The following is a 135544-nucleotide window of genomic DNA, read 5'->3' on the forward strand; positions in this document are numbered from 1 at the left end:
CTTTCGGTATTGACCCAAGATGAGGAAATATCAATCTTGAACTTCTGCTGGCTATTCGAACGGCGGGACCCTCTACTCGTTGGGCAAGTCATCATTGGGGTTTTGTGACGTGAGGTGACACACGAGCCGACGTCTCCGCGGGAGAACTTGGCAAAGGCAAATGGAGGGTCGAACCCGAACTTTGCTTTGACTCGGTCTCAGAAGGCATCATATAATATTTGCAAAATTTTCCTTCTTTCACCCACAGAAATCTTCCATCCATGGGATTGATTAGATCCTACGCAGTTCTAGCCCAATCCAGAATGTTCCACCTATTTCTTGGAAAAAATGACCAACAGGTGGACCGCACTTTTACACTTGGTTTTGCTAACCTCAAGGAACTTATAATCAATTGAACATAAACAATTGTGGGCTAAACATCGTCAGCTTCATCCAATCGAATTACAAAACTTTCATTCGAATTTGTCCATCAACGCAATGGAGGGTGGAAAGCGTATCGAGGTTGCAAGTTATAAGACCTATACGAATAAAAACAAGTTTTATAAGGATTTAATTACATGAAGGTTGACTAGTTTAAGGACTCGTCTTGTAATTATTCTCAATCAAACAGTATATATATTTTTTTTTGTATCAAGCGTAGTTAATGCTTTGAAATTGTTTTTTTTTAGACATATTTGATGAAATAAGTGTTTCAAGGATACTTGTAAACGATAACTTTTTAAACTTTGCATGACTTCCTATGTCAGGTATAAGTTTCTTTTTCTTATGACAAGGACAAAGCTGATCTTGTATTCATCAAATGCACAATCCCAATTGTAGTAGCGTAAGTGTTTTTTTGGAGGGGCGACTAGTGCAGCTAGTCTCTTAAGGAGCCTTACACACATTACAAAATATTTACTTTGGGAAATAACAACTTAATCTATCTGTAGGTGTGCAAGCTTGACATTGCAGTGACATTGACATGTTAGAAGTTGGGAAGTCTCTCCAAAAAATGAAGTAAATGGCTAAGACAAAAGCTGGCCAAAAGCATTCAAGATGTGGCTCAAACTTGTGACCATATGGAGGACAGTGTGACTTTCTTTACCACTGGAGTACCGTGCTTTGCGGTAGTGGAGGCACAAGTTAAAGCTCGAGTAAATAGCTTAAAACTTAGAGAATTGCAATAGGTGAAATTAAAGTTGAATGTATTTCAAACACCTAAATCAGCAGATAAAATTGTCTCGCTAGCTAAAAAAAGTTTATTCACTAAATTAACCATGGCTCTCGAGCACAAAGCTATGTCCCCGCTGTCCAAGTCTCATTCACTTATTTTTCTCTTTCTTTCCCTCCCCATTTGGCGTCCAATTTTAAGGCTGCATTTGTTTTGTAGCTTAGTCTAAGGTACCGAGCCAATTCCTAGTTCGCTTCTTCACATGTCTGCTCTGGGCACCGTCTAGTTGATATACCTTCTTGTGGTTAAGTTCATTGCTTGTCACTCATTTCTCTAGCTTCCAAAACAAAATAAAGAAAGAGTTGTTATTCTGAGACTTTGAGGACTTAAAGCGTGAGTCGTCAAGAAAGACTCCAAACACTCTTCAAATATACATAATAAGGAGATATTGCATTCTCAAAATTCCTTGAATATCACGGAAAGAAGTTGGAATGGTAGGCTGCTTCTTTCACAAAACATAAAATACGGAGACTTTTGGGATGATTACCTAATCATTCCTAAGCAAATTACATAGATGCAAACGTAATCCTAGATTTCTCCAATTTTTTAATGTACTTCTAAACCTTTGTACTAAGTTTTAAGATAGTCTTTTTGGTCAATTGCCCGTATGGCTAACGTGTCATTTAGTCATTTCTAGGTTGTCATACATGACACATTGGTGTGGACAAATTTACTCATGTCACATCAGCGATTTTAACGGAAATTACATTGAAATTTTAATAAAATTTTTCCAAAAAGTTTTAAATATATTATACTTTTATCAATTAAGTCATAAACATTTCAATTTTGCCAATTCAATCATATATTTTTTTTTGTTTTGTTAATTAAGTCAATCTAGCCAATTTTAACCAAAACTTATTGACATGGGTGCCATTCATTCTACATGGTACAACCGACGCCGATTTGGATTTTATAATTTTTTTTGCAATTTTTTTCCTTTTCTATTTTTTTTTCTTTTCTTCTTTCTCTTTCTCTTTTTCCCTTTGCTAGTTGCCATTAGGCCTCATCGATAGTCAGCAAAGGTCGCTGGCCTATGGCGAGGGGAGGCCAACATCAACCTATGGCGAGGCCAAAGGGAAAATGAAAAAGAAAAAGAAAAAGACAAGAAGAGAAAAAGGGGAAAAAAAAAGAAAGAAAAGAAGGAAGAGCGAACAAAAGAAAAGATAAAAAAAAAAAAAAACAAAATTAATAAAAAACAAAATTTCAAAAAAAAAATTAAATTATTATTAAAAATTGTCTATATCAATGTTGATTGTATCACGTAAAATGGTCGATATCTATATCAATAATTTATAGCCAAAATTAACCGGATGAACTCAATTATCAAATGTGAAAATGTCTATAACTCAATTAGCAAAATTAAAAATTTAGGATTGAATTGACAAAAACTTAATTTTTAGGACTTTTTGTACTGTTTTCTTTGAAATTTTATGTAATGATTTAAGACTACTTTGGCAAACTTAAAAAGTTCAAGACCAAATTAACATCTATACAATAAATTTAGGACTAAATTTGTAATTTTCCCAAGCCTCTTTTGTAACCCTTAATTGCTTCTTTCATGGCTTTAACTATTAGAACCATTTTCTAACCAAAAAAAAAAAAAACTATTAGAACCATCGTAAATGACTAATATGCCCTCGTTGTCTTTTTTCCACCTTCCGATATTCCCTTGCTGGCATTCATATTGTTGGACTATACGTTCTTTCATTAAATATTAAGACCTTACCTAAACGTCTGTTGATTTAAGTTCCTAGATCATATATTAGACTTGTAGATGGATTAACAAAGTCTATTTGGACTTATGTACATTCTATTAGTATGTACGTAATAAATGTTGTTTCCATATGCTCATAAAAAAATGCTGTTCGCGTTCACAATTTCTTCAAGAAAAAAAAAAATCCTTATCTAAGCAAAAGCAAGAGCTAATGTTAGTAGTTTCAAAGTACATGCACAATCAAAGATTGGATTATCTGGTCCTGGAACCAAATGCTAACTTGCTCGCTCGCTCTCTCTCCTTCCTTCCCTCGAGTTTTTGACAAGACTGAAGCAAATGTGGGAAAATACATAGGTATGGGAATTTCAGCATCAGGAGTAATATTCTCAGACACGCTAGGCAATCATCACAACAGAAGAAGTAGCATTTAACGCTCTAGTAGAAAAGTCAAAATCTCAAGATAGGATGCACACCACTGATATGCAATTAGGGGTGATCAATTTCAGAATCGAATAGTTTTCACTTTGGAATTGGGAACTAAACTGTACTAGGTCGGTTCCTAGTTTGTGGAATTGGGAACCCACACTATTTTTTTTCCTGGTTTTTCTATATCTTTACCTGTGCACGATAGGACATCCACACGTATATAGATACAAAGAAGACAATGAACATTGAGAAGTTTGCTCTGATACAAAGCAGACAACCAAATCGCAGATATTATATCATTTGACAATCCAATCACAAAATCAATTACAGTGTTCAATAAAAGAAATCTCAATTCAAGTAATTAACATAACAAAGAAACAACAGCGAGCTATTATCCACCATACAAGGTGAGATCATTCTCGAAATCACCAAATATGAACTTGACACGGATATCTCGACTAAGAACTCTAATTAATATCGTAAATGCTTGCTTAGGTTACCGACAGGTGAAGTGCTTTGAAATTTTGTCGTGCTTCTGCTCGGTCCGGCACTCCCTAGACTCGTCATGCCACGCTTCAAGTGTGAGAGGAATGACGGAGACCGAGATACGAGAGCTACCAACAGACGGAGGGACTTGAGAGGCGAGAGTGAGAAAACCAAGTGTTGGAGGGTCCATGAGAGAGTCTAAGAGCTAAGAGCTGAGAGCTGAGAGCGAGAGAGGGAAGTGAGAGAGTGATGCTTTGTTCAATTTAGGGTTTTACCATTCAAACAAGTAAAACCGCTTTACTAGAGTCTGGAAGAAAATATTATATAAATAAAAAAGGAAAACAAGCACGCAAGTTAGATTATGACAATTTGATTCCACATAAGGAATCGAGAACTAAATGATTATTGCCAGTTCCAAATCTATGGAATCTGGAAGTAGACCAATTCTTACGGGAACCACCTAGATCAGCTAGTCCAGTCCAATTAGGTTCGGTTCTAGAATTGGATTAGGACCAATGCACATTCATACTTGCAATGATCAATTCAATCGTAGAAATTAATTAAGTACACACATTTTAACCCACTTTACCTTTGTGTGTGTGTGTGTGTGTGTTTTGCATGTCTTAATGTCAAAAGAAGAGTTATAGTGAAATTTTTTGTTGTTCTTCCCGAAAATGTAACTTACACCAATCGATTCATGTAGTTCAGTTGTCTTTTCTATTCTTCTATTAATTTGCATACAATCGGCCATCGAAAAAAAAGGCAAGCACCCACGTGCTGACATACAAGGGTCAACGATAGAGTTTTAGTAACCGACCAAGAAAAAAAAAACAATAGAGTTTCAGTTCTCTTGCCATAAATGTCCTACCAAATTGAATGCCAAAAAGCAGTTAAACTGGTCATTGCTTTTATGAACATGAATATAGAACCTTAAAGTTTGCGCCAACTGTAGGAGTAAACCATGAAATCGTTTTCTCTTTCTCACGTGAACTACAAATTCAAACATGGGTGCGCCGACGCAGTCAATACACCCAGTTGAATTGAACAGGAATAATTGCAAAATCATTCCCAACTTTTTGCAGTCAAATCAACTTGCATCATTATCTGTCAAGTTCTACAATATGTACCCGGAAACAAAAAAAAACAAAAACTCCACTGAAAAAGACCCATTTGCCATTGTGCATACCCAACCCCCACGCCCTCCCCTTAACGTAGCTCTCCCCTCTGCTCCAATCTCTGTCCACTCTTCCTCCACCGTGGTCACGTGCCACTTCTGTTGCCTCTTCCAGCCATCGCGGCCGCTCCTACTCTCCATCCTTAGCATGGATGAGAGGGCGGTTGAGAAAGCAAACATGGATGGGTGACAGATGAAGCTTGTGATAAAGAATTAAATCAGGGTGCATATTGTTAATTTCTTAAATTGAGGATGCAGGTAGATATGAGGTGCCAAGAGTGGGGACGGTGTTAAGGACTTCTGTTTGGTACATCGACGGTGCAAGAAAATATCATTACACAAGAAAGATTCAAGCACCAAAATATATACAATTTTTATATTGGTATATGAATTCATCTAGATAAGAGTTTTCATTTCATAACAACTTCATTGGAACTTGTATGTAACAAATCTTTCCATGATGCGTATGCCTGCCGTTCGGCCCAATTCCCCCGCAATCCAAGTTCAAAAGCGTAACTAATAAGTTCCAAAAAAAAAAAAAAAGTTCCATCTCTCTTTTCTGACCAAATTAAAAAAAAAAAAAAAAAAAACCATATCTTTCCTAACACATTCACCGACAAAACCCACGTGGAAAGAAAAGCATAAGTTCCTTCTCCGAGTTGTCTTAGTTCACCGTATCGCCCACGTAGTAGAATCTTCCCAACATATTTTTAAGATTGTTCCACTAAGTACATGCTTGCATGGCACGGATTTTCTTTGACAGAGAACAAGAAGCCCTTTGCGTTTTTGAGGTTTCAATCTGTTGTCTGGTCAACGATATATATAACGTTACTTTAGTCGATATGCTGCCAAAATCACGCCACTTTCCTGCTGGACGTAACTTTCGGAAGATCTGTTGGGCCATTAGAAACAGGAACTCTGATCGCACAAAAGCTCGAGGGGACCCCATTTGATATTTAGGAGGAAAATTACAAAAAAGTTATAAACCTTTTATAATTGTGTCAATTTAGTCCTAAACTTATTTTTTTAGCCAATTGAGTCATAAACATTTTACAATTATGTCGATTCAGTCCTTTAAGCCAAAATTGGTCGGCGTCATCCTTTAAGCCAAAATTGGTCGGCCGACGCTGATGTGGTCGTCGGTCAACACTGGCAACAAATTTTTTTAATAATATTTTACTTTTTCGAAGTATTTTATTAATTTGTTAATCTTTTTTACCTTTTTTTCTCTCTTTTTCTTTTCCTCCATCCTCCATCCTCCATCCTTCTCCTCCCTCCTTCTTCCTTTGGCTTCAACAACCAGCCAACCCTCACCAATCGCCAGATTGAGACGAGCATGCGAGTTTGCCTCACCATCGCTAGGCAAGCCCTCGTCGGATCCGGCGAGGGCTCACCTTGCCGTCATTGGGCAAGGGGTAGCTCGCCAAACCACTAGTGGGGCAAGTCCTCACCGGATTTGGCGAGGGCTCGCTTGGCTAGCCCGAGTGATAGCGAAGTGAGTCCTTGCCAGATTCGGCGAGGGGGCCTTGCCGTCGCTCGAGCTGGTGAGATGAGCCCTCACCAGCTCTAGCAAGGGCTTGCCCCACTAGTGGTTAGGGGAGCTCCCCCTCACCCTACAAGAGCAAGGGAGTCCTCGCCCCTCACCCAACGACGACAAGGCGAGCCCTCGTCAAATCTGGCGAGGGGGGCCTCACCATCGTTGGGTTTGGCAAGGCGAGCCTTCACTAGATCCAACAAGGGCTAGCCTTGCTAATGGTCCGGGCGAGCTTGCCCTCGCCCAAAAGTCACGACAAGCGGCGAGTTCACCCGCCACCTCAATCCGGCGATCGACGAGGGCTGGCTAGTCCCCGAGCCAAAGGAAGAAGGAGGGAAGAGGGGGTGGAGGGAGGAGGAAAAAAAAAAAAACAGAGAGTGAAAAAAACGTAAAAAGATTAAAAATTAATAAAATAATTTAAAAAATAAAATATTATTAAAAAATTTGTTGTCACGCCACCGATCAATTTTGGCTAGAATGACTAAACTAGCACAATTATAAAAGATTTAAAACTCAATTGGCAAAAAATAATAATAATAAGTTTAGAATTGAATTTGCATAACCGCAAAAAGTTTTGGACTTTTTTGGGTAATTCTTCCTATGTTTAGGACCCTGCTTTTTTTTTTCAGTATTTTTGTTTTTGACCATCCAATATATATAAAGAGAACATCAGATAAAATATTCTGATTCATAATAATTGCGGGACCTCGCCTTGCTTTATGGTGATATGGATTACGATAGCCGAAGCGGAAAAAACGCGAAGGAACCTTCTGTCCGTGTTCTAGTTGCTCATAATTTAACTAGAATATGTTATAACCCCACGACCCACCTCAAAAAGCAAGACCCAAAGGTGTGAATTCGGACGACACGATCTATATGATTCGAGAATTCTAATCTGGAAAGACAAAGTGAAATGGGTAAAAAAGGATTCCAGCCCAGAGCTCAAATGCCTCCATCCCAGTAAACTTCAAATGGGGTTAACACAAGAATTTCGCTTTGAATTACAATATTCTTCATAGTAATGGTCGAACAAACGAATTTTTAATTTGCCATCCAAAAGAACCTGCCGAGAAGGGCAAGACGGTATAGCAGGGTCCTAACACAAGAATTTCGCTTTGAATTACAATATTCTTCATAGTAATGGTCGAACAAACGAATTTTTAATTTGCCATCCAAAAGAACCTGCCGAGAAGGGCAAGACGGTATAGCAGGGTCCTCATCTCTCTCTCTCTCTCTCTCTCTCTCTCTTTCATTTTCATTTGATTATTACCGAAAGCCCAGCTTAGTCAAACGCAAGTTGGTCGGGACTAAATTTAATATTAAACCCGTCGAGGCTCACGCATGAGATATATGCTTAGCACGGAAAATTCTGAAACCTATATATATCACCCACAGATGAAACATAATCATCTCCCTCCCAACCCTGAATTTCAATTTGCTCTGCAGAGTCTGTAGACCTTTCGCATAATGGAAGACGATCACAACAGAGGGAAAAGGCAGCAAGAGAAGGATCAAGAGGAGGTGCGGTACCGAGGAGTGAGGAGGAGGCCGTGGGGGAAGTACGCGGCGGAAATTCGAGACCCGAATAGGAGCGGAGCACGCCAGTGGCTTGGGACATTCGACACCGCGGAGGAAGCAGCCCGGGCTTACGATAGGGCGGCTTTCGGTATGAGAGGCCACATGGCGATTCTGAATTTCCCTCACGAGTATTATCAGAAAGTCATGGGGTCTCCTCCATACCCACCTGGGATCGCGGCTTCAATGGCTGGCTCGTCGGGGTCGTCATCTTCGGGTCATAATACGAAAGAGAGGGGGAAAGAGAAGGAGGTTTTCGAGTTCGAGTACTTGGATGACAGGATATTGGAGGAGCTTCTTGAGCAAGAAGAAGAGCGAAAGAAGAAATGAGGGTCGATTGTGCACGTTTTGAGTTTTGTATGCACTTGTTCTTCCATCTATCTTAATTTACATAAAAGGTCTTTCACAGTTTGCCAAGCAGAAACTGGGTGCTCAGGGTTTTGCTATGAACTAACTAAATTTGAATTATTTATGTATTTACGTCCAGAAATTAGTTTTGGACGGAGTGCCAATAATGTGATCTGGTAAAGCCATGCTTTGCCAGATCAAAGAATGAAATTGTTCAAGTATTTGAAATTTTGACAAACTATTAATATATTTATTGACTTTTTTTTCCTGTTCTTGAATGTTGTTTACTTCTTTTGGGCAAGAGAGTTTATTCCGTAGATTTTGAAGATCTTGGACAAAGGGAATATCTAACGATACAATGCATTCTGTTTCAGATAAAGATCAATTATTCCCGAGCGACTGAAAGGGAACCGTGACGCAAGAAAATGGAGGTTCAAAGACTAACTTGAGCCATTGATTGGAGCATCTAAAGACTATTTGGCCATCAACATTGCTTAGAATCACTAACCACTCTATAATATGAAAGAATATGTTACTTGGATGAAATTATTGTGTATCAAAGAATATGTCTCTCCAAAGCTACTTCTGACTTGTGTCGCCTCCTCCTCGGAGCACATTCGAAACTATTTCAGCTTGAGAGGCATGGACTCATAATAATTCTTGGAGCCTCTTTTTTGGGCAAGGGTTAAAAAAAAAAAAAACCAAAACTATTTTCACATCGAGGAGTGGTGAATGTAATTATAATGATCCTTAAACTTTGATGTGATGTTCGAAACTTCGTCCTGAAAACGATAATTTTAGATGTAATTGTATCACTGAACTTTTGTAAAGTTATTCGTCTTAAATTTTCTAGGTTAAATTTTACTTATTTTGCCCGAAGCAGGTTCCTAACTTAGCTGTGATTGTGCAAAACGTGATGCCAGCGTCTCTGAAAAAGGTCGCCATCGCGCGACTTCTACATCTCTGCCTACGTCTATGAAAAAGATCGCCATCGTCGCCATCGTCGTCCACTCTCTCTCTCTCTCGCTTTCTCTCTCTCTCTGTCTCTCTGTAACGGCACGCGTGCGCGAGAGATGCGGCAATCTTGAATAAAGATCTTAGGGTTGAAGTTCACGAAATCTCTGGGGAGAGAGGTCGTGACCTCCGATCTCAAGATAAACAACAGTTCATCAGTAATGGAGATTTTGTGAAAAAGGAAACTTATGTATATTCTTCCAACTTTTTCTTAATTATTAGTAGCCATATATTCCCTAAAGAAGTAAACGCACAATCATCTGAAAATCACCAAGTGATCAGAACCTTATCATTCGAGATTATGTTCGTATTAGGGTTAAAGCAATCGACCCTGGCCTGCAAGATTCTTTTCATCTGTTGCTTTACTCCAAATCAATAACTTACGTCTATATATTCTAAGCTCGAGTGCGAAATCATTTATTTTCAGTGTTTTAAACGGGGGTGAGTTAAGATGAAGAAACTCATACTGGATTAATTAACTTTTCAAGAATATTGAATAAACTAATTTTACTTCATAATGAGCTAATTGTCAAGTAAAGCATGAACAATTTGTAAAAGGGATTTCATGGGGAGACTATAATGGCTGCTGAAAATGGAAAGATACCGACGATGGCTGCGAAATGGCTAGGCTTGTTGATGCGATTAGATTGATGCTAACCTCCCGCGACGGACGCCTAAGACGACAAAGATTGGAAGGGGCAGAGAGACTGAATTTCTGGCCACAGAAATTTTTGTGGCTAGGAATTGACGAGAGGACTCCTCCCAATGTTCTTCTGACCCTGACCAAAACTGGGCTTTGAATTAATTGAATGGAACCATAAGACGACTTTTTTCTACTCTTTTCCGAGGTTCGACATGTTTTTCTCTTCGTGATTTTGGCTAGAAAGGTAACATCCAGAGTGGCTTATCGTTGCCCCATGATGGCTTCTTGGTTTTTTGTCTCTCTTTAGTGCACCTTAGTCTTCGAATTATGTTAATAAGCTGATAAGTTTTTTGTCATTTTGATGATATTGACTACAGATTTGATTGGCATAATAAGAAATATTTACCAAAGATTAATGAGTGGTGCACAGAAACATATTAAACATATTTATTAAAAAAAATGTGCTAATTTTACAAAAAAAATTCAAAATTGATACACCTATACATTATTTACACGAATTACTTTTTGTGTTATCAAAAGTAACAAACTAGTAAGCTCATATCACATTTACCCTAAGGTCACATTTACTCAAAATTATGGTGATTCTAGGATTTTCTGGGACAAATGTGACATATATATACTAGTTTAGAGTAAATGTGGTGCGGATATACTAATTAGGATCTTTTATAACAAAAATTTGCCTGAGGTATTTTTGGTACGAGTGCATCAATCTACAGTAAATGTGGACTTCTTAACTAGAGCCACATTGTCCGGGTAAATAACTTACCAGACAAAGCCTGCTTTCAACAAATCATTAGTTTCTTGTTTAATAGCCTGTAGATCTCCGATATAAATGATCACTCCTCGTATCCGATATGTTTATTCTCTAGCAAGACATTTAGGCTGCGTTTGTTTTGATTTCTTTTTTCTGTTTTTAAACAATTTTTCTATTTTTTTTTTCTTAACAAAAAAAGGAAAAACCCGTTTGTTTGCGTTTTTGTTCCAAAATTATTTTTTGTTCCCAGAAACACATCTAGAACTAGAGCCAAACAAAAAAAGTGTCTTGTTAAATTTTAACTTTTTTCTCCAGCAAGGCACCTAGCCTGGCTTTCAACAAATCATCGAGCTTTCTTGGCGAGCTTTAATAGCCGAGCTCGCCCAACAGCGGGCGAGGCTCGGCATCACCGAGCCATCTCCGATATAAATGATCACCGCCGCCCCTCGTATCCGAAGAAAATAAGAAAAATAAATTTAAAAATATTAAAAATTAAAAGAAATAAAAAATTATACTTTACAAACGACATTTTTTTATATTTCAATAAGGGATGATTATTGATTAATTTCAGATTTATTTTTTTCTATGGATGTTTTTAAATTTCAAACGTGCTAGATAATCATCGATTAATTTTTTATTGTAGTTTATTTCAGTGCTAGATATGTTAATTTTGTCAAAGTTATCGGCAAATTTTATGGATCTACACGTGATTTTAGCAGCAATCGGCAAATTTTGCAAAAATTATTGAAGTGGCATCCAATCATAACTAGTTGTCCTATGCGGTGCAATGATGTGGACAGCTTTACTCAAAATGATGTCCTTAGAGAACAGTTGGAAATTGCTTATGTGGAGTGCAACCATAGTCAGTCATTCTAGTGGAATGGTGATGGGGACAACTTTACTCAAAACGACTTCACATGAATCATCACGTCATCAAATTTCAATAGTAATTTACCAAAATAACTCTATTGAAATTTCGAGTAAAAATTCAGGATTAGATTAGCAAAATTGAAAGTTTAAGACTTAATTACTATATGTACAATTGGTTTAAGATTGATAATTTTTCTAGTGGCTGAGCCACGACCGAGGAATCAATGCAAAGCATATTGATGGTCCCACGCAAAACATCTTCATTATCTTACAAGAAACTAATAATTTGTGCAGGCAAGTTCTATGGAATGTTTGTCCCAATCTATATTTTTCTTTTAGGGATGTCGCCTCTCAAACGAACCTGCATCGCCAGCTTTCTTGGAGTGGAATGATTATAGACGAACGGATCTCCGGCATCCATTCCTACCGTGGTAGTATGATCCGCGGCTTTCTCCTTAATTGCCACGATGTAAAATTGGCGAGTTATGATTTAGTCACATGCACCTCTCCTCCACTATTATTCATTTCAAATTTCATTAAAAGGTGATTAGTGGTGGCTAGGGGTGAGTAATTGTAAAACCTGAAAACTCCCCTTGGATACAAGTTCCTTATTTTTTGGAACATATAATCTATATGTCGAAACTTAGAACCTAAAACCAATCATGTTACAAATTTTAGGTTTAGTTCTAGGTCAACAAGTTTTTTTTTTTTTTTTTTTTTTTTCATTATTAGTTAAACAAAATGAAATGAATGCACCTAGGATCAGTTCCATGGTCCAACAAGTTTGTTTGTTTTTTTTAGTTAAACAAAATGAAATGAACGCAATAATAAACAAGTTTGTCATCAAAGAGAATACAAAATGAACAAAATTGAACAACAACGTCGTTGTCAACATGTGAGACTCTTTTCCATGACAACTCATCGACACGTGGGCTGCTCGTCATCGAAGTCTAAATAGCAGCAGCCTCATCACACAATTGAGCCAAACTGGCAACAGGAAGATAGCACTCAACTTATCCAGACAAACTAATATGCACGCCTTGCATTTTCCTTTCTTTCCACCTATTTTACATTTTATCCTCACACAAGCTCTCAAGTCAAACTATAATGTAAGCTTTTTATAATCTCAAAGCCTGAAAGTCTATGCATGAAGATTTCAATTTCGTCCTATGCTTCCTTCTAGGCTATTGTTTGCACAAAGACAACGATAAATGAGAAGCTTCTTTTAGAGCAGAGGGAATATTACAAACATAAGTAACACTGTGCCATCATGTTGTACCAACTCATTGGGTAAATTAATAAAGCAACCTTTGTAGATGCTCTACAAAGGTTTTCCTTATTAAGTTTAAGGTTGAAGCAATAAACTAATACTAACTGTGTTTGGCACCTTCCAACAAGTAGATATCTTCAATAGTCATAAGATGTTCCTTTGTCAGAGTTCATCACAGATTGTCAATCAATCCAAAGAAGAAAGCAAATCGGGTTAACAATAACATTCAAAAGCACTCCATTTGAGAATAAGGACTCAAGTATAAGATATAATGAACTTCAAAATTGAAAGTCTCTATCATACTATAACAAGCGAAAGAAATCAAGTGAAAGTCCATGAGAATTTCAAAGACTAATATCCTCTTAAATGCCACTTAAATCTAAAGGGAGCTGGAGACCAGCTCTAAATGATAGAGATAGGAGAAGTAATCCAACATCTTCTCGGGACAAAGTGTGTGAAAGGAAATATAAGTTAGGAATTGTCCAGTGGTTTCCATAGTCAATTACTTGAAGTTGCAGAGAGCACAAAAATTCACATTCATGTTTGGCCAACCAACATTTTGGAATTATGCTCATTCATCTCAATGTACAGTGGAAAACAGGTAATCAACATGCATTATATTCAAAGTGAATACAACATAATGGCGTGTCGCCATTGGATGGTGGAGAAAACAGGCAGCATGGATTATTTGGTGCAGTTGATGGAACCAGAAACATCCAACCGATGATGGTACGCAACTGTATGCCTTAGATGTAGGTGCAGTCATGTCCGCATATGCAATACTGTCACTAAAAGTATTGTGGAGCTATGGTGCGTCAGAAAATTAAGCTGTTTGATCAGCCAAGAACAAGGTCTGTTGAGGCTTGTCGAGACGCATCTCTCCAAACTAAAAACAACAGCATTTATTAAGGGAAGGGCCTCCACCTGCAGAATGAGTTCTTCGCTACTTTGGGTGTTTAGTTGACAACTATAGTTGAGGCAAGAATAAGATGTTGGGAATAAAAGATTAATGTCTCAGAAGCGGAAAATTAAAGCGACGGCTCATTGCACCACTATCTAAGCAAACAAATTGGCTGCACTCGATGAGAGCATAGCACGATGTTGAGAAGGATTCATACCGAATGTCATTGGCAAAATGTTATTGACTTGAAACTTAACAAATGTACCTAAATAATTAACCCATATATATGAGAACTAAAGCCATCGGATGGAAGTGTAACGGGAGATACTGGTAAACTAAAATAAGTATTAGATACCTTATCATATATATTCATTCCGATTTAAATGATAAACTCTGTACCAACGATAATCTCCTCATTAAGATAATCCATATCTAAAAAAATATGAGATTAAATAAAATATTCATTTATTAGATATATGAAAAAGAATTGCAATATATAAAAATATAAACATCACTTATCCAACTCAAATTTTTCTGCATTCTTGGTGCATTCTTCAATTTTGAGCATCAATCAACACGGTCAAGATTAAGAATTTTTTCATTTTTTTTTAACAGCTCTCAACCAATCTAAAGTTGACTTTGAAGCAATAGTAGTTATGAGAATAGATAAAGTATCCCAAGCTATTAAAGAAATGATCTCATATTTTAAGCCAGTTGTCTTTCATCACATCAAAAATGTCAAGATTAAGAATTTTGAGTCAGTTGTCTTTCACCAATCCATTAAAGCAATAGTAGTTTTTACGATAATAGATCAAGTATCCCAAGCCATTAAAGAAAGGATCTCATATTTTGAGCCAATTACCTTTCACCACATCAATATGTCAAGATTAAGAATTCTAATGAAATTTTTTGCCTTTTTTTTTATGTGTTTTTATAAAATTCTAATGAAATTTAAAATTGCATTTTTTTTTTTTGAATGCATTTTGTTATTTTATTTTTAAAAATTCGAGATAATATCCATAAAATATGATACTTCTCAAGCAATAAAAAATAAAATTGATTCAGATTTGTTGTCATAGAACCCTTATTCGTTTGAGTGACATAAAAAAATAGAATAAAATAAATAAAAATAACACTGGTCGTCAAATATTTTTGTCTTCCAAAGGCGGAGACTGCAGCGACTAGTTCGGGACCTGCTGGCGTCGGGGCAGCGGCGAGGGATCTTGTGGCTGGCGGATCTGGCATTATACTTCGGTGGATTTATACCTCCATCACCACCAATCGACCTCCGTGCATCGGAAATATTCTCTACTAATTTTAGCTTATTGCCAAAATAAGATTGCATTAGAACCACCATTACTTGCACTCAAACTATGACTATCAAAATTTTGATCACTTGAAGCAAGAGAAGATTACTCATAAAATTCATACAAAATGCTCCAATGCATCCACCTTATAAGCATCTCTTTAATTTTTGATTCATCATCATAAATTTGTCCATAAAAAAAACTCACATAAGTTAACTTGGCTCTAGAATCTAACACGACCTTAATCAATACCATCATATTCACTTTATCCAAGCTTCCATAATATTTGTCAAATTTTTCTTTTATTTTCTTACCCATAGCTTGAAGCTTAAGATCTGAGGCATCCGCCATATCTTTCAAATATCTTTACAAAAGATCTATCTTTTTTAAATAATCATTTAAAGTAACATATGAACTTCCCGACATCCGATTGGTGGTATCATATTGTACTTTGAGAAATTCCTAAAGACTAATAGCATTTTCCCAATCATTATCTTTAGGAATTTCATGATTATGCTCACTTACAAAAGATAAATCATTTTCTTACATCATTTCAAAACTTTTCTAAACTTTATGTCGATGTCTACCATGAGATAAATGGAATTCCATCTAATGGCAACATCTAGAATAATTGAACCCTTGTGAGTGATCTATTCCCTCTCAATGTAAAATTGAAATGCTTTGTCTCTCGTGAGAGAACTCCTCATATACATAATCACATTTTGGATACGTGCAATAGAGTCACGTACCATAGTCAAGTCATCTCTCACAATCAAATTTAATATATGAGCCGTGCATCTCTTGTACAAAAAACTACCATCTAATATCAATAATCTTTCTTTGAAATTTTTTCCCTCAAATAACCAATTGTAACATCGTTCGAACTAGCATTATCCACAATAATTGTGGACACATTTTTTTTTTTTCTATTTCTCATTTCTACATGCATTTTTCTATCATTTTCCTAATATCCCTGACCCTATGACTATGCATCATCACAAAATTAATGATTTTTTATGCAACTTCTAATTTTCATCAATAAAATGTATAGTGACATATAAATAATTCAGGTTTTGAATGGAACTCTATGTATCAATCATGAGTGCTATCCTAGAATTAATATTTCCAAAATAAGTTTTCAAACAAGTTCTTTAACAAAAATACAGTTTCATGCAATTTTTTGCCATCGTAAAACGTGATAAATATTTGAAGAGAGGTTATAATTCACTAACAAATTTACAAAATCCAAAACGCTCAATCAAGAAAAAATGTTATTAATCAATTATGATAAACCAAGCAAGCATTTTCCTACAATGTTTTTGATTAAACAACCATGTCGATAAGACACTATCAGTACTAGAATCCTCTTGCCTTGCTAGCCATGTCTACATTACGTGGTGTAAAGAATTTCTTCCTCTTATCTACATTGCAAGGAAACTTTTGCACGTGGTCAAGTGTTTCTTTAATGCAGAAGTACCATTAGCAACATGGTACTTAAACATAAACCCACAATATATGCACTTCACTCGATATGTTCTTCTATTCTTATCATTGATTCTTGCTAATGATTCTAGTATTCGAATGTATCTTTCTTATCACAAGGAGGAAGATGAGAACAAAATACCTTGTTTACGGCACTCATGGTAGGGGATGGCTCTTCTTTATTTTCATCACTAGACAATTCCAATTCCGTGATCGATGTCATCTCCTTGCGTTCATCCACCTTCATTACCATGTTATCTAGATACGTTAACTTCAAACATATACAAAAATAATAAAATTAGAAATTTTAAAATAAATATCAAACATTTATAAAATAGCAAAGCAAACTACTACTCATGTATTTCAATTCAGAATTATATGTCAAATTCCAATTTGGAATGATATGTACTTGTATTTATTCATCATAAATATGACCATCATTCAACCCAATACAACTCTAAATGAAATTGAGATAGGGCAATTAATAAAAGCTCAACCCATTATTTTGCCAAGATTTAGCCCAAATGAGTATGTAAGACTATAAGCAAGAACAAAGTAGTTCCTGGAAAACCAAGGTGGGCAGGCATTATGGTCATAGCCTTTGGCACTAACAATTGGAACATATATTTGGAAGCAAAGCACATAAAATGAGCACACAAGATTACACTAAAAAAGATCATGAGCAGTATGCACCAATCCTTCCCTTGGCAGTGACATCAATAAGCCAAAAACCCACTTTTTTTTTTTTTTTTTATAATGAAAGCCCGTTGCATAGCACCTTAATTCTTTTCCTTCTTCCCAAACATCAATAAGCCAAAAACCCTTCTTTATTTCCAATTCAGAAGACCGACAATGCATTAAGATTCCCTAATCGGACTCTTTACACTAACCTCAACGAGCTATTGAATAAAGACAAAATTCATGAACGAATCATCGAACCATACCAATCTAAGACCGAAGAGTAGAAATGAGAAGAGGGCACAGAGATTGGACTTGCGATGAGACGGTGATGGAGGAGGGGTGTGAACATCATCAAGGGCATCAAGGGGTGTCAAGTGGCATCGAGGGTTGTGAGTGATGTCAAGGGCAACGAGTGGTGTTGAGTGGTGTCGAGGGTGTCAAGCGCCGTCAAGGGGGGCAAGCGGCATCAAGCGTCAATGAGGGGCACTAGTGACGTCAAGTCATCATCGAGAGGAGAGAGCCAAAGGAAAGAGTCAAGTTATCGGAGAGAAGTGAGATTTTAGTGTATAGGGAGATGGGGACAAGAAGAGAGAGGAAAAAATCATACGGGGGAGTTGGGGACAGGGAGAGACAAGAAACAAACTGAAATAAAATTAGGGTTTTTAGGTTCTAGATCCTATAGGAATCGGGAACTGAATTGGGAACTGCCGATTCCAAAAAAAAATTGAAACTGAGAATCGAAACCTCCCTTTCGATAACCGCACTTACCCCTAGTCGTGATAGCATAATAGCACCTCATGTGGGTCAAACAATGACCTTGTCGTACATCAACTGGCCATCCACCACTAAGAAATTAGTCCATAAGCGAACTTGCCTTGGACCTGCCCTAATAATGACCAAATGACACCCTAATCCTTCCACCCTAACAATGTCACGAGATAATCCATACAACAGGATCTCACATGACCTCAACTTTTCCTAATGTTAGCTTTATTTTTGAAAGCATTGAGATAAAGAACATTCATGGGACTATCTTCTACCAAAAGGCATCTAACCTCGCCCTTAGCTATTAAAACGCAAATCACAAGAGGATTGTGATGAGGGGCTTGCGTATATTTTAGATCTTCATCAATTAAAAAAAATTCCAAGGATTTGTCTAATATTCCACCTCTAAGCAAACATACAACCATGAACACAGGTTGAAATGTCTAAGCTCTTATATAGATTGGATCCTCCCTTACTCAAATCATAAATTAAGGAGGGAAAGGCAATGTTTATTATTTAGATAAGGGTTAAAGATTCCAAATACCTATTTTTCTCTACTTCTAGATAGCTATTTAGAGAGTTCTTTCACTTTAACATGTCAGGTTAGTGTTGACAAGTGGTCATCGAGCTATGATCAGTGTCACTCGTTATGACAAATGACCATATATCATGACAAATGTGATATATCATGGCATGGAGTAGGCAAACCGTTCACAGAGTCGATGGGTATTTAGTCTTTAAGGTAGTGATCTTACCATTCACTCTTTGAATAAAATTACTTATAAGTGGTGGTCTTCTCAACATGTTCCACAACTGGCTGACTTGCCATGACCCATCAATATAGACGTAGGCTTTTTCAATCATCCCATCAATTTAGGATATAGTCCTTTGGATATGGACACGTGTCTAACGCTTAGTGGTTTTACCAAATTCATTAAACTTTTCCTTCACTATGATCACTACAACCATCTTCATGAAGCACAATACCCCTTTTTATACACCCAACCACCACAACTTTGTCACAACCGACACTATGTGGACTGCTTATCACCAATTGCTCTTAGTGGTAGACACATAATATGTGAATCCAAGTCTCACATCAAATAAATAAGTCCTTGTTATAATATTCACAGGTAAGATTCACCCAAAAATGCTTACCACCTTTTGAAGTTAATCATACTACTCATTTTAGTGGTTTGAACTCTCAAGGATATGTCTAATCCACCTCTAAGCAAACTTATGTCGCAACCCAATCTCTCCGCCATCTAGCCCTTGGGAAAAAGGAATGAGGGGAAAGGTCAAATTTAGAGATACTTAACCACAAAAGATTTTTCATAGTTCTCATCCATAAAGGCGTCATCACCTTGCCTCCCAGGACGAACCTATTATGAGTTCACTTGATCACAATCGCAAGCTCTTCCAAGCCCGTATCTTGTGTGACAGCGGAAAGCGTTGTGATCTTACCTCACATCGCAACATGTCTTGTTCGACAGTTTTAAGGTCGAAAGGAAACCGGATGTAAAGATGAATTTAAGGGTATTTTTACGATCATGATAGCCCTATCAAGATGTACATCTACCAAAGATGGCATCACTTCATCTTTGTTGGTTTCATGCTAGATCATAACCGTGAACCTTTTTCAAAGGCAAAGGCTCATACCCCTCATGACGGGTTATTAAACGATCTCATTTTTTGGGCCGACTAGAAAATCCAATCAAATGTTGAGAGTAATCCCTCAATTCCTACGTAACTGGATATCCGGGTTCGGGGACTTGGGTTATGCTAATATTTCTATTAGTGTTATTTAATAGTGTGTCATGTTACCTAAGATGTCCATGCATTTCTTTTTACCTTTTCAGGATCATTTATGAACTAGGCGATAATGCATGGATAGTCATTCTTGTGTCATTCTATTCCTAAGAAGGATAAAAGAAAGAACTCAATTGAATTAAAAGTACGAAATGGTAAGTAAACCACTAAGGAAAATGGTAAATCTATCAAGCAATCCTCAGAAAGATAAAACGGGAGATAAAAATGAAAGAATGGGAAAAAAGGAACCCACAACTCGTCAAATTTTTATATAAATAAGGAGAACCCGATACATATGTCGGGGATAAATGGTATAAGATTATGGTCGAAATGGACATCGACCTTTCACCGTCTTTGTGTCATCTCCGCCTTCAACATCCTAATCTAAGCTTAATCTAAGAATTATAGCTAAGTACATTCAATGGAAGGAAACAATCATATACGTCAAAACAATCAAAAGCACAACATAAAGCCAGGATCAATTAATCAAATGAAGCAAAGTTCAAAATCAATTAAATTTTGGCCTTGGGGTCGGCCTTTACAATTCATGCGTAGGTCCCTCTAGATGCCTACCCAATTCATTTTATAACTTATAGCTATTATTGACCATTTGTATTCTTGCATGGTCAATAGTGCCTGTAAGTCTCTAAAAGGGTATTCTAAGTGGCTTCTCAAGATTTTCCCTCAGTATTATGCATTGCACTTAATATACATCGAAAATTCACATGCATTGGCATGAATTAAACACACAAATAGGCTTTTTTAGACTGTATTTCTCAATCAATCAACCAAGTGAGTGAATTGTTGGTAGGTCACTTATTATAAAGGCATGCGTCAATGACAAATACAAGTATTTCTACTGAATGATGTGACTATATGCACAAAGGGGGTAGATGTGCTTCAAAAATGAATTTGAAATCATCAATAAGGTTTTATGAGATAAAGTGATGTCTTGATTATAGAACACATTTTAATTGCCAAGGCTAGTCTAGGACTCTTATAATTACACTCACAAGTATCGCGAACATTTTAAAAACTGTACAAATCATAACTATTGCAATGTCAAATCAAAGTTTAAAAAACAATTGAAGACATTTTAGACTAAAGAATATATAGATTATAGAACACATTTAATTGTCAAGGCTAACTTGGGGCTCGCATAAATATACTCACAAGTATCGCAGACATTATGGTCCAAACCAAGGCTTTCCCAAGTCAAATCAAGTATTGAAAAGAATTTCTAAATGTTCACTTTTAGGAACCATTACATGTACCAAAGCGGTTTCAATGTGTGATTTGAAAAATCCATTTATTGAAAACCATTTGAAATGAAGATCAAAGGATTTGAGACAATTTTTATGAAGATGGTATATTCTAATTCCATGCACAAACTAGCCTAAAAGGCGTAGCTACGTAATCACAACAAAGAGTCTATAACATGAATTTTTAGATCAAGCATAGCAAATTGGCAAAATTAGGAGGTACCCATTGATGACTTAACTATGGAAAACATGCATAACATGATATCAAATAACTTTCATGAAAAAAATTTCCCTAAAATATCTAAGTATGATTTTATAAAAAATCAAATAATAAGCAATAATGCGTCAAGAAATTACCAAATCAGCAGGACATCAAGTCATATGAAGTCTAAAAATCGTAAAATTTTACCACAACATAGAAAAAAGGGTAAGAAACAAACTTTATTTAGGGTCTGACTCAAAAATCCCTACTGAAAAATTGATAGAAAAATGACAAAGGTCTGTCTAAATGATGGCAAAAATAGGGTTCCGAATATAATCATAAATCAGAATTCTAACCTAACTTAGGAAAAATGGGAAATGGTCCTAAACAAGTAATTTACATGAAATCAATGGCATTTGAAAGGTCCAGGTGTGCTTGCTTTATGAGTTCTTAGAAGGTCCGAATTCAATCAAGATCAACTCAATGCCTTGAGGTCGGATTTGTGAAAGCGGTGCGTCAGCCATTAAACGCCAAAATAAAACATGCATTATTAAGTCTTAAAATTATTCATGTAATGTACAAATTGCATGAAAATCACAAATGACCTAGAATTGGATGCAACAAGTGATCAGGGTAAACATCTACCCCTAAGTCGACATGTGAAAATGTCATACAAATCGATGTTAATGCAATATGAATTAAGACTCATAATGTCATATTTGAAAATTTCTAAGTCCACCTAGCATAATTGTGACATGATTTTCACATATAAAATGGCATTCAATCATGATGAATTGTATATGCACATGAAACTTGTAATGCATAGTTCAATAGTCAAGAAGGCACTGGCATGAGATTTGGTCTTTAAAAGACCCAAACGAGCATGAGTAAGGATGCATACAATAAGACTTTATTCCAACATTAAGACCTCTAAGCATGCTTAATCTCAGTCACCTAAGAACGTTAGACTTTAACAAAAAATTTGACATACAAAATAAATGATGGTAAGCATTTTCTATCAAGAATTTAAAATCTAATTGTAATCATACAAATTATGACAAAAATGACAAACGGATGCACGTTACTAAACAATCCTAATTGTAGCAAAACCTATATGCATTTGCACATGCATTTAACATACTGAATGTCGATGAACTCATGCAAATCACATACCAATAGCAGCAAGCACACAGAATGTATATCATTTTTCATGAAGATCCTAAGGTTAAACAAGCTCATCTATATGCTCAATTTTACCTAAATGTGCCTCAAATTAGTGTAGGGCAGATTGACATACACAGAGATTTAAGTGGTTTTGACCTAACAAAACTTATCTAAAAAAATTGAAAAATATAGGATATTCTCAAGACAATTTAAAACAAGTTTCACGAAGAATAACTCTATCAAAAATCAATCATAAAAATCAGCATAAAAATAATAAAGTGCTAAGGCGGACTATGAACATAACCTAAAATGAACTAAGAAATTTGCAGAATCGAGCAGATTGTGAGGTGTTTTTTGGGCTGCAAATGTTGGCTATTGGGCCATGCGACTTATCAAATCGAAGGTCTCGAAATGCATTTTCTAAATCGAAAATGTCTCGAGTCAAAATGAGGCCATCTAAGGCCTCGTTTTAGTTCAAACAGTAAACATGTCACAGGGATTTGAAAATTATAGATTTGCATCCAAATCAACATAATCAACAACAAATCATCTTCAACCTCCATTCAATCTCAGCAAATCATCATCAAGCATATTAACAACCGATCTAAGATTTAATATAGTCCTAAGTGCGAATCCTAGCCCCAATTAGCAATTCTGACCTTGCTTCATCGGATTCAAGCTTAGAAAATCAACCTTTGTGCAATTTCCTCTGCTTTTGATGTGATCGGATGAATTGACCTCACTGGAACTTGATTAAACTTTGATCTAACCTCCAAGGGATGGATCGGGATGTCTCGGGCCACCTATGGACCGGCTAGACCACCGGTTTGCAGCTATAATAGAAATCGGTCCAAGACTTGTTGAAATTTGGTTTGGGCTAGTGGAGAAATGATGTCACTAAAATGAATCCAATGATCGATCCAGTTGGTCTCGACCAAGACTCGGTGGAGGACTAGCTTAGGACAAATCGGAAATGGCCGATCTACTTCTAGATCACAGTTGGTCGTTGGCTTAGTCTCCAAAGCAAAACTAGTTCGATTGGATGGTCTTCAAGACCGATGAAGAGAAGAAGTCATCGGAACTGGATAGCCAAGCACTAACCACAAAGAGATCGGGAATGCCTTAGGGATTAAATCGGACTAGATCTAGCGGTAATTGAACTACTGCTGATCGCTAGATTAAGTGGTGGAAGATGTCAATATAAAATGGATTGACTTGCGCGCAAAGGAAGTTGGGGGTGATCGGACTAGTTTTGATCACCGTCCAACCACCTTGAGGCTAAGGAAGACTTGAGAATTAGTATAAGGTGGCCGTGGGGGATAATAGGAGGCCGGCAAGCCGCCGATGTGAACCGAGCGAGCTTAAATCGGTGGTGAGCTGGCTCGATTCATGAGAAGAGAGAGGGAGCAAAAAGTGACAGGAAAAGAGGAGAGAGAGAGGAAAGAGAGAGATCTATAAAGAAAGAGAAATTGCAAACAAATGAGCTCTCCTTTCATTTTGGAGGGAAAAATCTTATTTATACTACCCCCAAATCAGTCAATCTCCGCTGTCAATTCGATCCAACGGTTGAAATATTAATCTAATAGCTAAAACACAGTTTTGAAGGTCTAATCATTATTAGGAGGTGTCGGGCAATCGATTGGATTGGTCTAATTTGTGAAAATTCAAGTTAAAAAGGAGAAATGCATTAAAGGGCCTAATTACGGTTCAAATTGCAAATTCATGAGATCAAAGGGAAAATCTGCAAAATCATAAGAAATTGAGGACATAGAAGTGAAATTGGCACGGCGAGAATCCCGAACCAATCACTAGAGGTCTAGAACCAACTAGCAGTGGGCGAATCGGTCTACCCCATTGCGGCCTATCAGACCAGTTAGACTGGTTCACGCTAATTTGATCGGTTCCTGATCAATTCTTGATCAGTTTTGGCCGATTCCAACTGGTTCACGCATTTGTGGCCCTTGTGGGTTCAAAATTTATAACATTTGGTCCCTTAAGGATCAAATTGAAGAGAAAACTTGCACAATGTGAGGAAAGATTGTCTAAATTCAATTCAATTAAGCTAATCAAATTTCATAAATGTAATTAATGGACCATCTATTAACTTATTGGGATACGAAAAACAATGGACCCAAACCATGTTAACTTGAGATCTAGTCTTAAGGACTAAAATGAGAAATTTAGTGATTTCATGGCAAAAATTACAAATTATTTGAAATTGAATTCAATTAATGTTGCAATAGATTTATTTAACTAATTACCTATGTATAAGGTCACCTAATGAATTTAAATTGACCTTGAATTAGTGCCAAAACTTAGGCCAAAAATGAATCAAGGTCTAATATTAAAATTGGACATAGATTCACACAATTGAATCCTAATCTTGAATGGGTCAACTTAATTTATTTTTTTTTATTGAAGCTCGACGATTCTGTTTTCTTACTTTCAAAAGAGTGAAATCCCTCAAATCAAGAAGTTCTAATGCAAATTTCTAATAATCGATCTCAAATTTGGACTTTTCTTAAGAAAGTGAGTAGAAAATAACCGTCCGTTCATAAATCATGAAGAATCTATTTTGACCCCCTAATTAGGGCTTAAAATGGTAATTTGCCTTTCAATGTGGCAACTCGTGAGATTGAATGCATGAGCGAATTTAGAATAGTCCCTAGACCAAATATTGTAAGCGGAATTATACCTAATTATAATTAAAACAAAAGTAATTTCATTTTTGTCGATTTAGAACCTAGAACCGAAAAATTCTAAAAACAAGATTCTTAATCAAATTTTGCGAAATTTTTGACACACAAATCAAATTGGCACTAAAAAAAATGTTTTGCAATTTTTTTATTTTTCAATTTTTTGGTTAAAAGTTTAACTAAAAGTTAACCATTTAGTTAACTTTTTCTAAAAGGCTGATTTTTCTATCAAATATTGGGTTTTTGAAAAAATTATTGAAAAAAATTAAATTAAAGCTAAATGGCATATTTTAGGGGTGAGAAGTAAATTTTTGACCTAGGGTTGACTTTCGGTCAAAGAGTTGATCAAAAAGTCAACTTGAAAATCAAACTTTTGATTTTTCAGGTTTCTCTCGAAAATGAATTGGAAATTGCTTAAAAACCAAAATGCAAAAGAAAGAATGAGAAACAACACTTTTAACCGAGAAACGGGCTCCGTCGCGATCGGAAACTTAAATCTTGAATTTTTTTTTTTTTAACGCATCAACTAAAATCAAGTGTCAATAACTTATAACCACAAGCACAAGTTAGGGTGTCTGAGTTCCCAAACGAGATGGGCCTCCAATACTTAAATTAGAAATTAGGTAAGGAGAGAATAAATTCCAAACCTATTTCTTAGCTTTTAAATAGCTGTTTACATAGTTCTCCACTTTTATCGTATCTGGTTAGTGCTGACAAGTGGCCATTGAGTTATGACAAGTGTCGGCTTGTTATGAAAAATGGGAATACATCATAACAAGTGCAATATATCATTACATGTAGAGGTAAAATTGTTAAAAGAGCCAATTTTAATTTTATCTTTTAGGCAAGGGCCTCACCAATTACTTCTCCAATAGAATAGCTTATAAGTGTTGGTCTTGTCAACACGTTCCATCACAAGTTGACCTGTTGTGACTGAGCAATTAAGCAGTGGCTTTTTAAGTGCCACTTAAAAACATAATCTAGCTCGGTTGTGATAATAAGTTGAGTTTCAAGTAACTATTGGATAAATGTAGAGAAAGAGGTATTGAGAGCATCCCACATGGCTTTTGCTAGTTGGTTTATCAAGAATGAGAGGTAAAATTGATTCTAAGAGGGATGCAATTAGAGGACTCATGATGGAAGTGTCTTGTTATTGCCAGAGAACTACTTGTGCTGCACCAGAGGGACATGGTTTGGTCCCATTGACATGACCACAAACGTTATGTCCCTTGAGAAACAAGATAACATGTGCTTTCCATAACAAGTAATTAGATAGTTTGAGACACAAAGAAAGGAAGTAGTGAGCATATCCGAACAGAGGAAGTAGATTGTAATGGCAGTAATGCGACGGTGGTGGTAGCATTTTTCTTTAGGGCCTTGTCAACCACCCTTGTAGAAAATAAACAAAGAGAAAGAGGAACACTAGGAGTACTAAAACGTTTTTTTTTTTTTTTTTTTTTTTTACTCACTTGACTGTTACATTGGAGTAAAATTGCTCACCTTCACCAATCATAAAACCATCGCCTAGCCTCAGCCACGAATGCAATATGTGAGCCATCAAAGCCTTGTGAACCACTAGCGAGAGCCCTCGTGGCTTTGCTTGTAGCCAGCGAGGTCGCAATGCCCTCACCATGTTACACCCTAAACCCACGAGTATACAAACATTCCTCAACGATCGATTAATTGTGACATCCCAAGATGATTCACCGACTCATTCTTTTATATTTCGATTAAACGCAAGCGAAAGTATTTAATATATACACCCAGTCAAACATCAAGGCAGGGATAGTATGATGACAACATCAAACATTTCTAAAAGCAAACACAACTTTTATTTAATCATTGTTAACCCTAAAAAGTTTAATAATTACAAGCCCTTCAATGGTCACTTCCTACTGACCATCTTAAAAACCTTCAAGGGTCAAGGTTAATTGAAACTTTACTAATGGCAGGGCTAACTAAAAAGTAACGCATCTCGTGCCCACCACAATTGTACATGACGCTTCTTCACACTACACTCTTAATGACAGGTGAGATAAAATCTCAGCAAGTTAGCAATATATACCTCAATTAGGACGTTAATTCATCTCGTGTTATATATTCTTACTTGGCCTGGGGTATATATTTAATTAACACAGGCCAACAATAATGCGTTAAGCACAACAATAATTAGAATACTGCTCATATATATCCATGCACATTGCAATCACATGTGTTCTAATTATTACAACCCTCAGGTCATGGGCAGTCTTCTGGCATGATTGGGCATCATCCTACCCCATCAGGTACGGCATTGTCTAGAACCCTTGCCATAAACAACATTCCTTAAGGAGTATCGATCCGATCTCAATTGTGACTTGGCATCCGGACCCCCACCAAGCATTCGATTAAAATTGGGCATCATTCCCAAACTCTCGTTGGGTGATGGGTTCCATTAAGTGACTACTCAAGTATGCGAACACTCTTACCAATTTTATTTGCAATTAATTAGCCCAATGCAACAAAGTTTGTGTTTAGACAATGAACTTAGGCAATTTTTATACTTAAAATTGCAATAAAATAATCACACATGGTCACATATGTAAAATCAACGGGTCAAATTTTGCATGCCATCATTTTAAAACCTCCTTGTCACAATTGACACATAAAACATGGCCTTTGAACATGATACCTCATGAAATATCATTTAAATGTTTTTTTTTTTTTTGGTAAAGGAAATATCATCTAAATTTTCGTAAAACCTTACTTTAAAAAAAAATAGTACTTAAGGCTTAGAAATTGGACAATCATTTACACGGCAACACAAGCTCAAACAATAAGAATTGTGCATAAATTAATTTAATAATGCAAGTATAAAATCCTACTTAACGACTAATCCATCATTAATTTGTACTAATTGTCACTAATTAGAGCAAAACGTGACTAACTATCATTAATTAAGACTGAATGTAATTAATTAAAAATAGCTACAATTAATTAAGTTAACTACGATTAATTAATACTAACGGCCAATGATTAATCTAAATGTAATTAATTAAGACTAATTGTAATTAATTAAGCTAACTACAATTAATTAAACTAACAATAAGTGTAGTTAACACAAGACCATCATTAACTACCACCAACCACCATGATCCATAAACCAATCCTATCCCTAAACGCAATTAACTCTCTTATCAAGGATTATGAGTTAACTCACATTTTTTAGGCGGCAACGAGTTGATGGCAACGGTGGCGCAATGGCAATGAGAATATGGGGCTCATGGCATGAACGGCGACACTAATGACGGTGCTCAGTGAGCTTGAACTCATGACCAAGCTTAGTTAAAGGTAGCTCGGTGGCCCGGTGATGGTGGTGATGACTTGCAGCGGTGAGAGATAGCATGATGGCACCGATGGACGGCGGCAACGAGCAACGGTGGTGCATGGCAGTGAATGGGCGACAAAGGTGGGGGTGGCTATGGAGGAAAGTGAAGAAGAAGAAGTAGAAGAAGAAGAAAAGAATGGGGAGGGGGTGTTTGGCAAACCAAGGGGAAGAGGGGGAAAGAGAAAAGAAGGGGGAGAGAGAGAAAGAGAGATTTGAATAGGATTTTGTGCAAAAATCCTAAAAATTCTACTAAAATTCCTCCAATTCTTCTCATCCATGTTTCTTGTGCTCTCGTCTTTTTCTTAAATGCCAAAAATCTTCTAGAAGGGACAAAATGGTCTTTTTACATTTTTTTAACTCAAACTTCCAATCTTGCCCCTAGGCCCGTTTGTTTGAAATGGGCTTAGATTGGGCTTGGCAAGCTAAATTGGGCCTTCTTGGCCATTAGTCCTTTGCTTGGCCCCGCTCCTTTTTCCAGCTTCCAATTTTAGTGCTACTAATTCTTATCTAGAAATTTTAAGCCTATTGACAAATTGACAAACAAATGAGACAACGAAAAAATGGGCTTAGATTGTGCTTGGCACGCTAAATTGGGCCTTCTTGGCTGTCCACCCTAGGCGTGAGGCCCATTAGTCCTTTGCTTGGCCCCACTCCTTTTTCCAGCTTCCAATTTTCGTGCTACTAATTCTTATCTAGAAATTTTAAGCCTATTGACAAATTGATGGACAAACGAGGCGACGTCCAATAGGTTGGTCTTGGATCCTTGAAATCAAATTAGATTTCATGGTTAAAAATTGATCAAATGTGATTTTAGTATGACTTAAACTGTTGAGTGGCTTTTAAGGGTTTTCTCGCATTTGACCCATGGTCAATAATTTTCGATCCACATTTGTATCTTTTCAAATCATAAGTAACCCTCAGTTATCATGTAATCGCAAGGAATCAATTACTAACATTGAGTACAAGATCAATAGGAAATTAGTTTATTGTCGTTTGTAGAGAGTATCTTAATCGTATGGAACCACCCATGACCCATCTACGTACTCTTGTCGAATCGATTTATATCCATTTGCTAATTAACTTGTAATAGTGTAGTATTGTTCCTTGCCGATCCTTATGGTCGAGCGATCTATCCTTAATTGAATTCTTTAGTCTTTCGCGTTCTAATCCCTTACGATCTCTCATAATAGATTAGTTAACTTATGTGTGATTAGTTTAAAGTAAATTAACTATTAGTGCATTGATGAAATAATCATTTGATATATTTCGAAATTGGTCGAATTTCAGGATATCACATGCCGGCTCTAGGCAGCATCGCCCATGGCCAACGAGGCCAAGGGCGAGGTGGCCCTCACCCAATCTAGGCAAGGGCTTAATGTCTAGCTAAGGTCGCCCATGACCCTCATCGGCCCTAAAGAAAAAAAGCCAAAAAAAAAAATAAAATTAATAATAAATTATTTAAAATATTAAAATAATATTAAAAAATTGTCCACATCATGCCAACAAAGTCACATTGGACGATTGGTGTCCACGTTGAATTTTCTGATGGGGAAAATCTGAATTGATACTCAAGTAAGCAGTTTTTCAAATTTATGGCACTCAAGTAAACGAAAAAAAAATGTTTTAGCACTTAAGTGAGTGTCATACGAAATTTTTGGCACTCCTAGTATTCTTCTTCCAAAAAAAGAGAAAGAAGAAAGCTAAGGTTGAAAGGGGCCTAAGCCCTAAATGGCTATTGATACTATGTTGAGACATAAATTGTTGTATACTTCCAATAACTTTTGATAATTATTTATATACACAAGAGAATATTCTAGAAAATTCACTTGCAAGAAAGGAAATATATAAAATAGAAAACTTTTCAACTTCTAGAGATAGGCTTTAAAAACTTCCAAAACCGATAGCCTCATATTTGGTTGATACCTAGTTGAATGGTTTCCAAGTTGGAATAGATTTCTTAAATAATATTTCGTATTTTGGATCCTACTCTTGTCTATATACATGATGTGTCTTATTTGTGAAAAGCATCTAGAAGGTGACAAGGTCTACTTGACAGAAATTCGGAGTTAATGAAAGCTTTCACAGAAATCTTTCATAAAATCATCAACGAATATTATCAACTAATCATAATGGTTCTTTATTATACCATGGTATTTGATTCGCCAAATACATCATTATTGTATACTCTTTCATATGTATGGCGCAACCCAATTCTTGTTTTTGAAATTTAGAATCCCTTACTTTTTTTTGAATCAAAATAGCATAAAATGGCATATTGAAATAATAAGAAATTTACTCTTGACAGTAATATATGTTGTATATGTAAATCCTAGATGAGGAATTTATATCCATGAAAAAGGAAAGGGTATAGGTATAAAAAAAAAAAAAAAAAAAGAATAGACTGGGTGTATAAGGCTCTGCTGAAAAAAGAAAAATAAGGCCCAATGAGATGAAATATTTCCGGTTGTTTTGGTAGACGGAGACGGAATTGTTCGAGCCGACGTTCCTTTTCGAAGGGCGGAATCAAAGTATAGTGTTGAACAAGTGGGTGTAACTGTTGAGTTCTATGGCGGGAACTCAATGGAGTCGCTTATAGTGATCCCGCTACTGTGAAAAATATGCTAGACGTGCCCAATTAGGTGAAATTTTTGAATTAGATCGTGCTACTTTGAAATCCGATGGTGTTTCTCGTAGCAGTCCAAGGGGTTGGTTTACTTTTGGACATGCTTCGTTTGCTCTGCTCTTCTTCTTCGGACACATTTGGCATGGTGCTAGAACCTTGTTCAGAGATGTTTTTGCTGGTATTGACCCCGATTTGGATGCTCAAGTGGAATTTGGAGCATTCCAAAAACTTGGAGATCCAACTACAAGAAGACAAGTAGTCTGATACAAGATTTCTCTCTTATCTTTTTCCTTTATTTTTTTGTCTTGCTCTTTGGGAGATAATCCCAAATAAACAGAACAGTATGGAAGCTATAATTGTAAAGCACGATCGAATTTATGGAAGCATTGGTTTATACATTCCTCTTAGTCTCGACTCTAGGGATAATTTTTTTCGCTATCTTTTTTCGAGAACCACCTAAAGTTCCAACTAAAAAGGTGAAATGATTTTTCATTATATCAATTGAATTGAAGTAATGAGCCTCCCAATGTTGGGCGGCTCATTACTTCAACTAGTCCCCGTGTTCTTCGAATGGATCTCTTAATTGTTGAGAGGGTTGCCCAAAAAAGTATATAAAGTGTACCCAAAAACTTACAAGTAAACCAGATATAGAGATGGCGACTAGGGTTGCTGTTTCCATTATTATATAATTTCAAGACCAAAATGGATCTATGATAAGATCATTTATTTACAACGGAATGCTTTATGAATTACATCTTGAGTTTTTGAAACCATGAAGAGTTTGTGGGTAAGGTTTTGTGTAATTTCTTTGCAAGTTGGAAAGACTATTTGATGAGTAATTGTGGAGCTAAACTGGTGAGGTTATTAAGTGTAATTGAGGGCTGTGATATATTAAGAGTGTTTGAGTGACTTGAGTACGGTTGTAATATCCATTGTATTGCTTGATTCATAGTGAAATTCTTTGCTACTTTTCCCATGGGTGTAGGTTACGATTGAATCACATAAATTTGACGTCTAACTTACTTTCTTGTCCTATTTATCTTATTATTCAATTGATTGTTTCCATAATAAATGGTATCAGAGCTAGAATTGGCTGAGTTGATGCAAATCAATGTCAACAAAAAAAAAAAGTGAAAATTGACAAATCTAAACGGAAGGATTTTGATTTTCGAAAGATACAAATAAAGAATTATTTGTACTAGAAGAATTTACACTTACCCTTATATGGGAAGAAGATAGCATGATGAAATAAGCTGATTGGAAATTATTGAAAAGACAAGTGTTGGATGTTATGCAATTAACATTGGCTCATAGCGTTTAACATTGCGAAAGAGAAGACAATTGGGGGCCCTATTGGACATGTATGAGAAGCTCTCTACAATCAACAAAGTCTACTTGATTGGACATTTGTTTAACTTAAAGATGACCAAATGTACGTGAGTTGCTAATCATATTGATAAATACAATAAGGTCATTAGTCATTTGAGTTCAGTTGATATTGATTTCTAAAATAAGGAACGAGTTTTGATTCGATTATCCTTATTGTCTAATAGTAGTAATACTACTTTTATTGTTGTTTGTAATTCAATTGGGTCAACAAGCTTAACCTTCGATGGTGTTGACACCTATATTATAGTGACTCATTTAGTTATTTATTACATGGAAAAAATAGGGATCGACCTCGACCCATAAACAATAATATTATTAATTTGCATATGCATATAAGAAGTATTTTTTATTTATGGCAATTAAGCCCACATAAGTTGCATTTTAATTGGACCGATGCTAACTAGACTCAAGCGGAGAGGCCTCGGAATGAATTTTTGAGACTAAGCCAGGCTCGCTAATTTTTTAATGTCGCCAAAAATATAATATGAATTGAGAATGGAGCGCCAAATTAGGAAAGATTGACTTTTTTGGTTAAACTTGAGAAGCAACCGGGCTATTATATTACAAAAAATTCTTTGGTCACAAGAAAAGATAAATTCTGGTGAAAGCTGAAATATCAAAGAAGGAAAAAGGAAAGTGGACGCGGCAAAATTCGGTCCACAAAAAGGAAAATACATGGGAGGAGAAGGGAAGGAAAACAAGAAAAGAACCCCAGGGCATATCTTGACTTGGACATTATATTAGGGGGAAATTGGGGGGAGATGTAGAAGTCTAAATTTTTTTATATATTTGGTTCTTCATCAGGACAGCTGGATATTGCGTGATATATTTTTTTTACACCGCTTGAATAAAAGAAAAAAGGGTCTGGGCAACAGAGAAGACCCCTCGAGGAAAAGAAAGCATCCTTGAGTGAAATTCGTGGGCGAAGTTCTAGGGCAGCGGAGGAGGAGCGGCAATGTAAAAAGCAGAGATTCTTCTCCACGGCCCCCCCGTAATCGTACAAGGGAGGACACCCACTTTTTAAAGAGAGGAGATGGGGCTGAATATATCCACACATTGGAAAAGAAGAAGAGAGAGAGCCGCAGAGGAGGAATCGTCCACACTCAAAAAAGAAGTTGGACTGAAAATACAAGGTGCACAATGGCGGAGGCACACTTTGCAAAAAGAAAGACGACGTGGAAATATTCTCAATCGCAAAATTTCATCCACTGATTTCAGAGTTGAGAGATTGAAGACAGATTCTCATCATTATCACTTCCTCATCATCTCGTGCGCTTGTTTCTCAAGCACAACTCGTCAAGATCTCTTTCTATTGTTCTCCTCTTAAGAATACTCAAAGTTTGCACGCAGTCTTCTTGTCTGCAACATTTCATGAATTCCAGTCGCACCACCATCAATCTTTGTTCACGGAGTCGTCCGTTAGGCAATAACTGGGCACAATTACAGCAGCCTTGCAGTCCTCGATGAAACCAGCGGCTCTCCACCGTGCCAAGTAATCGCCTTTCGCGGTTCCCAGCCAAGTCGCTGCTCTTACCAAGTCGTAGTGTGATGGCTGCCACTCGAATATCATCGCTGAATCATTAAACGCCATCGTCGCTGCCGGACGAACTCAAGCCATCGTCATAAACCCATGGTTCTGCTGGAAGAATCGGTAACACTTCAGGTGTGTTTGTTTCTCGAGTTCCTTATTTTCTGTGTTTGGTTCACTTTGGGAAATGAGTCGATAGAAAATGTTTTCGAAGTCAATGAAAATGTTTTTCTACTGAAATTTAAACTTAGAATGATTTCTCTTTTGAAAGAATCAGAAAATATTTTCCTAAATGTTTTCCTAGTGCTAGCGTCCTTGGTTAATGAAAAGTTTATGCTTATAAAATAATTTTAAAAAATCAAATTTTTAATTATTTTTTAATTTGTTTAAAATTTTTATAATATTTATTCTTTATTCTTTATTCTTTATTCTTTCCTCTCTTTTTTTTTTTTTTCTTTTTCTTTTTCTTTTATTCCTCCTTCTTCCCCTTTCTTCCTTGGTCGACAGTGACCAGCCAATACGCGGGCCAGTGAGCTCGAGGCTTGGCCGTTCCAAACAAACCTAAGCTTCGTCAAGGTCGTGGCTTGCCGGCCCCGAGGCCAAACCAAGCGAGCCTGAGCTTGGCCAAGGCCAGCAAGCTCTTAGTTCACCCAATCTGGATGAGGCAGAGCTTGCCTATGGTTGTTGTTGGCCAATGGCAGTGGAGGAAAGGACAAAAAGGAAGGAAAGAAAAGAAAAAGGAAAAAATAAAAGAGAAAAAAAGGAAAATTAAAATTAAAAATAATCAAAATTCTATTCTTTAAAAAAAAAAAAAGAAGAGAAAAGCATTTTTCAATAATATCCAAACAGCATAAAACGTTTTTAATCATATATTACCAAACAAATGAAAACTAATCAGTGTCCTCGGAAAATATTTTACCGAAAATATTTTCTTATATCATTGAGTTTTCCATAAAACAAATACACTATTTGTCTTGAATTATTTTCTGTTCACTACGATCAGATCCAGATTTCAATACGTAAAATACTTGAATTACATGCATTAATTTTTTCGTGGTCTGATTCCTCAATTCAATGGAGTCGACGTTGAGATTTGCATGTTGAAACTTTAAAATCGAGGTTTCTAGACCAATTTGTTCTTGACTAATTTTGTGCTAATTTTAAGATTTGCATGTTGGGATGTTGAGGCTTCCCTTCACACGTGGAACATGTTTTTTGCCTTGATTATTTATGGTCACTCACTTCTCTGGATACATTAAGTTTCGGCTATATTGTTTCGCTTGGTAACTGCAATGTCTTCCCCATGGTTAAAGCGAAGCAACCTTGGTCTGGTAATTTCTTGTAATAGCTGATCTGGGTCTTCCATATGGCTCCTTGGTTCTACCCTTCTCTCGTGTTAGTGTTACTTCATGATTTAAATTGATCGTCACCTTTATATTCTCTCATGCATGGTATGCGGTTTATCGCGTATGTTCTTTGTGCATGATCGATTAAATAAACTTAGCTTGCTTAAAAATAATGTCATTAAATCATATCGATAAATTTATGGAAGGACATATTTCAATGCAGCATGAGATTTCTTAATCACCACGTATATATTACATATAATATGTCACATGCATGCTTAGAATGCAACGCACATTCATAACTCATAGTTAGGGCAATGCATGTTAATTTTAGAATTCATAAAAGTATAATGCCATTTAAATCATATAGATTGCGCTTAGGAATAGGAATAAGGGGGCTCATAATATGCAAGTCATGTAATGTGCGTCATTTAGTAAGTTGCATGGTTTAGGGTCAATATATCAAAAATAGCATCATGTAAATTAATAAGTGCATCTCATGCATAGCATACAGTTTAATTCTTATAAGAAAATAATAAAAAAGATCAATTTTGCATCATTAGGTCATGTTAATTGTCCTAGAGTTTAGTCTTTTATCTATTAAAATGAAAACACAAAAAATAGTCTCACATGTTGTTGAACAGTAGGGTTCATTTCACGATTAATCATACTTTCATGTCATTAGACTTGCATATAGGTTGCACTACATACTTGTCATTTAGATCACATGTTAGTTCATTAATGCCCGCTCAGATTAAAATTCACAAATTCGTATTATTTAAATTAAATCATGGTCATGTTAAACAAGACTTTGCAGAACACTTGATGCATTGGACATAATGGAGTTATGCATTTGATTGCGTAGCACAATGACATTCTCTCATTCCTTTGAGCAATTATTTTTTGCTTTGATTTATTGAGTGTTACATTAATAATTGTGCACTCACATAATCACCTATTGCATGTTAGTGGCTTAGGATCGAAACTTACAAAGATTGCTTGCTAAGTATTCTTGAAAATAAAGAGAAAAGGTACAAAAGGGGCATTACATTAATCTTGCGTAACCAAGTTCTAGTATCCATAAATTTCTAGTTCACATAAATAAGATGTTTGCCCACATGCTACTTGGGTTACTAATCAACCCATAATAAACTCATGGCGACTCCTAATTGAATTAATTTGCATGTTTAAATGATTAAATTAAAACCTTTGCGATTAGTATGGGCCTGGAAGAGTCTGCATTAAGTCATTGGCTTAGTAATTCATTAGCTTTCCTTTTGATGGTTCACCTTTAGGAATGTCACAAAAGAGAGGGTTCGCGATTTGATTCTGAGTGAAGACATCTACGGAAGAGAATTGATAAGCCTATACCTGCTCCTTTAGTAAGTGAATGTAAAGGAAAAACTACTATTTGTATTAGCAAGACTGGTGCAAATTATATTAGACCAAATCAGTCTAGGATTGATAATGTTGTTTGTTGGAGTTATAGCAAGATAGTGCATCTAAGAAGAGATTGTGTAAGTTGAGAATGATAAGGGTTTGGAAATTAGATTTGAGTCTACAAATGATGTTGCAATTGTAACTGACTATAATTCAAATTGAGTTGATTGTGTATCATATGTCACTAGCGATTTGATGTTTGACAGATGGATTATGGGTTATGGTTGTTTATTTTATGCTACTCAAAATAGGAATTGGTTTGTTCCTTACAAATGCATGGATAGTAGTAAGTACAAATGGGGAACAACATTGAACGTAATGTTGTGGGTGTTGCAATATTAAAATTAGAATACTTTATGGTATTATGAACACATTAGCTAAAGTAAGGCATGTTTCAAAATTAAAGAAGAACCTAATTTGCTTTAGTGACATAGATTCAATTGGGTGTCAATATATCTTGAAAGGTGGAGTTACAAGGTTATTCAAGGTGCCTTGGTGATAAGGAGAAGAATCAAGCACAGTGTCTTGTATGAGCTTCAAACTAAAACAAGGACAAATTTTGCCATGGAGATGTCAAATGCATCTGGTTCAATGTCTAAATCGTGACATATATGTTTGAGACACATTGGAGAGACATGCCTAAAGGATCTAAGTGAAAGAAATATATTGTTTGGCTACGGGGTTAACAAATTGAATGTATGTGGGTGCTATAACTCAAGTAAACAATCGAAAGTGTAGTTCAAGTCAACAATTAAAGAAGTTACAAATGTTGCAGAGTTAATTTACTTGGATGTTCACAAACTGTCACAATTTTCTTCAAGGAAAAGTGCCAGATTTATGTTAAAAGTTGTGGATGGGTACTTGAGAAGAACCTGGATGTTTATGCTTAAGCCTAGGTTTAGAGTTGTAGTCAAGAGGTAGTTAAGAGTTTTAATTGAAAATGAGATTGGTACGATGATCAAATACATGCAAACTAAAAATAACATGGAGTTTTGCTTTGGATCTTTGGAATGAATTTTGCATGAAGACATAGTGAGACATTGCACCGGTGCTTGTAAACCACAACCAATTATAGAATTGATAAGATGAACATTTCTAAAAGACAGCCTATAAATTGCTCTACAGTGCTAGTATGTTTGGGAGATTCCTGATAGATACACTTAGTATGGCTAGCCACCTGATGAATAGATTCTCATCAACTATGATTGGATGTCTAACTTTCGAATAAGTGTGGTTAGGTAACATAGCTGATTATGCTGTTTTTATAAAATTTGGTTGCTCATGTTATGTTTGAGTCAATGATAGTAAACTCGATGCAAGGACAATAAAGGCATATTCCTAAATTATGTACAAGGTAAGTGGAGTTATCTATTATGGTGCCTGGAATTTAATTCAGTAGAAAAGTTACATTGATGAGTCTCTAGTACTTTTTGGAGTGATTATGGTAGTATTTAGACAAATCTTGATGGTGTTAAGCATGAGGCGGAGTTACAATTGGAAACTTCTAAAGTGGTGTGTATCTGCACAATAATCAATAACCGATAGTGCTTGTAGCAAGGTAAAGCCAATAGAGCCAACCATTACTGTAACTGTTGAGTTTGACAAGGTTATATGTTCGATCTTCTGACAAATATGAAAACAACAATGGTCCTGCTTTAGTTGTGGTATAATAGATTATGTTAGAAAATCTTTATAGAGCAGTTAAAGATACAAGTGGAGTTAATATTTAGACGAGGTCCCCGATTATGGCGAAGTTCAAGCGTGGCTTAAACTTGGAAGATGTCTGTGGTAGGGGTGAGCAAAAGGAACCGCTTACATCAAGAACCACATAGACTGGACCAAACTGACCGGTTTTTTGTGGTTTTCGATTCCAAGTGTGCAACCACTGTCCGGATTGGACCTATTGTTTTATTTTTATATTTCTTACAAATGTGAGAAATCATTAATATCTTCATAGCACTTTCACACCACTATTTGCTTTCGTTTCTCCCAAATCTGAAACAAAACCCTTATCCCTCTTGTTCATGCCTCCTCCTCCCCTCATCCTCCTCCACATCGGTTTGCTCACCTTCGCTAGATGAATCCGTCTTGTTGCCCTGCTCTGAAAAGGAGGACTTGTTCACTTCCATCCTAACTAAAGACGTCGAGGCTACCTTCATTCCTTCTTCCCCTAACTCAGAGAGAGAGAGAGAGAGAGAGAGAGAGAGAGAAGACAGTTTTAACTCCAGGAGAGATGGAGCTAAGATCGAGAGCTAAACGGAAGGGTTGGCGAGTGAGCTCGCAGCAAAGGGACCGTGGGAATGCAATCATACGAAAGTGATGCTCTTGATGAGTGAAGAACAAAGGAGGAGGAGGGCGAGAGAGAGAGTTGGCATTCGGTTTTAGGACCGAATGGTTCGGTTCCCAATTTCTGGGTGGCAATCGAACTACCTGGGAATTGAGCACCCCTAATTTGTGGTGGTTGAGCCTATGATGCATTGTGGAAAAGTAGTAACAAAATTTGGATTTTAGCGAAACGATTGGTGATGACATTGGAGAGTGTGACAAAGGATTACACGAAGGATCTAAATTACCTAATCACAGCCACTTGAGACATCATTTCCAATCCAAACAAAACCCTTCGAACAACTCCGATTTCCATGGCGACAAAATAGCGCCCGACGTGATAGGCCTGGACCATGTCTAGTTACGGCATTCACCGCCCTAGACATGCCTTCATCGTTCATGACATCGAACTCACGAAGGAAGGGACCCTCTCATTGATGCGCACAACCATAAAACGAAATAACAAGAAACTTGCTATAATTAGATGTTTTCGCAATCAATGTTTTGTAGCTCTTTCCAAATTGCTTCCGACACGTACCCTCCTTCTTTTTGGCATATTCCCTTGATCGGTCACTTATGAAAATGAGACGACAGAAAAAGAAGAGTAAACCCATATTATGTCAGGAAATAACGATAGCTGTACTACCGATTGGACAGATTCTAATAAATCCTTTGGCCCGATCAATTTACTTCTATGTCCGTCACGATCGTACGCATCAATTTGTAAACGAGGTTTTGTAAACGAGCATTACCATACATAGCCGTAAGATGGCCAGAAATCAAAGAAAAACACACACACACACTTGCACACAAAAAGGATGAAGAAACCTTCAGAAACGCAAAGCCATTAGCGATCAACAGTAACTTGGGTACGTGACATGAAAGAAGTTCGCCGAAGCGTTCTTACTTCTCTAGAAGACAACACCTAAGCATTGAATCTGTGAGCTTTTGGACTCAAAAAGGCAAAAAGAAAAGGAAAAAGAAGGGAAAAGAAACAAAACAACACGTAGATACATAATCAAGAAGATATTGTTTTCGTTTTGTCTGTCACATCCAATTATGCAGATTTTCCTGTAGAGTAAGGATGCAACACTTATCTCACAAGTCTCAACAGCACAGCGAAATTTTGAAACAGCACCCGCCCTTCCCTCACTTCTTGCCCTTCTTCTCCTCGTACTCAAGAAGCTCCTCAAGCAGCTTGTCGTCGTAGCACTCGAACTCGAACACTGGCCTCCCCCGCTCGCTGCTGCCCGTTGGCCTTGCCTCGGCCGCCCTCCATGCCGAAGCGGAAGAAGAGGAGGCGGCTGAAGAAGAGGGGTTGGCCGACGAAGGGTACTCATGGGGGAAGTTGAGGACCGCCGTTTGGCCCCTCATGTTGTACGCAGCCCGGTCGTAGGCCCTCGCCGCCTCCTCGGCGGTGTTGAACGTTCCAAGCCACACGCGGGCCCCATGGCGGGCTGAGTCGCGGATCTCCGCGGCGAACTTCCCCCACGGCCGCCGACGCACCCCCCGGTACCGGACCTCCGGCTGCGACGTGTCCTTCCCTTTGGAGTCTTCCTCATCCATCTCTCTGTCTCTCTCTGTCTCTCTCTGTCTTTCTCTCTCTCTCTCTCTCTCTATCCGCCTCTGTGAAGTTCTTTCTTTTCTGCTTGTTGCATGGAGATGCTAATGAGGAGTGGATTGGGTCTTGGGGATTTATATATTTGGATCCGCAGAAAAGCCACGCCTGGTTTGGCACAAACGAAGAGGCTAAGGCGCGCACGTGGCGGGATCTCTGAGCTTCTTGAATGGCTTGCACGTGCTCAGGAGCAGCTAAAGCTAGGGAAGCTTCGATAGGGACCAGGGCGTGCTTGTGCAATGTATCTGCGCTGGTCAAGGCGATGGCTTTGCGAGTGCTTTAGAAGCCCTCTCTCTCTCTGTCTCTCTGTCTCTCTCTCCCCCCCGAATTATTCCGTCACTTTTTGGCGTTGAATCAAATGAATTGCATAAATTAATTAATGGGTTCTCTCTTTTGTTCTTGAATTTTGGTGGGTTTCGGATGGGATCAATGTCTCACGTGCTTAAATTTTGTATTATTCCCGTGAAAACATTTTGACCGTTCTAGAGACCAACTTCAGTGGATCGTGCCGATCGAAATCGTCAAAAAGGGTCGGTCTTTTATGCTCGTTTTCTCACATTCCGCTCTCGCCCCTGCACTTTCCCCTCGCCGATCGTATCAAATCGATCTTTTCAGGTAATGGGGAGAGGGGAATGGTCAATCCCACCACTTAAGAATGTTGACGGAGGGGCTCGCCTAATTCAAGATTATATTCTTTCCCTCCTTTTGTGACGTCATAAATGGGAAATTTTACCGAAAGGAGGCCCTCTCGCGTACGGAGGACCACGATGTGGAAAGTCGTAGGACGAGTCTTGGGTCAAACGGATGTTGCCCCTCGCATCTTGAAGGAGAAGGCCGTGGGCCATCATCGCGTGAAGGAAGGACAAGTTTCCGACGATAAATGGCGCCCGTCACAATCCTAGGAATTGGTCGCGAACTTGCATGCCAAGGTTGGAACTTCCTTTAGACTTTTCAAGAGGCGAACTTGGTAAAAATGTTTGTGGATTCTTCCTTAGATGTGTGATTATTTTAATGCTAGAATAGTGTCGGAACTGAAACTGTAAGCCATCAATCCTGAAAAAATTCAGAAGTGGAGCTGAAATTAAAGAAGCTTTGCATTATCGATCGATGGAGATACAAAGAAGTCACTTTTGATCCTTAAACTAGAAAATTCTGTGTAATTGAATCCTAAAGTGTTTTATGCTACAAGTTCTTTGACTTTATTGATATGCGAATAAGCTCTACTTCACCTACTATTACTAACCATGCTAGACTGTCGAATTGGCGATAACACCTAATTGACGCCATGTAAGCAAAAGAGAGGGAGAGGGCACACCCTCGTAATAAGACGAGCTATACCATAGAGGTGGACTTGACCCTATACGACAAAACATATAAAAGCATAGTCGAATCAACGGTTTAATCATCGCAATATGTGAGAAATGGTTCTCCAAATGTGGTCGCACCAAGCTATGTTATTTTGTACTTCTGCCCAGGTAGTGGATCAGGTCAGGTATAGGAGTTAAAAGTCACAGTCCAAGGTCACTCAATGATACTAGTCTTTCTTTACATAAAATGATGGAGGCTGAGTTGGCGTAAATTGATATGAACTTGGGACCAATAAGAAAATTACCCATCAAAGCCTGCCTAATTCGTACTTCTCCCCAACGAGGGTGGGCTCATTAGGCCACTAGATTAAGATCACGACACCCTAGCTTCTACTTTGGAATTTCTACTTCCTCCCCTTTTCCCCTCACACCCGTGATCGCATTTCATGTCTTACTTAATAATCCACATGTGCCTCTAATTGACGAGTTAAAATATAGATATCACCCAAATTTATTTCTAGTTATATTAATATACAATTAATGTCTATATTTTAAGATGTTCCTGGTCAGGAAAAGTTCAAAAAATTCCTAAATCATGACATTGATACAAATCAATCATAAATGTTTTAATTACTCCAATTTAGACTGAAAAATGCTAACTAGACTCCAGATGTCTTATATGGAATGATTGGTGCTTACGTTAACTTTTTTTATAATTCTTTTGATTTTTTTTTCTTTTTTTACCTTTTTCTTTCTTTCCCTTTTCCTTTTGCTTGTAGACTGTCCTCGATCACCGACCACAAGCCATGGCCAGCGAGGGCTAGCCTCACTTGTGCAAGGGTTACCCTTACTAACCAAAGGTGAGGGTCGACCTCACTAGAGCACACTTGGGCAAAGATGAGTGCCGACAAGACCTCCTTCACCAAATTTGGTAAGGTCAACCCTCACTCAAGCTAGGGCAACCTCATCAAGTGTCACTTGGGTGAGGGTTGGCCTTGGCGATGCCCGATGAGCGGAACCAAAACCAACAGCAGAAGTCATTGGGGATGGGATGACAAAGAGCCAAGAGTTGGGGTGGACATCTTGAAGTACATCTTTAGCTTCACAAAGATAGCAGTGATGAGGTGTGCCCATTGATGTAGGCAATAGAGGTGGCTCACCAAGCCCCGCCCCTGCCTAGGTGATGCCTAATGAAGTTGCCTTAGCCTGGGTAAGGGTTGGCCTTGCCAAATCTAATGAGGATAGCCCTCATCAACACTTGCCCATGCCCAGGTGAGGCCTGATGAGGCCACCCTAGCCTGGGCATTCGACCTTCCCACATCTGGCAAGGGGGACCTTGCTAGCGCTCGCCTCACCTAGGTGTAGCTTGGCAAAGCCAACCCTCGCCTATGGCTAGTGGCCAACGATTGGCCACCGACAAAAAGGAAAGGGGAAAAAGAAGAAGAAGAAAATTTCAAGGAAATTATTCAAAATTTTTTTTTTTTAAAATCCACAATAGTGTCGACCATGGCACATAAGATGACTAGCATCAACGTCAGTAATTTCCAGTCTAAATTGGCCAGATAGATTGAATTAGTATAAATATAAAAATGCTTATAATGAAATCAACACAATTAAATGTTTAAATTAAATTGGTACCAATACAATATATTTTAGATTTTTTTGGTATTTTTTCCATTCTTGGTTCACTTAATCTTGAAAATGCAACTTTTTGTGTTCAAATAATGAAATCTCATTCTGCCCCAAAGTTGATGTTATGTCTTTCAAATTGAAGGGGAAATGCGAGGACAGCAACTTCCACTCAAGGGCTAACTGATTGATTATATAAACAAAATTCATCGACAGCATAACCTTTCCTGCCATGTCATTAGTATAAATTAGATAGATCATGTGTACGCCTCCTCTGTTTTTCCTTCTTCCTCTTTTGCCCCTTGCTTCTAAAGCTAAATGATTGTTTCCGATGGTCGATTGAATAAAGAAATAGAAAATATGACGAGAGATGTCCAAGGGCCCATTTGTTCGCCCATCACCAGTACCCACCAGTTTGACATTTCATGAGGCTGCTTAGGAGCCCTTTTTTTTTTTTTTTTTTTTAATTTACATTCCCATATACATCGTACGAAGCTGGACTTTTAAAAAAATGAGTGATTGCCCTTCTCCAACCCTTACTGCTCAACCTAAGAGCGGACAGCTAATGCATTTCACTTATTGAACGGGATTCTGTGGTTGGCCTGTGACCCCTGGATACCCCATGGCCAACTCCCATAGTGTGATGGGCAGTGTGTGTACAAGGCTCAAGAACGAATTCGCCACCGTATGGCTGACTAGCGATTATTAGCAATTTCGGCTTTAGGGTTAATACGGTGCACAAGTTTTAAGGAAACCAAAAAAGAAATACTAACCTGTCTCAAAATTTTTAATCATGTGAATTAACCATCATTTCGTATTTCAATTCTGTCTCTACCAATCGTGCTAGGAATATAACCCTAATTTACTGTCTTTGGTTCGGTCGGAACCGTTGAAAACTCATTTCGTATTTTTGACGTCTCTAAGAAAGATTAGAGGCGACAACATGATGGATGGCACACTTCACGGAACATTGTTGAGGGAAGTCATTTGCATCGACAAGATATCATATCGTTTTCTTTTTAATATAATGGTAAGAAAAGAAAAGAGAATAGAGGTGAGTTGCCACTTACATCATGCCTTGGAAGGTCATGGCCTGCGAAATCGTTACATCACTCATGATTCGAACCCCAAGTGCACGGTTGTCTTAATGGAATCTACTCCTAACAGCTTTGATTAATCTTTCTTATTATAAAAGATCGTGATTGGATTCCATGCTGTTGTTAGAACTTGGCGATGGGTTGACTTATTCCACCAGATTTATGCTTTTTCTAGGTGACATGGGATTCCGTTATCATCGATTGAAAAGCATCGAATTATTGGAGATAGCGAGCCCCACTTCGATTCCCCTTTTTTTCTGGTTTGAGATTGAAAGGTAAGCTTTGCAGGAGTTGTGTGCTTGAGGGATGTTAGTCACACAGTCCTTGATGTCATCGGCTGGACTTAGTGCTGCCAAAGCTCACCAACCGTGCACGGATGTAGGAACCCCTCATCACTCGTCTTAATCCTATCAGCTGACTTCATCATAAGATGGTAACACATACACACCTAATCTTAGTGCTCTGCGCACCCCTCCCAGAGTTCCCTTAACCCAAACACAGGATGCAGGTCGTCTACCTCGACACATGCTTCACCATCTGCCGCGCCATGGGATCGTGTATTTGGTCAAAATGCCACTTAAACTGACAAGAAATTACCTGTTGTATAGTGGCATTTATTATGAAGGTGTGCTCTCTGGAATCCTCACTTTTGAAATTTCCTTTCATGTTAGATGTAAAGTACTCAAACCATAACAAACCGTTGTCACTAATTGACATCTATCTAGCTTCTAAACTATTTACTAAGCTCTACCACATGAATCTTGTCCGGATAGATTTAAAAACAGCATTAGATAATGAAGCGTCTCAAGTGGACGGTCTAACTTAGCCTGCGCAATTAACTATATAATTGGGAAAAAAAAAAGGCTCCATGATTCGTCAGCATAACGCACGCAATTGTGCTTCGTACAATTAAGAATTGACCGTGTTGAGTGACCAGAGATTTGGTTTTACTTGGACAACGACTTTCTTAAATGGGCGGCACGCAGAACACGTGAAAGCACGTGCCGCCGGGAATTAAAAAATCCGGGAAAAAATTCGATTTTGTATGGGGAAACGATAACCTTTCGAGCAATTGACTTGGTCCTACGACATCTCTATCTTGTGGCGTACATTATTGGTAGTCTAGACAATTCTTATGGCCAAAAAGGGGAATAAAAAAAAGAAGAGCTAGTCAACTTAAGAATTTACACCATTTTCAAATTAAATGCAGGGGCTCTCCATTCATGTTATCGTTTGTTTTATATTAGAAACAAAGAATCGGGAAAATTACCAAAGTTCTAAACCTTTTGTAATTTTATTAATTCAAATTGCTAATTTAATTCTAAATATTTTTTAATCTAATTTAATCGGAAACCTTTTGAATTATGCCAATCCAAATTTGACCAATTGACACTAACATGGCCAAATTCTTAATAATATTTTATTATTTATTTATTTATTTCCTTCGTCTTCTTCTTTTAACCTGTTGTTGAGACAAGGGCCGGCGAGGTTTGCTTGCCCCCGTTGACCACTGGCAAGGGCAAGCCTCACCCAGCCATGGCAAGGTCGAGCTTGTCGTCAATATGGCATGGTTGGACCTCACCATAGTTGGGCAAGGTCAAGCATCATTAGATCTAGCTCGGGTTTGCGAAGCCATCATGAGGTTGAGCTCGCCATCAATCTAGCAAGGCTTGACCTCACCATGGTCGGGCGAGGTCGAGCCTTGTCAAATTTGGCTTGGCCTCAGGGGCGAGCCTCGCCATTGGCTGGTGAGGTCAAGCCTCACTAGCCCTTGCCTTTGGCTGGTCGTCGAGCTCTGGTGATCATCTAGATGAAGAAGAAATGAGGAAAAAAAGGAAAAAAATTAATAAAATATATAAAAAGTTTGAAAAAAAATAAAATATTTTCAAAAAATTGGCCATTTCGGTGCCAACCAATCAAATTTGGCTAAATGGATTGAATTAGTATAATTACAAAAGGTTTATGACTAAATTAATAAAATTGCAAAATGTTTAGGACTTTTTGGGTAATTTTTGCAAAGAATCAAAACAAATGATAAATTATGGCTTGTGCTATTTCCACCCCCTTATTAGCTCCTTAACACCCTTTATCATATTAAATTGACTACATTGTCTTTGCAAGTCCCATTCTTGATTAAAAATTATTTTAAACCTTTTCTTCTTCTTTTTTCAATTTCACTAAAGAAAAACTTATCAACATCCCTTCCAAACAATTTTATTCACCATAGCTGTTTCATCCACACTCATTATATTTCAACTTTTCCTTCATATTTGTCTTCTCTTAAATTATCTCCATTATTATAATCTAAGCAAGTACTAATCATATATTGAAGTAAAGAAATGTTAGTTTTATCTGCAAATTGTTTATTTTATGTTTCCAAAGTATTTTCATGATTGTGAATTTTTTTTTTAATTTCTCAACTTTGATTTTTGGTACAAATTTATGAGAATTTACTCAAAAATTAAATATTGTGATTGATGTATGCATTATATACAATTTACTCAAAGGTTATCCCCTCACTTGTGCTTAATTTATTTTTTTAATAATATTTTTCCAATACAAAAAAAGAAACATACAGATAATTAACAAAATAATTAGTTTGTTTGATCATACACACAATAATAAGTTAACTATCTACCAAATAAATTATTTTTTGGAGAAGTAAACAAATTTTATTTCAAATGAGAGAGAAAAGGAAAAAAAAAAAAAGCGAAAAAGAAGGCTAATATTAGTCCTACATCAAGAGTGGGCCGCATATTTAACCTTAATTATTGTTGTTTGTTAGGAGCATAGTAATTTCATCTCTAATAAAATTGAAACAAAAGAAAAGAACATATAAAAGTTTAGAAATATTCTTAAATCAACAATAGGACTTGTAAGAGATAATATATTCATTTCAATGCTAATTAGGGCGTCAAGAGTTAATAAAAAGCTGAAAATAACGCGAGCCTAAATCAATTATCATAACTACTTGAAAACCACCTCTATCAGCCAGATATTTAGCTTTTTTATATATAAAAAATTGGCTTCAGGAATCTGGGCATTTCTTGGGCGCAATATATATATATATCTTTATATAATTTTTCGACAAATGACCCAGTGAAAACGAAAGTCACGAATTTCAATTGACAAGGTAGGAATTTTCTATATTCTTTAAAAGACGCAAACTGAGTATTGTGATAAAACATAACAGAACCCGTAGCGTAGGAATTTCTAAACAATTCTTGAAATACCAAAAAATAAAGTTGCAGAAAAGAAATGACGAGGAAATAACAAAAAGGATAAAAATAAAGCAGTAAAAGGCATAAAATAGAAAGGTGCTCCGAAACATTCCTAATTAATTAATTTTTAAGCCCCAAAGCAATTGCAAATGAGGGATCGTTTGGCCATGGTAGAGCGGTTGGAATGGACTTTTTAAATTAATATTAGGATCATCGTAACTCCACTCAGATTAAAATTTAGGTCATTTCATCACATGTTGCGTGAACTCGTCATTGACCTGCTCGTTGCATTTCTATTTGTCCGACCGCTCAAAAATCCTGCAGCAGTCGCGTCGACATTAACAAATAAAACTTGAGGCTCTAAGTTTATTTGGGCGCTGCATTTTGTGTACTCAACAAACACAGTTTTAAGTCCAAAAAAAAGAAAGAATTGGAGCATTACGAGAATCAATTGTTCCATGATCAATCTACGACTATCATATCCCCATACTATAACACTTTGTTCATCCTACCATTTAGTAGGGAGCGAGGTGAGATATAAAATTTTGTGTTGTCATTATGTGACTAATTGAATTTTTAGGATACATTCATTATAAGTCCTAAAACTTATAACGAAAGTACAATTAAAAAAATTATAAAAAAAAATGCAATCAAATCCTAAAATTTGCTAAATTTGTGCATTTAAATCTTAAAGTTAACACCTAACGTAAATGCTGACCTTGCGTTTTTAAATTAATTTTTATTTTTTTCATGTGGCATTTTTAATTTTTCACGTGGCTTTTTTATTTTTATTTCAATATTAAAAAAATAGATTTAAAAACTGAAAAGGAAAAGTTAAAATTTATTTAAAAAAACAAAATTGTATATAAAAAAAAAGGGCAGAGTTGCCAATGGATGCTTTTGTCGTCTCCACCCATCGCCGGATGGATTGGCGACGATTGTCGGCCTTGGGCAAGGGTGGCCGGCCCTTGGCCAACCAGGGAGAACCCTCCTTGGCCTTAGGCAAGAGTTAGCCACCCTTGCTAGGCTCGGGCTTAGGCACCTAGATTTGGGCATGTTGACCCACGTAGGAGGCTAGCAACCATCACTTGTCGCCCCTTCACCTAGATTTGGTGAGCCTTGCCAGCAACGAGCAAGGCCCCACGAGGTCTCACCTAGGGCGAGTGAGGCCTCGCTTTGATCAAGCAATGGTCACTTTTCCTTTTTAGTTTTCAAATATAATTTGAAAAATTGAAAAATAATATAATAATAATAATGCCACGTGGAAAATAAAAATTAATTTAAAAATAACATGTCAGTTTTTTTTCGTTAATCAATTGATAGGATTAATTTGAAAACTTGATTGCACAAATTTGACAAATTTTAAGACTTGATTATACTTCATAATATGTTTTATGACTTTTAATGAACATATATTTTAATTTTTAATAACAATTGACTATACACTCACTTTAGCATACATGAATATTTTGGCTTTGAATAATCATCTATTGATAAATTCTATTCTTACAATATCCAAGGGCACGAGAGCAAAGACCTCGATAGGTGGGATATATGAATGTAGTCAACAGAAACCGGTAAACGGTGAAGCAGAAGAAGAAGAAATAAAGATAAAGCAATTAACTAGCTGGTGTACATTTGGACAGAGAGTCAAACTGACACATTTTGGTACGACCATGCATTAATATTAAGGCTTCTGACTTCGATCCTGTCTTCAAACTCCTTCCCCAAGTAAAACTGCGGAACAAGTGAAACCTAACAGCTGTTGCCTCCTTGCACAAGCATTCTTTAAAACGCAACAAATTTTTTTTTTTTTGGGTTCTTTGAAAAACGCAACCATTCAAAAATAATAGATAAAACTACATGTACTTTCCATTTTCTTTGGCGGTATGTGTACTTTCATTTGGTGACCCTCAACTCTAAACCTTCTAAACTGTTCAAATAATTCCCATATTTTTTAAGAGATTGAAAAAAAAAAAAATTTACGGGCCAATGTTATCGAGTCATAATGTTGTGCCTCTATACTCTCTCCCTCTAAATTTTATTTCTTATGTTATCACTGTGATTTCTTCTTGGTGCTACAAGTGAACCCAAGAATGAAAAGTGACGTTTGACTTTTTTAAATAAGTATTTTGGAGTCTATTGAAAATCGCATCCTAACAAAAAAATTTGATAGAAGGGCTAAAAGCAAAAGTTTTCAAAAAGTTAAGGGATATTTTGAATCAAGTGAAACTTAGGGATGATTTCAAAATTTCAGCAAGAGAATAGGACCGGTGGTTCATTCTTATTGGCACTCAAATTGCAACCGTATTCATTGCCTAATCTAAAGAAGTTACAAATCAAACTAATTCGATAGTGATGAGATGAAACCAATGGCTGATTGATCAGTGAAAGGAAGGGGCCAATCATGTGCATCAATAATGGCAAGTGTTAAGCTCTATTTATTTTGTTAAAAATAAATAATTAAAAAAATCATTTGTATCACTTGAAATAATGTGTTAATAATTTTTTTATTATTAATAATAATTTATATCTAAACCCAATCGAGAATGAATAGGGCACACACAATCCTGAAGAGCTGGATCTTTTCATCTATATCTCCTTCCAGTCAAACGGAGTCGTTTGTTTACATTTATCGATCAAAAACTCGCTATTGTTTCTACAGAAAGATCTATGTCGCCGTCGATAAGTTCATTTCCTCGGTAGTTTCGAACTCAATCGTCAGGCTCTTGTACCTTTCTTGATTCACAATCTCGACTCCTGTACGATCGTCGATTTGAAAGGGAGCGATCCTTAAGTCGGTCGAAATAAGCTAGAAATGAGCTCAGCACCTTGTGGGCATTCGTGCCCTTCCTCGTATGATGTGCACGACGCTCTATTTGAAAATCAGTAGTTTTTGTATGAGGTTCAAAGTCAAAGAAACATGAGGACCAAGGCGTGGGCGGCTTCGGTCAGATCAGAAAAGGTGTGAAAAGGCTCCAAAGAAAAGATCAAATTAACGCCATCCATTCAGAAATTAAAAAACAACCGAAAGTTCATGAGGGAGTACTTTAGTTTCCAAATTAAAAAAAAATAAAAAAAAATAGAAATTTCTCCATTCAGGTGGAAAAGCTCCTTTCATCTGAATACGCGTAGACATAAAGGTTCCAATTTGTATCCTAACGCAGGAGTTATCAATGTATTTAAATGGTTGTACTTTTCTTAAAGATCCTGATGACATGTACCCGTCAAAGATGGAAAATATAGACGTAGTACTTATAATTAGGGCCTAATTCCCTACAAAGCCCCCAACATTAGGTCTTGTCTTGATTCCGCTCCAAACTATTTTTTATCTCCAAAAAACCTCTCTAACTTTAGGTCAAATCTTAATTAGTTCGAACCCTTTTTTGTCTTCCAATCCCAAATATGAGCCGAATTTTGTTTTGTCTAAAAAAAAATCAACTTTCAATCGATTCTCAAATCTACCCCATAATCTAGTCCTAATTTGACATGGCATTTTCACATCGATAACAATTCCAAATCAGTAAGTTGACATGGAAATTATCTCTAAAATGAAACCATTCTAGGATATAAAAATTAGGGACACTAACGCCGATTTGTGGACAAATGACTTATGGAGATAGATCTGAGAATTAACCTAAAGTTGCGAGTTTTTTCTTTAGACAAAATAAAGTTGGAGACAAATTTGAATTATACCTAAAGTTTTGGGTTTTTTTAGATAAAAAAAAGTTTTGGGTAGAATTGGAATTATACCTAAAGTTGGTGTTTTTTTAGGGAATTAGGACTTATAATGAGAGATATCCGATTATTTAGAGCTTGTAGCTTCATATTCTAGTAGATCTTACAATCAAATACCCTAAATATAGATTAGCATGCTACGGGACTAGGGTTTCTCGTTTTGAAGGAATTTGGCCTCCGAATATAGAGGTCTTGCACCGAAAGAAACATGTACCATTAAAGTCTCTCGTCACCAAGCCATCGTCCCACATATCCTGCTTCCTCTTTGATGAAAGTGAGTCACGCAAGTGAGTCGTTGCACATAAATTCAATGGCTACGCTATAGCCGTAGGAACATGGTACGTACCTCAATTATGAAGAAATGTCCTTTTTCACCACCGCCCCCCGGGCTAAGCTACCCTAGCAAGCAACAATAAATGGGGTTGTGGCTATAGATTCCTTACCGCAATGCGTGTGATGTGAACAAGAGCCTGAGAAAAAAAAAAAGCTTTGGCAAGTAGTAAAATGAATGGAGAGAGAGAGAGAGAGAGAGAAAATTAGGCCAATGCTTGAGTTGGGTAAGAAAAATGCAGCCGTAGCTTTTAGAAAGTGTTCACTCCCCTAGTCAAAGGTCGAGGGGCCTCCAAGGAGGGAACCCCTCTCTCTCTCTCTCTCTCTCGCTCGCTCTCTCAGTTCTGTCTACGCGCAAGGAATGGAGATGGATGGTGTCGGTACTCGTTTCTTGTGTTTTTCTAATCTTAGGCTAGGAGCCAACAATGTGGATTTGACCATTGGAGCATTAGCTGCCCTTATTGACAATTCCTCGCTCTTCTTTTTTGTGGGTCGGTCCCACTAAAGATCGTGTCCAAATGAATGAATATATCTTGTTGTCCTTTTGACGACATCTTATTTGATTGGGAAAAGGGTTTTTAATATAGTGATAATCACAATTTAGGAGGAGAAACTATTCAATTAGTCCTAAATTAATTGTACGGATATTAATTTAATCTTAAATTTTTCAATTTTGTCAATTTTAATCATAAACTTGACATGAAATTCTAATGTAAAGTTATTTTTATCAATTTTCGATAGAACTCGCTGATGTGACGATCTAGTTATTACTAGCAAATCTACATAGCACGCCATCATGTCTATGATTTTCTGTGAAAGTTGATTGAAATGATTATATTATAAATTTCTTCAAATGTTTATGATTAGATAGACATAATCTAAAAATTTAAAATTGAATTGACATCCATATGATAATTTTAGAATGGATAATTTCCCCCGATTTAGGAAGTAGTGAGTTATATGAAATTACTGATATCACGGGTCATTTGACGAATCAATTCTGTAATGCACCTTTTAGTAATTTTGATTAAAAGTGTGAAGATTCCTGATGTCTCCTTTAATGGCTGTCTTAGTCTAATTATGACCATTTAAAGCCGTCTCTCTCTCTCTCTCTCTCTCTCTCTCTCTCTCTCTCTCTCTATTGCAACTTGGATTCTATAACGAGTAGTGATGTTCACGTTATACAATTTATGGACCATTATTGGGTAATTATAAGATGATAAATGCAGCCATGCAACTTTTTGTTTATATTAGATAACATACTGCTAAGACTTTTTTTTTCCTTTTTTTAAAGAGAAAATGCATTCACATTGTATTGGCCAAAAGAAATTTTTTGAATTGCACGAGAGGGAAGAGATGAAGGTGGTCAGTGGGAATGCTAACTCAGTCGTGCATAATTTGAACTTTAATCATGCAGTTCATAACCAAGTCAATCAATCTCACGGTTGGTATCATGTGCTTTTAAGGCTTTATAAGCTTTACCAACCGATAATTGTTGAGATTGGATGAATTTGTGAAAAGTAGCTTTTTATTTTTATTTTTTTTATATCCTTTTATATATAGTATTTTGTTTTCAAATTCATTGCATCAGAAAAGTCAAGGTTTTTGACCCATGCTCTGATGTTGTGTAGGCTTTGACCAATTATTTTTATTTTGAAATTTAGCTCCTATGCATTTGCATCTCGACCTTTTCGTGAATTAGTCACCATCAATGAATTGTCGCCTCGTACGTAGTACTCTGAATAATGTAAGATGGTTGAATGCTTGAAATCTGAAATCCTTGCTAGCATATTAATTCAGATGAAGGTATTTCAAAAGAAAAAAGAAATTACATTTATATTCACAACCAGTGTAAGAAAAAATAATAATTACACGAGCCTGAGGAATCTTTTGTTAAATGCCCGTCTCCCCAAATTGCAAATAATTTCATGTCGACTAGTTAAAAATCCACCCAAAATATCGATATACACTTGTCTTTTTCAAATACCATCTACTTTCTAAAAGCTCAAAATGAAACTTAGAGCAACTCTTCATATAGAACTTCAGCCATAAAAATTATTTGTGTAATCCATCACCTGTCTTGCTTATTTCATGGGTAATTATTCATATAATTTTTTTTTAATTCCGCTTGCATACATTTTCCATCTTTCATATCGTGGTGATTAGCCTGATATTTTATGTGTTTGCAAGAATAGATTATTCAAATATGATCTATTGAATTATAAGATAATCATTTCTTGATGGGTATTTGATTATAAAGAGTTTCGAGAAATAACTAAGTTGGTATTGCCCCTCATTGCCAGTAGTAAATAATCAGGCAGAACTGTGGCAATCTGACAATTATGTCGGATTACAAAACAGATTAGTGACTAAGTACTTGGGCTCCACTAAGTTCGGTCGACAGGTACGTAAATCTCGACATCATCCGTCTGCACAACGCTTGGACATACTGCATCTTCTCCAATAAAATAATGGGCATGCACATTTATTTTTATTTTTATTTTTGATAATATTGTAAGGTACAAGCCACTTTTAACTACCCGATTGCATCATTTAAGACTTCAATCATCGAGATACTACCGCGAAAATAATTTCGTGGTGGAGAGAAAACCTGAAACGACCAGCTGCTACTCTCTCTACCCCCTTCCCCTTCTCGCTCTGTCTCTGTCTCTGTAATTAAAGACTGAAAATGATTAAAGAAATAAACAGAACAGGTCATCCCTTCCCTCGACAGATTTTTCAACTCTCTCCCTCATTTATATTCCCTCCTGGGTTTGCTCCCTTCTTCTCTCTTCTCCATGTTCTTGCCTCTCTCTCTCCCTCTCTCTCTCTGTGGACATCTTGATTTCTCAAATCTCTCTGCAGATCTTGGCCAAATCAAGAACTTGCTTCGACCCTCTTGATATCATCTTCAATCCACCAGTACCTCGATTTCTTTCCCATTCTTGAGTCATCATTGAGTGGATGTTATCGTTCTTGTCACACACACGAACGAAGAAAACTTTCTTGGTTTCTTGCTTTTGGTGTGGGACATGGATCTTGTGAACAAGGCCTCACTGATCCATGTCTCTGAGACCATCCCTCCTGCTGCAAGTGAGGCAACCACCTCGCTTGCTTACACTCCTCAGCACAACTCGGGCTCGGGCTTCCCAATCATGGCCATTGCCATCATAGGCATCGTCGCCACAGCCTTCTTGCTGGTCAGCTACTACATATTCGCCGTCAAGTGTTGCCTGAATTGGCACCGGATCGATCTCCTCAGCCGGTTCTCCCTCTCGCGGAGAGGCCGCCGCCCCGAAGACTCCTTATTGGTGTTCTCTCCAGCAATGATGGAGCCCCGGGGCCTTGACGACGCAGCTATCCGATCGATCCCGATACTCCAATTCAGGAACAGGGGATGCAAGAGCAGAGATTTTGGGGAGAGGAGCTTTTGTGAGTGTGCAGTCTGCTTGAATGAGTTCCAAGAAAATGAGAAGCTCAAGATCATCCCAAACTGCAGCCATGTGTTCCACATCGATTGCATTGACATTTGGCTTCAGAACAATGCCAATTGCCCGCTCTGCCGGACAAGCGTCTCTAGCGCAGCGGCGGCGGGGCTGCTGCCGCCCCTGCTCCGGCCTGAACGTATCATTGCGCCGAGCTCAACCCCGGAGGACACGAGCCCCTATGACGGTGGGGCGACTGTAGTTGGCGGGGACGAGGACTTTGTGGTGATTGAATTGGGAAGGCCAGAGGATGCAGGTCCTGAGGGGCAGAGCCAGAACCAGAGGCTGTGGACGGGGCATGAGAGAACGCAATCTGCCGGGTCACCATCATCACCAACTCGGGCCATTAGCCCATCGCTTGGGAAGTTGGAAAAGAGTGGATTGACCAAGAAAGGGAGGGCAAGGAAGCTGCACAAGATGACGAGCATGGGCGATGAGTTCATTGACATTAGGGAGAGGGACGATGAGTTCCTGGTTCAGCCAATTAGGAGGTCAATCTCGATGGACTCATCTGCTGATAGACAGTTATTTTTGGCAGTCCAAGAGATATTGAAGCAGAAGAGAGAGGAGGCGGTCAGGTTCAGTGAAGTTAATGACTTTAGTCCTCAAAACCAAGAAGGTTGCAGCAACAGCAACAGAGCGAGGAGGACATTCTTTTCTTTTGGGCATGGTAGGGTCTCAAGAAGTGCAGTTCAGCCGGTTTGCTTGGAACCTTAGGAAAGAGGGAAACAAACTTCTTCCCCCTTTTTGTCAATTTTTTTTTTCCTTTAGAAATTTCAGGTTATTTGATCATAAGTTCCTTTTTTTTTCTTTTGTTCACATGTACCAAAAAGTATAGGACTTTATTAGAATTTTTTTACTGGGATTCAAAATGTGAAAGGCTAGCTGGATTTAATTTATGGGTTAGTGGTGCCATAACATCATTTTGGTGGAACCACTAAATCTGATTTAAGCATTATTTTTCATGTCCATGCTTCTTTATTTAGCATATTCAGAAAATAATTGCATGTCTGGTTGTTGAAATAGAAGGGTGAAGGGACCAAGAAAGAAAGAGAACAAAAATATTTGGTAGAATGGGGGAGAGGGTGGGGGTCCATTTTTAGCTGCCTCTTTCATGGGAAGAAATGGAGAGGCCCCTTTTCTATTTGCAATAATCACGTATCCACCAACCCAAATTTGTCAACAACTAAGAATGTTGGTGAAAGAAGGCCGGCATTCTATTACTTTATTGTTAATAAATTTTTCGATCCTCAATGCCGGAATCACTTTAGTTCCAGCACATGAAAGCACGAGAGAAAATTAAATGTGTTGGGTAGGTACCACGTCTCAAAGTTTTGTACCAAATTTGGGAGGTTAAATGAAAGGATCCGTAGACAATAAATAATCACCAATTGATCATCACACTTGGTATACAGTACAGCATCTCTAGTAGGTGTATGGTTTAAGAATGGAATGGACTCCTAGCTGATCGACAAGAGTTGGGAGGTGGTCAAAAAGGTTCAAACAAGATGTTACTCCTAATGGACTTTTAAGATGACAAAAGGATAGGAACTTAGTGAATCATAAATAAAAAAAGGTTGAGTTTTGTCCTCCAATATGGACTGACATGTTTGGAGAAGTTTATACAATTCCAAGTTTTGAATAGATAGACGAGACCAGTGAAAGGATTTGCAAGTAGAAATGATTCTCAAATTATCATCAATCGGAGTATTCTTTTTAAAGGACTTCGCCTGTGCAGAATAAATCAGATTGTTATTATGCGTTAAGTGATAAGATGACTAGAAGTCTTGCGATTTCATTTTGGAAGGCCCAATCTTTCAGGTGTAAGTCACAAAGAAATTAATGAGCGAGTCTTCTAATCACGACATGGATCGCCTGCTCATTAACGAGGTAAAGAGGAAGATTTGCTTTCATATCAAAAGTACCAATAGATCAGAACATTAAAATAAAGAATAAGTGCACTAAAAATCCTAAATTAGTGAAAGATCATCAATTCTTCATACGGTAAGACAATATAATTCAGTTATAAAACTTATTGTAAGCCGAAAAAATATTAAAACATGAAATGCAATCAAGTACTTCCACTAGTTTTGTCAATTGTAATTAAAAAATCGAATTTTTTTAGGACATGTAAGTAAAAAAAAAAAAAATTGGAGAGAGAGAGAGCGAGCAATGAGAGTAGACAGGATAGGAGCGGCGATGATCGACCTGCCTTGCCAAATTCACACAAGGATGGCATCCATCGTTTTGATTAGGTGAAGATGTACTTACCCTCATCCTTACATTTCGCCCACGCCTGGTGGTGAGATGATGGCATTACTTGACCGGAAAATGATCAAAATAGTCCATCTATTATATTTTTTATAATTTTTTTTTTTGGTCATTCAATCATTTTTGTAAATCTTTTTCTAACTAGTTAATTCAATTTAAACTTTTTGTAATTATAATGTTTTATTATTCATTATTTCTTTCTTCTTTCTTCTTCTTCTTCTTCGGTGGTTGGCCAAGGCTATTTGAGTTGGATAGACTGCCATTGTGATCAATATAATTATAAAAGATGGTTTATTGCCAATGGCTGGTGAGATTGACCTCGTTAAAAAAAAGAAGAAGAAAGAAAAGTAAAAATTCAAAAAAATAAAAAATTAAAAAATGAAATGTCAGGTGTATCTACGTCAATGCTGTTTTGATAGATTTTCCCATTGCTTGCCACTACCTCATGAGGGTCAATAGACCTTCTATGTACGTAAAAATGGTTGCTCAATTTCATGCGAAGGTGCCAAGAGGTGGTGCCACCATTTGCGCAAGGGCTGTTCACGCGACGGGCCAGGCAAGGGTTGCCCACCCTTGCCCCCCATGACCCCTACAAGGATTGCTTATGGCCCTCCTTGACCGCTTACTCCATGGTCTCTTAGGGCAAGTTTGGTTTAACTTTGCAAATGATTTTCGGGTGTAATGCAAATGTTGAAATCCAAAACCTTTTAGAGAAATGCAAATTGTGTTTGGCAAAATTTCTTTGCAAATGGAATTTAGATTCAACTAGTGTTTAACAAAAAAAAAAAAAAAAACTTTTGCAATGGGCTTTGACTATATTTTTTTATATTTTTTCATTAAAAAAACTCAAGCCCTTTGCCAAAGCCGACGAAGGGCTATAGTCGCTAATGAGGCAAATATAGCTTTGGAAACTATTAGCTGAGGTTGCCTAACCTCGGGTGACCTCCTGTGAGGTTGCACACCCAAGCAAGGGCTACCTGAGACCACACAACCTCGGTTGACCCTCAACAAGGATCACATGACCCAGGTGGTGCCAAATGTAGGTGGTTGCCACCTAGGTTGTGTGAGACCTAGATAAAGGCTGCTTGAGGTCATAGGATTTCGGCTACCTAAGGTTGTGCGACACAAAAAATCACCGCTTGGGTCACAAGAGACCTAGACCCTCGATCGAGGTTGCAAGCTTAGGTCACACAACCCTCGCCAACCCCTTCGTTGGCCACTTGCTAGCCCTTTGTTAGCCAAATCTATTTTCGCTAGCCACCCTTGTGTGAAAGAAAATGAAACATTACAAAGAGAGGCAAAACCAGAAAACTAAAGAATTGGTAAGAGTAGTTTTGGAAGGGAAAATAACATTTTTAATCCTAAAATCATCATTCTACAAATGTTACTTCTGAATGCTCAATGGAAGTAGCATTAAGTGGCATTGGGCTTTCAACATTTTTAATGCCAACATTTAGTCAAAAGTTATTTTAAAATGCTTGCCAAATGCTCCGGCATTTCCTCAAGAGATTTTAGAGGCTGAAAACTCTTGGCGTAAGCCAAACCAAACACACCATTACTCTCTCTAAAGCTTTCAATTTTTTTTTTTTTATAGTGTTTTTCTTACGTGGAATCCACTTGAAATCACTTCAATACTCATTGTGCCTTGATATTTGAATAAAATAAAAAAAAAAGCCATGTAAATTCTTTTCTATCACTCATAGTAGACGGGAGTTGACGGCATTACTTCCTTGCAAATTTTTGGATAAATATTATAACTTGATTACATTATTTGAAAATTTTATAATTTAACTACATTTTTATCATAAATTTTAAAATTTTAATGCAATTATCTTTCAAAGATAATTGGCCCATCGACATAAGAAGCTGTATTTTGTTCTTTTTGAAGGGACGCGTGTTTGGTTTAGCATTCCCAAGGGGCTTTCAACCTCAAAGCTCCTTGGAGAAATGTTGACTATTTGACAACCACTTTAAAGTAGCTTTCAAGTGAAAACCAGCGTTGAGAAGGCTGAAAGCCCAATGCTAGTAGGGATTAGCTTTGAACTTTCGGTATTTAGCCAAATGCTAAAATTTATTTTTTATTTTTCCAAAACTATCATAACTCATTCTTCAAATTTCTAATTTTGCCTTCATTATTATTTTTAAATGCCAAAATAATGCTAAAAAAATCAAATTTATATAAATGCTAAAAAAATTAAATATATTTTGGTATTTTTAAAAAAATATTTATATATTTGATTTTTTTAGCATTATTGTCAAATTTTATATTTAAAAAGTTGCATACATTTTTTTTCAATTTTAAATAAATAAAAATTAGAAAATTCTAATGAAGGGTTTGGTCTTTTTAAAAAAAATTATATATATGTATTTGATTTTTAGCATTATTTTCAAATTTATATTTAAAAAGTTACATACATTACTTGTTTCAATTTTAAACAGATAAAAATTAAAAATTCGACGAAAGGATTTGTTTTTAATCATATATATATATATATATATATGTATTTTATTTTTAGCATTATTTCAGAATTGATATTTATTTTTTAGCATTATTGTCAAAATTGATATCTATTTTTCAGCATTATTGTCAAAATTTATATTTTAAAAGTTGCATACATTATTTTTTAAATTTTAAACAAATAAAAATTAAAAAATTCCGATGAAGGGTTTGGTCTTTTTAAATATATATATATATATATATATATATATATGTTTAGTTTTTTTAGCATTATTGTCAAAATTTATATTTAAAAAGTTGCATTTTTTTTCAATTTTAAGCAAATAAAAATTAAAAAATTCTGATGAAGGGTTTTGTCTTTCTAATGTGTGTGTATCTATATATATATATATATATAATTTTTTTAGTATTATTGTCAATTTATATTTAAAAAGTTGCATACATTATTTTTTTTCAATTTAAACAAATGAAATTTAGAAAAAACTAATATTAATCGCTCAAAGGGCTTTTCAAATGTGTTTTCTACCAAATGACATTTCTCTCAAAGTTGCTTTTCAAAGCATAATTTACCAAACAATCTTTGTATTACCTAAAGTCTTTTAGGCTAAACTGCTTTGTATTTCCTCAATGAGCTTTCAAAATGTGAACCAAACACACCCGTACAAGGACAAGGAAAGTATTTCTTCCTCTCAAGGTCAATGGACTCTCGCCAGCCAAGTTGCTTTAAATCGAGTTAGGACTTTGGTTTGCATTCTCATCACCATTAAAAGGCTCATGTATATAATTCTTCCCGTTTAAGTGAGAATGATATTAAGGCCCTAAGTTCACGTGGGAAGGCATTTAAATTTCGGTGGGAAGACCAAGACTTCATATCCGCACGACACGTACACATTCAAATAGAGATATAACTCCCCTATCCTATTCTATAAATAGATATTGCATGCACGCTTCATTGTTTCGACCAAAAAAATTATTTGCATTGTGGGCGCTATGGTATGGCAGACTTTATTTGGTCTCTGAAACAATTATGTATCACTTTCGTTGGCACTTGGCAGGGCGGAGACAGCCAATAATTTCTTTCACGATCTAAAATTTGGACAAGTTGTCGAGATGTGCACGGCTAATAGCAATTTTCTTGTCGATAACAAAATATACAAAACCATATGACCTGCCATTCCCATGCTTCTTTCTCTCTCTTTTGTTAAGACTACCTATGAAATACCTTACAAACCTCATTAAGCATATGTACGGCTGTTTCGTTAGAAATAACTTCATGTGACGAAATATTTTTCACAAAAATTGAATCTTCGATTTTTGTTGAATCGGTTTGTGTGGCAATTCGGACAAGAAGTGTTGAGTGTGACCAAAACAAGAACTAGTGCTGATTAGTCTAAAGGAAAGTTAGTATGGGAACTAGATAGTTAAATTGATGAATTGAAAGAAACATTATTTGTGTTGATGATTTTACAAAGGGTACAATGTGACTATTCAAAGCATATAATCGACGGTTAAATATGGTTATTAAATTTAAAAAGATAATTTTCTAGTCCTATCTTCAAAACAAATAACTTCCTTATCCTATTTGCAATAATAAGAAGTTACAACAATACTTATCTACAACTCTTTACCAAAAAAAAATACTTATCTACAAGAAGTTACAGAAAATAGCCGTAATAAATATAACTATCCAGCACTTACGTATTAGCTTGGATTACCAACTGTCAATACTTTTCAAGTTGTCAATGGTTTTTTTTTTCTCCGATGAATTCAGCTGTTCACTGAACTTTGATATTATGGACTAAGTCCGTCACTTGTCGAATATAACAAAAATTTGGTCATTTTTTTTGTGTCAACATATGCCCAATTTAAAATTTGAATGATTTATCGATCATTTGTTTCTATCAAATAAGATAATTAAATAGTTATAACCAAAAGTTAGTCATCTGATTCTGTCTTTAAGTAATTACTCATACTAAACATTCTTGTTGCTAATTGAAATAAATCAGCAACATATTGGGCTTTTGAATCTTTCTTTAAGATTAAATTTCAACCCATTAAAAGTCAAATCCGTGAACATTTTTTTCGAGAGTAAAAGAAGGCATCCAAATCTAGATTTCTTGAATCGCATAACAAAGTGATCGACCGGCTCATTATTATAGAGTCTAGTCGAATTAATAATTGATACCTCAGCTATCGTTTGATAATATTGAGAATTGTCCTTCTATCTTTGCTTACTTTCCAACATAATTAGGTGATAGGTTAGGGCTTGTATGATAATGTTTATGTTTCTCCCGATTTTTGTTCTTTTGTTCCCCGGAATAGAAAAAAAAGAACAAAATTCGTTTGATATGCCAACTTATTTTTCTATTTTTTGGAATAGAAAAATAGCCGGGAAATAAATTTGAAACAAAAACAAGAAACAAAAAAAGTAATTTTTTTCCTATGAATAATTTCTAAAAATAAACCATTTTTTTCTTTTCTATTTTTCTTTTGTTCTTCTTATTTGATGCGGCCATCGCTGGCCGCCTGTTGGTCGTTGACCATTGTCGCCACCGCCCGACTACAGGCAACCATTGTCACCGCCACCAAACCGCCAACCGTTGTGGCCACCTGCACACGATGGACACTCACAGCCCATCGGTTGCCGTTGCAGGCTGACGACCGCCACCGACTGTCATTGCCTCCACCCGATTGCCAGCTACTGATGCCTGCCGCTGCAAGATCGCCGCTTGCAACCCACCGGCGGCGGCGGTCGGCGGTGATGGTCGATGGGCTGTGAGCGGCAATCATGCAGCGGCGATCGACGGTTGGCAGTTAGCGTTTGGCCGTTCGTGAGCAAGAAGAAAAAATGAATAAATGCAATTGTACCAAACACATTTCTATTCATTTTTATTCCAAAAATATAAATTTTGTATAGTTATCAAATGCATTATTTTACTCATAAATTTTTCCAAGGAGTAGAAGTAAAAAAACTATTTCTAAAAAGGAAGTTGTTCGCCGGAGTAGAATCGTTATCATGTATGCCCTTAATGTACCAAGTGAAAGCAATTTTCAACACAAAAAAAAAAAAGTCTTAAAAACTCATCCATCTCTACTTCTCTACACTGGGTTATAAATCGACTAATGTGTTCAATAGTCAATTGTTTATCTTTGTCAGTAAAAATGGCAAAATAAGGGGTTTTGAAGCCTCTTGAAAAAGACTAATTATCAACCCATTTAAGAGATGGTTTCCTATAAATAGGAATGCTTATAACCCTGGACTAATCCCAATAGTTGCCGAACTTCTTTGACAATCTTAGCTGGGTTTAATTGTGGATTGGTTGGCCATCTTGCATCTAGGCCGTGATGCTGGTCTTTTCGGATTATCTAGTTAATTGGCACGTGAAGCCTTATAGGTATATTCGCTCGATTGAGTGACATAGGTACAACAATTGGCCTTATATTTTCAGCATTTGGCATTGGTCCATTTTATCAACCTTTTTGGTTAATCAAATTGGTTTTTATTTTGAATATTTTGACCAACATCAATAAATGGAGAGAGATTAGGAAGGTACCATATTACTACTATTAGATTAATGTTTCGAGTTTGAATTCGGATAACGATTTGTTAAACTAAATTTGTCGATAAAGATTTCCCAAGTATATTTCAAATTAGATGAAGAAGCCCTTATTTTCTTGGATTCCTTAAAGCTGCAAAATGAGGAAATAATTAAAAAAAGGAATTTTCCCCTTTGGAGGGAAGCTGTCGAAGCCCCTTGCACGTAGAGAAGAAATAAAAGATAAAAGGAAAAAGGAAGGCTTCACCTTTATCTGCAGCATCCCTATGCACGTGAAAATCAAAAGGAGGTGGGCCTAAAGTCAAAAGTTTGACCATGGGCACACACACACCAATGTCTATAGCAAAGAAAGAAGACAAAATGTGGTGGGCCCAGGTCAAACTTTGACCTGGGCACATGTATTAAAACATAAAGATTACTCAGGTTTTTTCTTGCCTTCAATGAGTTGCTGTTGAAACCCTACGTGCCGCACAATGTCAAGTGAAGCCACCCATGCGATCAAGAAAATAAGTTCTTGTTTTCGGCGTTTTGCTTTGAGCTTGAATGCGCGGTAATTTTGTGCCATGAGTTTATACCCAAGTGAGTTGTTTATTTATAAACACTTTAGGTTTTAGGTTATATCTGGATGTGGGAAATACTAGAGCGTGTGAGTGATTGTAAACTTTGATTCTCCGATTATAGTGGATTATTTGCTGTTGGCTCTCCCCATAAATGTAGGTATCGATACTCAAACCGAACTACGTAAATTTCCGGTGTCCTTATTATTTCTTGTTTATTTTTTGGTGATTTCACGTTAACGTAAATTGTAAGATTCTGTCATTTTCGTGTATTATATTCCAACAATTGGTATCAGAGCTTGAGATTGAATTTCTTGATTGTGATTTGGAGTTTTTGCTTGTTTGATTATTATCTGAAAATTCTGTTATTGCAATTATGTCTGAGAGAAAATCTAAAATTGAGAAATTTAACTAGAGCAACAACTTTGTGTTATAGAGCAGCAAGATGTGGGCTTTATTGACAACACAAGATTTGGCCAAGGCATTGGATGGTGAAGAAGAGTTGTCGATTATAATGAAAGTCTTAAAATGGTAGAGCTAATGGAAAGAGCAAAGAGCACAATCTTGTTAAATTTCTCGGATGAAGCTTTAATAGAGGTTGCTAAGAAGAAGGATGCTGCAGCATTATGGGCAAAACTTCAAGCACTTTATGTGAAGAAATGTTTGAACAATCGCTTGTATATGTTGAAGAAGATGTTTCAATTTAAATATACTAAAGGTATGTCTATCAGAACCCACCTAAATGAATTTAATAAACTTATGTTGAATCTGAAGAACGTTAGTAAGATACTTGATGATGAAGAACATGACATGATGTTGTTAGCCTTTTTACCAGAGTCATAGAGCACTTTACTGATTCACTATTGCAGGGACGTACTATAATTATCTCAGAAGAGGTAAAGTTCGCCTTATTCTTTAAGGAGTGGTAGAGAAAGTTTCGAGATGATAGTCTGGCGTAAGGAGTAGCGCAAGAATTGACAATACGAGGTAAAGAACAACATCGAGGGCCTAGTAGTAGCAGAGGTAAAAGTATATCGAAATCACACCATAGAAAGTCCAAGGGACACGTGAAGTGCTTTGAGTGTCACAAGGAGGGGCACATTAGGAGAGATTGTCCAAAGCGGGGGAATAAATTTGATAGGCAGAATGCCACAAGCAATGTGACAAATGTTGCCGAGGGGAGCAATGGTGATGCAGAAGCTGTTTTATGTGTGACTACTACTTCGTTAGGAGACGAATGGGTGCTAGATTCGGGGTGTTCTTATCATATAATGCCTCATAAGAACTTATTTACTACTTACCAGACTGCAGATGGTGGTAGGGTTTTTTTTTGGGAATAATGCAGTCTATAAGGCTATGGGGATAGGGACAATTCAGATTCGGATGCACAATGAGGTAGTGTGCACATTGACAAATGTGAGGCATGTACCAAAGCTAAAAAAAGAACCTTATTTCTCTAGGGACACTCGATGACATCGGGAATAGGCACACCGTTGAAGGTGGAGTATTGAAGATCTCTCAAGGTGTCATGACAATAATGAAGATGAAGAAAGTGAATACTCTCTATCATCTATTAGGAGAGACCGTGACTGAACCGCTGCAATTTCATCAAGTGAGTCAGACTCTAACTTGACTCAATTATGGCATATGCATTTAGGGCACATGAGCGAGGCATGTATGACAATGCTGAGTGAAACGGGGTTGTTGAAGGGTTAAAAGACAGGGAAGTTGGACTTACGTGAGCATTGTATCTTTGGGAAGCAGCACCGAGTTAAGTTTATTACAGCTATTCATTCGACCAAACAACCAGTTGAATATATTCATTTAGACTTCTGGGGCTCGTCTTCGGGTTCCTTCGAAAGGAGGTGCCCGATATATGTTGACATTTATCAACGATTATTCGAGGAAGGTATGGGTATATTTTCTGAAACACAAATATGATATGTTTGATCGGTTCAAGAAATTTAAGGCATTGATTGAGAAGCAGTCAGATAAACAAATTAAGTGCCTGATAACCGATAATGGCATGGAGTTCTGTGGTAAAGATTTTATCAAGTTCTACGAGAAAGAAGGTATTGTAAGACACTACACAATACTTGGGACACCACAACAGAATGGCGTGATAGAACGGAAGAACAAAACTTTACTTAAGTGAGCTCAATGCATGCTTTCGCATGCAGGACTTGGTAAGGAATTTTGGGTCGAAGCAATGAACATGGCATGTTACCTGGTTAATCGATCTCTATCGTCTACTATCGAGTGGAAGACTCTTGAGGAAGTATGATTAGGGAAATTTGTTGATTATTCTGGATTATGTATATTCGGATGTCTTGCATATGCTCATGCGAGTGATGGTAAGCTTGAGCCAAAGGCGAAGAAGTGCATATTTCTCGGTTATGCACATGGGGTGAAAGGCTACCGGTTGTGGCGCACCGATTCCAAATCACTCACTTTTATAATAAGCAAAGATGTGATTTTCAACGAGACTGCAATACTTCAACAGAGGAGTTCTAAGACATAACCAATAAAGAAAACAGATCATGGTGTCATTAGTGAGGTAAAGCTTCAAGTGGAGACTGCAAATGAAGCCGTAGTTCCTGAAGTTGGTGATAGTGAACAACTAGCAAAGCCGCAACACACTATAGCCACGGATAAACAGAGAAGGCAAATTAAATCATCGGTACATTATGGTTATCATATATTGCTTATGCATTAACTGTAGATGATGAGGTGGAGACAGATGAGCTTTTCGTTTTACTTTGAGGCAATGGCTAGTTCGAAGTCATCACAATGGCTAAGGGCTATGAGTGAAGAGATGGAATCACTTCATCAAATCAAACATGAGAGTTGGTCAAAGTACCCAAGAACCAAAAGATTGTCGGAAATAAATGGGTCTTCAAACAAAAAGGGACATTCCCGATATTGAGGCAGCGAGATATAAGGCAAGACTTGTGGTGAAGGGATATACACAACGTGAGGGTATTGACTACAATGAGGTGTTTTTCTGTGGTAAGATATACTTCTATTCGTGTTTTATTTGCCTTAATTGCTTCTAAGATCTCAAGTTAGAGAAATTAGATGTGAAAACTGTATTTCTTCATGGTGAGTTGGAGGAGCGAATTTACATGAGGCAACCAGAGGGATTTGCTATTTCAGGTAAGGAAGACATGTTTGCTTGTTGAATAAATTTTGTATGGGCTAAAACAGTCTCCTAAACAGTGGTATAAACGTTTTGATGTTTTCATGTTTAGTCAAGACTACACAAAAGTTAGATGGATAGTTACATTTACTATAGGAGATTGGAGAATGGTTTTTTGATTTATCTACTTTTATATGTTGATGACATGCTGGTAGCAATTAAGAATATGTCTGATATTGATGTGTTGAAGAGGTAGTTAAATGCTGAATTTGAGATGAAAGATTTAAGTGTTGCAAAGAAAATTTTGGGTTGCAGAAGTTTTACGTTTATCTTAGAAGAAATATATTGAGAAGATTGTTGCACATTTTAATATGCAGTCGGCAAAATTTGTAAGTACATCTTTAGCGAAGTACTTTAAACTTTCAGATAAATTATCACCGCAGACTAAGGAGAAGAAGGATGAGCATATGTCCCGTGTTCCTTATTCTAGTGCCGTGGGTAGTATTATGGTGTGCACTAGACCTAATATTTCACAAGCTATGAGCATGGTTAGTTACTATATGAAGCATCTTGGTAAAGCTCATTGGGAAGTTATGAAGTGGATCCTGAAGTATATTTGAAGGGGACAACATATGTTGGTATAGTGTATCGGAGAGACAACAATGGTAATGAGACCACTAATTTTGTGAATTCGAATCATGCCGGTGACTTGAATGATTGTAGATCTTTAGCGGGGTACGTATTTACGTTAGCATGTGGTGCAGTTAGTTAGAAAGCGTTCTTACAAGATCACATTGCCTTGTTTTCGACTAAGGCAAAGAACATGACACTAACCTTTGTAGCGAATGAGGTGATATGGTTACAAAGTTTGCTCTCGGACTTTGGTTTAGAATAAAAAGTATGCATATACACAGTGATAACAAAAGTGCGATATATTTGGCATATAATCTAGTTTATCACAAGTGAATGAAGCATATCAATATCAGGTACCACTTTATTCGAGATGTTTTAGTTAAGGGTAATGTTATTGTTAAAAAAATTGCTACAACAGATAACCCAGCAGACATGATGACTAAGTCTATTTTTTTAGCGAAGCTCAAGCTCTACTTGAGCTCTATTGACGTCTGTGGAGAGTGAGCGCCCGTCGGGCATTAGGAGAGCATCATGGATGATAAGCACTATAACTTGGCTTCAAATATCGAGCCAATGTGGAGAATTGTTAAACTAATGTCTCGAGTTTGAATTCATATAATGATTTGTTAAACCGAATTTGTTGATAAAGATTTCCCAAGTAGATTTCAAATTGGATGGAGAAGCCCATATTTTCTTGGATTCCTTAAAGCTACACAAAGGAGGAAATAATTTAAAAAGGAATTTTCCCCTTTGGAGTGAAGCTGCCAAAGCCCCCTACACGTAGAGAAGAAATAAAAGATAAAAGGAAAAAGGAAGGCTTCACCTTTATCTACAACGTCCCTCTGCACGTGAAGAATCAAAAGGAGGTCAGCCTAAAGCTGAAAGTTTGACCTGGGCACACACACACAAATGTCTACGCCGAAGAAAGAAGACAAAACATGGTGGGCCTAGGTCAAACTTTAACCTAGGCACATGTATTAAAACATAAACATTATGCATGTTCTTTTTGCCTTTGATTCGGTGAGTTGCTATTGAAACCCCACGTGCCGCACAACGTCAATGTGTGGTAATTTTGTGAAGCTGTTTATTTATAAACCACGATGTGAGAAACGAACAAGAAAAGAAGTTCTTGTTTTCGGCGTTTTGCTTTAAGCTTGAATGTGTGGTAATTGGATGGTCCTAATTTTGATAGATCATTCACAACATTAATGACAAATCACTTGATTATATCCCATGTGTGACTTACGATGTAATTAGCCATTTCATTATGTTGTTCTTCAAGTAATCTTCTCAAGGTAGACACCATGTTTAATGTTGGAAAACATCCCTTAGCTGTTCTTCAATATGATGCCTTGATAGATCAACTTTTTTGCATTGATTTGCTTTTGCTGCTCTCTCAACAGTTGAAGATATAGAATGTGTAGCAATTTCATCTTGTGGCGTTGGATTGTTGATGTTGGCAACATTGTCGGTCTCTTGTTGATTTTTGGTTCATGTCATTGTAATCTCCTCAAATCAACAAAATTTGTCCCATTAGGCATGCCCAAAAAAAGGTTTCATTGGAATTATATTGACAATGAAATACCTTTCATATTATTCAAATGTTCCATTGGAATTGAATCAATGATAAAATACCTTTCAAATATATGTTGATTGATGAGTGAATTTACTAAGGATATGAATGGTCCTTTGTTGATTTTAAACAGGAAAGTAAATAATGAGAAATTTAAAGGTTCGAAGAGTGGTGATAATTATAGCCAACCATTTAAATTGTAGACAAGACAAAGTTAAAGATAAATCTGCCAAAGGGGTTGAATTATATGATTATTTGCGAGTTTTACAAAGAGTATGATGTGGCTATTTAAAGCCTACATTTGACATGAACAAATAGTTATTGAATTTTAAAAAAAAATGACATCCTAATCATATCTACAAAATAAATAATTTCATAATCCTATTTACAGTTGCATGAAGTACAACAATAGTTATCCACGAGAAGTTACAAAAATCCCGAAATAGTTGCAATAAACATAGGATACGTTTGGTTCAGTTTTCCCAAAGGGTTATTAGCCTTCAAAGCCCCTTAGGAAAATACTGAGGTGTTTGGCAAGCATTCGAAGTAACTTTCGGCCAAATGTTGATTTCAAGAATGCTAAAAATCCAAAGCCACTCCTACCAACATTTCAAAGTAGCATTTGCAGGATGCTTTGGAATGTTAGGACTAGGATTATAATTTTTTTTTTCCTTCTTAAATATCCCTCACTAATTTTTTAGTTTTATGATTTTATCCCTTATGTAACTATTCATCTTCTTTGTTAGTCTTTAATATGGTTTGCATGAGGTATGGCGAAGCTAGATTTGGCCGACGAAAAGCTAATGAGGGTCGTGTGACCTAGGCAATCGTCGCTAGAGGTTGCCCGACCTTGAGCTACCATCGCCTAGGTCTCATGACCCCTAGCAACCCTTGCTTGAGGTGGGGTGACCCTAGGCTATGGTCACCTAGGTCACATGATCCGCATGAGACCTAGGCAAGGATTGCCTGTGTTGTGCAAACTTAGGTGGCCCTCTCCTAGGATCATAGGATTGTTGTCGAGAATCGCTTGAGGTTGGGTGACCTCAAGTGCCCCTTGCCTAGGTCTCATGACCGTTGCTAGAGGTTTATTCTCAAGGTTGGGAAACCTCAATCGATAGCTATTGGCGCCAAATCTGGCTCACCAGCAATGTAAGCCCTTCGCCGGAGCTAGCGAGAGCTATCGAAGGGTTTTGAGTTTTTTTGATAAAAAAAAAGTAAAAATATAAATAATTTAGCCAAAACCCATTGCAAAAGTCTTTTTACTAAACACTACTTGAATTCAAAGTGGCTTTGCAAATAGTTTCTACCAAACACAATTCACATTTCTCTAAAGGGCTTGGACTTTTAGCATTTGCATTACACCTAAAATCCATTCCCAAAATTAAATCAAACTCAACCAAAATCACCCAACAGTTACATCTTTACGTTGGTTGCCCTTTGTTGATGACTTCCTTAGTTGTCTTCAAGTTATCAATTGTTCTTTTCAGGAATGACTTTTGTCAGTTGTCAATTACAATTAAAAGTTGGTTAATTTTGGTTGTTAACAACAACTTTGGTTAATAAGCCAAATAAGGGATTCTTTGCAGTTTAATAATTTGGGAACCAAAAGGTTATCCCCTATGACTAATTCATGCACACCAATTTGCTATCAATGGCTAAATTAAATCTTAATCCTATACTTCTCTCATGCCACTCTTTTTGCTCTTTTTCATGTCAAATTACACTAAAATTGGTATGTTGGTTTTTTCTTGACCAAGCACGAGAGGAAGTAGCATTTCAATGTTGCTCTCACTCAACCTACTCCCACTTTCAATTTTTTGTTAAAAAAAGAAACCTTTTTTTTAATTAATTATTTTGCCTTTAATTTTATGCGATTGACTAGAAAACTTACGTTTATATGTTGTGCTTTATCGACATATCGGTTAATCTTATGTTCATTTGAGGTCCTTCAAGTCATTTATATGCTTCTAAAAATATCAAGTAAAAAAAAGTGAATTCCTTTAAGGGTTAATATCCTGAAAAATCCCAAACTAGTACACTCGTGACAAATTTACCTCAAATTAACTTTTTTACCATAAAAATCCCAAACTGATATGCCTTTGACAAATTTACCCCAGACTAATATATTTGTGATAAATTTACCCTTTGTTAGTTTTCGTTAAATTTTACTGTCAAATTATTAATTTAAATGACACATGACAATTGACGATGTACTAGTTTATGATTTTATTCTTTGTTTATCACTGTTATATTTTTTTTTGATTTTTTGTGATATTAATCCAATTTAACGGGGTATATTTGTCCCAAATATATTAGTTTGGGATTTTAGAGATCGAAGAAATTAATTTAGGGTAAATTTATCATAAATGTACTAGTTTGGAGTTTTTTTACGATTAATTGAGGTAAACTTATCACATGTATACCAATTTTGGGTTTTTCATGATTAAAAATTTAGTTTGTGGTAAATTTGTCACATGTATATCAATTTAAAGTTTTTTAGGGTATTAACCCTTCTTTTAATGGAAAGTAGGTCATTATTATCTAGCTATTTCCAATATGTGAATTATCATTTTAAGCAAGCTGTATTTTGAACTTCTTTTTTGATATCTCACTTATCACTAAATTTTCGTTCAAGTTAAGAAACAAAGAAGAGTATATGTTCGATGCATATTCACACGGTTTTGCTAACAAAGATGAAAATTATGATTTTCGTACTTATACATTAATGATTGGATATTGTAAAGTACCAGACATTTTACAGGCAAAATAAGAATAATTTCATGTGTTGCTATTCTTGTCGTACTAAAGGCATGAGTATATCACTAACCACACCGCTTTGGTTGCGGCTCATCGGCACCCTGCTTCTTTAAATACGTCATACTGGTTTGGAATCGCACGAGAATTATCGAGAGTGACCAACGTCCTAACCACCTTAGGGAGGTTCACCCAAAATTGTTCATACATTCATCCGAGAAGGCGGCCCACACAAACGACACCAGAAGACGTTCAGAATATCGAATTTTCCAGGATGGTAACAATTTGTTGGGCGATAAAGCGTTGGCATGTTCTAATTCCACTTCAGATCGCAAGTATGTGCGAAGAAGCTGAGCATCTTGCGATTCTATGTAACACTTTTCGTGCCGATTTGATACTGATTCTTGTAACTCCATAACAGGCAAATGGCGCAAGCAGAGAACCCAATTGCTTTATGCCATCTCTGCCTGTTGTTAGATGCCCTGAGAAGTTCTTCCATTGTCGCTCAAGTTATACCATTTCCTTATATCTATTGGATGCGAATCTCCTTTAGCCCATCTTTATCTATGTCGATGCCAATTTCAGCCAATTATAGAACGTGTTATCAACCCAGAAAAATTTCATTGTACGTGCCTGTGTTTTTAACCTTTTTGTGTTCGTTTGATTCTTTGAAGAATTTCATGCCAAGATCATGGGGAATATGTTCTTTGCTCATTCGGGATTCTGAGGCTTCTCATATTCTCTTCTTTTGGAAATTTCGATGCAAAAACAACAAATAAACAAGGACCCTCACTCTGTTGTAACGCGGAGCCCGCATTTGACTCCTAAGCTTCGGCTTTTGGTAGTTCTCTTAGGCTCGGTGTGACGACTCGTTGCTTTTCTGCATTTCGTCCTTCGGAAGTCGAGTAAGATTGCTCCTCAGACTCGACTCGACCTCCTTGATCCTTATCCTTTCCCCACAGCAGCAAGTACAGCCCGATAATGACAATGACTGCCCCGATTATGCTGATGATGATGCCACAAATTGATCGTCAGATAAATTGATAGAAAAGAGTTGAACAAAATACTCGAAGTACGGTCAGTTTAGAATTACCTGCCCAAGTAGAGCTTCTCGCCGAGGACGAAATATGCTAGCATGGCGACTAAAATCGTCGAGAGTGGGTTGAACATGGTGACAAACACTGGTCCCTTCTCTTCGGTGCACCACAGCTGAATGAAGATGATTAAACCTGAGCAAACCACTCCCTGAGGCACAAGAGATCCATGAATTTACAAATCGAGTCCAACGGTACGTTGCTAGACAATCATTTGGTTGGTCAGTGAATAGATCTGCTTAGCACTTACACCATATAAGGTGGACCAAAAATCTATGTTAAATCCGATTGTCCAAGCAGCTCGTTTATGCTCGACAATCACTGTGAAGACTGCCGATTGCGCTCCACCGACAAAGCTCATCCATGTAGTCAAGGAAAGCTGTGCCGGGTATCTCTTTAACGTGTATGCCTACAATTCAGAGGACAAAATGAGCTATTATATACTGCAAAATGTATCTTTCTGGTTGATAAAACATTTCATCATGTAGATCATTTTCCTCAAAAGAGCGCTCGCTGGATTATAATACAGTGAATGGTCATTGATTGTAGCTACCGCAGATTTCTTAGTTGTTTCCAAAGGGCAGTCTCACAAAATTTGCTGATGACTACTCATTCACTTGTTAATAAATCACTAATTCATTGTTTCGATTTCAACTGCAAAGTCTGTCACTTTGTGTTTGCTTTTGAATTGATGAGAGGTTTCTGAATCAGGTCAAGACCTGCATGATGTACCATATTGACCATGTGACGCAGCTCGCAATGGTGAGGACCGAGCCCTTCAACCAGTCCTCCCGGACACTGGTGTTGCCTCCAATATGGATCAGAGGATGCCACAAGTTCCTCATGATTGGGCCTTTGTACAATGTCATCGTTGTCACACCCGCCAAGGAGACTAACGTCCCGAGGGCTTTCGCCATCCCTCGAGGGTTTCGGAGGTTGAGAACCTCCAACCTGCAATTTTTTATTAAGACAGCAAACTATATATCATTAGCCTCCTGTTATGTTCAATTAGTGCCTCAAATTTGGCTGCTTTTTGTCTACCTGAGCGCAATGGCAATGACAAAAGTCAAGGAAGCTATGGTATTCACCATTGACGCAAGAAACGTTGGGGATGTGTATCTCAAACTTGCGAAATACATGTTTAGCGTCAGTCCGACTCTGTAAAGATTCAAAAACCATTGATATTAGCCAGCTTGCAGATGATTTTTAGGCAACAAGCTGAATTGCTAATGAAAGATTACTTTGAGAGGCAATCTTACCCCAAGAGGGACAGGATGAAGATCTCCACAAACAGAGACACCGTTAGCTGTGGCCTTGTTTTTCTGCAGCAGAAGACAATATCGCCATCAGCACACGTCTTAAGTTCAAATAGACAGTCAATTTGAATGTTCACTGAACTGTTCCGCAAATGATTTGCTCAATTGAGAACTCAAGAGTGCTAACATGGGTCGAGAAAATAGTTTCCAATATCAGATTTTCTTATATGCACCACAGAGGAAGGAGCAAATCTTAAGGCGCTTATGAAATGGTCCGAAGCATTCGTGCTTGGGCATTCACAGTCCGGGCCACAAAAATATGTGCTGCATCAAAAGCATTAGAGAAGAGCCGTTGGTACATGACATCATGCTCCATGAGTTGAAATTGATGGATGCCATAGAATCTAAATTGGAGGAAATTGAAGATACAGGGGAACAAGAGTCGATGAGGGAATTCTCAAGAATCTTTCCTCACGGGACTTATGTGATAGTTTTACGTGTACAGCTGCTTTTAGACAGCGAAAGACCGCCTGAAGTTCAACATATAGCGCGGACGTTCCCCAGGAAGTTTAAATCAAGACACGATAGTGTACCAAAATTAAGCAAAAACACATCAAACATGAGTCTCTGCATGTACACATTTACCTTTCGAGAAAATAGGCAAATGGGAGCATAACAAAGCCGGCCACGATGTGCCGATAGGTTATGTACACATGAGGGTTCATCCCGTGGTTGAACGAAGCTTCAGTTATGAAGTACAGGAAGGTGTAACCTATCTGAGTCAGAATCATGAGCAAATGCGGTTTGAACTTCCGGTACAAGTTACAACAGGCCAACGATGCCATCTCGGCTCTCTCGTCCCCTCTTTAAGCAAGCTGACAGAAGGTTGAATGCATGATCGCTCTATTCTTATAGAGGATCAAGGATGCTTCAGGCTGCAATTCGTATCGCATACAATATGCAGAATCATGTTCTCTGTCACGTCCCCCTAGTGCAAATGACACAGCTCCCTGACCGCCTTTCAAAGTAGATATGCAATTAAGCACATCAGCAGAATTATTCTCTTATTTGTTTTGAGTAAACGATATGAACCCGTGGGGTGAAGTTATCTTTTTCTATAGGTGAGGACGAGAGAGAGACAGCCCCCACATGCTGTATGGAATATATTGGTGCCTTTTGTATATTCTATCTATTTATATACTTAAATACTAAACTCCAAGAAGTTTGATCTTTCACTGTGGTTAGGATGTCCCGAAACGAGGCAAATGTACGATCGAACCGATGCTTGAAGTTGTCAAAAACGAGCTCCTCGTGCTGCAATTTCATATAGAAAAGCACAGTTTATTAGCCTTTAGATGGCTCTTCTTGTCCACTCCCAGGACAGAAAGCCTTTTATGTTATCAACGCTGACTCTTTTGCAAGGTCACCTCGGGTCCAAGGTTTTGGGTTTATCGTGTGTCAATCCCCATCAGCTGTTGTTGTATGCGAATGGACTGATGAGTTCACGACAATCTCTGCCGGAAATAGTCGCGGAATCTGACCATCGTAATCATCTAATCTTAATATTAAAACATGATAAGATGGTGTTTTCTGGGTAAGAAACATGGGAAAACAAGAAAACCTCAGTCAAGTAAATGACAGAGTGAACGCTCGTTTCTGAAATTATACGAGCAAGAAACCTTAATTGAATGAGCAGCACGCCCCCGATTTGCCACGTTTCATTCCAAATTTTAGGAACACAAGCTCTTCGAGAGGTGGTTTAGTTTCTATTTAATCAAGAGGATTTTGACCAGTGACTAATCAGCCATGATCTAAGATCGCCGCTGTTTGAAGATTTTCAAAATGGTGTCATAAATAATTTTTTTAAGCAAATGTGTTATCGAGAGTGCTGTTGAGAAAATTGAAGTTCATTCTTTTCAACTATTAATATAGATAAGAATAGGAGGAAAATAATTTTATAATTTCTGTGTGCATCATAATTAAGAGTATACGAGGTATTTATAGATTTTATAAGATAATTCTCTAGGTGAGTTCAATCACGATCAAGCATGCTCAATCAAGGATATGCACAATTAAGGGTAATATTGATAATCTCCTAATTGGTTCAAACATGCTAACCTAAGAGATATGTTGCACAAGGAAGAAATCTTTAAATTATTTGTGACATCTCCTCAAACTCATGATATAGAAGAAGTCAACTTAATTTGAAAACAATATAAAACAGAGAAAAAAAAAAAAAAAACAGGTGGATATGCCTTAGTGGATACATTAGACATGTGATTGACCATTAAAGTAAAAACAAGACAAGTAATGTCACAAAACTTGTGATACGGTATAAAATGACAATCTATTTCACTATGTTTGGTGTACTCATTGATAAACATCATTGTAATACATTTAGCACCTCAGTCAATGCAATAAGTAACTGTCCAACAATTAAGAAGGACTCCTTCGTCTTCTATTTTTTCCCCTTTATCTTTTGTTAACTATGGCAATCACAGTAATTCCGATGTTGTATCAACGAGTACAATATTTTGTGACGATGGTCCGGCATGCATATATTGGTTGATGAGTGCGATGTCGGCGGGGTTGGCGGTCGATTTTGCTGGTGGTGGCATTCGATTCAATTGTGGTGGTGATTGAGAGTGTTGCCATCGCAATTGGAGGCTGCGATTAGCTGAGGTGGAGGGTGGGTGCCAATGAGCATGGGACAATTGAGGTGTATGTCCTCTTTCAGAGAGAGAGAGAGAGAGAGGACGTGTAGATATCGTGATGTATAATTTAACAAGTTATCGCAATTAGAGTTTATGTCAACTAACACCTTTGAAACATTTAATGGAAGGATGAGTTGACTAAATTAAATTAACAAAATTTTTAGAGACCGCATTCAACAATAAGTAAAAGTTGAAGAACTACTCGTGACGTTGCCCAATATAGGATTTTACCTAATAATATCTATGACAAATGATGAAGCTGAAAAAAATGGTTAATACCTAGATACACAGCAAGTGGGTAGATACATACACAACTGTCAATGTGATGATAAATATGTTCTGTGACTCGACTAACAGTAAATTCGGCAAATAGATAACTCATTACAGAGTAGAACGATGAGAGATAAATTCATTAGGGTTTCTCATTTTTGAGCTGAGATTTCGTCAGAACCCATCAATCCAACCTTTGTTTCTCCAAAATGGAGAAGAATCATTTTGGTGGTTGCGTCAGGAGAATATCTGTCTTGAGACAATGAAAGGAAGAATCTTATCACTAAATTCAAACATTGATTTTTTGGGCTTAATTTGATAGATAATATTCTTATTCCCATAGCAGGTGATCTTCCACACAACAGTACTCCGTCCCGGAATGTGATGCCATTTTGGTTGCTGTACAATCAGATTAAATTAAGCAGATTCTCTTCAATTCCTGCTGGCTCTCGCCAGAATCTAGAAAGCAGTTTTGATGCTTGAAGCTATACTTTGGACAAGTAAATAAATCCTTTATGAATCCGAAAACGCTTGAATTGGATGTTGGAAAATTAATAACCCACGCCAGTCATTTGCAAAATTCGGTTGATGCATCCTCTTTATTGCCATCAACCGTCGAATTCTATGCCTAGAGACAACCAGTGTCATGAAGGTTTTATTTGCCATAATGTTTGGCTCTAGAAACCCAAACGCCAATCATTTTGTAGAATTCAAACGATATTTCATCTTCATAGCCATCAACCCTTGATTTCTATGTCCAGGAACTCAACTTGTGCCATGACGGCTTTATTCGTCAAAATGTTGGTTGAATAGACTCAAACACCAGTCATTTTGTAGAATTTGCTAGATACTTCATCTTTATAGCTATCAACCATCAATTTCTATGTTTAAAGACTCAACCAATGCCATGTCGATTTTATTCGCCATTGAACCAATACTTTGGACGGTTATATATGCTTACGATGGTACTAATTTGTTCATTAATTATATAATTCAATGTCACCGTTGTACTTTTTAGTGGTAGATGATCAGCTAAGGCCACCATTGTGGCGGGTCGTTACCACTGTCATCAGTCGGTAATATGAATGATGTTGCGTGACACCTCCGATAGTCCGCTTGTAGTTAAAACATTCTACAAGCATTGCAGCTATTTATGTTCTAATTTTTTTTATTTATGAAAAACACTAAAAACATATATTATATTTTACCCAATGACTATTAACTTTTAAAAATATTAAATACATGCATGAGTTGTACCTTTGGACCATATTGCACATTCATATCATGTGAATTATATGCTTTTAATGTATTCCATTCTTTTCATGTCTAAATTCCCTGTTCCGTTTCTTTTCTTTTGTACTGTTTCCTATTGACTTTATGTTTGGATCTTTACATCACCCAATGTTCTCAAGAATCTCCATACGAATAGACTAGCTAAAAGGGTTCCCTCCAATACCCACTCATCACCACCACCACCACCACCACCACCTCTCGTTGCCACTACTTAATATCATATGCATATCCATGGATACATCTATGCATGCATATGTAGAATACATACATGTGATATGACATGGGGGCCATGAAGTGATACTCCCTTTACCTGTAGTGGGGGCTCTGGTCCCCTCCATAATCAATTAGATAGCTACACTCGAGCAGTTAGGTTTGGCCACCAAAATTAACATTTTTATATAAAGAGACCCAAACTATTTTGGTCCCAGATAGTGCCTCCCCTTAAAAGGCTTCCCTAGGATGGTGATTGATTGGACAGCAGTTGAGCGTTATCCCTGTTCTTGCTGTACTATATTCTTGGTAAGTAGTTTCTTCCTTTTTGGTTTTGGGCCCTGTTATTGGCAGACTGAGTTAGTTGGTCCTAATACTGTACTGTAATAAGAGAAATGGCTCTCATAATTGCGGAGCAAAATCGCCAATATCGCCGTCATGAGCGCCGCAGGGTCGCAAATTTCCGCGAGAAACCGATTGGCTCACTGGTAAATTCATCAAAAAGTCGGTCGCTCCAACCAAATTCTGTCAAATTGCGCCACCTCTTTTTCCGTCGCTTACGATTTTAGTGAAGGACCACTAGGTTCGGACTTTGAAAAACCCATGCCCTTAGCAAGTCGGCCAACGTGCAGACGTGCCGAGAAATTGATGCGCAGGCACAGTCGACATCAACCTTGAACAATCAATTAGGAATTCTTTGCGGACCGAATTCGCGAACTCGTGATAGAGATTTTGGGGAGTCGCTTTCTCAACAGTTGCAGAGTGTTGCCTTTACGGAATGAGAAAGCATCAAGGAAGAGTGACGATACAGAGATCATTATGAACCAAATGGAATACTTTAGATGACGGAAAGGTGGAAAGGTTTTGCCCCACATTTTGCTTTTTAACAGAACATGCCCCAATGAATCATCCAATCCTCTCAAAACAAGCATTGCTAGAATTCTGTGCCACTTTAGCCGGTTTACACTTCCTTTTCTTCATCATCGCGGCGTGGCCATCTATAAGCTTTAACTTTATGAGGTTGATGAGATAATTCTTGCTTTCACACCAAGTGATTAGAGATGCAGATTTGACGCATACCCCTTTTTTTTTTATAGATGAAGAGCATGTTCTAATCATCAAAGTGCTTTTCAATGTGAAGTGTGAAGATGGAAAAACTCATGAATCTTGTATTGCTGTGCTAGTTTGTTTCCTTTTGACACCAGAATGAGATCAAAATTCGTCAACAGAACAAGGGCGACTTTCTGTACGGAGAATGTATCACGGAACCCTATACAAAATCAAGAATGTATCTAACCTGAAGCCAATAGCCACAGCATGATCAGAGACGATGTGCCGATGGCTATCCAGCTCATGTATGCTAATGCCACCGCGAATTGGTATTTTAGGCATTCGGCCCTGAAATTGCAACTGCCCAAGTCATTGAAGTACAATACCGTGATGCCAGCCGAGGAAGAAGCTGCGGCGAGAGATAACGTTGCTGTGACCTGTTTGATAATTATTAAAATGTTGAGTCATTCTGAGGAATGGAGTAATTCTAAGATTTAAAGTAATTTTTGAGAAGGTTAATAAGAGGCTGACCCAGTCTCCCACCACAAAGAGGCTTACAAGCACGGGACCGTGTAGCACCTTCTTTTTAAAGATCGCATATGCATCTAGAATCGCGAGGCCGAAGCTCCAGACTAATTGCAAACCCATCGAAGCAATCAAGTAGCTGAAGAAGGAACTCAAAATTAGCACATTTTGATTACACAGCCAAGATCAATAGACTGCGCTTCACTTATAACCACATATTATCTCTGTGAAGTTTTGAAGAATCATATTACAAAGAAAACGGCCCTAATAGAAAATTCAGAAACAAAACAAACCAAAGGAAGGGGAAAAGAACAACCCGACCAATGACTGAGCATTAGTTCTTTGCTCCTATAGCAGACAGAGGCCAAATGCAAATTGTATGAGAATTTAAAAGCAAGAACAGTCCAGTATATCAAATAAGATTTCAAACAATGATCAAGTATAACACATTGAACTGCAGATTGCAGAAAACGTCTCCTACACAACCTATCAACCAGGATGGGAGAATGGAGGCCTTTCCAACCAGACTTCCCATACCTTAATGATCAACTATAGCTTGACGAATATCAGCCCATTGCAATGCTTAATTGGATGTAGTGCGTAAACATACATGAAAAACTTCATTCTCAGTAACAGGATACACTTCCTCTTACATTGCCATCTCCATTACCAGAATTGCTTCTAAGACTAACACATTCCCATGTCAAAAAGTCTACAATCAGAGAATCAGATTATAAAGGTTTCTTGCCTATCAATGAGGATAATGGAAAAAGTCTTCCTCAGCAAATGACACTGATCGGAATAAGTCCCGTGCTATTGCTTAATTCCAATACTGAGAAGATGGATAGAATAAGAATGTTCACCTCATCAATCACCTCAGTATATTATAGGACGAACATTTTGGTTTCTTGCTTTCTCCCCTTTCCTAACACAGGCAATCTGATCCATTTCCCACTCATCTAGCCATGCTAGTAAAAAAATTTCTCCCTTCCATTGGTAGATAAAAAAGAAAAATAAAAAGAGAAGAAGATTCTGATGCACCTCTTGGAGTGCCTCTACGAAATGAAGGAACAAACAATCCAAGCCTCTGGCGATGTGGTCCTTTTGCGTTCTTGATTTAACCCATTTGAACCGAATTTCTGAGTAACTAAAACTTGCCAACAAATCAGATAGTCAAGTTTCCCCTCAAGTGCCAACTTATATGAGTTTCCTCTCGAACTCATGTTGAGCCCATCTTCGTGATTCTCGCAACAAAATTATATTTCGATCCCGAGCCTCGACGAGCTCTCTTGCCTCTCAAATTGACTACCCAACAGCCAACGCCTCGCTCCCACCAAAATAAAACAGGAAACTTAAAAGGGAGCAAAATTGAAAAAAGAACCTAGCAGAGCAGAGAGCAATCAATCATCAAAGCATAAAGAATTTCGATATTGATTAAGGCAATTCAACTCCTAGCATACACCCCAATATCATGGACAGAGTCAGGCATTTCGCAGAGAACTACATAGCAGAACATGAATTCAGCATTATACAATGACAAACTCGGGTAAAACAGAACAAGAACAACCAACAACCTTTGATTTCTACAGTACTGTACAAAAAGAGGACACCCAACATACCAGAAAGCCGTGAACTCGAAGAAGCTGTCGGTGGTCGCCATGGACGCAATTGACCCAGCTGCGAAAACAAACTGCGACACCCTCAAAGCGAGCCCGGTCAGAGTCCCGGGCGTCCCAGCAAAATCCCTCATCTCTTTGCCCCCCTTCCACTTCAAACCTGTCGCGTCTGATTCTTGATTTGCAAAAATGAAGACACGTCAATCCCGGTCATCTCAGCCAAGGCAAACCGCTCTTTCAAACCAGTCCCAGCCACCCAATTCAGATCCCAAAGAACTAAACTTTCGGACTTCCCAGGAAGCCTGGAAAGCTGGAGTTTTCGGTGGGAATCAAATCTTGGGTCTGTTGCAGATTTGAGAAGAAAGTAGTTAAAAGGGTGAAGAACACAGCCGGGCAACAACAGTGGATAGAGAGATAGAGAGAGAGAAAGAGAGAGAGAGAGGAATTGGCATTAAAATTAGGACAAGCGGAACATCGGAAGATGGACTTTTCGTTTCTTTACCATGTTCATGTCTTTTTGCGGGCAGCAAAGACTTTATCAATTATGGAAAAGGGGAGGAAGGAATGGGCTGAATTCGAGGCAACGATCTGAAGTGTCAAGTGGTGCGACCAGATTTGGCGTGCCGCAGCCTTCCAGCCCCAAACTCAACTGCGACTGCTCATAACATAAAACAAGTAAAATCGCACCTACTCCTCTCCCACGCTTCGAGGGGGCGCGTGTTGCGGAAACATCTTGGGCTTTGGCCTTTTTTTCTCAGGGTGTGTCTGTCCTTTGAACAAGAAGCAAAGTACCCGTAGCAAAGTCTTCTATAACTCCAGTAACATTTCAAGAATGCGTGGGTTATATTCTAAGATCCCATAAGAAAAATGGTTAATATTATGAAAACTTTTCAAAATGATACAATTGTGACAAATTTATCTTCCGTTAATTTTAGTTAAATACTATTGTTATATTATTGAGTTTGATGATACGTAACAATTGACGAATGTATTAATTTAGAGTTTTACCCTCCGTTTATTATATGTGCATTAGTTTATAGTTTTTTGTGATATTAATCTAATTAATTCGTTACAAATGTAACAGTTTAGGGTTTTTGATGGTTAAAGAATTAGTTTAGAGTAAATTTATCACGGATGTAATGGTTTAAGATATTTAGTGAGCAAAAAATTAATTTATGATAAATTTATCACAAGTGCGCCTGTTTATAGTTTTTCGTGGTATTCATCCTAAGAAGAAACACTAACTTTATACGATTTTCATATTGCAACTATAGTTTTGTCCAAGTGTTTGCCACATCGTCCCTACAGTAGGCGCAAGATCTTCTCAGTGAGCACCAAGGATTGGGATATTCAATTATTTCGATTGTACCCATTTTCCTTATATGCTTTTCCTTTTATCACGAGATATAGTGAAGTGCAGAGTTCAGTTAATACAGAATGGGGACTCTTGTATGATCAAATAATGAAGGCCTACACGCAAAGCTTTTATGGGCAGATGAAATAATTTGGCAAATTTTCCGAAGCGTATAGGAAAAGGAAATCACATTATAGATCGGGACCGCGCCGTTGCCACTTTCCCTCAGGATTCTTCACCGTCACGACATCGACGCCGCTTGAATGAGAGAGAAGAGGAGGAGAGGAAGAAATTAGTGGTGGTTGTGAGTCATCACTGTTGGTGGTAAAAACAGCAACAAACAACGATGGCGAAGGTCCGCGGCAATTTCCGCAAAGGGAAACTAGGACGGGGCCCATCTCTCGAGCCCACGTCCATTTCAGTGTTTCCTTTTCTTTTGATTCGCTTTTTCTGTGACATTTAGATTAATATCACAAAAAAACTCTAAACTATATATATTGTGATATAAATCCCTTGAACTTTTTTGTATCACTAAGAACCCTAAACTTGCATATTGTGACAAAAATATCCAAATTTTTTACTAGCTTGACAAATAGACCTTGAATAGAACTAATGTAAATAGTGTATGATAAATTTAAGTTTTTTCATGACACAAAATCTCACATTGAGCAAGCTTAAGGTATTGAAGGGGGAATCTCCGAATTAGATGAAAAGGGAGCGTGAGGTATTGAACTCGGGAGACCACGCCATTTTCAATTTCCACGCAAAGAGGGCCATCGTCTCTCCTCCCTTGGAAGTCTTCACCGTGATGATATGGACACCACTTCGTGAGAGAGAGAGAGAGAGAGAGAGAGAGAAGAAGAAGACTGGTGCTGGTTGTGCGGACGTGAATGATCAGTGCTAGTGATAAGAACAGTATAAGGGACACGGACAATGGATGTCCACGACAACCTCAGCGAAGGGAAACTACGACCACACCTTTCTCTCGGACCTTATCCCCTTCAAGTTTTTCCCTTCTGTTTTGCTTCACTTAGTTTGTGAGTTTTCTCATTCACTTAATCTCAGACGAAATACTCCTTAAAATGTCAGAAATTGTCATGCCATGAGCCTTAATAGCACTATCAGAGATATCAAATTTGAAAGTATAGATTTAGAGATCTGATGTGCATAAACTGCGAGTTAAAGGGACCGAAATATTCATGTATCCAAGATTTGAAAATATAGCACTTACGGAAATAACTAATGACAAGGAGGGTTATATTTTTCGATCACCAGCCTTATCCATCAAGTGATAAATAGCACTTAAATGTCTTCTTCTTTTTTTCAGACAATGTTTTGAGGTCAATGAAAATAGCACGAAATTATAGTATTTGATGAAATAATGAGGTAAATAATCTGATCTTCACCATGACGATTAATTTCTTTTGCCTCTTGATTCTCTATCCTGGCTTCTAATTACAGCCTACAAGGCAGGTTGGGCTTCTGATTACCATCATTGTATCTAATTATTGTGAGAATATTTATTTTTGTGCCTGCAAACCTCCTTCCGGGGAGTTGCCCAGAGGAAATCTAAGTTCAAACTTATCAACATATCCAATTGAACTCATATTTATTCAAAAGTTTAAATCAATAAGTTATAGACCAACTAGAATATATTAGTTGCTCTACACTATATCAACTTTTTGGATGCGAGATTTTTCTAATATAACTCATACACATATGCATCTTAACAATCCACAAGTTATCACATAAAATTTTAGAACCAATCTAATCTTACATTGCAATGTCTAGCTTGGCAATCTGAACGGTGCAAGAGCCGATGTGCCATCGAGCCCCTTCGAGTAATAGTGCGTCATGAACTCTCCCAGGGTGATTTCACGGTACAAAGCCGGCCTATCTTCCGACAATAGCTCCTTTATCGGCCCGTATATCTTCGACTTTGGATCTTCATAAAGAGTAAAGAAGCAGGCGATGGATAACCTCGGGCCAACATCTTTCGACAGCACTCGGTGCTCGACACTCTTGAAAATGTCGTTCGACATAAGCTGCCAGAAAACAAGCAGACATATAAGTGGACCGATAGAGCCTCTTTCATCTCTGCCTTGCGTTTCTTCCTAATTCTAGCCAAAGATCAATAGAAGGCAAATCCCGAAAGAAACACGCTACGGTAGTATTAAGAGCGGGATCGAGAGCATGCCTGGAGTAGATCTCCAATGTTGACAACTAGAGCGCCTGCGACCGTAGGGACATCAACCCATTGATCCTGGTAATAAACTTGAAGCCCGCCGATGTCGTCTTGTAGAAGGATCGTGAAAAAATCGGGATCTGAATGACTGGCAGTGCCCAAAGTCAGATCGGGCTCGGGGCAAGCTGGGTAGTAGTGATAGAGAAGAGCATGCCCTTTAGCAGAGTCCATGTTGACGAGGTAGTCCGGCTTGAGGCCAAGCGCTTCCGATAGCAATTCGAGCAGAGCAATCCCTACTGCCTTCACTTGCTTAGAGTATTCCATTATCGCGTCTCTGGATAGGTTTCAGGTACCAAAAATTTAAACATGGTTTGGATAGGACGAGAGAGACTCTATTTCAGTCCAAGCTGCAAGCCACTGAGATAGAATCTATGGAGGATTACCTGCAAACAAGAGGCAACTCCTCAGGATCAAGCGGCTCGGGTTCCATGAGGCAGAATAAAGTGTCCCTCCATGTCGCATACGTCGTCTTGTACAGGTCAAAATTGCACGAGAAATTCACCCTCCTCTTGCCATCCCGACCATAGTACTCGGCCTTCACCTCCTTCGGCAGCTCGTGGAAGGAACGTGCCGCATCGAACGCCCCTTCCAATATGCTCTGCGGCACCCCATGGTTCACCACCTGAAAGAAGCCGACCTCACGCGCTGCCTCCAGGACTTGCTCCACCGTCCCTGGCCGATCCGTGGCGAGGTTCTTCAGGTCGATGATGGGGATTTGGATCCTGGCGGCCCCAGATTTGGAATGGTCACAGGCGATCTCTTCAGCTGGCCGGACAAAGATTCTCGGGATTTTGGGGAGGCCGGAATCAGAGAGGCCTTTCACACCTGATTTCGTTTCGTCGAAGTCTTTTAGCTCTTGGTTGCGATTGTAGGTCGATGGAGCGACGCCGGTCGAATCAGTGGCGACCTCCATTTTCGCACCTCGCTTTTGTTAGCTATCAAGCAAGAGGGATAAGTTACAAGTGATAGAGGTCGATGATACACTGTGCACGCTCTGCGCCTAGACCGTATCTTATGCATGTCCCAAGTGAAATCAACGGATGATCTACGAAAGTCAATGCTCTTGATCGGCAATTATCCCTATTTTACTTTCCAAACGCAAGTGAGACACATCCGACGTCCCTTTCGAATCCTCTTGAACATTGGGACAGATCATCAATAGACAACATCCTTGTATGGACGAAACTCCGACCGGCCATTCCTCCTTTGAAAACTTACTGCCGAAAGGTAGTTGAGATGATCCATCGATATGGCCAAGGAGGTGTCTTCCATCACGGAAATAGTGATGTGAGACTGAGCTACAGCCAAGCACAGATGATCCTTCCTCTCTACGTTTTACCAATGCGACTATAAAGGAACGCATGGCGGACTCTTTATTGGGTGGTTGAATAAAGCGCACTCCCAGTTTGTCACGTCACTTTGCTGCAAATGACTTTTACGGACATCGAGTTACTAGGGTTGCTCAAGTACATTCATCAAGCGTGTGTTCACTTTACTTTCATGACATTTAATCACTAGTCCGGACATCACAGGCATTCAAAATTACCTTCCTCCAGCTTAAAACTCGAGTTCCACATCATGCATGTGCATTATCCTTATAAATCACCGGAAAGATTATCCAAAAAACTCTAAACTTTTTATACGACGATCAATTTAGTTTTAAATCTTTCAATTGTATTAATTTAACCATAAACACTTTAATGATTAGCCATTTTAGTCATTTTGGCAAATTTTGAGCAGAAATTATTGACGTTAGACTTGATATTGCGGGCGTAACATGAACAATTCTTGCATTTTTTTTTTTTGTCTTTTCTTTTCTTTTCTTTATGTTTATTTTTTTTTCCCTATTTTCCTTTGCTACTTATAAGCAAGGGCCACCCTCATGGCCTCTGATGAGGGCTTGCCTAGGGCCACCTAGGCAAGGGTTGCCATTGCTAGATCTGGCGAGAGCTCGACCCTCACGATCTCTAGCAAGGGCACGCTTGGTTGAGCCTCGACCCTCACAGCCTCTAGTGACGGCATCATAGCTCTTGCCCATGGCCGGCGACCTTTGTCAACCATCACCATGGTCCTGGTTGGAGGAGGTGACGCGGGAGCATCCGACTTAGCTCCATCAGCCCACTCAGTACCATCATTACTCGTTCAAGCCAAGATAAAATTTGGGTAAAACGTGCTACAATGGGTCAACATTGAAATTTCCAACTAAAACAATACTGAACCATTCTTACCGAAGTTATCGGTATGATATATTGGTCATTGATTTCTTGGTACACTTTAGTAGTTGCTAATCTTGAAGTTGCTCAACAACATATCGATGGGAGGCAATTCTAAACAACTTCCTTGGTTATTTGATGAAATCTTAGGATACTTATCTTTTGGTCAAGATGGGAGTACGAATTTTGCAAGGTTGAAGAATTAAGAATGCAAGTTCCTGTGCCATTAAATACATCTCTATTTTCCTAGGAGTCTTTATTGTTATGTAAAGTTTTAAGAGTCAAAGTTCTAAGTTCCTAGGTTTTTAATGTTAGGCTAGTTCCCATGTCTATTTATTATTTGTCTATTTCCTAAGTTGAGTTCCTCCCATAAATAGTGGGAGCCTCTCCATTGTAATGCAAGCGATTTTGATAAATGAAAATACGTGAGATTTTCTCTATGTGAGTGAATTATATTCAAAGAGTGGATAACTCTTATTTCAGTCTCTTTATTCTTGGAGAGTAGATTACTCCTCAGTGGTGAGCCAAGAAGCCCTTTCTCCTTGACTGTTGGATTTTCCTTTATGCCATGGTGGTGAGCTTCTCTTATCCCAAAATCATTTATCCTTAGTGGGTGGTTTGTCCTTCAAGCCTTGGTGGTGAACTTCATTAATCTTGATTCTCATCCATTGTCGATGGTGTGTCCTTTATACCTTGGTGGAGATTGTCATCTATCCTTGCGTTTTGCATTTCACCCTTCAACATCTTCCCCATATATCTCTTTCCATACATTTAACCCCTATAAGTCCCCATTCTCGGGATCACTTGCGCACACACGCATCGGGAGGAAATAGGAAAAAAGGAAAAAAAAAAAAAAGGATAGTAAAGAGAAGGAAAAAGAGAAAAAAAAAGTTATCCATGTTAATGTTAGTCGTGTCGTGTAGGACAGCAAAAGTCCAAGTAAGTGATTTCTAGTTAAAACTAACGATAAGAACTATATTCGCAGATTGTTGAAAGGATTAAAATTAAATTGACATAATTTAAAGATTGAGGATTGGATTCGTCACCGTAAAACAAATTTAGAATTTTGTGAATAATTTTTGGCAAATGACCACTAGAGCATTGACTTGTGAGCTACAATGAATACCCAACGTGCCTCGGAGAGGGGAATTTTACGGCCAGTGAGTTAGTTCAGTGCTCGTTGTTGCCCAAATATCCCATTATTGGCCAAAAAAAAATCGTTGCGACTTGAACAAAATCTAAAAAAATATAATTTAAGCCCGTGATCACTCAGTCAAGTCCTTCATATTTGTTTATTTTCTGATTAGAATACCGTGATATCAATATATCATTTATATCTAATGGCAACACTCGCTCCAAACCATTTCAAGTACGGTTATAAAATGAAATTTCTAGATGATAAATTGAGTGTTGAAATATCCAACATCGTCTATTTATGGGTTTACATACTCTTTATATACATACATGACATTCAATCCACCTATTAGTTTAAACTTTTGCGTGTGATTTTTAACATAATATTAGAGTTGAGTTCTCTTAATTTACTTCGCACGTAAATTCACACCATTCATCAAATTTCATGTGTTATTCTTAATTGATGGTTAATATTAAAATTCAATATATTTTGATGGCAATGTCATTTTCTCAAAAATAGAAATATAAACTAATAGTTTATTCACGGGGTTTGCGTGCATAAACTAATATTTGTAGCTAAAATAGATTGTTTTAAATCACAATCTGCCTTCGTTCTTAATAGTCACAAAGAGAGGTCAACCGCCATCCATTGTTTTCATTTGATTGAAAATAAAAGCAATTAGCACATCTTACACATCAAACATCTAAATATGGTCATCAAAATACATATGGCACGTCATTATTGGTTGACAATTCCACGTAACGGTGTATGCATATACACATCGTGCCACATGATGCAATTGCGTCTGTTCATACCATCTTTACAGGGATGTATTAGATAAGATTATAGATTTTATCGACTAAAAAATGTATAACTCTCTTGTCCTAAATCATGCGTAAATGCTGGCGATATATAGTCAAAATTAGCCGGAAAGACTACATTAGCAAATTGTCAAAATGTTAGGATTGTATTTTCTACCATTCAAATAGATAAATAAATAAGAACACTACTCAATATGTATAACTCTTATTCAATAATTGTTAGAAACATCATATATCAATCACATTTATGCTAAAAGATATTTCAATTGGTGATGTTCTCTTTTGATGAATATTCAAATTACATTCCAATTAATAATTATTCAAGTTTATGTTAAATTATTCTTTAGGAATATTAATATTAAGGGTTGCGCTTTTTTTAACTCCTCCTTTGACTTAGAGATCTCATTTCTTTTGTGTTTTGATCATACTATCATTTGTGGTGCCCAACTACCCATCACTTTTGGTACAAATCTTGGCACCACCCATCACTTTTGGTACAAATCTTTCAAAGTGATCATTTTCTTCTTCTTCTTCTTCACTGGTGACCTCCCCAACGAGCCCTTTTTCTTTGCCACACGCAGGCAGTGAAATAATTGACCACATTGTTGACGATACCAATACAACAAACCACATTAATCTTGAAGCAAAAGACGTGCACTATGGCAGGAACAGTTAGCTCTACCTCATGACTATAGCCTAATTTTAGGTATAAGAGGCATCCTTCAACCTCCGCTCTAGCTTTAAACCAAACACCCACAATCTTGAGAAAGCGAAAGAATTTGGTTTCCATTGTTGTCAAAGAAAATAGATTACATCAACACCTCTTGAGATCAAACAACTAAATTAAGCATATCCTACATCATTATTTCCTACAAGTTAATTAAAGAGAAGCAGTGACGGCATCCCAAAAATAATGAGGAAGGACTTATGGAAACCATAGTAAGAAACTAAATTCAGAGGGAGCACAAGTCTATAAAACCCAAGTATGCTATAGAGTACAAAGCAACTGCACAATTAATTAATTTTTTTACACTGTTTTGAAGCACACTATGCTCTAAATGCAGAATTGAAACACAAGATCAAAACATGTCCATGACCAAAAACTCAAATTCACTTTTAAGAAAAGATATCAAGAAGCACTCTATAGTGACCAGAGTGAGCATGATTCGAGGCCAAGAAAACTAAAAAGGAAAAAAGAAAAGCTTTCGCTGTGATCTACCATCGATAGCGAATGAGGAGGGTGCAAATTATTAAAGCAAGCAATTCTTTTGGGGATTGCAAATGCATGAAATTTGTGGAAGAAGGAGTGGGAGGCCTAGAAAGAAGAAAATGGCATGTAAGAGAGAAAACAAAGAGACAATTTGCAAGTAGAGAACTAAGACGTCAAAGGTGTGAAAGGAAAGAAAGAAAAAGGAAAGTGGGATACGCAAGGAAAAAAAGGAAAAAATAAAAAGAGTTTTTTTTAATCGGTCTTAATATTAATTAGGTTAGACAATTACGTTTTTATTATCTAAGTAATACCCTCTAATTAATGTATAAAGAAGTGGGAGAGTATGGAGAATGTGTTTGGTTTAGCATTCTCAAGGGGCTTTCAGCCTCCAAAGCCCCTTGAGGAAGTGCTGGACTGTTTGACAATCATTTTAAAATAACTTTTAAATGAAAGTCAATATTGGGAATGCTGAAAGCTCTAATGCTAGTATGGACTAACTTTGAGCTTTCAAAGCATTTGGTTAAATGCTAAAACTTATTTTTTTCTTCCAAACATATCCTCACTCATTCTTCAATTTTTGATTTTGCCCTCGTTATTATTTTTTTAAAATGCCAAGATAATGCTAAAAATCAAATATATATAAATGCTAAAAAAAATTAAATATATTTTGGTCTTTTTTAAAATTATTTATATATTTGATTTTTTTTTTAGCATATATATTTGATTTTTTTAGTATTATTGTCAAAATTTATATTTAAAAAGTTGCATACATTACTTTTTTCAATTTTAAACAATTAAAAATTTAAAAATTCTGATGAAGGGTTTGGTCTTTTTTTTTTTTTATAAAAAAATTACATATATGTATTTGATATTTTAGCATTATTTTCAAATTTATATTTAAAAAGTTGCATACATTATTTTTTCAATTTTAAACAAATAAAAATTCAAAAAAATTTCGACGAAGGATGTGGTCTTTTTTTTTTAAAAAAAAATTATATATATGTAATTATTATTTTTAGCATTATTGTGAAAATTTATATTTAAAAAGCTGCATACATCATTTTTTTTTTCAATTTTAAGAAAGTAAAAATTAAAAAATTCCAGTGAAGGGTTTGGTCTTTTTAAAAAAGAATTATTTATGTATTCGATTTTTTAATATTATTGTCAACATTTATATTTAAAAAGTTGTATACATTTTTTTTTCAATTTTAAACAAATAAAATTAAAAAACTAATATTAATTACCCAAAGAGCTTGTCAAATGTGTTTTCTACCAAATAGCATTTCTCTCAAAATTACTTCTCAAAGCATAGTTTACCAAACGAATTTTGCATTTGCCTAAAGTCCTTTAGGCTAAACTGCTTTGCATTTTCTCAATAGATTTTCAAAATGCTGAATCAAACGCACCCGGAGCTTCGTGATTAAATTGGCTCAACCACAAAACTCCATTCTACCCGACTTTTTCATCATCATCATCATCATCATCATCATCATCCTCACTAGTTTTCAAACCCGTGGTACTTTTCCATACAACAAATATAAACATAAGGAATCACATTTGGAATCTCCACAATCAATACATTATATTAACTATGGATGTATCTGTCTTTAGCTCACTTCACTTCACTTCAACTTAATAGGATTGGATTCTTATTTTGGTGGAGAAAAGATGGAATATACGCCTATTTACCTTGCTAAGTCGCCCAATTAGATAGATCAATATCCATTATTGTCTCCCATTATGCTGTAGTACTTAACAGAAAGTAGTAAAGTACTACCTATGGAGGAGTAATGAAAGAGTTTAACCGATAAGTTTGTAGATCGAAAAAGCCAAAAAGTTGTGAGGCTCACAAAACTGGTTGAAGAATGAATTGAACTTCGATCCTTTTCATTAGCTCCACGAACATGTAAAATACATATGTGCACATATGATCAATTAACACTAAAGTCACGGAAAAATGCAGTTGCCGTGCAATAATATGAGATGAAACACAAGATCAAAACATTTCCATGACCAAAAACTCAAATTCACTTTTAAGAAAAGATATCAAGAAGCACTCCATAGCGACCAAAGTGAGCATGATTTGAGGCCAAGAAAACTAAAAAGGAAAAAAGAAAAGCTTTTGCAAAAACCTACCACCGATAGCGAATGAGGAGGGCGCAAATTATTAAAGCAAGCTATTCTTTTGGGGATTGCAAATGCATGAGATTTGTGGAAGGAGTAAGAGGCCTAGAAAGAAGAAAATGGCATGTAAGAGAGAAAGGGAAAATGCCAAAAAAGTCCAAACCTTTTGTTTTTGTGCCGATTTAGTCATAAACATTTTTTTTTGTGCCAATTTAGTCCTAAACATTTTTACATTGTGTCAATTCAGTCGTTTCCAACCAATTTTGACTGGATTTTGCTGACCGGACATCGCCGATCGTCATGGCCTGATTGACCGCGTGGACAACTTTTTAATAAAATTTTAATATTTTTGAAATTTTAATATTTTTTTTAATATTTTTCTTTTTTTTTTTTTTTTTTCTTCCCTCTTCTTCCTCCAACCGGTCATTGGACCTTGGCGACCGGCAGAGGCGATGGCCAACAAGGTCGAGGTCGACCTCACCGGCCACCTCGCCGGTGGCCGTGAGGGCGGCCTCGCACCGGGCGGTGAGGGCAAGCCCCGCTAGCTCGGCACGAGGCCATCTCTCCCCACTTTGTTCCCCGATCCCAATCTCGCTCTAGAAATTTCCTCCCTCCACTCATCGTCGTCATCTCTAGGGTTTTACGGGAGCTCAAGGGTGTCCTCGGTCACGTGGCTCCGGCCCAGGATTTTCGCCTGGTTTCCCCCACGGCGGCGATCCGTTGGGCGAGACTTGACCCTCGCCAGATCCGACGAGGGCGAGCCTCGCCGCCTAGCACGAGGCCGCTCTCGTGGCCACTGGCGAGGTGGCCGACAAGGTCAAGGTCGACCTCACCGGTTGTCGCCTTTGGTCGGTCGCCAAGGTTCGGCGACCGGCTGGAGGAAGAAGAGGGAAGAAAAAAATAAAAAATAAAGAAAAAGAAATCAAAAAAATTAAAATATTATTAAAAGTTGTCCACGTTAGCGTCAATCAGGCCATATCAGCTGGCCGACATCCAATCAGCAAAATTAGGCCAAAATTGGCTGGAAATAACTTAATTGGTGGAGGTTCCCTGGGTACCAAAAAAAAAAAAAAAAAAAATTAATTGGCACAACGTAAAAATATTTAGGACTAAATCGGTACAAAAAAAAAAGGTTTATGACTAAATTGACATAAAGACAAGATTTATGACTTTTTTGGTACTTTTCCCAAGAGAGAAAATAAAGAGACAATTTGCAGGTAGTAGAGAATTGAGACGTCCAAGGTGTGAAAGGAAAGAAAGAGAAAGGAAAGTGGGATACGCAAGGAAAAAGAAAAAAAAAAAAAAATTAGAGGATTTTTTTTATCGGTCCTAGTATTAATTACGTTAGACAATTAATTTTTATTATCTAATTAATACCGGAGGGTCTGTTCTAGTATGGAGCTTCGTGATTAAATTGGCTCAACCACAAAACTCCATTCTACCCGACTTTTTTATCATCGTCATCATCACTAGCTTTCAGACCCGTGGTACTTTTCCATACAACAAATATAAACATAAGGAATCACATTTGGAATCTCCACAATCAATACATTATATTTACTATGGATGTATCTGTCTTTAGCTCACTTCACTTCACTTCAACTTAATAGAATTGGATTCTCATTTTGGTGGAGAAAAGATGGAAAACATACGCATATTTACCTTGCTGAGTCGCCCAATTAGATAGATCAATATCCATTATTGTCTCCCATTATGCTGTAGTACCTAACAGAAAGTAGTAAAGTACTACCTATGGAGGAGTAATGAAAGAGTTTAACTGATATATTTGTAGATCGAAAAAGCCAAAGCCAAAGCCAAAGATTGTGAGGTTCACAAAACTGGTTGAAGAATGAATTGAACTTCGATCCTTTTCATTAGCTCCACAAACATGTAAAATACATATGCGCACATATGATCAATTCACATTGAAGTCACAGAAAATGCAGTTGCCGTGCAATAATACGAGATGAAATACGTTTACTAACACTTAACTGCATCAAGAGACTCACTTATATTCAGGTTTCAGCTACCATTTTGACTTTCTTTTCTTCTTGACCGAACAGAAGTACGAAACTGTCGACTCTAATGATCTCAACGGTGACATTTAATGCTGGCATGGCTGCGTTACCTTATGAACAGAAGTAAGAAGTGCTAACACATTCTTTTCTTCTATCAGAGCGTATGCATATAAGAACCTTGATATAATATAAGCTGTGTGAAAATGTAATGAAGCATTGTCAATTATGTATTTGTTTTACACTACTGAAAAGGATAAACCCAAGGCTTCCCCATGTTAAATTTTAGAATAATAATGCATTCCTAGACTCACATGTGAAAAATGACTAATCGGTTTGGTTGACACCCTTTAATGGATGGTGAAATCTCAAAGTGAATGTATAGCGAGCCAAAGAAAATGTATGAGCCGGAATGTATATTATAATCTTAACTGAATTGCAGAATAAAAGGAGAAAAAAAGAATGCTGGAGAAACTCTATATGGTGAACTGATGCCTGAGACTTCATGAGTAGGAGGATTAGATGTTCTTCAAGTAACTGAAGTATATTCGCACGAGAAAACAAAAGGACATCTCTCAAGTACAAGAGCTTATGCATCTCCACAAAACATCAGCAATAATAATTGTTTTTAATTCTAATTATGGATCATCGTAAGTGCAGACCACCTACCAGGCTTTGCGCAAACGGTCCAAGTCCCATTCCCGTAGTAACTTTTCTATCTCGATAGCTCGAATTGCTCTCTGTAAAAACCTATTTCTGGGCTTCAAAAGTTGTGCGTGTGTGTGCGCATGCGTGAGAGAGAGAGAGAGAGAGAGAGAGAACCAATTTATTTATCTATTTTGGTATTCATATTAGTTTTTTTTTTCTTTTAAATAATTTTGGATTCGAGTTTAACATTAGATCCAATTGACTATGAAACCGCAATCAACAATATTCTGAACAGTACATACAAGAAAGTGAAAGAAGAGATAGAACTTCAACTGCTACTTTTTGGATTTGGCCCCAAAAGATGTTTCATCATTATGCATAAGGTATATACAGGGCACAAGTGCAAAATACATGTAAGCTCTCTCATTTTTGGGGCATGAACTCAAAGAAAGCTTCAGCACCTACATTATAACATTCATATGCTTGTGCTAACCAACCAATATGCTAAATGGTGCCCGTGTTCGATGCTGCTAGAGATATTGTTTTATCAGGCATAACGAACTGATCAACCTAATACAATGGTCCTATCCATTAAAAAAAATGTACGCAGAAATAAGAAGAGCCGCAGAAACTGCACAATAGAGGCATCTATATAGTGATAAACAAACATTTGTGTACAAAGAAGTATATAATGATCTACAACCATGCCCTCAAATCTTGGTACAGTTTTAATCATTACATCCTTCTTCATTCTATATATATTTTGTGGATCACTCCACCACTAGTTATTGCTTAAAATTCAAGCTATACAACATAATAGTCAAATGGTTATTTCGCCAACCTGAAATGCGTCAGAGCTGAAGTACCATCTAGTCCTTTTGAGTCATAGTATGTGACGAACTCGCGAAGAGAGATTTCCCGATACAAAGCTGGCCCGTCTTCTGATAATATTTCCTTTATTGGGCCATACGTTCTCGTCGTTGGATATAGATGAAGGGTGAAAAAGCAAGCCACAGATAATCTAGGGCCAACATGGCTTGCCAACACCCGGTGCCAGACACTTTTGAATATATCATTTGATATAAGCTGCAAAAAAGTAAAAGAGTACAGTGAATATCCTCACTTGTTAGGTGCTAGCATTATAAGTAAAACTGGGCCACAATAGACAATGATATTGCTGATTCCTGAGACCTCCAGAATCTAGCTAAGGTTTACAAATTTAGGCCATGCAAACCTACCACTGACACTGTTTGTCTAATTACATTCCTTTAACCAGTAGTTCTGAAGGTACTCTAGACTATGCTATACCGCACGTGAAAGATATGACTACTATCATACTGTGGGTCCAAGGGAGATTGTTTTGACTGATCAACGATAAGTAGTGGAAGTTTGCCACAAAACTCAGTGATAAGGAAGATTCTATAAGTGATGAGATAAGGAAGGTTTATAAAAAGTGTCAGCACATCTAGCAATTTGATTCAACTAAGCAGATTGACAAAGTTAAGGTGTTACGCACAAAATTGGTTGCCAAGAATTCAGAACTACTGAGAAGTGAGAACAACAATTATGAGTTTGAGCTCTGAAATCAACTTATCTGTCAAATTTTGTAGAAAAATTTAAACCTACTAGGAATAGGATCAAAAGCTTGCCTGAAGGAGATCACCAATGTTGACAACTAAAGCTCCAGCCACAGGCGGAACATCAACCCATTGATCTCGATAATAAATTTGAAGTCCCCCAATATGGTCTTGGAGAAGGATAGTAAGAAAGTCAGGGTCAGAATGCTTGGTGGTGCCCATGGTCAGATCAGGCTCCGGGCAAGCTGGATAGTAGTGACAGAGAAGAGCATGCCCTTTTGCGCAGTCCATTTTCACAAGATGGTCGGGTTTCAGACCAAGCGCCTCTGATAGCAATTCAAATAGGGTGTTCCCTAATGCCTTAACTTGCTTGGAATACTCCATCATCATGTCTCTGCAAAATATGCCAAATTAGACAGAGCAGAGAGTTGGCTTGCTCTATTATTCCAATTTACAAACTTGTTTTGATTAGTAAAACCATAGAACCACATCAAGTTTATAAAGGTTTCACAACCTAAGAGGTCCCCAACAAACCATTTTCTCAGGCAAATTGATTTTGTGGTCAATCCATGATTAAATTACGGAGTAGCTGCCAGATACCAAACAGTTCAACAACCCTGTCAAGCCCTTGTACTCCATTTTAATTTCTTTTAAGCAAACTACACAGAATTCTCTCTATTGCACACCTCACGTGCAGCTTATAGTAGAAGATTAGTCAGAGATTTATATGACGGTTCTGCTCAAACCGCGGGTGCTAGGAATAGATGAGTACATAAAACTCAGAACCAACAAAAGGCATTGCCCTTTTTCGAATGTCTCACATAACCGATCGAATTTTTCCGCAAAATCACCATCTTTCTTTCTTTCCTCCTCAAGATTGCCAGAGCATGATCCAGACCAGAGAATTCTACAGAGCTGATAGGCTAAACCCTGGCAGAGAAACCAGTGTAGACAATCTATACTGCAATTTAAATGCCATCCGTAAGAGCAGCCGAGGAAGAACTTAGAACCTCATTTTTTAAGTTGGCTAGTGGGAATTCAGCACCGCAGACGATGACAGTCTATAGGATAACTACAGCATCTGAAACATTTCTAAGCCAGATGAAGAACCGTCAGCAAAATGAAGCGAAGCTGAAGTAAGATCGCGATAGCAGAACAATCCGTCGTCCTTGATCACACAATAGAACTGAGAATCTTGAGAAACTAGTACCTACAGACCGGAGGCAACTCCAGAGGATCGAGCGGCTCGGGCCCCATGACGCAGAACATAGTGTCCCTCCAATTCGCGTGCTTCGACTCGTACAGATCGAAGTTGCTCGTGAACTTCACCCTCCTCCCCGCCTCCCGGCTGTAGTACCCGGCCTTCACCTCCGCCGGCAGCTCGTGGAACGCGCGCCCCGCCGCCAGCACCCCGGCCAGCACGCCCTCCGGTATCCCGTGGTTCACCACCTGGAAGAACCCGACCTCCCGCGCCGCCTCCAGGACCCGCGCCACCGCCGCCGGCCGGCCCCCCGCCGCGAGGCTCCCGAGGTCGATCACGGGGATCTCGAGCGCGGCGGGCGCGGCCGGCCCGGGGCCGGGGCCGGGGCGGTCGGCGGCGATGTCCTCCGGCGGGCGGAGGAAGAAGCGGGGGAGCCTGGCGACGCCGGAGTCGGCGAGGCCCTTGACGCCCGCCTTGGAATCGTCGAAGCGCTTCAGCTCCCGGTGGCGGTCGTAGGTCGCCGGATCGGCGTCGTGTGCATCGTCAGCGCCCACCATTTTCGGATGTGAGAGAGAGAGAGAGAGACGCTTTATCGCTTACTGCTGCTGTTCCCTGTGTTGCAGATTGCACATGCAATCCGAACACGTGTGTGTACTACTTTTGGCAAATTTGTCGTTTATAAACTTTTTTTTTTTAGAGTAATGTCGTTTATGAACTTAGGAAATATCGGTCCGACTAAAAAAAAAAGACTAAGGAAATATTGAGCCAAATGATTTTTTGACTTTCATGCAATGTATAATGCAATCACTAAATTTTTAATTTTTTTCAATATGATTTTTGAATTTTAATCCAATATGTAATATTATCGATTAACTACTTAAAATTAATGGGATAATAACATTTGATATTTTAATGTAAATTAGAGATTAATTTGAATATTTATCCAAAATTGAGGGACCACATCGATATAATTAAAAATTTCAAAAAAACATTGTTCATTCATGTAAAGTTCAAGGACTGCATTAAATAAATTAAAAGTTTAGAGATCATATTACATATTTAGCCAATATTTAAGAATTATTTGTGTTATTATCTCAAATAAGTTCGACCACTTGATTTATAACGACATTTACTAACATTTGCATATATGCCCGATATAATTTAAAAATTAATAGACACATTATACATCTCAATAATATCTAAGAGAAAAAGCAAATAAAATCTCTTGATTGTTGAGGTTAGTTTATTGACTTATACATCAAATTACATTCATATTTATAAATTAGCAATTGATGTTGATTTAGATGAAATGATCAAGTACTTTTTCGATCAATGTGAGGTAGGGTACCTAACTAATGTTAAGAGAAGTGAGGACGATTGGAGCTTTGTGATGATGATGATATGGCCCAACCATAGAACTCCATTCTACTGAACATTTGATATTTTAATGTAAATAAGAGATTAATTTGAATATTTATCCAAAATTGAGGGACCACATCGATATAATTAAAAATTTCAAAACGACATTGTTCATTCATGTAAAGTTCAAGGACTGCATTAAATAAATTAAAAGTTTAGAGATCATATTACATATTTAGCCAATATTTAAGAATTATTTGTGTTATTATCTCAAATAAGTTCGACCACTTGATTAATAGCGACATTTACTAACATTTGCATATATGCTCAATATAATTTAAAAATTAATAGACACATTATACATCTCAATAATATCTAAGAGAAAAGCAAATAAAATCGCTTGATTGTTGAGGTTAGTTTATTGACTTATACATCAAATTACATTCATATTTATAAATTAGCAATTGATGTTGATTTAGATGAAATGATCAAGTACTTTTTCGATCAATGTGAGGTAGGGTACCTAACTAATGTTAAGAGAAGTGAGGACGATTGGAGCTTTGTGATGATGATGATATGGCCCAACCATAGAACTCCATTCTACTGAACTTTCTCGGCAACGATTCTTGAACCGTAATTGCGGGCTCAACAAATGACTGGCATCCTTTCGTGCAAGACCTCTCAACGAAGGACATGACAAATATCCAATCATGTGTTGCATATATATTATTTTTGGTTAATGTCATGAAAATATTTAAATTAATATATCTATAATAAACTTATCCCAACTTAATTTTTTGACTACAAAAAATCACAAATTGATATACATGTAATAAATTTATCCCAAATGACCATAAAAATCCTAAACCGATGTACTTATGATAAATTTACTAGCTCAACCACCAAAAACACAAAAAAGTTATATTTGTGACAAATATAACCCCTATCTAATTTAGCAACTTGACAATAAAATTAAACCGAAATTAATATAATAAGCATACCAATTTATGATAAATTTATCAAAAGTGTATTAGTTTGGCATTTTAGTGGTCAAAAAATTAATTTGATGTAAATTTATCACGAGTATACCAAGATAGAGTTTTTAGGGTATTAACCTTTTTTTTAACAAGAATTTGCATTTGTTATGAAATCTTTCAATGAATTGTAACAAACGAATGGTAAAACCACAAACTTGTACATCTGTCACTTATTACATGTTATCTAATTCATTAATTTGAAAGTAAAATTTAATGAAAATTAACAGAAAATGAATTTGTCACAAATGTACCGATTTGAAATTTTTTATAATAAAAAAATAAGTTATGGGTAATTCATTATGGATATATTAATTTGGGTTATTCATGACATTAGCTCTTATTTTTATCACAACACCAACATCAGCCATTATAAATATAATTACTCTAATAAATTCATTTATTTGTCTATCTTGGTATCGATAGTTACTTTATCCTTTTAAATAATTTTGAATTCAAGTTTAAATATGGAACGTAAATGGCTATGAAATAGCAATCCTCAATATACGAAACAGGGCATCCAAGAGAGCTAAAAGAAGAGATAGAACTTTAACCGCTACTTTCTGTATTCGGCCTAAAAATGATGTTGCATCATCATTTCAAAACTTGAAGTTTTCGACTGAGTGAAAACGAATTAGGTACTCAATTACATAAAAAATAAAAGTGTAATTACTTGCGATACCGTCAACCCTAACATCTTTATATGTTGTAGTTATATTTATGTATCCTTTATTATATGAATAAACAGATAAAGTTATTAAATTTAAAATCATAGTCCATCCTAAGAATATAGCTAGAGTTCCAACTTAATAAGTTTCGAGTTCACTGTGTTGACCGATCAAGACAAGTTGAGTCGAGCTCTACTTTACCAAACCTTTATTCAAGTCGACCTGGAGTTAAAAAAAAAAATCAAGCTCGATTTACCTTGAGCAGAGTGTCAAGCCTTGAAGATTGGAGTCGAGCTAAGCCCCAGCATTGAACTATGTACTAACTCGACTCGACTCGACTCCACTCGATTCGATTGTACCACTAGATCAAACATATCTCCAATCATGCAAGAATATATCGATTTTAACCCCCACCCATCTCCACCAATGCCGCCCGCACCAATGCCATGCTGCCACCCTAACCACCTAGGTCGCCGAGCAAACATGTGGTAATAGAGACGGTTGCGAAGTCAGGGAGTGGTGAGCACTATTTACTGGATACAAGGTCAGCAGCTCTCTGAGCTGCAATGACAACACATTTGGAACTAAAGAAAACCATTGAGTTGGACATATGGCCTGAATTTGTCATCCACGCCCGTTCTGCACCAACAAACTTCAGACTTATTACTCTTCATAACTTTAAATGATCTACTGCAGAAACCCCGTCATGGCCTTTTGAGCATACGTATTTGACATAGGGCCCATTTGGTTCGGCTTTTGGGAAATGTCTTTGGCCAAATGTAAATATTTTTAGGATAAAATGAGTTTTCGAGAATACTTGACTGTTTGGCAAATTACACATTGAAAGTTGCTTGTGCAAAAATACCATTTGACAAAATTTATTTCAAATGGGCTTTTGCTTTTAATTTTTTTTTTTTTAAAATCTAAAATCAAATCCGGGTAGCCGGCGATGCCGGACGGCCAAATTTGGCCGTCCCGACCGCCCGAGGTCATGACCTCGAAGCGGCGACGCCGTCGCCGCGACCTCAAGCGCCTAGAGGCGCAGAGGCCAGATCTACGGGTCGTCGACGGCGAGATCCGCGGCCCGAGGTCGCACACCCCGAGTGTTGCGCACGGCGCGACCTCAAGCATCGCCGTCTGGAGGCGCCTGAGGTCATAGAGGCTAGACAGCCAGATCTGGCCTCCGGACCGCTAGATCTAGCGGCCTAAGGTCGCGCGGACCTCAGGCGACAGTGTGACCTAGACGGCGCGGACCTCAGGTGGCGACGCCGCCTGGGTCGTGCGTCACGGCACCCCCAGACGGTGGTCACCGGTGACGCACAACCCTCAGGCGGCAACGGCAATGGTTGCCAGAGAAGCTCGGTGGCCGGAAAGAAGAAGAAGAAGACGACGGAAAAGAAAAATGATGAACGGTAGGCGTTGCATTTCCCAAATGCCGAATGCCCAATGCTACCCCTCCCCAGCATTGGCATTGAGCATTCCGAATGCTCATACTTGGGCAAAGGAGCTTCCAAATAATTTGCCAAATACTAAAATTTTCCCCCAAGGGACTTTGGGGGTCCAAGGGGCTTTGGGAATGCCCAACCAAACACCCCCATAGTCTTTTGTAGTCATTTCTCGATAGACTGGAGGGTTTTCTTCGGATAACAACTCCTTGATTGGCCCATACTTTCTGGGAGAATCATCTTGCCCAAAATGCGTTTTAAAGAAGCAGGCCACCGAGATCCTCGGTCCGATAATCTTTGCCAGTACTCTGTGATAGACGTTTTTGAACTTACCACTGGCAAATAGCTGCACAAAAGATAGCCCAATCTATTAGCTAATCTATCTTCTCTCCCTCAGAATGTCAAATCCACGGATGCAGATAGTTTTCTACACTTTCAAGAACGATACTAATAAGTGAGCCTACCCAGCGATTTTCATGGAGGACTTGAAGGCCGCCGGTCTGGTCTTGCAACACCACTGTGGGGAAGGCGCTATCAGTGTGCTTGCTCAGACCTTGAGTCAAGTCCGGCTCAGGACATATCGGATAGTAGTGTCCGATGAAGTACAGTCCTTTGGCGCAGCCCATGTCTTTGAGATGCTTGGGATTCCGTCCCAGAGCTTCCGATAGCAATCCGAAGATGGTAATCCCCAGTCTCATCAGAGCACGCAGATAATTGAATCATGCATCTTACGTTCGTGAATGTTGTGAAATGGAGCATCAGCTTTTTTGCGACCAGGTTACCAGCAACCTTTAGGAAGCTCTTCTGGATTCGGCGGGTGAGGAACCATAGCGCAGCACAGCGAAACCCTCCAATTCGCGACCGGTGCTCTGTAGAAATCAAAGTTGGTGTACTAGACCATGATCACAGAGATAACACAACAGATACACCACTTCTCGAGCCCGGAAAAATCACAGCCAGTGAAAGAATGGGAACTAGACCACGATCATCTCCCAAAGACTTTAAAAAAAAAAAAAAATGAAGAAAAAACGATGTGATCAGAGACTACTACCAGTTCATCAACTCAACCAAAAAAAGGAAAAAAACAAAAACAAAAAGATAGAACCGGATCAAATGGCATCAATGAGAAGGAAAATGAGTAATAGGACAAATACTTACAAAGCAGAATTAGAGATAGCTTCACCATATGGCCAGATGACTCGAGGTAAATAGGTAGTAAACTGAATCCAGAACATTCATTTTTAGATAAGAATTAGGTTACCATAGTGAAAACATGGTAGTGCTCGGCATTACTACAGGTTGTCCATAGTACCAGAAACAGGACATAAGTACTTGCTTCCAGAACATTCATTTTAAAACAAGAGCTAGGTTACTATACCAAAAACTCAGAAGTGCTCAGCATTACTACAGGTTGTCAATAGTACCAGAAACTGGACATAAGCATACTTACTTCTAGATCTAATGGCATTTCCGATAACCATGCTGTCAACTAATTTAAAGAAAAATATCAAAAATACTTCCAAGTGCAGCCAATCGAAACATAATTCCACCAGGATCACTCCCTTGAAAAATTCTGCATATGTGACACCAACTCCCGGAGTAGAAATTGGAAAAAGAAGTTCAAAAGAAACACCAAAAATTTGAAGCACAGGAAAGGGGGTGACCATTGTGGGTGCTTAGGACAGGAACGACTCAGGGAATCCCTTCTAGTAGGAGTGTAATATGTCCAGCCGCCAGTTCTGTGTTCTCAGTGAAGAATCTGTAACAATAGGAAAGATAACAAAATTGCAAATTGGATTTGTAAGAAAAAGGTATTAAACACTAAACATACCACATAAGTTAGTTCATGTTTCTGGAAATTTATTGAACAGGGTTAGTCATTCATTGACCGAGAGATCCACATCGACTTTCAAAGTAAGACATCTTCCTGAGGAGAAATTGGTACTCCTTGACAAGTTTTGGAGTGTAATTGGAGAATCCATGTGCAGGGATTGAGGAAACTTGTGGCCAAGTAATTCACAATGTCAATAAACAGGATATGAAAATCATTTGTGAGGCAAATTAGACCAGGAGAAGATTAAAATAAGAGCATCCAGAAGAGAGAACTCCCTGAAGTAATTACAGTGTGAACCAAACAAATTGAATGGAGACATGGATAATCTGAGCTGCCATAATATTGGTGAATCATTGCAATCAATACCCCACATCGCAAGTGTAAGGTTGAATCATCTGATAGAGATAAGGTACATAGTCAGACAACTGCTGAATAGGTCCATGCGTTTCACCCAGGCAATTTTATTAATTAAAATGATCAGAGGGAAACTTGAACCAGATAATGTTGATGAACCTCAAGACATTCATACAAATTCAATCAGGACCTGAACCAATTCTGTTCTCGCACCCAGATACTACAAAATCCGTGCCTTTGAGGGCAATATAACAAATCAAACGAAACTGTTTGACAATTCCAAGCAGAAGAAAAATGAACACAAACCAAGGTATAGCCAATGAGAAAAGGATGCATTCAGAACCATAAGTTAAATTATCTGGCAAGCAAATCATCAACAACAAAAGGATCATGTTGCAAATGTTGATCTTATTTATAAATAGATTCAACAGCTGTGCTTGATGTGTAAAATAGGTCATACATACGAATTAGTATCACCATCCAAATACTGAAATATCATAAGAAATCAGAAGGAAAAGTTAGAAACTTTCTGCCCGGCATCACAGAGACAATGCAACAGATCACCACTTCTTGAACCCAGCAAAATACTACTGAAAAGAATTGGAACTAGACCATGATCATCTCCCAAAGATTAAAAAAAAAAAATGAAGATAAAAAGATGTGATCAGAGACTACTACCAGTTCATCATCTCAACCAAAAAAGAAAAAGAGAAAAGGACGGCAACGATTGTCACCATTCATCATCCTCAAGGATACTGCCAATCCACTGAACAACAAAAAGGTTCAGAATAAGCCATGTAAAACGACAACACATTGAGCAGTTGAGGAATCGATGGATGATCGAAGGATGAGATTTGAACCAAAAAATTCTGATGACTACTGGCATCGTCCCAGAGAGGCCAAGCTTCAGACCATTAAAACAATTGATCAGAAACAGAGACGAGAGAAGAGACCCATCTTCTCCGCAGAGGATTTTGCAGAGGCCCATCACGCGAGAGAGAACAAATGAGAGAGAGACTGACCAGCTCGGTGTGATTATAGTTCCCATGAGGAGCAGAGGAAGGACGACGGTTGGGTTATAATAGGAAGGAGACGTTTATAACAGTCATCTTTTTGTTTTTTTCGTGATCAAAAGAGGGTATTTTGAATTTTTGAGTTCGAAATACAAATCATATACCTCTAAAATATTATTTTTGTAAATCATATATGATACATTATTATATTATACTCTACTTCCTAATTATAGTTCTAACTAACGTAAATGAAGCAACACGGTTTTTTTATGGCTAAGAAATAGACAGCAGCTGGTCAGAGAGAAAGCAATGCCAATGATAATGTTGATGAACCTCAAGACATTCATACAAATTCAATCGGAGCTGAACCAATTCTGTTCTCGCAATAGACTGCCTGGATACTACAAAATCCGTGCCTTTTAGGGCAATATAACAAGTCAAACGAAATTGTTTGACAATTCCAATAAGAAAAAAGAACATAAACCACCCTTTTATAGCCAATGAGAAAAAGATGATTCAGAACCAAAAGTTAAATTATCTGGCAAACAAATCATCTACAACAAAAGGATCATGTTGCGAATGTTGATCTTATTTATAAATAGATTCAACAGCTATGCTTGATGGGTAAAATAGGTTATAAATACGAATTAAAATCACCATCCAAATATTGAAATCACAGAGCAACAGATACACCACTTCTCGAGCCCGGAAAAATCGCAGCCAGTGAAAGAATTGGAACAAGACCACGATCATCTCCCAAAGACAAAAAAAAAAAAAAAAATGAAGAAAAAACGATGTGATCAGAGACAACAACCAGTTCATCAACTCACCGACTAACAGAAAGGTTCAGAATAAGCCACGTAAAGCAACAACGCAAGCAAGCGACCAGTCGAGGAATAATAGATGATAAAAAGGACGAGCTCAAACCGAATAAATCCGATGACCAAGCGCAAAACCCTCACGACTCTCCGCAACACGTCAAACAGATGCTTCGTAAATCAGACCAAGCAAGCAATCGGACCCGATCGAACCACGAAGCAATCGATCAGAAACAGAGACGAAGGAAGAGATCCATCTTGTCCGAAGAGGATTTTGCGGAGGCTCGTCACGCAAGAGAGAGAACGAAAGAGAGAGGAGAGGACGACGATCTTGTTGTAATAGGAAGGAGTTTTTTGTTGGTATTTTGAATTTTTGAGTTCAAAATACAGGCCATATACCTCCGAAAATTAATATTAGATTACTTTTTCCATGTGAAATTAGTTGTCTTTTTCTATAGAGGTTCTTTGAGATTTTATATGTTTTTATATAGTATGAAATCAAATCATTAGAAATAATTTTGATTATTATGTCACTATAGCATAAATTTATTGGTTCTCGGTATTATGTTATGCTTCAAATTAAGAAAAGTAAATTTTGGATACTCGATATTATAATATTTTGTGACAAACTTATCTTATATTATTTTTTGTTAAATTTTATTATTAAATTATCGAGTTGAATGTCACATGATGGTTGACTAGTACACCGATTTGAGATTTTACTCACTCTTTATCATAATTATGTTATTTTTGTGATTTTTTTAGTAGTATTAATCCAATTTAATGGATAATACATATTGTTGTTTTGTTGACAATCAAAAAAAATTTTGAAAAAATTTATTACAAGTATATTAGTTTATGATTTTTTTTTACATTAACTTGAAAAAAACATAGGAAATATAAAAAAAAAATGACACATGAGTCTTCAAATATAATCCAATGCATAATGCGATTCGTGAATTTTAGCTCGATATGTAATATCATCTTCAAATTTTTAATTTTTTTCTGTGTGATTATTGAATTTTAGTTCTCCAAAATTTTAATAAATTCTATGTTGTCCTTAAACTTAAAATAAAATAAAAATGATATTGAATATTTTTATATAATTCATGAAGTCAATGAGTGGCCTCAGCCATCCGAGCGATCTTTGGAGCGCTCTCTCATGGCGGACAAAAGATCGGCTTCTTCTCCACTCGAACACTTCGACCCCCCAAGTACTGCGAAGGCTTGCGGCTCTGTTCTTCTGCATGGGGGACTCCACTTTCTAACAGAAAGAAAGAGGAACGATAAAAGCACATGGGGCTTGCACCCTCACTCTAGCCGACTTCGTTTCCCTCTTTTTTTCTTCTCGATATATTTCGCTTTCCTTCGAAAAATAATATTTTTTTTTTGCCAAATTACTTTCGAGATTTGTTTTCTTTTCCCCATTTTGTTATAAACTATCTATACGCAAAATGAATTCTAATTTTATATATGAGTGTTGCACTCATCTCAAATTTAATTTCGTATTCTAACAAAATTGAAATCAGTACTCATATGATATATTTACTCTCAACTAATAATTTTTTGGAGCTTTTATGAAAAGACGTTTAGCTAAATAGATTTTCCATTCTAAAAATTTAAAGAGCTAAGGCCTTTTGATATAAACAAATTAGTTTGAGGATAAATATGGCAGGAACGTCATGGAGTTGAAATCGTTTTGTGATATTGATCCTATATTGAATTACGAAACATGTGAATATTAAACTTGCACTGTACATGAATACGTGATATTTCGAAAGCTCGAATTTCCTTCTTCTTTTTTCTCAAAAGTCTTGAAGGTGTTTTGACCGTAACGCGACGCGGTGGTGAAAATCTCTGGCAAGAGATGTACAATCTGACACCTGAAATGTGGCAGGTTGGCTTTCCTCCTTCCTTTTTTTTTTTTCATTTTATTTTTCTTTTCGGTTGACTCGCTCTCCAAAATGAGTGCGGCACACGCGCTACTGTGAACGCCTCTTTTGTGGCCGGTAGTATTGGCACGCGCTAGCGGTGCGAATGAAGGGAAGCGACGGGAGAAGGACATTGCGGTTTTCACCGGCATACATTCTTCCCCCCCAACTTCCCAGACGGGACGCCGGGCGGCACTAAAGTTCCAAAACCAATCAAGTTGGATTGACTCAAATTGGATAAAAACGTAATCCAGTTAAGCTCCCGCTATTGTGACATCCTGATTTTAAGATCCTGATTTCGATTTGATAAGTTGGGCATTTCATCGACGTGCCTATAGCACTATTCTCTGGGATAGCCACTTATAAGATAACTAGCCTATTCGGTGAAGCCGTTAAGAGATTTTAACGTAATAAATTTGAGAATTCGATTAGAAATCGGCTGCTCAACCGTCTTCAGTCTGCAGGGTCATTATATCACAAAATCTAATCGAAATCGGAGATATGTCGATTCGACTAAGATAAGTGATTAGAGTGTGGGTGACCGCTATTGTGACATCCTGATTTTAAGATCCTGATTTCGATTTGATAAGTTGGGCATTTCATCGACGTGCCTATAGCGCTATTCTCTGGGATAGCCACTTATAAGATAACTAGCCTATTCGGTGAAGCCGTTAAGAGATTTTAACGTAATAAATTTGAGAATTCGATTAGAAATCGACTGCTCAACCGTGCTAGTCTGCAAGGGTCATTATATCACAGTCGAAAATCTATCAGAAATCGGAGATATGTCGATTCGACTAAGATAAGTGATTAGAGTGTGGGTGATTCCACCAGATTGCAAAATTCTCGTCGATTGGCACTAGATCAATTTTTCTGTCGTTTTTTTTTACCTTGTGTTTGTATTTGAAACCTCGAGATTTTCACGACTACCGAGATCGCCAATGTATCGAAGAGGTATGTTGTGACTTGAATAAAATCGACCACGGGTCAATTGCACCAAAAATTATTAAAAGCTATTCGGTAGGTTAGGTCACACTAAAATCACATCAGATTGAAATTAACCACGAATTTGAACATAATTTCATAAATTAAAAGTTCTGTTATGTCACAACTAATTTTAGAAACGTCGACTCATCTTTCAAGGAATTTTCGGCGAGTTCAGAATTTTTACAGAAAATCGATTCGAACGATTTGGAAAACAAACGGAAATTCGGATTGGCCAATTTGAAGGGATTTTTGGCCTCCTAGGTGAGCTACTTGGTGAAAGGAAATTGCATGGGCTTTTTTTCAACAAAATTGGACATCAATCGGAGAGATTTGTTAAGAAATCGGATTTCCGAAAAAATGAAATAGAATTCAGAATTGAGAGAAATGACCAATTTTGCTGCCCGAGACTTGTTATTTGGGGGAATTATGACACAAGAAAGCAAGTGGGGATCAAATAGTTTAGCATGGAGATTTTAGGACCGAATTGGATAGAAATAAAAAGTCCAATTTGCGAATTCGAAGGTCGGTATGAGAGGCTGCAACTTTTGGCACCAAAGGGGATTATTTGTGGAATTTCATGGGCTTAAAAGCTTAAGTGTTCGCCCATCCATCTCCACGTTCGAAGCAGCTCAAGATTTCAGCCCATTTCTAGCATTTGTTTCAACGATCCAGCGAGCCCAACAGCTGCAGTTCAGCCCGTCAAGCCGAGCCCACACCACCACCCACGGCCGCCAAGATTGGTCCCAAGTCGTGGCCAAACCAGCCGCCCGTTGCAACTCCTTGGGCCCAAGATCTGGAACCGAAACCAACAAGGGTTTGTAGGCATCAAGGCCCATTTTTAGGCCTGTCCCGGCTTCGCTTGGTACCCCTGCTTTGGAGTTTGTGGTCCGTTTTCGCATCCCTGTCGCAGTGGGCTCACCGGCCCATTAATCCATTGAGTTAACTCACTAATCCTCGCTTAGGGAGCTAATGACGCTTAAGGGTTGTTTAGTTTAAGGTAAGCTTGGTTTAGGTGGTTAGTTAGAACGGATTAGTGAATTAGTTGATCGTTAATGCATGTTAGGTGGTTAAAGTAGTGTAATTAGCAATTAGATAAGTTGTAGTATTTATCTAGTGAGGTTTAGAAATTTTCTGAACCTGAATCAGTATTTATTTAGGCTTTTCCAGCCTAAGTGGCATTTATCGGCATTTATTAATTAATTTCCATAATTATTTAATTAATTATTATTTTCTGTAAATTAGATCGGGATAGCCGGTACCCAGAATTTTGTACTGATTGCAATGGTGTGATTGATTTATCTATTTGCCTGCTATTTTTTACAATTTGAGTGTTGATTGCAATTTTGAGGTATTTATCCCAAAATTTATTATTTTCAGAAAATAACCGAGCGTTGGTTTACAACACCAAAAATATTTTGGTGGACTATATTAAATAATAGGATTTATGGAAAGGAAAATATTGTATTTTGGCTAAGGCCAATCGTGCACCCACATACAAGTATTTTTATCGGGTATGATAAAAGTAGAGAAATTATTGGTTGATTAGAATGGTATACTGTATCAGCCTGCAGGTTTGATACATCAGCTTAGAGTGAGCAGTATACCCTAAGTATCGCACAGCTTCAATGAGCATTAAGAATCGCACAGCTTCAGTGAGCATTAGCAGTATACTATATCAGCCTGAGGGCCTTGATATGTCAGCTTAACGAGAGCAGTATACTCTATTATTAGCCTTAGGGCAAGCTATACTATTTATCTTCAACTTAGGGTGAGCAGTCCTTGATGAGCTCAGACTTTATAGATAGTATCGATTGGATTGACCGTGTGATGGTCTTAATGACATGAAATTGACTGAGTCGATTGATCGATGACTCGATCCGATATGATGATTTGATTTGTTGATGTGATTCGATGAATTGCAAAATGTATTGACTTGTAGGAAGGAACAGAGATAAAGGTAAGTCATCTGACTCATGTTTGTGCTTAGGCAGCCCTTGGGGCGTATTTCCTTCCTAGTCAGGACTTAGGGGGTGAACTGGCTAAGACGTTGTCTCACTCTGTTGTGGGATAACATTTTCAGGTTCTTAGATGATGAATCCCCCCCGAGCATCATGGTCATCCCATGAGGGTTATCGAGTGGGTCTCTAGCTTCCCCGATCCTGGAAGTTTTTGGGTCTATGAGTTTGTTGTAACCACTATCTCGGTTGAAGAGGTTCCACATTAGGAGATACCTAATCGATTTAGGGCGTGGTATTGCTACGCTCCCAACGGTGTTAGGCTAGGTCCCCTTATGACTTTTGATATACTCGCTGTGGTAATCGATGCTGCTCTAGACAAGAATCCAGCTGACCCTCTGGATGGCGTAGTGGAGAACCCGTTGTCTCGTCTTGAGGATCGACTGCTTTTGTAGACCTTGTAAATACCGGCTAGCATGTATAAAACATAGTCTACTATGTATAAAAGTGTGGTTTGGATTTTAAAAATTTTGACCCTACTTTTCTATCACATCTTGTTGTTATTTTGGGATTAATTATTTGCTTCCACATGCGCATTAAAAAGAATGGGTTGGCGATGCGTCCTAGGACGTCGCTATTTAATCGACTACTGAGAGATGGGCACGTGTTCGAGGATTGGGGCGTGACATCCCCGTTTAGTGGTATCATAGTAGGTTGGTGTTTATAGTAATAAGGTATGATGAGTCATAGGATAGTTAGTAGGAAATGCCTTTATTTCATGCCCGTGCATGTCTGTGATAGCTGATTGGTAGAATTGTTTGTTTGGTATGGATCACTCGAATTCTAATATAGTATTGGAATCGGAAAACAAGTGTCTATAAGAGCCTGTAGTATGAGTGATCAGAAACTAAAGACTCCTAGTAAGAGGGTAGTAGCCTCTGTGACTCGGGGTAGAGCACTAACATGGGTCGGTACTCGAGGTAGAGCGCAGGCTCAGGCCAATGCGAGTGTAAGAGTACCGCCGCAGGTCGGTACTAGTGTAGCAGCACCGAGCGATATTAGGTTCGATGGGATCGTTCAGGCGCTAGTGTTCCTTGGAAATTTGTTGGGCCAACAAACACAAGATCGAGCCGCCATTATTGCCGCTGTCACGGCCGTCATCAATGTTGTAACCGCTGTTGTTACCGCACCTGCTAAGGTCCAGCAAGGAGATGTGATCTGGGAGCGAGCCGTTGCGTTCGAGTCGAGGTTTAAATCCAATAGGGATGGAAACCGGTTTGGAAAGAAGCCCATGACCAGAGAAAGATATTCTATCTCACACAATAGGAAAGGTGGGATAGACAAGTCAGCGTCGAGTCAGAATGTCATGTGTTGCTTCTATGGAATGCGACATGGAACGGCCCCGTGCCATTTTAGGATGGGTGCTTATTTTGAGTGGGACCAACAGGGTCACCTAGTCAGAAACTATCCTAAAAGGTCAATGGGACCACATAAGCTACTGCTGTCACCATTGATGGGACAGATCAAAGGGAATGCGCCGTAAAACACATAGAGGGGTATTTGGAATAGACCCCTGGTGCAAGAAATAATGCATGCTATCACTTGACAAGAGATAGATGACTCACTAGATGTGTGCCGAGTTTGTAGAAAGAAGCGTTGATCAATCCAGTGTCCCAGTATAACGGGAGTGTGCTATAGATGTGTCTAGCACGGCCATCAGGTGAGGGACTCTTAGTGTGAATCCAAAGGAGCATAAGTATTGTTACCGCAGTTAGAACGCCATTAAGATGGCAAAAGGGACAAGAATTGAACTGACCAGGAACCAATCAGAGGAAGAATGTTTTTGGGGTGATTTTATCAGAGTAGCGTAGTAGAATCTTGGGGTTAAGTTTGTGGAATTTCAGTCCGTTGTGTTAAGGTTGCAGGAGAAGAACCATTGACTAGAGTTGTACTTGACTAGTTGCTTATGTATAACTTTGACGTCATATGTGAAAAGAGTTGGCTCCTGAAGCATCTAGTGGTAATGAATTGATGTCGTGGAGTAACCTAGCTTAATCCGTTAGCATGTGGAAGTTTCGAGTTCATTGGAAATCGAGGAGGACCCTCGATTTCCTTAATCTTGTCGCTTGAGGCAACCCGTTTGTTAGACTGGGGTTGCCAAGGTTACTGGGCGATTGTCATAGATAAGACAGTTGAGGAACTGAAAATTTAGGACATCTTAGTAGTCCAAGAATTTCTAGATGTGTTTCCACAGGAATTGTCAGGCCTATCGTTGGAAAAAAAGATATAATTCGCAATCGAGTTAGCACTCGGGACAGAGCCACTCTCTAAGGCTTCTTACCACATGTCGTTGTTTGAGTTGAAAGAACTGAAGGTGCAGATTCATGAATTGATGAATAAGGGATTTATATGTCTCAGTGTATCACCATGGGAAGCACCGGTTTCGTTGTGGAAAAGAAAGATGATTCGTTGCGCCTGTGCATCGACTTGAGGACATGGTATTATTAGTTGAGGATCAGAAAGGAGGATATATCGAAGTCAGTGTTTAGTACTCGAGGCGACTAGTGCGGGAGTTCTGTAATGCCATTGGGTTTGACGAACGCCCCAGCTGTTGTCATGAATTTGACAAGCCGAGTGTTCAAAGAATATCTAAATCAGTTTGTGATTGTGTCTATCAATGATATTCTGGTGTATTCAATGAGTGCTGAGGAGCATGAGAGTCATCTAAGAATGGTACTTCAGACTCTGAGGATTCATGGATAGTGTGCTAAGTTAAGTAAGTGTGAGTTTTGGCTGACTCGTATTGTGTTCCTAGACCATGTGATTTCATGTGAAGGAATCTCCGTGGACCTGACCAAGATCGAAGCAGTTATCAGTGGACCAAGACCGACAACAATATCAGAGATCAGAAGCTTCTTGAGTTTGGCAAGCTACTATAGAAAGTTTGTGGAAAGATTTCAGCTTTAGTGTCGCCATTGACTCAACTTCTGAAGAAGGAAAAAATGTTTGTGTGGACGGATAAGTGTGAGCGTAGTTTCCAAGAGCTTGAGTAAAAGCTGACTACTGTACCGGTGTTGACCATTCCACCTGGTCCTGGAGGGTACGAGATCTATAGTGATGCGTCATTTAGAGGATTGGATTATGTGCTAATGTAACATGAGGTTGTTGCATACGCCTCTTGTTAGTTAAGACCTCATGAATTGAATTACCCGACGCCCAACTTAGAACTTGCACCAATCATTTTTGCTCTGAAGATTTGGAGACAATGTTTGTGTAAAGGAAGATTCCAGATCTTCACTAACTATTAAAGTCTCAAGTATTTATTCTCTCATAAAGTGTTGAATATGAGACAGCGCCGCTGGATGAAACTTTTGAAGGATTATGATTGTGATACTTTGTATCACCCGGGAAAGGCGAACAAGGTTGTCGATGCACTGAGTCGGAAGTCTTCAGTTGCGTAGATGTTATCAAAGAATGAGTTTTACTTGAGAGAATGTGGGATTTAGTTTTCAATTGAGGTAGGCCACATTTTGAATCTTTTGGCCACCCTCAGAATTGAGTTGGAAGCGCAGATCAAAATTTAGACGCTTTAGTGGACAGACCTAGGGATTCAAAAGATCTTGTAAGAAACACCAATAAGAGAAAAGCTAACTTTTAGAATTCTGAAGACAGAACACTAAGGTTCCGAGGACGATTGTGTGTACTTGACGATGTAGCACTCAAGGAAATTTTTTTGTCAGAAGCTCATCGTAGTAGTTGCAGCATTCATCCTGGCAGTACGAAGGTGTATTGGAATTCGCATCAACACTATTGGTGGTCCGGTATGAGGACGAACACCCCAATCATGTAGCTAAGTGTCTGACGTGTTAGCGAGTGAAGGCACAACTTTGTAAGCCAAGAGGACTCTTGTAACTTCTCGAGATCCCATAATGGAAATGAGTGCACATCACGATGGACCTTGTGACGGGCTTATCAAGGAACTGAAGGGGTAATGATTCCATTTGGAGTAGTGGTCGACAGATGGACGAAGCCGACTCACTTCATCGCTGTATGGAATGATCTTGATTTGAATAGGCATGCAGAAGTATATGGGCATCAGATAGGTCATCTGCATGGAGTGCCAGTGACGAATTTATATCAGATCTAGATCCGAGGTTCCCAGTTTCAGCATAACAGTCAGATGATTTCTTTTGAAGCATTGCATAGCAGAGTGTACAGAACTTCAGTTTGTGAGGATGAAGTTAGAGGATGAAAGATCATAGCTCATAGTTAGTTCAGCAGCTAGTGGATGCAATTACAGTTATCAGTGTTAGATTAAAGATCGCTCTGAATCGCTAGAAAAGTTGTCTTGTTAAGCATCAAAGGTCGGAATTCCAAGTTGGTGATTGCATCTTTTTGAAGGTGTCACCAATGAGAGATACTTCGCGCTTCCGCAAGAAGGGAAAGCTGAGATTGAGGTACATAGGTCCCTTCGAGATTCTAGTGAGAATCAGGATCCTAGTGTATTGCCTTGCATTGTCGCCAAGGTTGGCACAAGTGCATAACGTCTTTCATGTGTCGATGTTGAGGACGTATGAGCTTGACATGACCCACGTGCACAATTTTGAAAAATTAGACGTGGATGACAAAGTGTCATATGTGGAAAACCTGATTCAAATTGTGAATAAGAAAGAACATATTCTGTATGCCAAGAGGGTTCCTTTGGTCAAAGTGGTCTAACAACATCATGGGACTGAAGAAGTAATCGGGGAAAATAATGACTCGATGAGACGACGATAACCCCACCTTTTTGCCCAAAGATTGATAAATGTTTAAATTTTGAGGATGAAATTTTTATAAGAGGGGAAGAGTTGTGACATCTTGATTTTCAGGTTCTGATTTTAATTGGATAAGTTGAGTTTTTCATCGATGCGCCTACAGCGCTATTCTTTGGGATGGCCACTCACGAGATAACTAGCCTATTCGGTGAAGTCGTTAAGGTATTTTAATGCAATAGACTTGAGAATTTGACTAAGTATCGACTGCTCGACCATGCTAGTCTGCAAGGGTCATTACGGCATAGTCGAAAATCTATCAGAGATTGGAGATAGGTCGATTTGACTGAGAAAGGTGATCAGAATGTGGTTGATTCTACCAGATTGCAAAATTCTCATTGATTGATACTAGATTGATTTTTCTATCGTTTTGGTACTCTATGTCCGTATTTAAAATCTCAAGATTTTCACGACCACCGAGAGTCGCCAATGTGTCGAAGAGGTATGTTGTGGCTCAAAGAAAATCAACCACGGGTCAATTGTACCAAAAATTCTAAAAGCTACTTGGTACGTTAGATCATGCTAAAATCGCGTCAGATTGTAATTAACCGTGAATTTGAACTTGATTTTAGAAATTGAAATTTCTATCATGTCACGACTAATTTTAGAAACGTCGACTCATCTTTCGAGGAATTTTCGGCAAGTTCGGGATTTTTACGAAAAATCGATTCGGACGATTCGAAAAATGAACGGAAATTCGGATTAGCCAATTTGAAGAGATTTTTGACCTCCTAGGTGAGCTACTTGGTGAAAGGAAATTGTGTGGGCTTTTTCTTCTACAAAATTGGACATCAATCGGAAAGAGTTGTTAAGAAATCGGATTTTGGGAAAAAGGAAATAGAATTCGGAATTGAGAGAAATGACCAATTTTGCTGCTTGAGACTTGTTATTTGAGAGAATTATGATACAAGAAAGCAAGTGGGGATCAAGTATTTTAGCATGGAGATTTTGGGAACCGAATTGGATAGAAAGAAAAGTCCAATTTGCGATTTCAGAGGTCGGTATGAGAGGCTGCAACTTTTGGCACCAAAGTGGATTATTTGTGGAATTTAATGTGCTTAAAAGCTTAAGGGACCAAAAAGATTTGTATGAAAGCTAGTGGGACCATTTCCTGTTGAATTAGGATGTTTAATTTTGATTTTTTTAATCCCTCTTCCTCTTCTCCTATTTCCACACATTTTTTCCTTGCTGTGCATGTTCGCACGTTCATCCCCCTCCCCCTCTTCGGTCTCTCTCTCTCTCTCTCCCTCTCTCTTTCTCGCACAATTCCCCCATCCGACGACCCCTTGACATCCTTATCCCTTTTGTTTTTCTTTACCTTATCCCATTCTTCATTTTCTTCTCCTTCATGCATTAGCCCCACCGATCCTTCTCTCTCCCTGATTTTCTTCCTTTCATTTGGTTGAAGACCCTAGCTCACCCCACGTTCGTCCCCACCAGTCAACCAGCAAAGCCCCTCCTTCTTGTGTTGACTTCCGCCCCACCGAAGCCGCACCACCATCTGCCTACGCCAGCCCATCTTCGCAGCCCAGCAGCAGCGTTCGCCTGTCCATCTCCACGTCCGAAGCAGCTCAAGATTTCTGCCCATTTCCAGCATTTGTTTCAACGTTCTAGCAAGCCTAGCAGCCGTAGCTTAGCCTGTCAAGCTGAGCCCACACCACCTCCCACGGCTGCCAAGACTGGTCCCAAGCTGTGGCCGAACCAGCCACCTGTTGCAACTCCTTGGGCCCAAGATCTAGAATCGAAACTAGCAAGGGTTTGTAGGCATCAAGGCCCATTTTCAGGCCCGTCCCGGCCTCGCTTGGTACCCCCGCTTTGAAGTTTGTGGCTTGTCTTCGCGTCCCCGTCGTAGTGAGATCACCGACCCGTTAATCCATTGAGTTAACTCACTAATCCTCGCTTAGGGAGCTAATGACGCTTAAGGATTGTTTAGTTTAAGTTAAGCTTGGTTTATGTGATTAGTTAGAACGGATTAGTGAATTAGTTGATTGTTAATGCATTTAGGTGGTTAGAGTAGCGTAATTAGCAACCGGATAAGTTGTAGTATTTATCTAGTGAGGTTCGGAAATTTTCGAAACTCAAATTGGTATTTATTTAGGCTTTTTTGGCCTAAGTAGCATTTATCGGCATTTATTAATTAATTTCCATAATTATTTAATTAATTATTATTTTCCGTAAATTAGACCGGAATAGCTAGTGATCGGAATTTTGTGCTGATTGCAATGATGTGATTGATCTATTTGACTTTTTGTGCAATTTGAGTGTTGATTGCAATTTTAGGGTATTTATCCCAAAATTTATTATTTTCAGTATTTAATTAGAAAATAACCGAGCGTCGTTACAACGCCAAAAATATTTTGGTGGACCATATTAAATGGTGGGATTTATGGAAAGGAAAATATTATATTTTGGTTAAGGTCGACCGTGTACCAACACACGAGTATTTTTATTGGGTATGATAAAAGTGGAGAAATTATTGGTTGATTAGAATGGTATACTGTATCAGCCTGTAGGCTTGATACATCAGCTTAGAGTGAGCAATATACCCTAAGTATCGCATAGCTTCAGTGAGCATTAAGAATCGCACAGCTTTGGTGAGCATTAAGAATTGTATAGCTTCAATGAGCATTAGCAGTATACTATATCAGCCTGAGGGCCTTGATATGTCAGCTTAATGAGAGCAGTATACTCTATTATTAGCCTTTGGGCAAACTATACTATCTATCTTCAGCTTAGGGTGAATAGTTTTTGTTGAGCTTGAACTTTATAGATAGTATCGATTGGATTGATCGTGTGATGGTTCTGATGACATGAAATCGATTGAATCGATTAATCAATGACTCGATTCGATGTGATGATTCGATTTGTTGATGTGATTCGATGAATTGCAAAATGTATTGACTTGTAGGAAGGAACAGAGACAAAGGTAAGTCCTCTGACTCGTATTTGTGCTTAGGCAGCCCTTGGGGCGTATATTTCCTTTCTAGTCGAGACTTAGGGGGTGAACTGGCTGAGACGTTGTCTCATCCCGTTGTGGGATAACATTTTCAGGTTCTTGGATCATGAATCGCCCTAGGCGTCATGGTTGTCCCATGAGGGTTACCGAGCGTGTCTCTAGCTTGCCCGATCCCGTAAGTTTTTGGGTCTATGAGCTTGTTGTAACCACTGTGTGAGTCAAAGAGGTTCCACATCATGAGATACCTAATTGATTTAGGGCGTGGTACTGCTATGCTTCCAACGGTGTTAGGCAAGGTCCTCTTAGGACTTTTGATATACCCGCTGTGGTAATCAATGCTGCTCTAAATGAGGATCCAGCTGACCCTCCGGATGGCGTAGTGGAGAACCCACCGTCTCGTCCTGACCCTGTGGAGACTATTGAATCAGCAAACAAGTTAGACTAGCTAGTCATGGAGTAGCTTGTCTTAAGGATCGACCTTTTTTGTAGAACTTGTAAATACCGGCTAGCATTTATATGACATAGTTTGCTATGTATAAAAGTGTGGTTTGGATTTCAAAAATTTTGATCCTACTTTTCTATCCCATCTTATTGTTGTCTGGTGATTAATTAGTTGCTTTGGCATGCACATTAAAAAGAATGGGTCGGCGACGCGTCGTTGGACGTCGCTATTTAATTGACCGCTGAGGGATGGGCATGTGCTTGAGAATTGGGGCGTGACAGTTATCTTGGGGTTGTGGTAAAAATAATAATAGTAATTATATTTAAGGTCAATATCAAGAAAAACGTCAAATTTTTACACATGTGATAAATTTACAACAAAATATTTTTTTTGCCGCCAAAAACACCAAACTAGTACACCTTTAATAAAATTTACTCCCAAACTCTTGTGACAAACTTATTGTTGACGCCTCAAATTTTAATTAAGTTTATTTTATCTTATTAATTAAGTTTTTATTTTATTTATCTTGTCTTTTTTCGGAATAATAAACAAGTAAAAGTAAACAAAAAACAAAAGCAGAAAGAAAGAGAGGTCGTCGAGCGGGTTTCGCCAAACAAAGCGGGTCGACAAGCCGGGTCGTAGAGCGGGTTGTCGGGTCGGGTCATCGGGTCGGGTCGGGCGTCTCCAAACGCCCGGCCACGGCATCGTTTTAATAAAAATAAAAAAAAAGGGGAAAAAGATGAAAAAATCCGAGTCGGGCTCGCAACGTAGGCCCGTCCTCGTTCGGGTCGCCGGCCTGGTCGGACCCAACCCGCGGATCCGACCCGGGTTGGTTTTGTTTTATTATTTTAATATAAAATAATATTCTAATAAATAATAAATAAATAATTTATTTAAAAAAATAAAAAATGTTTTAATTTCCAGAAAATCAAAAAAATTTAAAAATTGTTGAAAAATGTTTTATTTTCTAAAAATAATCGATAAAAATAAAAAATAATTTATTTTCCGAAAATATTTTGAAAAATATTAAAAAAATGTTTTATTTTCCGAAAAATCAAAAAAATCAAAAAAATTTCATATTTTCCAAAAATGCCAAAAATCAAAAAAAGCCAAAAATTCATGAAAAAGCCAAAAAAAATTCAGAAAAAGCCAAAAGACATGTATTTTTCCAAAAATACCAAAAAATCCGAAAAAAAAATCCCTTTTATGTCCAAAAATTAGAAAAAGACTCAAAAAATGTTTTTCCTCCTGAAAATGCATGGAAAATCCCTCGAACATCCAAAAGCCTTAGGGTTTAAACAAGATTAGATACCGAAAGGGCATTAGTGATTAACTAGTGTAATCAAGTCCCGATCCTAATTTCTCTGGTTTGCGCGAGTGAGTATTTCTCCCGATACTTCGCTTGGGTTTCTAATCAACCCACCCCAAATCGATTAGTGTCAACTCCATTTTGAAAATTGATTTACAAGTTTAAAACTTGAACCATTAAGTCGTGAGTTGGTGGACTTGGGAGAGTCCGGGCATAACTAATTTCAGCCGAGCCATTAGCCTCCTTAGGCGTTCGTACCCGATTGCGGGCGCCGAAAAAAAGAGAGGTCGCGACACTTATCCTCTATTATTTTTTGTTAATTTTACTGTTAAATTATTGAGTTGAATGTCACGTGATGGTTGACGAGTACAATCGTTTGAGATTTTACTCTCTCTTTATCACAGTAATGTTAGTTTTGATAAGTTTGGAGTTTTATAAAATCGGTTTTGTTAGAAAGTTCGAGATGCCTTCTTTAATTTTCTGTTTATGACTATTTCAAATTTTGATATTAAGATATTTTGTTCTTAAGATTACGAGATAAGTTTGTTTAGGGTTTTATGAACAGATTTTAGTTTTTCCGATTCTCACTGAAGTTTTTAGTTGGATTTTGATCATAAAAAACGATACTCAGATTTTTACCACGACCTATCAAATTGAAGCTAAGAATGTTAGGATCATTTCATTAGCTGACAATTTTTCGAAATTGTGATATTTATTAGGTCTAACCACTTGATTACTGAGACTACCTTGGTGAACTCCAAATATAAACCTTATCAAAATATGTTCATACAAGCTCAAAACACTCCTAGTTAGCATCCTAGGACATCATGAACAAGCTTGATCAAACATGAACAAATTTTCTTCGAATATGTATGGGAATTGGAATAAATTCAAACTGCTCAACAAATCGAGAGGTCAATAAGATTTCATCCATAAATTCACATCAGATTGACGGAGAACTGAACATGAGAGGTCTCGGCCAGCAAGCAAGCGACAATCCTACAAGTACTAGACATGATCTTTCAGGAGGTTTTCTATTCTAAAGCTTATGGCAAGACGTGTTCATCCATAATCAAGACATTACTTCAATAATCTCATCACATCCTATCCATTACATGTTTCCATAGGTTGAAGGTTAATCTTCAAATTTATACTATAAATCAAATAGGAATCCTCGAATCATCCTATGAGATTCAATCAGTCGAACCTCCTTGGCGAATGAAAGGAAGCAAAACCGGCAGTCAAAATGAAAAGAACCATCCTATACTAGAACCCTTTTGAGCCTCAAGTGTGTTCTCAAAACCTAAAAATCCATAGCAAGACGTGTTCTATCATAACTCATATCTAACTTTCACTAAAATGTCTTTTGACGGGCTTGTGGCTCATTTTATGAGTTCCAGGGAGGGGGAGTAGATCTAGCAAAGAGAGATTACTTGGTGCGTGGGTGGGACTTGTCTTCTCTTCTCTCCTCTCTCTATTGAGCTTATGACAATGAGATTTACAAGTGACAGATCGATCATTCATCAAGCTAGAAACTGATGGCAGCAGATGCAAAGTCAGTAAAACAGGGATGAGAATTCACAACTGAATCCGCAGGAATTTTTAAGGTGAAAACCCAACTTGATCATGATCCCACGCAGCCACGAGTTCTCTTGGGAAATGAAGGAAAAGAAAATCTGAAACACGAGGGTACTTTCGTCTTTCAAATTAAATCGCTGTGATCTGGCCATTTTGGCTGTGGAACTAGAGACAATCGAAGTATTATTATAGGTAGTCGAAGTGTTACAAATTAAACTTGTCAGGCCCATCTTATTCTCCACCGCGTGCATGAAGTGCCGATGAACATTGCATTAGTTATGTCAGGAAACTCCATAGCAATGATCATTGGATTATGATGGTCAACACGAGTGCCTCATGCACCGTTTGGACCCCGCGTATATCTGTCAAGATACGGTAGCTTCTAGGACAACAGCGCAATTACTCAAAGCGGCTTTCCAGGTGACTGATGCTATCTTGCTTTTTCAAGGAAAGTGGTCGGTGCAACATAACTTAAACTGGTGGCCATAACAAAGAAAACTCTGTGACAATGCACATGAATCGTTTTGTTACTTAAAGGCAACGGAGGCAATACCCAAAGTGATGCACTTGCCTGCCTTTTAAGATGAACCTGAGCTCTCTCAAGACTTCCCAGCACCAACAGCTCCATTTGGCATTTGCTTGGGGAGCGATGCCTTTTGAGGTGCTTTTCGCAGGAAGGTTTTTGTATAAAGGGAGCCAAAGACAATAACCTGTTCAACGCAACAGAAGTGAGTCGGCTAGGTCAAAGGCGATTTAGTGAAATACTTGGAAAGAATTAGGTAGACGCTTACCGCTCCAATCCATTGTTCCCAGCTAAGAGGATGGGCAAACCATACACATGACAGCAAAATGCTGACCAACTACAAAAAGAAGAAGAAGCTGAAGTCAAAAGAATCCTTTATGAACCTATGACTTCAGGGGTCAGAGATATAATACCTGTCCTGTGGTCATTATCGTCGCAAATGTAAGAGCTCCAAAGTTCCGAATAGTGTAGGAAATAAAAAATTGACTGGTTGTTGCTACCTGATTAGTAAAGCAGGATGTTGCACAAAGTATAAGACAAGAGGAAAACACTGAAGTCAACTAGATAAGTTACAGCAGGAATGGAAAAAATCACTTACAGTAAAAAGCAAGGCAATGTCTAAGAAACAATCATTATGCCGATAAACAAAATCCACAGCTGGAAGAAGGTGTCCTTGTAATATAATACCTGATTGAATTAGAAAAGTTCAACTGCTGCATGCAATCAATAAATATTAAGGGTAGAGAATTTGCAGTTTGTCATGAAACATCATTCCAAAGACCATCTCTTTCAGAAATGTTTGGAAGACCTAGAGTAAAACTGTCAAGGAACATTTTTTCAGTATGAGATCGTATGATTTTGTTATTCATACTTGAACATCACTAATCATAATCAATGTCGCAGAAAGCACATATATGAATCGAATAAACATCAACACTAGAGATACAGAATGCAAAACACCACCAGAAGAAGATGGTAAACTCAATAAAAATAGGGACTTGCCTGTCAAACTGAGAATACAGGAACATGTGGTTGTGTATCTCCATATTGTAGCCCTTAAGTAACTTGTCCTGGAATGTGCTAGTAAAGCCATCAAACCTAGTAAACGACAGATAATTGTCCAAGTCACAAACACAAAAAAATTGAGAAGAAAGAAAGCGCTACTTCTCCAAGCTAGCATATGCCCAATAAGCATAAAAAAGCATATGAGGAAACACAACCATAAATGAAGTTGTTAAAGTTATGTGAGAAATGCGAAGGGAATGATTAAATACCCAAGATAACCACCATGAGGGAAACACCCCAAACAGAATGTCAGGACCTGCCTACAATGAGAAGGAAAAAGCAATTGGATCAGAAGACATCTGAGTAAACAATATATTCAAACAAGGCACCGAGGGGGGTATCCAGCACTTCCCCAAATCATTCTCTCAATCAACTGAAAAAATGCATATATATTCACGAAAATCTCATCCAGTATTTTATAGAAATCGAGAATTTGTAGCCATCTATCCTCTATGAAATAGAAGTCTAATCTAAACTTGGAATTATTATATTTCTCCTCCACACCACCTAAAGAATGTTCAGAACGATGCATAGTAGTACCTCACCTTCTATCTGCTTCTTCCTTTCCAAGTCTAAAGCTAATAGTACATCTACTTCAATCCGGCAAAGAAAGTATAAGATTTGAAAAAATTTGCATAATTGAACTACCAGATAACCATACAAGAACACCGCTAAGTATCTTTCGACATTAGTGACTAGCGAAAAGAAAAACCATCAGCCGAAGTAGAGAAATAGTTCTTTGAAGTTATCCCATCACAGGCAGCATGGCTTTAAGTTCTTAAGCTTAACATTCATAGGTTTATATCGCTCCCTCAGATGTTATGAACTTTCAGATGCCAAAGAACAAGTATGTCCCAAATATGAAGCAAGAATTTCAAAAAGGTTAGTAAAAAGGAGAATTTGAGGGGTTACTACAATGGTCACACAATTGTAGAACAATAGACACGCTAAACCTAATTTAGAAAATTGTTATTAGAATGTTTTGCCAAATCGAGGTGGACGCTGCAGTGTTCTCATCCAATCTAAGACAATGAGCTTAGTTTGGATGAGAACACTGCAGTATGTCCAAGAAGATCTGAAATAAATACTGAGGAGAGAGGAATTAATAACAACATGAAAATTTATTATTATTATTATTTTTTTTTCTAGGCAAGTGATAACAATAGTCATTTAAGCCTGAGGTACTTTGTGTATTTTAGTGATCTTTTTTTGGCTAAGACACCTATCACATTGCACAAAAATGAGTACCAATAGAAGGAGAAAATATGATATCTTGGATGTGATAACATATATGCATAGAAATTAATTTAACACTTAACTAATGTATAGCAAAAGTTCAATAGGTAAAGTAGACACTACCTATTAAAACTTCTAGAACACATAAGCAACTATAAGCAGGTTGATAAAGAAGTTTTTTTTTTTTTTTGGACAAGTGATAAAGAAGTTGAAAAGTACAAATCTAAAGCTCAAATCAATTAATGCAGAGAATACTACTTTTCTTTTCGAAAAAAGATGGTTCTAAACTATGCTGCAATACTTAGTGTAGATGGTATGAAAACTCCCAGCAAACTAGTTATATCTTAAGTCAAAATGGCAAGCTCACATACTCCCAGCAATTTGGGGTTTTCATTGTATTAACTCAAAATTTTTTTTAGGAAATATCGGAAAAATGACACATGAGTTTTCAACTTTAACCCAATGTGTAATGCAATCATTGAATTTTAGTTTGATATGCAATATCATCCTCAAACTTTTTAATTTGTTTGGTGTGGTTCTTGAATTTTAGCACAATGCGCAATATCATCCCCAAAATTATAATTAATTCTATGTTGTCCTTGAACTTAAATTAATAGAAAAATAATATTGAATGTCTTCATATAATTCATGGACTAGTTTGAATATTTACAGAAAAATTCAGGAATTATATTAAACAAATTAAAGGTCTACAGACAGCATTATATTTTGAGCCAAATTTCAAAGACCATTTGGGTCATTGTCTTAGATAAATTCGACCACTTGATTTATAGTGACAACCCCACGTGCTCGGTATAATTTAGAAATTAATAGACCCATTATACATCGGAACAATATGTAAGAGAAAAGCATATAAAAACTCTTAATTGATCAGGTCAGGTTCTTTGACCTATGCATCAAATTGCATTCATATTTATAAGTTATCAATTGATGTTGATAAATCTAGGTTAGATGAAATGATCAAGTACTTTTTCAATCATTGTAGAGTAATGCGCTCAATTCAACCATAGAACTCCATTCTACTCAACATCCTTAGCAACGATACTTGAACCGTGCTAATGGTGAGCTCACCAAGCGACTTGCATCCTTTCGTACAAAATCTCTCAAGGAACGACATCACGAATATCCAAATCATTTATTGAATTTCTTATGTTTAACAAAAACTTGTGATTGTCATCAAATTCTTTTGAAATTTGTAACATACAGAGGGTAAATCCTCAAATTGATACATCTGTTAATTATCACGTGTCATCTACCTCAATAATTTGATAGTAAATTTTAATGAGAAAAAATGAAAGATAAAATTGTTATAAGTATATTAATTTGATTTTTCGTAGTCAAAAAATTAATGTGGAATAATTTATTACAAATGTGCCGGTTTAGTTTTTTTCATAGTGTTAATCCCTATTTTTAATTTTTTTTATCACAACACCAACATCAACCATTATAAATATAATTACTCTAATAAATTCATTTATTTGTGTATCTTGGTATCGATAGTTACCTTATCCTTTTGAATAATTTTGAATTCAAGTTTAATGTGGAACGCAAGTGGCTATCAAATAGCAATCCACAATATACGAAACAGGGCATGCAAGAGAGCTAAAGAAGAGATAGAACTCCAATCGCTACTTCATGTATTTGGCCTAAAAAGGATGTTACATCATCATTATTTCAGAAAGGAAAATTTTAAATAAGTCATTTTATTGAATAAATGTTTGAAATAGACATTGTTTCAAATAAGGGTTTGGAATTAATATAATTTCAAGTAAGGATATAAAATGACCATGCCAGTCTAAAGAAAGAGCCTCACCTCATGAACTATCAAGGAAAAAACTTAAAACAAAAGAAATGACCACACAAACCCTCCACCTGTGGTCACCACCTCATTGGCAGTAGAGCGGGAGCAATGATTGGTGGGATTGCTTGTGCCTCAATGAGGGCATGTTGGTCCTTGCTAGAACTGGGAGAGGGAGGATCCTCTCCTAAATTTGGGTCAAGGTCACCAACCCTCGCGTAGATTTACTGCGCCCTACCCTAGACTAGCGCTTGTTGGCTAACACGAGGGCTAGCAACCCCAATGGTCATCGCTGCCATGGGGCGGTGGGCAAAGGTGGGAGGGGCCAGCCCACTCTATATTTTTGCCATTTTTTTTCAACAAAAACTTTATCTTTTTTTAATTTTTAATTTAATTCAATCAAAACTTAGGTTAAAATTATTTTTTGACGAAATTACTTGTTTTAACCAACCAGCAAGCTAGGAATCAATGATATTCTTCGGGAGCCTTTGTATACTGTCGAATACTTCAACATGTGTCTGACATTCTCAGACACTCTCTGACACTCGGTTAACACGTGTCGGAAAATTCGACACCTAGTCAATTATTTCGACACTCTTCGATACTTAAATTAGAATTCCGAAATGCAAGTTTCCGACACACGATTCCGACATGCGAGGTTAATTTTAAAAATTTTCAATAAATGAAGGGTCAAAATATATATGTGAAAAATGAAAATTAATAATAAAAATAACAATTTAGGAAATAAGAAAAACCTAATATTTTATTCTCTTTTGTTTTGACTCTCATTTTTTTGTGATACATAATTTTCTCTTAAGTTTTTTCTTTGTTCTTTTGACACGTCTAACACGCAAATCTAGAATGAGTTACCTTTTTTTTTTTCTTTTCAAGTTTTATGCATTTATTGGCATGGAGTTGTTGTCAAAATTAAACAATGAAATATATTAATAAATGGTGGATTAATGTTTTTAGTGTAAATTTATTATAGGATTTTATTATTATTTATTTATTTGTGAATTCGAATGAGATTAATTTGATTGAAATAATCATAAAAATAATAATTTATTATTTATATATAAAATATACATACAATATACAACGTGTTTCAACTTGTCAAAATTATCTATTTTTTGAGAAATGACGTGTCGGCTGTCGTGTCGTATCGTGTCGCATGTCGGTGTCGGTGCTACTTAACTGCAATGTTAGGCCCTTATTTGAAATAGTTATAACCACTTCAAGCTCTTATTTAGAATTTTTCTTTTACAACATTAAGATTTTTGATTGAGTAAAAAAACATTAGGTACTAAATTACATAAAAAATAAAAGTTCAAGTACTTACGATACCATTACCCCTAACATTTTTATATGTTATAATTATATATATACTTTTTTTTTTGGTGAAGTAAGAATATATTAAGCTTTACCAAAACTATACAAAACAGCTTGGCACCAAAAACTTGCACTCATAATGACAATCCAGTTAGAGTGAGTGAAAGGGCGTCGGCAAAACAAACAAGGCCAAAACAAGGTAGCCAAACCAAGCCAAACTAAAGGCGACCAGCCAGCCAAACAACATCTACCAACAAAAGAAAGGAGAAGCCTAGCCTAGGGGAACCACAACAGCAATGAAGCGGCAACCAAGCTAATCAGTGGCTTCAAAACTGGGACAAAACATCCAACTAGCAGTGTACACTAGCCAACGCCAAAGCAGCCAAGCACACCAGCTACAGAGGCGCTCAAGCCGTTGAACACGCTGGATCCAAGGAGCGGTATAGCAGCAGTTCAACTAGGAATAAGTGTTAGAGAGCAACTGTAGGAGTAAAGATGGAAGAGTCCAAACCCCAACGGCATTGGATCCTCCTATTCCTGTAGGTGTCTGCAACATTACTAAAGGTCAAGGCTTTATCCTTGACAACTTTAATAAGGTGGTTCTTCAAGGCCAAAACCGCCACCATCTACTCTCTAAAGAGGATGCTGTTTCTCTTTCTCCAAATCAAATGGCATAAAGCACCAAAGGAAAACCTAGCAATGCATTGATGAAATTCGTTGCCAGCAAAGAACTTCGTTGCCCTATGGAAGTTATCTGCCCAAGACATCCTCCAAGGCAGGTTGCATCTCGCAGCCTAGAAAAAGACCAAACCGGAGGTGATGTGACAACCAAAAAACAAATGGTCCATAGAATCAGGTATAGTATTGCAGAAGGCACATACTACATTGTCAATTCTTCCATGGGAAAGTAATAGAACTTGGGTGGGAAGCTGGTTCTTAGCCATTATCCATAGGTTGAACTGATGCCGCAGTATGAACACTTTGTTCCATATAAGCGTAGCCCAGGGCACCTTGGCTTTCTTCCTTCTAATTGTCTCCTAGGTGATGGCTACCGAGAACAACCCAGACGATTTCTCTAACCAGCAAAAATGGTCCAGGCTTTGAGAGAGAACAGGGAGGGGAATCTCCTAAGACTCCAACATGGCCTTACTGCGTGTCTGGGCTCCGAGAAAAGGTTCGCCACCGACACCTGCCTAGATAGCCCAGAGCTATAGATGAGAGTGTCTGAAAACCACAAATTAAGGGGGCCTCTAGGGTGCCAATGGTCAAACCATAGCGAAACCGAAAGGCCGTCCCCAATTGTCCACTTGAAAAGATGCCAGAAATCCTCCCGAAGCTAAAGAATCTTCTTCCAGGCCCACAAGCAAAGGGTTGGCTTCTTGGCAATCCAAAAGTTCTTTAAGAAGGTAGAATTGATCCATTTACACCAAAGGGATTCATTGTCTATAAACAAGATCCATATGTGCTTTAGCGTAGCCGTAGTATTACAATCCCGCAGCCTCCGAATTCCAATTCCTCCATTCCTCTTTCGAGAGATAAACATCCTCCCTGGACACTTTAGCTCCACCCCTACCAAGGCTAGTGCCTTTCCACAGGAACTGTCTCAAGATTTCTTCAATGCGATCCAAGTAAGAAGAATAAAAACACTGGCCTAATAGGCTTGGATCGAGTGGAGGACTGACCTTATAAGTTGCAACCTACTGGCGAAGGATAAGAATCGATGAGCCCACGATTGCATCCTAGTTGTGATGCGACTGACGAGGGAACAACAGTATACTTTACCAAGCCTGGAGGTGATAATGGGAACTCCTAGGTAACGTACTGGTAGAGTCTCAATGTGGAAACCAAAGGCAAGGGCAATTTGGTTTCGAAGAGAGTCGGTACCTTCAGTGAGGAATACCTTGCTTTTGTCATTGTTTGGCCTCAGTCAGCTCCAGTCCAAGAAGATGTCAAGACCTTCCTTGAGGAGAGCAACCGAAGCCATATTTGCTTCGCAAAAAAGAAAGACATCATCGACGAAGAAAATGTGAGATAAGTACAAACCTCTACATCCCCAAAATATTTGAACTCCGGTAGCCTCGAGCGATGATATAACATCCCCGAGAACACCTCCATCACCAAAGTAAATAGGTAAGGAGATATAGGGTCCCCTTGCCTCAAACCGCGACCACTTGGAAAGAAGCCATGGAGTTCCCCATTCAAAGCGATAGAGAATTTGGGCATCCGCACACAAATCATAATAAGACGGGTCAATTGGTCAAGAAAACCAAAAGCATGAAGAACCAACTCCAAGAAATCCCAGTCGATTGTGTCATAGGCCTTTTGGAAGTCCACTTTGACTGCACACTTGGGTGTATATGGGTCAAGGTGGAATCTAGAGAACAGTTCTTGAGCAAGGAGGATGTTGTCTATAATCCGCCGACCTTTGACGAAAGCACTTTGAGAAGGACTTATGATCTCTTGGAGCACGACATCTTGGTAATGCACTTATAGATCATATTGTAGCAAGCAATAGGTCTATAGTCGGAGAACGTCGACGCATTAGGTTTTTTAGGGTATCAACACCAAGATGGTATTATTTATCTCCCTCAATAGCCTCCCTGAGATGAAGAAGTCTCTCACCGCTTCAATAACTGACGGGCCTACCACCTCCCGGTTGAGCTTAAAAAATTAAACATTAAATCCATCCGGACTAGGCACCTTACCTTGAGCTAAGGAAAATAGAGTGTCCTTTATCTCTAAGTCAAACACTGGCCGAGACAAGGATATAAGTTGATCTTCATTCAGAGGATATTGGATGACCGCTTGGATATCATCAACCGACGGCCTTACCGGTGGATCACGAGGAGCCAAAAGCTCTTGGTAATATAGGTAACAAACATCTGTTGTACCAAGAGAGGATCCAAGACTAGGGAGCAAGTAGTATCATTAACCAAGAGAATTCTATTCCCCAGCTGTCTTCTATTGACCGAATGATGAAAAAATTCCGTATAACGATCACCTTCTTTAAGCCATCTAATTTTAGACTTTTGCCTATAAAAGGACTCTTCTTGACTGCGCAGCTCCATAAAGGCCTGATGCTGAGTCTTCTCCAAATCTGCAAGCGAAATGCTGGATGGGTCGAGGTGAAGGCTAACCTGAGTGGCCCGAAGAGCTTGTCTCACTTTAGATGTTCTGACAGAGATATTGGAAAAAGAATCCCTATTAAGCTGCTTGAGGTGACCTTTAAGGGCCTTCAACTTGCATACGAGCCTAAACATTGGGACTCCTTGTTCCGGCCTCGTCCACACCTGGGTTACAATCGACTGAAAAGCCGGATGATTCGACCAAAAGTTGAAAACTTAAAAGGCTTCCTACGGTGGACAGGGTTCAAAATTCTAACAATCACAAGAGTGTGGTCCGAAATGCCCAGCTCAAGAAAGGAAGCTTTAGAGTAGGAGAAATCCTGGCTCCATTTTGAGTTCCTTGCCAATCTTTCTCTATTTGCTAGAGGGGCCGGAAGACATAGTCCAAGCGAACCGGAAGCCCACATATCTCTGGTCCGCCAAGTCAATCTGAGAAAGACACTGACTGAACTCATCAAAGCATGAAATCCAAGCTATAAAGCCACCAATTCGGTCCGATGGATCTTTGATTGCATTGAAATCCCCGGCCACTAGCCAAGTCGAGTTTTGTAAGGAAGTATTCAACTGAATAATGTCCGCCCAAAGCGGATGACGAGAAATGAAGGTATGCTCATCATACACAATAGAGACACAACAATCTCACCCAGACGAAAGACACCTCAATCTCCCATGGATTGCCTGGGCATTAACTGCAAAGGCTTCAAAACTGACTAAAGAAGGGTCCCATCCAACCCAAAGTATTCCAACACTAGTCCCTTAGCAGTACTGAGGAAATGGAGTGGAACAAAGATTTCGGGACTTTAGTCTCCAAAATACCAACTACACTCAAACTGTTTGAGGACATTAGCTTTTGAACTTTTGACTGTCTGATGGGATCAACCAGACCCCTAATATTCCAGATACCTATATACCTATATAAATATATACAAAAGGAGTGAGGCCTACCTTCGCTTATGCGTTCGCCGCCGACTAGCAAACAGCCTAGGAGGGGCGGCAGGAGGTAGATCGGGGCATGGATTCAGAGTCATTTCCTGAACGGGGGTAGGCTTCCTGCTAGAAGAAGTGACTCTCGGAAAAGGCAAGCCATGGAGTTCATTGGGCTCCTCATCTGAGCTATTGACCTGGCTAGGAAATCTATTCAATTCATCCTTTGAGGAGGACAAGGCTATAGAAGAAGTGACACCTGTAGGGCTAGCTCTAGACATAATCGAAGGGGTGGCCTAAGGATTGACCTGTTGTAAAGGCTCCTTATGAAGTTTCTAGACAAACCGAGCAAAGAGGGAGGTTTCGCAGTCACCAGAGAAGCATCCTTCAACTTGAGGATTTGATCAAAAGCTGAGAGAGAAGACTCTCCCTCCTTAAGAGTGAGGGAGTTTCTTCCTTCTATTCACAGCCTGGTTCCAACCAGCATCCATATGCCTAGAGGAAACAGCTGCAACTAAAGTAGGGGCTGGGGAAGGGTCATGAGGGGCAGGTGAAGCGATGGCCGCATCTCACTAGGCAAGTTCCTATGTATTTGAGTGGACAGGAGGACCTGCGCATTTGCGGCCAAAACGTGCCACAACTTGGGTAAGCAACAGGTCTCCACTCATACTTCACCTCCACCAAACAAGAATCCCCATTGAGGACAATGTCAACCGACTCACACTTCGGCTGTTTTGCTCAGATCTCAATACAAACTCTAGCAAAGGCCATCATCTTCATTTGTTTGATGCGCAAGTCGACATAGAGCAGTTTGCCCACTACACTAGCGATAACACTAATCCCCTGCGAAGACCAGAGGGCAAGGGGAAGGTTCTTCAGCCTAATCCCCACCGGAGCAGCGGAGTGGCTGTCTTTCTTGAGCTCTAGCGATGGCTGCAATTGTTGCAAGATCAATTGAACTCTTGCAACCATTAGCGGCCCACCTTCCAAGACCTTCCTACGGAAATCACCATCCGGATTATGGAAAAAATAGAACCCCTGGTCGTTCGTCATCACTTCAACCAACTTCGAACCCCATGCATTTTTAAAGGCTGATTCGATTAGTTTGAAAGGTAGCTTCTGTGACATCTTGATTTTCAGGTTCTGATTTCAATTAGATAAGTCAGGCCTTTTATTAACGTGACTATAGTGTTTTTTTTTCTTTTCTGAGATGGCCACTCATTGGATAACTGACCTATCTAGTGAAGCCATTTAAAGATTTTGAACGCAACGGACTTGAGAATTCGATCAGGAATTGACTGCTTAACCGTGCTAATCTGCAAGGGTCATTGTGGCATAATTAAAAATTGATTAGAGATCAGAGATAGGTCGATTCGACTGAGATAGTGATCAAAGTGTGGGTGATTCCACCTAATTGCAAAATTCTCGTCAACTGGTACTAAATCGATTTTCTGTCGTTTTGGGTACCTTGTGTCCGTATTTGAAATCTCGAGATTTTCATGACCATCGAGAATCGCCAATGTGTCGGATGGATTCATTGTGGTTTGAAGAAAATCGACCAAGGGTCAATTGCACCAAAAATTCTTAAAAGCTACCTGGTAGGCAATGTCACACTAAAAGTGCATTTGATTGAAAATAACTGCGAATTTGAATTCGATTTTAGAAATTGGAAGTCTTGTCGTGTTACGAGTTATTCTAGGAACGTTGGCTCACCTTTTTAGGAAATTCCAGCGAGTTCGGGATTTTTACGAAAAATCGAGGCAGA

The 135544-nt window shown here is 37.9% G+C and overlaps 8 protein-coding genes across 12 annotated transcripts; 2 read left to right on the plus strand and 6 right to left on the minus strand.

Annotated features, from left to right (window-relative positions):
- Nucleotides 1-7919: 7919 nt before the first annotated feature.
- LOC104414522 (ethylene-responsive transcription factor ERF098) lies at nt 7920-8978 on the plus strand. Its single transcript, XM_010025669.3, has 2 exons — nt 7920-8476; nt 8842-8978. Exon 1 carries the CDS (start codon nt 8012-8014, stop codon nt 8447-8449), a length of 438 nt encoding a protein of 145 aa, XP_010023971.1. The 5' UTR covers nt 7920-8011; the 3' UTR covers nt 8450-8476; nt 8842-8978.
- A 31167-nt stretch (nt 8979-40145) lies between these two features.
- On the minus strand, nt 40146-40980 carry LOC104414523 (ethylene-responsive transcription factor ERF096). The gene has a single exon (XM_010025670.3). The coding sequence runs from the start codon at nt 40890-40892 to the stop codon at nt 40476-40478; it is 417 nt and encodes a 138-aa protein (XP_010023972.1). The 5' UTR covers nt 40893-40980; the 3' UTR covers nt 40146-40475.
- A 13899-nt stretch (nt 40981-54879) lies between these two features.
- On the plus strand, nt 54880-56720 carry LOC104414524 (RING-H2 finger protein ATL16). Its single transcript, XM_010025671.3, has one exon. It carries the CDS (start codon nt 55299-55301, stop codon nt 56466-56468), a length of 1170 nt encoding a protein of 389 aa, XP_010023973.2. The 5' UTR covers nt 54880-55298; the 3' UTR covers nt 56469-56720.
- Nucleotides 56721-73401: 16681 nt separating this feature from the next.
- LOC104414525 (WAT1-related protein At5g07050) lies at nt 73402-75905 on the minus strand. Its single transcript, XM_010025672.3, has 7 exons — nt 75689-75905; nt 75047-75109; nt 74829-74945; nt 74507-74738; nt 74038-74196; nt 73787-73938; nt 73402-73698 (listed from the first exon to the last, which is right to left on the minus strand). Exons 1-7 carry the CDS (start codon nt 75886-75888, stop codon nt 73518-73520), a joined length of 1104 nt encoding a protein of 367 aa, XP_010023974.2. The 5' UTR covers nt 75889-75905; the 3' UTR covers nt 73402-73517.
- Nucleotides 75906-80673: 4768 nt separating this feature from the next.
- Nucleotides 80674-83373, minus strand: LOC104414526 (CASP-like protein 5B3). 2 transcript variants are annotated; one of them, XM_010025674.3, is made up of 4 exons: nt 83224-83373; nt 82725-83063; nt 81112-81244; nt 80674-81017 (listed from the first exon to the last, which is right to left on the minus strand). In XM_010025674.3, the coding sequence occupies exons 2-4, from the start codon at nt 82853-82855 to the stop codon at nt 80823-80825; spliced, it is 459 nt and encodes a 152-aa protein (XP_010023976.2). In that variant the 5' UTR covers nt 82856-83063; nt 83224-83373; the 3' UTR covers nt 80674-80822. The 2 variants fall into 2 exon arrangements, with proteins under 2 accessions (XP_010023976.2, XP_039154649.1); XM_039298715.1 differs by having other exon boundaries at nt 82725-83361.
- Nucleotides 83374-85707: 2334 nt separating this feature from the next.
- LOC104414528 (1-aminocyclopropane-1-carboxylate oxidase homolog 1) lies at nt 85708-87381 on the minus strand. The gene is made up of 3 exons (XM_010025677.3): nt 86704-87381; nt 86273-86594; nt 85708-86120 (listed from the first exon to the last, which is right to left on the minus strand). The coding sequence occupies exons 1-3, from the start codon at nt 87231-87233 to the stop codon at nt 85863-85865; spliced, it is 1110 nt and encodes a 369-aa protein (XP_010023979.2). The 5' UTR covers nt 87234-87381; the 3' UTR covers nt 85708-85862.
- Nucleotides 87382-97087: 9706 nt separating this feature from the next.
- On the minus strand, nt 97088-99860 carry LOC104414529 (1-aminocyclopropane-1-carboxylate oxidase homolog 1). Its single transcript, XM_010025678.3, has 3 exons — nt 99274-99860; nt 98136-98457; nt 97088-97572 (listed from the first exon to the last, which is right to left on the minus strand). The coding sequence occupies exons 1-3, from the start codon at nt 99819-99821 to the stop codon at nt 97315-97317; spliced, it is 1128 nt and encodes a 375-aa protein (XP_010023980.2). The 5' UTR covers nt 99822-99860; the 3' UTR covers nt 97088-97314.
- A 3868-nt stretch (nt 99861-103728) lies between these two features.
- On the minus strand, nt 103729-108117 carry LOC120286758 (deacetoxyvindoline 4-hydroxylase-like). Of its 4 annotated transcripts, none has more exons than XR_005545469.1 (3): nt 105602-108117; nt 105435-105529; nt 103729-104639 (listed from the first exon to the last, which is right to left on the minus strand). XR_005545469.1 is itself a non-coding variant. In XM_039299248.1 (3 exons), the coding sequence occupies exons 2-3, from the start codon at nt 104466-104468 to the stop codon at nt 103814-103816; spliced, it is 537 nt and encodes a 178-aa protein (XP_039155182.1). In that variant the 5' UTR covers nt 104469-105529; nt 107899-108117; the 3' UTR covers nt 103729-103813. The 4 variants fall into 4 exon arrangements, 1 of the variants encoding a protein (XP_039155182.1); XM_039299248.1 differs by having other exon boundaries at nt 103729-104116; nt 104235-105529; nt 107899-108117; XR_005545467.1 differs by having other exon boundaries at nt 103729-105999; nt 107899-108117.
- Nucleotides 108118-135544: the final 27427 nt, after the last annotated feature.

The sequence above is a fragment of the Eucalyptus grandis genome, chromosome 8, assembly GCF_016545825.1.
Source record: "Eucalyptus grandis isolate ANBG69807.140 chromosome 8, ASM1654582v1, whole genome shotgun sequence".
In the NCBI taxonomy this organism is placed as follows: domain Eukaryota; kingdom Viridiplantae; phylum Streptophyta; class Magnoliopsida; order Myrtales; family Myrtaceae; genus Eucalyptus; species Eucalyptus grandis.

What these genes read in the sequence shown, in the direction of transcription:
- LOC104414522 (XM_010025669.3), top strand. Translation starts at nt 8,012, where the DNA reads ATGGAAGACGATCACAACAGAGGGAAAAGGCAGCAAGAGAAGGATCAA.
- LOC104414523 (XM_010025670.3), bottom strand. Translation starts at nt 40,892, where the DNA reads ATGGATGAGGAAGACTCCAAAGGGAAGGACACGTCGCAGCCGGAGGTC.
- LOC104414524 (XM_010025671.3), top strand. Translation starts at nt 55,299, where the DNA reads ATGGATCTTGTGAACAAGGCCTCACTGATCCATGTCTCTGAGACCATC.
- LOC104414525 (XM_010025672.3), bottom strand. Translation starts at nt 75,888, where the DNA reads ATGGCATCGTTGGCCTGTTGTAACTTGTACCGGAAGTTCAAACCGCAT. An exon ending in CAATATGGTACATCATGCAG is followed by an intron (nt 74,197 to 74,506) that starts GTCTTGACCTGA and finishes TCTGAATTGTAG; the next exon opens with GCATACACGTTAAAGAGATA. An exon ending in TTTGGTCCACCTTATATGGT is followed by an intron (nt 73,939 to 74,037) that starts GTAAGTGCTAAG and finishes CTTGTGCCTCAG; the next exon opens with GGAGTGGTTTGCTCAGGTTT.
- LOC104414526 (XM_010025674.3), bottom strand. Translation starts at nt 82,855, where the DNA reads ATGAGGGATTTTGCTGGGACGCCCGGGACTCTGACCGGGCTCGCTTTG. An exon ending in TTCGAGTTCACGGCTTTCTG is followed by an intron (nt 81,245 to 82,724) that starts GTATGTTGGGTG and finishes TTCCTTCTTCAG; the next exon opens with CTACTTGATTGCTTCGATGG. An exon ending in TCTTTGTGGTGGGAGACTGG is followed by an intron (nt 81,018 to 81,111) that starts GTCAGCCTCTTA and finishes ATTATCAAACAG; the next exon opens with GTCACAGCAACGTTATCTCT.
- LOC104414528 (XM_010025677.3), bottom strand. Translation starts at nt 87,233, where the DNA reads ATGGAGGTCGCCACTGATTCGACCGGCGTCGCTCCATCGACCTACAAT. An exon ending in GAGTTGCCTCTTGTTTGCAG is followed by an intron (nt 86,595 to 86,703) that starts GTAATCCTCCAT and finishes AAACCTATCCAG; the next exon opens with AGACGCGATAATGGAATACT. An exon ending in ACATTGGAGATCTACTCCAG is followed by an intron (nt 86,121 to 86,272) that starts GCATGCTCTCGA and finishes GTTTTCTGGCAG; the next exon opens with CTTATGTCGAACGACATTTT.
- LOC104414529 (XM_010025678.3), bottom strand. Translation starts at nt 99,821, where the DNA reads ATGGTGGGCGCTGACGATGCACACGACGCCGATCCGGCGACCTACGAC. An exon ending in GAGTTGCCTCCGGTCTGTAG is followed by an intron (nt 98,458 to 99,273) that starts GTACTAGTTTCT and finishes CATATTTTGCAG; the next exon opens with AGACATGATGATGGAGTATT. An exon ending in ACATTGGTGATCTCCTTCAG is followed by an intron (nt 97,573 to 98,135) that starts GCAAGCTTTTGA and finishes ACTTTTTTGCAG; the next exon opens with CTTATATCAAATGATATATT.
- LOC120286758 (XM_039299248.1), bottom strand. Translation starts at nt 104,468, where the DNA reads ATGAGACTGGGGATTACCATCTTCGGATTGCTATCGGAAGCTCTGGGA. An exon ending in TCCTCCATGAAAATCGCTGG is followed by an intron (nt 104,117 to 104,234) that starts GTAGGCTCACTT and finishes TCTTTTGTGCAG; the next exon opens with CTATTTGCCAGTGGTAAGTT.